General features: G+C 40.2%; 2 protein-coding genes across 2 annotated transcripts in view; one reads left to right on the top strand and one right to left on the bottom strand.

Moving 5' to 3' along the window:
* Positions 1-9,007: 9,007 nt before the first annotated feature.
* Positions 9,008-82,070, top strand: MAOB (monoamine oxidase B). Its single transcript, XM_080652096.1, has 15 exons — positions 9,008-9,270; positions 38,572-38,666; positions 39,978-40,115; positions 56,114-56,218; positions 56,938-57,029; positions 64,501-64,642; positions 67,004-67,153; positions 68,337-68,496; positions 70,794-70,890; positions 71,851-71,904; positions 73,128-73,185; positions 75,858-75,955; positions 79,119-79,230; positions 79,678-79,740; positions 81,194-82,070. Exons 1-15 carry the CDS (start codon positions 9,225-9,227, stop codon positions 81,344-81,346), a joined length of 1,563 nt encoding a protein of 520 aa, XP_080508222.1. The 5' UTR covers positions 9,008-9,224; the 3' UTR covers positions 81,347-82,070.
* A 17,181-nt stretch (positions 82,071-99,251) lies between these two features.
* Positions 99,252-144,179, bottom strand: part of LOC308240583 (amine oxidase [flavin-containing] A-like) — a 57,457-nt gene continuing 12,529 nt past the window's right edge. The window contains exons 2-15 of the mRNA XM_080653861.1: positions 142,488-142,582; positions 135,327-135,464; positions 119,122-119,226; positions 118,309-118,400; positions 116,466-116,607; positions 113,341-113,490; positions 112,891-113,050; positions 111,722-111,818; positions 108,619-108,672; positions 105,808-105,865; positions 104,269-104,366; positions 102,285-102,396; positions 102,022-102,078; positions 99,252-101,830 (exon numbers count right to left, since the gene is read on the bottom strand). Of these exons, the coding sequence (XP_080509987.1) occupies positions 101,684-101,830; positions 102,022-102,078; positions 102,285-102,396; positions 104,269-104,366; positions 105,808-105,865; positions 108,619-108,672; positions 111,722-111,818; positions 112,891-113,050; positions 113,341-113,490; positions 116,466-116,607; positions 118,309-118,400; positions 119,122-119,226; positions 135,327-135,464; positions 142,488-142,582 (1,505 nt within the window). The 3' untranslated portion in view covers positions 99,252-101,683. The remainder of the gene's footprint in view (positions 101,831-102,021; positions 102,079-102,284; positions 102,397-104,268; positions 104,367-105,807; positions 105,866-108,618; positions 108,673-111,721; positions 111,819-112,890; positions 113,051-113,340; positions 113,491-116,465; positions 116,608-118,308; positions 118,401-119,121; positions 119,227-135,326; positions 135,465-142,487; positions 142,583-144,179) is intronic.

A 144,179-nucleotide genomic window follows, 5' to 3' on the forward strand; every position in this document is an offset into this window, starting at 1 on the left:
AAGGGCAGTTGGGGGGGACCCAGGCCTGCAGGGGAGAGCAGCTGGGGGGGACCAGGCCTGCAGGGGAGGGCAGTTAGGGGCAATCAGGCTGGCAGGGGAGCAGTTAGGCATCAATCAGGCTGGCAGGGGAGTGGTTAGAGGGTGATCAGGCTGGCAGGCAGAAGCGGTTAGGGGCAATCAGGAAGGAAGGCAGGCGAGCAGTTGGGAGCCAGTGGTCCTGGATTGTGAGAGGGATGCCAATCCTACCGGAATCAGGCCTAAACGGGCAGTTCGACATCCCTCGAGGGGTCCCAGATTGGAAAGAGTGCAGGCTGGGCTGAGAGACACACATCCCCCGTGCACGAATTTCGTGCACCGGGCCTCTAGTGTTTGTATATTTCCAGAAAACTCCTCCAAGCTCCGTGGATTCCTGCAACAACAGATTCCAGAGAAGAACTGACTGGACTGCTCCAGCCACAAATAAGCAGTGGCCCTCAAGACAAGAAGAGAAATAGTCCAGAAATAACGATGGTGAACACACCTTGCCATACTAGCAGTCAGCAGCTGTGCATTGCTGCAGGTTGCCCAGGACCAAACCAAGTAGGTCGGACCTGCATTGCCACCATTTGGCCACCATCCAGAACTAGCATATCATTGCTGGCATGTATACATAAGAAACTGTTGGACATTGAAATTGGGACTCAAAGAACTGTTGGCCCAAAAAGAAACTGACTGAAGGCTGATTCCTTTAATGCCTGACAACAATTTAAAGGTACTTGATAGAACTCTATCCTTTCCATTGAATTTAAAAATCTTAAAACATACATTCTTGTTAAATTTAAAAAATCAAAAAGGGTGAGATTCTGGGAGCTAATTCCAGCATGTCAGCAAGGGCTGAATCATCTGGGATGGCTAAAGGCATTTCCCCGAACCTGAAAAGGATGATTGCTTGCTGCCAGACAGCTCAGGGCATCTTAATCTACATGTTATTGCCTCCTGTTGGCCAAACACCTGAACAGCCAAAGGCAATTCCCCAATCTGACAATGCTTCTCTATGAAACCCTACCCTTTGATGTGTATATCTCCACCTTGCCTTAGGACAATTTGTGTTAATAAAAAGCAAGGGGTCCTGAGACAAGGAGAACTTGGTTTCTTCAGCCAAGCTCCTCTCCCCCCCCCCCCCCATATGCCTTTCAAAATTATTTTTTGTCTCTGGACTCTATTAATTTATGCACAGCCTCTTCTCCAGATTTCTGAACCCTTCTAGATGCTGGATCAAGACCACTGGCATTAAATGGCACCCAACGTCTGGCATTATGAAACTTTCACTCAATGTTTTCCTTTTTTTAAAGCAAGGATAAGAGAGTTTCCTCTAATATTTGGTTAATAATTACTTAAAATGGTGGGCATTCAAAACATAAATTCATTTTATCCATATTTTGAACCCAGTCTAAATTTTACTTAATAAATTATCAGAAAAAGTATTTTTTCTAGCTGCACCAATTTCTTAAAACAATTTAATAAAACAGAAAAAAAATACATTGTGAATATATATCCTTACTTGTCTCTCCCATAGGGATCAAACCTTAATCAGCTTTCAAATAGTAGCTGGAAGCAGCATTTGTTTCTCAAAGTGATGAAATAATGTCTCTAGAAAAGAATAGCCAGAGGTAAATAATATGGGATCTACCTATTTTGGTAGAATGATTTTGAATGTGCAAATTTCCTGATGGTGTTTGGACAGAGAAAACACTATTTATTAATTGAGGAGAAATGCTTCTCAGGAGAGACTACAGATTTTCAAGGGTCTGACTTCTTTTCTTTTACCATGGGAAAATTTTCTTCTGCTCCAATTGTAGGTGCAGAAGCATTTATTAAAACTAATCATCCTTGCAATTATCTAGTAAAGATTTGCCTTTGTCATGTGCACTTATTTCAATGAGTGACCTAGCTGAGGTTGACCTAGGACCACTGAAATCAGGAGCTTTGAAGTGAATATGTGTGATCTTAATGGATAAAATTCATCATCTGCCTTTTCATTATCCAGTATTAATGTCTGGTAGCACTTTTATTCAACTTAGACACAAGCTTCTCAAATGCATAGGCTTTATTTGCTCAAATTGTCCCTTATTTGTCTCAGTTAAGTAGGAAAAGAATTATATTAGAGACTTCTGAAACATCTAATTCAACTGGTACAGGATACTTTCATCTAGACCACTGGTTCTCAACAGAAGGTGATTTCTCCCCTAGAGAGCATTTAGCAATGTCTGCAGATATTTTTGTTTTGTTTGTCACAAAAAATGGCGGGGGGTGGGGGGGGGGGAGACAGGTGTATTGCTGGTATCCATTGGTAGAAGTCTGGTGTATTAGTGTTCTCCAGAGAAACAGTAGGATGGATTTACACTGAGTGGCCAGATTATTATGATCTCTGAACGCATAATAATCTGGCCACTCAGTGTGTGTGTGTGTGTGTGTGTGTGTGTGTGTGTGTGTGTGTGTGTGTATATATATATATATATATATATATATATATATATATATATATATATATATATTAGAGGCCCAGTGCATGAATTTGTGCATGGGTGGGACCCAGCCAGCCTGGCCAGAGGGAGGGGGACATGGGCAGTTGGCCGGCCTGCCTGCTGGTCGAACTCCTGGTCGAGGGGACAATTTACATATTAGCCTTTTATTCTATAGGATATACACTGAGTGGCCAGATTATTATGCGTTCAGAGATCATAATCATCTGGCCACTCAGTGTATAGTAATTGGCTCACTATGGAAGCTGAGATATTCAATAATCTGCCATCTACAAGATGGAGACCCAGAAAAGCCAGTGGTATAATCCAGTCCAAATCAGAAAATCTGAGAAGCAGGGGAGCCAATAGCTTAAATTTGAGTCTGAGGGCTGGAGAAGATGAGATGTGCCAAGTCAAACAAGCAGGCAAGAAGTAAAAGGGGCAAATTCCTCCTTCCTCCACCTTTTGCTCTATCAGGCCCTCAACAAGTTGGCTGATGTCCACCTACATTGGGGAGGGCAATCTGCTTTAGTAAGCGCACTAATTCAAATGCTAATCTCACAGACACATATATCCAGAAATTATGGGCAGTCATGTTCACACATAAAATTGACCATCATACCGGCAGTGCTGCTAAACATCCTTCAATGCATAAAGCAGCCCCCGTAACAAAGATGTTTCCTGTCCAAAATGTCAATTGTGCAGAAGTTGAGAAACCCTGACCCAGCCCCAAGCAATTCTAAAATTCAATCTTATTTCTTCTTGGTGTCAGATGATTTTGACTTTTTAAAAAAGTATTTAAGCCCTAGCTGGTTTGGCTCAGTAGATAGAGCATCAGCCTGTGGACTGAAGAGTCCCGGGTTTGATTCCTGTCAAAGGCATATACCTCGGTTGCAGGATCCTCCCCGGCCCGGACCCTGGTCAGGGCTCATGCACTGATTGATGTATTCATTTCTTTGTTCATTCATTACACATGAGACTTTACTGAACATCATTACTACTATGCTAAGAGCTGGGGACATAGGAGAAACCTGCAAAGATAGAGTTCTTTGAATAGCTCATTGTTGGAGGAATTTTGACATTTGTTAACACTTCCCTTTACCTGAGCCTCACAATTTAGTATTTGATCATACCCTGCTACTTATTATTCTCAAACTGACTTCTTTGTGTTTATTTCTCCACCTGAACCAGAACAAAATATCTTTGGACTAAGATTGCCAGATAAAGTATAGAACATTTGGTTAAATTTAAATTTAAGATAAACAATGAATAGTTTTTAGTATGAATATATTGAAAATGTTGCATGAAACACATTGATATTACAAAATACCATTCATTGAAATTCAAATGTAACTGAGCATCCTGTATTTTTATTAGCTAAATCTTGAAATATTGTTTAGGGCAAGGATTTTCTAATATTTTCCCTTCATTTCCACAGACATATGAGAAAGGCCTGGCTGTGAAGTGAGTACTCAAGCACTCAAAAAAGCAGTTGTCTTACTCCTTTGAGGTAGACAGAAAGTTAAAATAGTCTTCCTCCAAAGTTAGGGAAAGTGAACTACTTGTTCTAGTTCATAGTCACTTCATTAGTTAAATCAGTTGTGATCTAAAGAAATGATGGAGCTTAAGATGTAACTCCTGAAATGTTAAAATGAAGAGGAGATAATTTAAGCCCTAGGAATTTTTTTTCCAGCAGGATACAGTGGGCGAGAGTCTGTCTTTTAGTCCTGTACAATCCAAACTTGAGTTACACAGAGGGGCTTTGTATACAGATAATGTAGGGAAACAACTTGTTTCAGCCTCAATTATTTGAATAATTAATTATGGAAATTTAACACCAAAAGTATTTGTTCCACCTACCACTTTGCTATCAATGAACATAATGCCACTTCTACAATGAACATTGCGACTGAAAATACCCAAAGCTGCTCCTGAAATCTCAGCATTGATTGAATGACTTGACTTCAATGCCAGAAAGCATAAACAACCATTGCCAAATAAATCCTTTCTCAGCCCAGCAGGTCAGAGTTTCCATTTACAACACCAGCTACAAGTATTGCTTTTGAGAGGCTGAGCATACCTTGATATCTGGAATTTGTTGGTAAATGTCATACATAAAGCAGAGTATTATACAAATAGGCACTACAATTATACAAAATGTCATGACAACTTCACAACACTTAAGCTTTATTATACTTGTATTTCATAGCCAGGAGTCCTGTGTTCTAATCTTGACTGTAGAAACGGATGCTGTTGTTTTCAGCAGTTAGGGGTATCAGAGATAAGATTACTCCCTGTTCCTATTTAGAAACATCTGGCTGTTCCATGTCTCATTATTAGGGCCTGCCTGATGCTGACCTTTCTCCTTGTTCCCAGAGCTTTAGGTGGGTTTATAGGGAGGTGACAGCAGAGATACAGACCAAACAACTCCAAAGGTCTATTCCAGCTCTATAGTTCACATTATCTGTCATCTTAAGGTTTAAGGTATTAACTTTTCACCTGCCTTTAGAAAACAGAAAGGTGTTTTGTTTTTTTGTTTTTTTGTATTGTTCTTGGTAATTCCAGGTGGAGAACGAAGAAACGGCATGATTTACTAAAATAGGAAATAAGAAAGCTGGAAGAACTTTATTTCTTTAGAATACAGAAAATTCTTTATCACCCAATATAGTTGTATAATATTTTTCAAATTAAAACAAATTTATGAACCAATTATTAATTGTCAAACCATTTGAACATAAAGTATGCTTAATAAAATGATAGTCAACAGATTTAAAAATCTGTAATTCTGAAAATTTTTATAAATGCACACAGGTAGTCAGCATAGTATAATATATTCCTCACGCACCTATTCCCCAGCTTTAATATCTATCATCTATTTTGCCAGTCTTGTTATGACTTGTGGAAATAGTCTTAGTCTTGACATCAGTCATTGTAATAAAAATCGGCTTGGACAGTTTGTTTAGCACTTACGTTTCAAATGCAGTTTGTTTTTCTTCAGCATGCTCTATAACATATCTAGGTTTGACCTCTACCTTTCTGAGGCTTTATAGCTTAGTGTCTTTGCCTGACTCATATGTTGTGGGGCCCACGCCTCTGTGTTGTACCCCTTTGTCCCTGTCCTGCTCATGCTATGGCAATTAGGTCATAGAAGAAAAAGCTATGCTCTGGTTCTTTGGCCAGGAAGAGTCATTTCTTTTCCATCTCAACTTTGTGTTTGTCAGTCAGCTCAGTGCATTCGCATAGCTGTCAGCCTGTTAAGCTTGTTTCCTGACAACTCAACTTTCATCCCGTTTCTGGCCCTGGGGCAGGTCTTGCATTTGGCATCTTAAACCAGCTTAGAAACTTTTGAGTTGGATGTCCAGTCTTTAGTCTAATGTCCCATGACGGGCTTTAACTCTGATTGAAGTTGGGTCCGCCCAACTCTTGGGCTGTTTGAGGATGTGATTCCCTTCAAGCAAGTCCTTGAGGCAAAAGCAAGTCAATGGCCACTGAAAGTTCCCCAACTGACTTCCTGGGGATTTGGACACTCTCATATTAGGATCCAGCTGAGGATGGATACTTCACTGGGCAGAATCAAAAACCCTACAATTTACAATTTACAATTGTTAAATGGTTAAAATTCTGATTCAACGTTGTTAAAGAGCTGTCCTGGCTGCAATGGCTGACCCTTTCATCATTTGATCCCCCAGTGTATGTTTAAAAAAAGAAAAAATTAGCAGAGAAGTTGGGAAAAATAAACTGGTAAGCTCTAAAGAATATATTATATTTTTTCAAAATTCCATTCCCTGTCAAGTTTCCAGTACTAAAACGAAAAGAAAAAAATAAAATGTGCAACTTAGATAATATCAGGTGAACTCTGTTCTACACAGCTTGCCTCTTTATTGAAACCTCCTGTGGTTTCATAAGAAACTCACTGAAATATCTGTTAATGAAAAGCTGGATAGCAAGAAAGAAATAATAACAAGATTTTTATCTCTTTGGCAGTCTTTTAATAAAATAAAATGAAAGGAAAGTGAGTTCATTTTAATTGATGAAAGAAACATGGATTTCATCAAGTTGGAAAAGCAAATAAACACTGTTTGGGGCAAAGAGCATTCCTCTGTGCTTCTTGGTAAGAGTTGTTGAGCATTGCTCCATTGGAGCATGAATTAGGTTTATTGTAATTGTCTTTTCATATTTTGTTTTCCTAGGATTACCGAAATTTCTTATTTATAAGAGCTTATTTCCAATAATAACCACAGTGCTTGACACAGTATTGGTGCTCAATAAAATGTTCTTGAGTGGACGAATAAGAGATAATACATGATCTCTTCCTGAAGGATTTTATTATCTACTTGGGAAGAAAAGACACAAACACGCACAAAAATAAATTATGCTTCTTATTATTTTATGCATTGTTAAGTTTTCACTATTATTATTCTTTTATCACTATTAGTTTTGTGGTGTCTGTACTAAGTCTTAAAGGTGGGCAGCCTCCATCTTGTTCACCTCTTCCACAGGGAACACCCAGCATAGCAGGTGTTCCACAAATGCTTGCATAATGAACACATACCTTGCCATTAGGATCATCTTGAGATAGGTAAGAGGTTCTGGAGAATGGAGCTAGCTCTGGAACTGATGGGGAGCAGAGGACTGCAACAGAAGAGAATGTGCTCAAGGTGTGTGGTCCATGGATCAGCAGCACTAGCATGACCTGGGGCTTGTTAGAAATGCAGCTTCAGCCCAGCCAGCGTGGCTCAGTGATTGAACTTCAACCTATGAACCAGGAGGTCACAGTTCGATTCCAGGTCAGGGCACATGCCTGAGTTGCAGGCTGGAAACCCAGTGTGGGGCATGCAGGAGGCAGCCGATCCATGATTCTCTTTCATCATTGATGTTTCTATCTCTCTCTCCCTCTCCCGTCCTCTCTGAAATCACTAAGAAGAAGAAGAAAAAAAAGAAATGCAGATGAGTGGATTAAAAAACTGTGGTACATCTACACAATGGAATACTACGCTGCGGTAAAAAAGAAGGAATTCTTACCATTTGCAACAGCATGGATGGACCTGGAGAGCATTATGCTAAGTGAAATAAGCCAGGCAGAGAAAGATAAATATCACATGATCTCACTCATTTGTGGAATATAATGAACAACATAAACTGATGAACAAAAACAGATCCAGAGACAGAGAAGCATCCATCAGACCGTCAAAACTCAGAGGGAAGGTAGGGAGGTTGGGGGTAAGGGGGAGAGATCAACCAAAGGATTTGTATGCATGCATATAAGCCTAACCAATGGACACAGACAACAGGGGGGTGAGGGCGTGAGTGGGGGTTGGGGGGCAATGTGGGATAAGGACACATATGTAATACCTTAATCAATAAAGAAAAAAATTATAAAAAAAAAGAAATGCAGCTTAACAGACCCCCAGACCTGGGTGACGCACATTCAAGTTTGAGAAGCACTGCTTTTAGAGGCCTCATCTGACCACATGGTGCCAAGGGAGAAGATGAATCTTGGGAGCTACTCCATGTAGGAAACGTAGAATACTGAACAGGCCTGGACAACTGCCTAGATGTAGATGTACCACCACTTCCTTATCCACTCACCTATTGGTGTGCACTGGGGTTGTTTCCATCGCTTGGCTATTGTAAATAATGCTACAATGAACATAGGGGTGCACATATTCTTTCGAATTAGTAAACACCTGTCATCTTGTTGAATCACCCCTATGTTTGGCAATGCCAAGGTCCCCAGCCCCTTATTCCAGGGCCATAAATAGCTCCCCTTGCTGTCTAAGGGTGGGGCTCTAAGTTCCACCCTGGCCATCCAAGTCCTTGCTCCTACCACCACCACCAGTTTATCTGGGTTCCTGGCACAACAGTTACCAGAACTAACATATTGATTTGCTCAAGGAACAGTTTGCTATTAGATCATTGTAAAAGTGAGGCAATTTAAGATTGTCTGTAAGTTCTGCGTTTGCAATACTAGCGAGGAGCCTTCCTGAGTTATTTGTGGGCATAAGGGCGGGGGCGCGGGGAGAGAGAGAAGTGTCTATTTGATAGGAAGATGGGATGTCTGAGAATCCCACTCAAGTACATGCCAAAATAATGACAATACTGTGTGGTGGGTCAAAGTGGGTTTCATAATCTTGTTGGCTTTTTTTTTTTCTTTCTAGCTTTTTATCTAGCCTTCACCCCTCACTACTTTATTTCACTTTCCTCATCTGTAAAATGGGTTGTAAGGTTTAACTGGAATCCTGCAATGTAAAGCGCTTAGTAAGGTGCCTGGCGCCTGGAAAGAGCTGGATTAGTATTTGCTATTACCTCTGCTGCTCCATTCAGAAAGTAACTGGGGTGCTGGAGGAAGACACCTCAATCCCCCATCCTCCTAACCCCCAAGCTCTATTGTGCACTAGGGAAGCTGATGGGAAAACGCTGTGCAGAAGGCAAAGGGGTGGTAGCTGCAGGGAAGGACTTTTGTAGGCCCCAGGCAACCTCTTCGCCCAGGAGCACCCCCCCCCCCCAGGTTTCAGCAGCAGAGCGGCGGGCGGTGTCAGTGGCCCGCTGGCTCCACCCGGCCAGCACCAGCGCGTGGACCGCGGGCGGGGCTCCGCTCCGGGGTGTCCTGGGCAGGCAATATAAAGGCTCGGCAGAGGCTGTAGCGCGCGGGGGCAGCGGCAGCACAGCGGGCGGGGACCAAGACCCACAGACCAGAGCAGCGGGCACCGAGGGGCCAGCACCATGAGCAGCAAATGCGACGTGGTCGTGGTAGGGGGCGGCATTTCAGGTCAGTTGCGACTGAGCGCCTTTCCAATCCTCGTCCAGTGCGGGGCGGCCGTGGGCGGGGGCTGTGCCCAGGAGCCCCCTAGATCCTCTGAGAGCGGCGTATGGAACCTTCCCTCAGGCATAAGGTTTGGTGAGCCCCTGAATTGAAGCCTGGGACTGGAAGTCTGTTGAAGGTCTGGGGCGAGGCTTTGAATTTCTCCCTTGGAAGGCTGCCAAGCCTGTGCATGCTGTAATTTTTGAAGCAAGGGGAAAGGGGGAGGGCAGGGAAGAGAGTCCTACTTCGGGTTAGCACAAAGGTCTGTCACTTGCCCCAAGCGAAGATAAGTCATTTGCTCCAACCTGACCTGGACACTCCACACCCACATTTGGAGCAGGCATGCACCACAACGTATTGCTATCTTGACCCCCAGGAAAACGACCTTGAGCAGCGCCCATTCAGAAAAAAAACGGGGTTGGACTCTGGGGCAATCTATTGCCAAAGACCTTCCTGACCCCGATTCCCTGTGGCTCCGTGATTGTCACAGGTCTGCTGTGGGCTGCAGGGGTGTCTTGGCAAATGTCTCTTCTCCCCTCATTTTGAACTCCATCCCCTCTTGCCCTGCCCTCCTCCCCCAGGAGCTCAGGCTGCTGGTGTGGAAAAACTTGGCTCTCTGGCCCAGCCCATATTTGGCAGGGATGGGGACAGAGGCGACCTTCTTAGAAACAGGGGGTGGGGTGGGGGGTGCCGTTCTCACAGAAGGAAAGATGGAGTCAGTGGGAGAGCGTCCCCCTGAGGAGGGTCAGTGGGGTTATATGGGGTGGGGTCAGTGGGAATAAGCAATGCTTCCAGAACAGCCTGCTTAACAGGGCCTCCCGGTGCTTGAGGAATAATTAGGCCACCCAGGGATGTATTGGTTAAGACTCTGACAAGATCTCAGGAGCAGGGATTGGCCTGCTCCCTGTGAGGCTGGCAGGGCAAAGGTGCTCTGACTCTGCTGTGCCTGGTGAGGAAATCAAGGCATTGGATGTTGGGTGCTGCTCCTGATACTGGGTAGTTTCCTCCATTTCAGCCTTACCCGGCTTCAAGTCAGACCTCAGGCTAACTGCTGTTTGCCGGGCCCTCCTGAGCTTACCCATGCCAGACTTTGTGCCCAGTGCTGCAAGTGCATAGATGCATAAACACAACAGCATGCTGAGGTGAGCCAAGGCTATAGAGATTTCTTTTTCTTTCGGCAGTTTTGATATCTTCTCTCCTGGAAGAACTTGGACTTAAAAGTACATCTATCTAGGTGTTTTAGAAGTATTACTAAGTGCTTCTTGATGCTGCCTTATAAAGCACCCCATCTTATGGAAGCTGAAGGGTCTCTTTCCAGGTCCCCAAAGTCTTTTTCTTGCCCAAAGTATGTGTAAAGGGTTCAGATTCTTCTACCCCCTTATTTGTCCCTTTCTGATTTGTATTCCAAACCTTCAAGCTCACAGAAGTTAGGCTAAACTCATATGGGAAGGATAGATAAGGGTTTCGCTATTTTTTCAAGCAGTGGTGAATCTTGACACTCACCCCCAAACTCTCAAAACAAGGACCTTCTGAGCAGATCTTCCTTTTCTCAAGAACATTACATGGAATAAACATTGTTCTAAAAACCAAGAAAGCAGGGTTCCAAGGCTTTACTCAATTGCTCTATCTGCTACATGAGGATTACACCTATTTCTCATGGCTAGATCAATTTGTCATGGCTAAGGTCATTGTGAAGATCAAGTGAAGCAATGAGCGTGAAGATAGCTTTGCAATTTTGACATATGACACAATGTCCTACAAGAGTTTTGCTCATTTATTTAAATAGACCTTAGGGTAGGCTGTGGTAAGGGATGCAAAAATGAATTACATTGTTATTGCCATGGAGATTTGTCAATCCAGGAAGGGACTTGAGATACCCAAACAAGGCAATATAAAGTAGAAAGCAGTATGTGCCACAGGAAGAGTCCATTCATTGATTCATTCATTATTAATTCATTCAATGAACATTTACTTCCTGTCCCACATCTTATCCCCAAGAGAATGAAAGGTGAATTACACAGGACTGTTGCTCCTGGGGTGCTCACAAGGTGATGTGGCAGGCAGAGTCATGAAAAATTAATACTAATGACCTATGATGATAGATGCTTTAGTAGCACATGCAAAAGTCCTAGAGAAGGTGATTAGAGAGAATGTCAAACTCTATCTGAGAAAATCTGGGCAGACTTCACAGAGGAGGTGACAGTTGAAATAGGTCTTAAAGAATGAATATGAATTTACCAGAGGACTAGATGAAAAAAGCATTGTAAGCTAAGGAACAGCTTCAAAGGGGAGGGGGAGTGGAGAGATATGCAAAAAAGGTGAATGGGCCATGGCTGGTTAGAGCCTCATCCTGATGATATGCCAAGGTTGCTGGTTTGATCTCGTCAGGGCTCATACAAGAATCAGCCAATGAATGCATAGATAAGTGAAACAACAAATCGATCTCTCTCTCTCTCTCTCTCTCTCTCTCTTATCAATAAATAAAAATTTTAAAAGGTGAATGAGATTAGGAGGACACATTTCCAGTTATAAAATAAACAAGTCATGGGGATGTAATGTGTAGCATAAGGAATATAATCAATAATGCCATAATAACTTTGTACAGTACCAGATGGTTATTAGACTTAGCATGGTGATCACTTTGGAAGGTATATAAATGTCAATCCCTATGTTATATACCTGAAACTAAGATAATATTGTATGTCAGCTATGACTTTTAAAAAATTAATTAATTTACAAAATCACAAATATGTGAAAGAACATGGTAGCATGCTTAGGAAACCTTGAGAACTTCAGTGTGGAAAGTTGGAGTGTCTGGTAGGGGTCCGAACTACAAAGGTCAGTTGGCATGAATTGTGGGGAGTCTTGTATGTCATCCTCAAAAGGGTTAGCACTTCCTGTGGTCATTGAATGGACACTGAGGATTTTTCATTCACAAAGTGGCATTTGTCAATTGACAGAATTAGCAAAAAGAGGGACATGAGGAAGAGGAGAACAGGTTTTGGGGAAAGATGAGACGTCTGGAGTTGGAGGTGCTGGAAGGACACTCAGGGAGAGATGTCTAGCAGGTAAAAATGCAGGGAAGAAGTTGGATTTGCAGAAAAGTTTTAGTTGAAGCCACTGAAGTAAGTGAAATGATCCAAACCGAGAGTGTAGAGAGAAGAGAGAAGGACCAGGACAGAACCGAAAGAGAGGGTGCTTATCTTCACCACCTGAAGGAAGATATTTCAGTCATTCTCCATAGTTTGATGAGAGAGACGAGGAAACTGAGAAACTGGAAAACACTTTGTTAATCTTAGCTGAAATGTCATTTCCCAGGGTGGCCTTCTTAAATCCCTCCAGATGGAATTAGATGCCTCTGTTTAACTCTCCACTTCCACATTGTTTTTTTCCATGAGTTTTTAATTGTTCATGTATTAGTGTAATTACAGGCACACTTTGTTTTATTGCATTTGGCTTTATTGTGCTTTGCAGATAATGTGTTTTTTACAAATTGAAGGTTTATAGCAAGCCTATGTTAAGCAAGTCTATTGGCGACATATTTACCAACAGGTTCAGATGAAGGTTAACATTTTTTAGCAATAAAGTATTTTTAATTAAGGTATGATTGTTTTTAAAAGATATAAAGCTATTGCACACTTAATAGACTACTGTATAGCGCAAACAGAAATTTTATATGTACTGGGAAACCAAAAAATTCATTTGATTTGCTTTCTTGTTATATTCACTTTATTGTGGTAGTCTGGAACTGAACCCACAATATATCTGAGATTGTCTTTATATTCAATATCTTTATTTTCCACTGGACTATAAGCCTCTGGATGCTGGAAAAGTATCTTTTTTCCTTCCCAGAGTTCCCCCCAACCCTCATCCCCAGAGCTCTGCCTGGTCCAGTTAGCACTAAATGAATATGTTGAATTAAAGAACTTTACACCATACAAAGTAGCAATTGATTTGATCTGAAATTCACATCCATTTACTACCAACCCTTTTGCATTTCCTGCCAAATCATGTTAAGAACAGGAAACATGGTAAAATCAGAATTTTAGAATTAGTTAGGTGACTGACTCAATGATTTACATTTAAAAGTGTCTGAATTTGGTTCTGATTTTTAAACTTTGTTAATTATTAAACTTGGTACATTCTGATAATTCTCTGATAGTTTTTTTAAGCTGTCAGCAAATTTTAGTCACTCCCATTGAGATAAATGGAAGAGCACTAGGGGTATCGCTGGTTAATATATAACTTCTTTTTTTCCTGTTTGAAAAACTCCAAGGCAATTGTGAAACAGCTTTTTAGAAATCTATGTGGTATCTAGATACATACCTACTGATATGTCTTTCCTCTAAGAAGCAAGTCATCTCTGAGTCTTGGCAAAGTAGCAGCATTTTCCAGGAACTGGACCATAGCAGATTGTTTCTGTCTCAAGGCTCAGTTTTAGTGTTTGGGCTGGTGGAACCATGGAAACTATCTTTGGCAATTCTGGACTGGCTCTTGCTTAGTCCTCAAAATAAAAGCTGCTCAAAAAAGGAAAGTTGAAATAGAAAAAAGAAAGTGTCTGCCAGGCTTGAGAGAAGAGATTCAACCATCTGAGGGTGGCAGGCACTTGGCTAAGATCCTCAAAGAGGTGGAGCCAGCCTTCAAAATTGTAAGCAACACCTGGCAGGTGATCTGTGCACCCAGGAGAACAAGGCTGCTGCAGGCTTCCAGGACTGGTCTGGGCAGGGAGTGTCAGAGATGGATCATGAGCTGAGTGAGGGACATGGTAGACAGATATGACCTGTGTGTTAATTGCAAAACCACCTCCTCATCTTGGATGAAGAAAGATGAAGAACATCCCTGGGCTTCTATAACCTATGCGAATGTTTTAAAAAACAATAATTGTGTAGAAGGGCTTGGTAATTTGGATGTCCCATTCAAGGAGACGGTATAGAGAGGCCATATGGCAAAGTTAAAAGAGCATATACTTTGGTGTCAAACAGATGCGTTGTCAATTCCATTTCCTGTACTTACCTACTATATCGCCTTGAAAATTCCATAACCTTCTTGTTCTTCAGCTGCCTCACCTTTAAGATGAGATTTCGAATGCTTTTATGGCAGAGGATTAGAAAGGATGCACGTGACGGACTGTCCACTGTGCTAGCATTAGATGAAATGTACATGAAGGATTTTTTTGGAGAGGTGGGAATATTCTTTTAATAACGTGAATTACAGAAACAGTACTTATTTTGAAAATTTGTAAATTAAAGAAAAGCACAAAAAGAAAATGAAAATTAACCATAATTGATCTTACAAAAAACTAACTACTGTTATTATTGCCACGTATATTTTCTTTTTGCAAACCATCTATCATATTTGCCACATCATTGGTAGCCCTTTTAAAATAAGTAATAACATTGTGAATGTTTAGTTATATCTTAAATGCTTTTCTTTTATAAGATCTTAATAACTTTATCTTACTTCATATGATTATATTTAATTTATTTAACCAATCTCCTCTGGCTGAACATCTGTATTTTTAAATTTCTGCTATTTTAAAACTATTAGGAATATCCTTATACCTAAACCATTGTGCATAACTCTGATTATTTCTTTAGGAAATTCCTAGAAATAAATATTGGTAATCCTTTGAAGGCATTTAATAATTGTTGCAAAATTGTCATCCCAGGAAAGTTTTACTAATTTACTTTATGGTGGAGTTTTAATAACGGGCTTCTTAATTACTTCCATAGAAAACCAACATTCCCCCTCCACAACAATATAGAGAAAAGCATGGTTCTCCACCAGTTTGCAGTTGTAATGTAATGAAGTTATAGGTCTAAAATTATAAATGTCTTTAGTTTTATAAAATTTCACTGGTGACAAGTAAATTTTGCTTTCTACAATATGTTGGCAAACTGATTTTTACAAGTACTATTTTATCCCTACCATTATTTACTGGAAACATCTTTTTTCATACTATTTTAAACGTTTTTGGATGCCATTCATCCTGTGCTTCTAGAGATGTAACATCACTAATTAGACAATTCTGTTGTCTTTCAGCATAGAAAAGAAAATAGCCCTGTAAAAAATAATGATCTATGATTAATTATTTTTACCCATCTAGATAAGACATGAATATAGTCTTTGTTCAAAGTCTATTGTAACAGCTGATCAAACAGCTGTTTCCTGTTTAAATTTCAATTTCCTCTCTAGTTTGCATTCAATTACTATGTTAGATTTTATTTTATTTAGGAGTCCTGTAAGATACAGTTGACTTTCAGAATAGCCCTTTTATGCTCTGCCAGTTAGTCAAAATCAAACAGTCCTTGTTCAGCACTGATGATAAGCACACACAAAGGCATATGCTCAAATGAGTTATACTAGTTCATCAAATGTGTTTTCCTATCTTTTTTCTTCAGGGGAGAAAAAGAAATCATGTTTGCTGATTTGTTGATTGATTGCTTCATTCATTCAATATACCCTTATCAAGTGCCATATTTACCACATCAAGCAGAGGGAGACACATACAGCTACATACAAGCAGATGCTGAGGGGTGGTGGGAAAGAATCCCAATAAAGTTCATTTGGTTCAGATGACACGAGGAGAGGAGGATGGTAGCTTTATCAAAGGACCTGAAGGAAGATTTGATGATAGAAATTATTGGAAAGATAATCAGCCAATTTAAATATTCCTCCTTAAAATATAGCTTAAGTGGTTGAGATTCAAATATGTGCTCTAATATACACAGGGCGTTGAAATTTCAGTTTCACTCTTTTTAATGTTGGCCCTAAAATGGCAGTGTAGTGGATGCTGTAGTGAGCTACCCAGCCCTCTTCAGGATAGTTAGTCCCCCAACTCCACCAGTAGATGCTACTGGTTCACAGGTGAGTCCCTCTCTGGAAATTGCCCTTCACTGAGAGGAGTTGATTCACCCAAGGGCATTCCTTTACCCTGGGGGTACTCTGCAACAGATATGTAGGTATAGAGGCCTGGCACTCTTGCCTGAAGCTCCTTGAAGGATTGACCGAGGCCTCCATTGTGACTGCATTCAGTTCAACTCCTCCCTCTGCACAATCCTGTTTTCCTTACTGCTTTACACGTGTTTATCCCTGATAAAGCTTCAACACACAAATTTCTCTCAGAGGCTTCTTACCCGGGACCCTAATATAGACAGACAATAATTGAACAGCATTTTTGTTATGCATGTCAAAAGGTGTTCTAACCATGAAGCTTCAGTCAGTTGGAGGTGGAGGCCATTCAAATACTTGTGTGTTGGTTTTTGTTTTGTTTTTAGGATACAAAAAAAGCCAGAAGGGCCTGGCAATGTGCCGAGTCAGAACATTTTGAATTGGCATGTGGAGAGAGATGATCCTCTGTGTAATTCAACAAACGATTTAAGGGCCAGAAAATCTATTTTTTCCTTTTTTTCAGTAATCTGCTACTGGTTTTACAGTTGGGAAGAGGAGACAATTGTCCATTTAATACAAGTTTAGGATTGCTGAGAAAGGCAGGAATCCTGTGCTCTGGGTCCTGAAGGTTCTAAGCAGCCATTTCTGTTCAAATTGTAAGCACATCCGTGGGAGGGATAACCAGCCCCTCAACTGCTGACTTGTGTGATTTATGTACATCGGAATGGGGAGGGTACTCAAAGCAAGGTGCTTAGGATCCAGCAGTGCAGAGCAACTGGGAGACAAAGACAGACTTTCCCTACCGGCTCATTTTCTTGAAGATGATTACAAAGCATAGAAAAAGACTATATATAATTCAGAATTATATAAAGTCCAGTGGTGACAACACTTTGTTTCATTCCAGAAAGAGAGAGAGAAACCCTGGCCTTCTCAGGCCTGTCAAACCAAACCTGGTAGAGCTAGAATTACTAGCATTGTGATGACATGAACACCTGAGGATTCTGTTCTCTAACTGTAAAAGACAAAGCACAAATTATAAAAATGCTTGTAAAAGAAAATTGGGGGCTAGTTTTTAATCCTGTGATTCAGCCTCTTACATTTACTGTCTACCCAAAATCTTTGCTGGCAGCATACCAATCTATCTGTGTGTCTCCTGCTAGGCTTTTATTTAGAAAACATGATGTGAGGGCCTCCTATGTGCTGGGGTGTTAGGAATAAGAAATCAGTTCCAGCTTAACACATGCACACACACACAAATAATGATGTTAAATTACACTTCTTGTTCCTATTAATTGTTGGCTCATTTACAAAAAAAAAATGTACTTTTTGAATGGAAGAAACCTTTGTGTTTCTTCACCTTTGGAGTAAGAATGGATGCTAAAATAATTTTGGTTTTGGTTTCCAAGTGTGTCCTCTGCTAGCTGTTTTAGTCTCACTCATAAATGGTGTGATATTCGTGGCTTTCTGAGGGGTAAGTAGAATTTCATACATGCATTTTATGTTATCAGAAATCAGGCTGCATGCAGGAATGGTTAGACTCTGAAAGGAAATCACCTGGTCCTAATTGATAAAAGGCAGAACATCCAAAATACACTGCCTGTGATCTTTTCTCCCTTTATTCCTTTCCCTCTGACTTCAAGGGGAACATGTCCAAAGGGAAATTGAGTTTTCTGGAAATAAATCAGTCTGCCGGTCCACAATATTGAACTTCCAGTGGACAGGTCTGAGAAATGGGGAAAAGTACAAAGAGGTTGAGATGACTGTTAAGTTAAGGGAAGCAAAAAACATTTTGTGTGCGGAAGAAAAAATGATTTGGGGTTTACGCTTGTTTTATTTCTGGGTTTTAGTTTGTGAACAGAAAACTATGAGAACCTGATGAAAATGAGAAAGCATTTTTCTCCTATTGTGTTCTTTTAAAGGTATATTTCAGTAAACCAATGTCTTTTAAATCTGGCTTCCTTTCCTGTGGGAACCCCTTTCACGTCCCGTGTGGTTCAGGGTTCGGTTCAGGGTTCCAGTTCTGGAGAAGGCTGCACACAAATGAAAAGAGACTTGGAAAAGTATTAATTTGGGAATATTGGGGGCCAGGCAGGAGCCCACCTCTAGTGGGAGGACTACCCCCTGCTCTGGCCTTGCTATCCCTTTTATTGAGACTATGGCATACGCCCATAACCTTTAGGCAGGAAATTCCAATAACAGAAATTTACATAGGAGAAACAGAGGTGGAGGTTGTTTCAGCTAACAATGTTTTTACTAAACAGTGAGTGATTAAAACAATTAAGGTTGTTGACCAGCCTTCCCGGTTTCCTGTCCACATCTTTCTATTAGTGGGACAGTGATTGGTTTCCGGCATCTCCCCCGTTTCTTTCCTTAAAAAAAAAATCTTGCATCTGCAGACCAGAAATAAACACATAAGAACAAAAATGTTTGAGTCCCAATTTCAATGTCCAACAGTTCTGAGTCCCAGTTTCAATGTCAAACAATTGTGAGTCCCAGTTTCAGTGTCAAACAGTTCCTTATGTGTATACGTCAGCAATGATATGGATGGTGGCAATGCAGGTCCGACCCTCTCTGGTTTGGTCCTAGGCAACCTGCTGCATCGCACAGCTGCTGACTGCTAGCGTGGCAAGGTGTCGTCAGCGTCTTCCATCTCTGGACTGTTTCTCCTCTTGTCTTCGTGGTTGGAGCAGACCTGTCAATTCCTCTCTGTTGCAGGAATCCACATGGTCTTGGAATTGTTTTCTGAAAATAGACAAACATATTCTCGACCAAAAGTTAATAAAGGAATCTTTTCTATAAATTTTACTTGGGATCCTTTTTATTTTTTGCCCAAATGATTTTCCTTTGGCTTATTTTGATACCATGTATGTTTTTCATTGGTGTCTTGCTGTTAGCATTACAAATGAAAATTAAAAATTTTTTAAAGTAAAAATTTTCTAGATGTAATTTACTTACAGAATATTTTTTCTTACATTCTATTTTTCCACTATCCCCCCTTGTTTTGATTAATGGAGGCTTTTGGAAATTTTATAATGCAGTCTTGATAACTTTAAATTTTAATTTTTTGCACAAAAATATGACTGCTTTAGGTTCTTTGCATGTTAAACAAATTTACCATGAGAGAAACTACCAATATAAATTTTAGTTAATAGTTTAGGAACAGCTTTTTGTCCAGTACAATTAAATTTTCTTGAATATTCACTTAATTCAATTAGCCTATTTAAATTAATCTGAAAACTTGATTATTATTTTACTGTCAAATTTAATACTCTAACAATCTTCGTTTACCCTGTAAATATTAGTGGAAAGGATTATTTGCATCCTTGAGTAGGCCCTGAGCATTCCTGGTGCTAGGCTGGATTTAGATATAGGGCAGCTGCTGTTTGCCAAGTCTCTGTCTGGGTCCCGATCTGAGCTGGGCTCTGTTACCTGGGTCCCGATCTGAGTTGGACGTGGGAAGCGAAGCGGCCATGGGGGCAGGAGACCTCCCTCAGAAGGGGCGAGGGTTCAAGCCCCTGCAAGGCTTGGGGGGGGGGGTGAGGGGCTGTGCCCCACCTCTGTTGATTCCCAAGTTCTCTCCTGATGGCCCCTCTGCGACTGTGCCTGTCGTAAGTTGTTCCTTCCCTGAGGAATCTTACCCGTCTCTGGCTAACCAGTCATCCTCCGGGGCCAAGCAGGGTGATGTGAGGTTCAGTTCTGTCTCCTTGGTAGCCTATGCCCCTGTGGCCTCCACGCCCAGCACCTGCCTTGGGATCCCCTCACCTGCTGGAGGGGCCCTGGCACTGATAACACATCTTGGGGAACCCAGGTTTCTTCTCCAGGGAGGGCCCAGCTCACGCCATTGGGCCTGAGACAGATCCATGGTACCAGCCATCACGAGGTTTCAACCTCAGCATAAACAGAAAGCTCAGGCAACAAACAGCTGTGGGAGGGTCCCTCTTGGCAAAAAGGGCAAGAGAGGCCAATATAGAATGCTCAAGTGCCTTCCCAGTGCCTTAATTCCTTTCTGGGAGGGATTAAATCCTTTCATGTCCTTTTTTAAATTGCTGCCAAATATGCAAAGAATTAGTTTGTAAGTTTGTTTGGGATAATTGTACAATATGCTGTTGTAAAATATTAAAAATTATAATGACCTTGTAGAATAATATTATGTAAGGATATTCTTTGCTCTAGGCCATGGCAATTCAATTTCAATCTGGCTGGCAATTTCTTTTTGTATAGACAAGGTCTTAGTTACATTTTTTTGCACCTCTCCCAGGAGCAAGTAGTGATAGTCCCCTACTTTAAAGGCCAAAACCTTTATAACATCTAAAAGTAAAATATAGTTATTAATTTTTATTTGATAAAGCTTTCCATGCGATTTCAAGTACCAATCGGTTAAATTTCAAAAATACTTCCTTTAAGAAGAGAGAACAAATTTCCTGTATTACTCCGGGCCCTTGGAGCTTTCCAAGAATCATCTCTGTTAAAGCCTTGAAATTTTAACATGGAAAAAAACCATATATGATTTAATTACCACAACTATATAATTTCTCCCAATTTAATTTGCACTTTGTACTTGTAAAGCTGGCAAGTCAAACATTCAGCGTTCCTAGATTAATAACAACATCCTGCTTACTTCGGGGAAACTTTCAGCAACAGATCTGTCCAAATTTCTTTTCATGCTTAAAAGATAGACAGATCTTAAATTTTTTCTTTCTTTTTCGCTTTCCGAAGTAATAACTAGCACCCAATTTGGCCAAGATTTGCAATTCCCTGCGAATTCTTTTATAATTTTTAAATGAAACCTTAAGTAATCTCATTGCGGGAGAGCGGATAGCCCTGCCCTCTCCTGCCACCTTTGAATTTCTCCACACCAGAGGCAGTTTCAGCAGTGGAGTTTCATTTCTTATTACAGATTTTAAATTCTAAATACCAATTAAGATTTTAATTTGAATAAGAAACCACATTATTTTATAACCTAATTCTTCCCCATTAGCCTGGCTGAAAAAGACATTCCCACCCTACTTACAGATCTCGACCCTGCAGTTAGTCCGTGGGCTTTGCGTGCGGTGAAACTCCCTCACCTTTTTCTCGGTGAACTTTTTTCTTTCCTTCGCTCTTAGGCGAAAAATATCATCTCCTCCAGAAGTCCCGGGTTCAGGCTCCAGATATGGGAACCCCTTTCACGTCCCGCGTGGTTCAGGGTTCAGGTTCAGGGTCCGGGTTCTGGAGAAGGCCGCACACAAATGAAAAGAGACTCGGAAAAGTATTAATTTGGGAATATTGGGGGCCAGGCGGGAGCCCACCTCTAGTGGGAGGACTACCACCTGCTCTGGCCTTGCTATCCCTTTTATTGAGACTATGGGATAGGCCCATAACCTTTAGGCAGGAAATTCCAATAACATAAATTTACATGAAACAAACAGAGGTGGAGGCTGCTTCAGCTAACAATGTTTTTACTAAACAGTGAGTGATTAAAACAATTAAGGTTGTTGACCAGCCTTCCCAGTTTCCTGTCCACATCTTTCTTTTTTTTTTTTAAAAAAAATATATTTTATTGATTTTTTACAGAGAGGAAGGAAGAAGGATAGATAGAAACATCGATGAGAGAGGAACATCGATCAGCTGCCTCTTGCACACCTCCTACTGGGGATGAGCCTGCAACCAAGTTACATGCCCTTAACCGGAATCGAACCCGGGACCTTTCAGTCCGCAGGCCGACGCTCTATCCACTGAGCCAAACCGGTTTTGGCCACATCTTTCTATTAGTGGGACAATGATTGGTTTCCGGCACTTTCTTATACAGGAATTCCTTTGAAAGGAGTTTGTAGGTTTAAAGATTGAGAGGGTTGGGGTCTGATAAGGCTGAAGGGATTAAGCAAAGGAAGACTCATGGGCACAGACAACAGTATGGTGATTGTTGGAGGGAAGGGGTGTGGGGGAGGTAGTAGAGGGTAAAGGGGGGATAAATGGTGATGGAAGGAGACTTGACTTGGGGTGGTGAACACAATACAGTATACAGATGATGTATTGTAGAATTGTACACCTGAAAGTCATATAATTTTATTACCCACTGGTCACCCCAATAAATAAAATACATTTTTTAAAAGATTGCTTGAGAATAAGTTTTAAAACCATCTTTAAAATTAAAAGCATTAGTGAATTTTAAATTTCCAATTAATATACAGTATGTGTGTGTGTGTGTGTGCGTGTGGGTGTGTGCATGTGTGTGTTAAGATGTTTTAATACCTTTTCTTAGAAAATAGGGATTAAAAAATAGTAGCATTTAGAATTTAAACCAGTCTTCAAATCATGAATTCTATATATAAATTCTTGGCATCGTTTCTCAATATTTTCCAAATACAGTGGATGAAGACTTCAATAACAATGAAAAATGATGTTTGCGAGTAATTTGTAAACTGAGAGTTTATTCAGTCTTGCTTCTAAAATAATTGTAGCTCTGTGTGACGAACAAACAAAATTTTTATGCAAAATAGAGTAACAATCATATCTGCCTCATATTTCTGAAAGACCTTGGTTGCATATAATTCTTGTACACATAAAAAAGGCAATATTAGGTTTTTATTTCTCAACAAATACATCCTATAAGGTGGTATGTGCAGTGCCTTTATTTGTATAATTTTACATTAAGTGAAAAGTCAGAAAAAGATTAAGAATGGGAACACAGGTTGAGGGCTTATATCACTCTCACACTATTATTTGTCTAGTTAAATATTGTTTCCTACATGTTTGGCCTCTGAGCCTTATGATATAGAAAGTTTGGACCCTATAGACAGTTATTTAACTAATATTATTTTCCAAAATAGTTTCCATGACCTAAGAAAAGATTTTCCAGCTTTTCATGCCATGTGTTAACCAGGCACTTTGAAACATCCCAGGATCCCACAGTTTCCTGCTTCCCTTCTACATCTTTGGCTGCTCCTCCAGTCTTCTTTGCCTACTAGCTGCGCCTCCACTGTCACCTTTTTTGGGAAACAAAACTGTCTTTAGACCAGTTTTCAAGATGAGATTCTTGACATTTGTAGTAGATACTGAAGGAGTCCTACCATCTGCCCTTGGCACTCATTCTCATACACTGGGACTTATGGCTTCTGATTTCTGCAAGTATTTGCCTGAGGGCCTTCTCTGGTCAATGGAGCCTTTCTTGCTTCCCATCCAGGACAGACAAGCAGTGTGGTGTGGTTAATGCCAGGAATAGCAATTACTTAGGACTGACAGGATAAATAACCCAGCTTCCTCACCTCTTTGTTGGAATCATTGAGGCATGTTCCACACCGTTTCAGAGTCTACTTTTAAATATTAGATAAGAAATGCTTTCCAATTTTTTGAGGAACCTCCATATTGTTTTCCATAGTGGCTGCACTAATTACAATGCCACCAGCGGTGTACAAGGGTCCTCTTTTCTCCACATTCTCCAGGTTCAAAATATAGTTCTGACCTGTCCACCTCACTGTCTCCTTGATCTGGGGGTCCTCATGTGGTCCACTGTAGTTCTCAGAGCCTGCTCATTTACATTCCATCATTCAGTCCAGCCCTTCTCCAGTCCACTCTTCTTTTACTGTGATAAAATAGATAATAAAAATGTACCATTTGAATAATTTAAAGTGCATTATTCAGCAGCATTAACTACATTCACATTGTTGTGCAACCACTACCACCATCCATCTCCAGAATTTTGTCATCATCCTAAAGTAAAACTATGTGCCCATTAAACACTAACTCCTCATTTTTTGCATTCCTCAGCCCCTGGCAACCCCCATTCTATTTTCTGCCTCTATGAATTTGAGTACTTTCAGAACTTCATATAGGTGGAATCATACAGGATTTGTCCTCTTATGTCTGGCTTATTTCATTTAGCACAATATCTTCAGGATTCATCCACCCAATCTACTCTTACAATGAAGGAAAAATAATTTGTTTTCAATGGCAAAAATTCACCTTTGATATTTTTAAGCTATACAAAAGTATTTATTGCTGACATGAAGCCAATGAAGTTGTTCAAAGATAAAGTTGATTATCCATTGGCCTCATCCCATCCTAACCCTCCTGGGGTGACCAGTGTTAACAGCCTGAGATGTATCATTCTACACTTTTTTCCTGGTAGGGCAATCTTTCAAAAATATAAATCTCACAAGGTCACTCCTTCGCTTTAATCCCTTCAGTGGTCTTCCTTAAACCCCAGGATAAAGTCCGAAGTGATGTCTGTGGCCCTGACACACTGCAGACTGAGCCCTGCCTACCTCAGAAGCTTCATCCCCCATCATTTTCTTCCACTCATTGTAGCTACAAGCGCCATTTTAATGTCATTGAATAATCTACCACAATCTCTGGCCTTTGCACTTGCCCTTCTCCATGTGGAATCTCTTCCTAGCTCTTTTTCCTCCCATTTATCACTTTGGTAACTCTTGATCATCTTCCAGAATTTATTTTAAAACTCACTTTTTTTCGGCGGGGTCTCCTTCTCTGATAGCCTTCTGCAAACTATACTTCTCCTAGTTATACCTTTCTGGCACCTGTTTTTATACCTTGTCTGCCTTCTCTAATATAAGTTCCTGGTTCAGTGCCTGCACCTAGTAGGTTCACAGTAAATATTGTTTGGTTCATTAAATCTTTCTTTGATAACTAAATTTAGAACTTTAGGTTCAAAATTGCATTTGGGCCCTTCTGTGTTGTCCCTGTTTTCTAGATGACTTTAATGTAGTTGCTATGATGCATTAATAATTATTATAGTACCTTGTTGGCTAGGAAAATTACATTTTTAATGAACAAATGTCTTCATTTTCGCTGAGTTTTCTCATCCCATTTTTGACATCCATATCCTCAGCACTTACTTGATTGCGGCTATGGCTCTAATCTACCATAATATAGTATTTAAGTTTGTTTCTGAACTGATAGGTACCTAATATTAGAAACATTTTAGCCAAGATGTTTAAATGCTCTCTCTTGGAGAATGATTATGCATTTGCTATGCATGTAGTTTTTTGTGAGCCTTTAAACCATTTTCAGTGTGCAGATTTCACACTCAGATGTATGGCCAGTAGCCATAGGATGATTGTGATACTGCAATTAAAATGGCCTAATCCAAACACTGATTTCCTGGAACATGTTTTCCTTGTGGTATTAGTCTATGTAAAATCTTCCCTAGCTGGTTTGGCTCAGTGGATAGACCGTTGGCCTGCAGACTGAAGAGTCCTGGGTTCAATTAAGGGCACATGCCTGGGTTGTGGGCTCGATCCCCAGTAGGGGGCATGCAGGAGGCAGCCGATCCATGATTCTCTCTCATCATGGGTGTTTCTATCTCTATCTCCCTTGCCCTTCCTCTCTGAAACCAATAAAAATATATTTAAAAATTTGTATTGTGATTCTATTACTTTTGCAAACCACCAGGAGAACTCAGTGGTTTCAAAATTCACCTGCACTAAGATGACTGACAAATCTCTGTATATTTTCAACCAGGTTAGCAAGTGGGAAAATAAATAAATAAATATGGGCTTTATATTTGGATCAGTTAAGAGAGACCAAAGGAATTAGGGGACTCTGGGATACAAATAGACATAGTAAGACACAGAGCTAAGAATGTACATGACACCCCATTCCCACAAAGGCACAGAATAGAGAAACCCCAGAAATAAAAACTCATGGAATCAAACAGAGATTCAGAGAGACAAAGGGGAACAGGAGAACATAACATCACAACATAATTTTCCAGATTTATAATTTGCTATTAAAGGATTTTAAATGTATTTTTATAACAATGCGGGTAAGTGGTGACATTGACATTTTCAGTTTCATTTGTTCCTCCATCTAGGAAGTATTTGCGAAGGGTCACAGGATCCCCAGGTCTGAATTACACCTCCTTTCAACAATGTGGAATTGACCTCCGCCATTATAGGTGGCTTCATCTTTCAATTTGGAATTCTGATTGATATTACAGTTTGGGGCTATGCCCAAAGCTTGGGGGTACAGAGAGCTTGTTTAAGGTACTTAAAAATAAACAAACACACACAAAGACATAATATTTCAGTTAGAGCATAATGTTAAAACACATTAAAAATATAAGAAATTTCTGTAAGTAACTAACACAACATAGACCAGGTATCTTTTTCTTCTGTAATCCAATGCTTCAAGCACAGAATTAAAATGCCCTATAGGAATTAAAAATTAACTAAGCCCTTATAATATCTCTAAAATATCAGGTGCTGAAATGACTTTCATCAGAGGAAGCTATTAATTAAAAGGAAGTCTATAAACATTAGATGTGAGGCAGGCAGGTTGTGGAGCTGACATTATACTGTCAATATTTGGAGATCTCTTTGAATCCTTGCTCAGGTGGAAGACTCCATTTGTATATTAAAACATTTTTCCCTTGCAAAATATTTGTATTAAACTTATAAATGAGACAATATTTAGAGTAGAAAATTTGTGGTTGAAAATTTAATAGGCATTTGTGATCAAATGGCCACATTGACGTTAAAATGAGTTTTGAGATACATCAGATTTTGAGAACTGCATTCTGATAAACCCATCAGAGTAAGCTGTTTTGCAAACCAAACCCCTCTTCATCTTCCACAGCTAAATTAATTGACTTGCCTGATTTCTTTCATGCCAGCAACAAATATTTTATTGAAGATGTTTACATGCCAGATAGTCTCCCAAGTGTTGTATATAAAGTAGGAAACAAAACAAGTAGGATCTCTTCTCTCACAGAGTCTATAATCTAGTGAAGAGGGACACACAATAAATAACCAATGAGTTAACCAAATAAATACCAACCTACACACATACATACATACAAAGTATTGCCAATGGTAAGTAATCCATAAAAGATGGGGAGATGGAGCAGTCAGGAAATGCCTCTTCCTTAGAGATTAGGTATAAGCTGAGATCTGAGATGTTGGACATGTAGATACCAGGAGAAAGAGTATTACAAGAGATGGGAACACAGTGCAAAGCTGTTGTGGTGGGAACAACTTTGATATGTTCAAGAAACAGAAAGAAAATCAATATGGCTAGAGCAGACTGAACAAAGGATAGTAAGGCAAGATATGTAGGCAAGAGTGTTTTTTTAATATATTTTATTGATTTTTTACAGAGAGGAAGGGAGAGGGATAGAGGGTTAGAAACATCGATGAGAGAGAAACATCGATCAGCTGCCTCCTGCACACTCCCTACTGGGGATGTGCCCACAACCAAGGTACATGCCCTTGACCAGAATTGAACCTGGGGCCCTTGAGTCTGCAGGCTGACGCTCCATCCACTGAGCCAAACCGGTTAGGGCTGTAGGCAAGAGTTTTGCAACAAACTCAGTCTACTTTGATGCATGTATACTTTTGAAAAATAATAAAAAATAGCAGATATAACACCAAAGGAAGTAAGGGATGGGAAAAGGAAAGGAGAGAAGAGGGGTAGGGGAAGGGGAAGGAAGGAATCAAACTTGCCCAAACTGTGGAAATCCCTCTTTAATTATTCCTAAAAATATTTCTAAGAATGGGTACCAGTTTGTTTACTTATAATATCAAGTCATTAAAATAATTGTCTCCTAAAAAAGATAGCCACAAAATCTGCTTTTACTTTCTATTTGGTATGAACTAATAAAGTATGTCAGCCAATAAGTCCAATATAAAATTTAAAATAAACCTTGCATTTAATAAAAATAATTTGATGTACATTGTAAGCACAATAAAATTAATTTTTAATAATAAAATATTTTAAAAGAATTAAGTCATATAGGGCCCTGTAATTTAAGTAAAGGGGTGGGATCACTTATTTTCAATGTAATTCATTGGAGGATTTGAAACAGGGAAGTGTCAAGATTTTAATTTTATTTGAAAAGATATTCTGGGCAGTGTAAATTGAAAATTTAGAAAAGCAAGAGTGGAAGTAGTTGCAAGGTTATTGCAAAAGTCCAAAGGAGAAATATCATCTTAGGCCATGGTGGTAGTAGTAAGGGTGTTGAAAAATGGTTGTATGCAGCCCAGGCTGGTGTGGCTCAGTTGGTTGAGCATTGGCCCATGCACCAGGAGGTCGCCAGTTTGATTCCCAGTCAGGGCACATGTCTGAGTTGCGTGCTTGATCCCAAGCAGGGGGTGTGCAGTGCAGGAGGCAGCCGATGGATGTTTCTATCTCTCTCTCCCTCTCCCTCTTCTCTCTCAAATCAATAAAAACATATGTTTTTTAAAAGTTGGGGGAAAAAAAGCTTGTATGCAGATAGAGTTGACTTACTGATGTATTGATTGGAGGACAGAGTAATCAAGGAAAAAAGGATAGTTCCTGGATTTTGCCTGTAAAACTGGGCAAATTGTAGCACCCTTACTGAGATTAAAAAAAAAACTGGAGAAGAATTGGCTTAAGGGAGGGTCTCAAGAGCTCTGTTTGGCATATGTTAAGTTTGAGGTAATTATTAAATAGCGGAAGGCACAATTAATAGGTAGGCAATTTCTATATCAAGCTTGAAGATTCATGGCTATGGGATTGGGTGAGATAACCTCAGAATGATTTTAAAAAGAGGTGCAAGAACTGAGTTCTGGAGATCTTCAATATGTAGAGGTTGAGAAAAGAAGTATCCAGCAAAGGAATCTGAGGAGCATAAGAGAAGAAGAACCCCATGAAAGTGTGTGACCCAGAAGTAAAGTGAAAACAGTGGGTCAAGGAGAAGGACAAGACCGAAAACTGCAAAGAGAACAAGCAATTTTAGGACAAAGAGTTGAACCTTGCATTTGGCAATATAAAAATCACTGGTGTCCTCAGCAAGAGCAGTTTAGGTGGAATGGTAGGGATGAAAACCTGACAGGAGTGAAGTACAGAAATAGAGGCAATATGTGTAGATAACTTCTTTAAAAAAACATTTTTATTGATTTCAGACAGGAAGGGGGAGAGAGGGAGTTGGAAACGTCTTGATGAGAGAGAATCATTGATCGGCTGCCTCCTGCACGCCAAAACCCAGGCATGTCCCTGACCCAGAATGGAACCGTGACTTCCCTGGTTTATAGATCGACGCTCAACCACTAAGCCATGCCCGCCAGGCTAGACAACTTTGTAAAAGTACCATGAAGGGAACAGAAGGAAGGCGCTGTATCTAAAAGGAGATGTTGGGCCACAGTTAAATGTTGTTGGGTTTTTTTTTGAAGCTTGGTGATAGTAGAGGTTTGTGTGCTGATGAAGTAATCCAGGAGAGAAGGAGAAATTGATGATGCAGGAGAGAAAGTATATGATTAGAGGATCCAAGCTCTTGGGGGAATAGGATCCAAAGAGAGTTGGAGAAGTTTGGCTTTGTTCAAAAAGTCACTTTGTGTAAAATCATAGGAGATACAGGTATAGGTGAGAGTATATAGGTGGATTTATTTTGGAAAGTCAAATGAATTCTTTCATTTCTCAAAAAAATGAAAGGGAGCCCTGGCTGGTTTGGCTCAGTAGAGCATCAGCCTGCAGACTGAAGGGTCCCAGGTTCGATTCTGGTCAGGGGCACATGCCTGGGTTGCAGGCTCGATCCCCATTTGGGGGGGGGGGGTGTGCAGGAGGCAGCCAATCAATGATTTCTCTCATCATTGATCTTTCTATCTCTCTCTCTCTCTCCCTCTTTCTTCCTCTCTGAAATCAATAAAAATATAAAAACAATGAAAGGGAGTCATCAGCTCAAGAAGGCTGGGGGGTTTTCATGTAGGATGTTTTGGAAGAAAAGGTATGAAATAGCCATTTGAACAATGGGAAATTACACACTAAGGTTCCAAAGAGTTATTCATTTAATTTCATGAAGGTATCTGTCAAATACAATGGTCTTCATTGTAGAAAAGAGATGTTAAAGTATTCTTTCTGATGATGATTAATCAAAAGATACTGCTTTGATTGCTCCAAGTCCATAAAAATTATCGACAGAGAAAACATTGCTTTACCCTTCTCTGATATGGTTGGTGGGCATTTGTGCAGTCCATGATACAGTTTATCCAATTATTTTGTTACAGATTAAAAAGAAGGTACTTTAAGACCCAGTCATTTTTCTGATGCATAGCTTGAAGAAATATTAAAGCCCAGGAAATTATGCCGCTAGAACAAGACATGATCTGTAGGTAAATCACCTACGCTGAATCAAAGGATGATGAGAGATCCTGTAAAAATCCTTACGTTGTTAATAAGTATTTGTAGGGAGATGGAAGTGAAGGAGAAGCAAAGGCCTGATTAACTTCCAAGTCCAGCCTGCCTATCACCAGATAGCAACAGTGGGCCCAATATATGCAAATAATTTTGCGCACATAATCTTTGCATCAACTCTGCCTGCAAGGTATCCTGTTTTACAAACTGAAATCAGAAGGAGTTCAGAAGTTACTTGCCCAGGATCCCAAAGTGCCTAAGAGACAAAATGGGGTTGGAACCTAATTCTTCCAATTTCAAAGCCAAATACTTCGTAAGGTATTGGACTCATTCATGAGACAGATATTTGTGGGGTATTTACCTTATAATGGGCAATATGCTCAGTAGCTTATATTTTGCCTCAGTTCTTTCACAACTATTTGATGACAACTGAATCTAGAGCCTCTCACTAAGATTTAAAATGATCCTTTTTAGAAAGTATAATTTTCCCTAAAAAGAATTGAACTTAATAAATATATAAGTAATTTCATCTGAATTCCATTTGAGACCTTGTCTTCACAAACATTGCCAGCTTGTTTTGGCTTTCTGTTAAATATTTTATCAAACTACAAGCAGGATTTGGGCCAGACATGGTGAATTTTCAACCTATCTCCAATTTGTTGATATGAAATAACAGGAAAAACTTCTTTCCAAAAATAATTTTAGCTAAAAGCTTAAAATTATGGATCTCCCAAAGGATTCTTGTGGATTTAAATACAAACTCTACCTTGGTAAAGTCCACATTTTATCCTCTCCTTCTTGAATCTCTAATTTATCATTTCATTTTTGGTAAAAGAAGATGTTTAAACAGAGAAGTATTCAAAGTGTTCTCCAGCCAGCCTCTGACCCTCTTCAGGCCATTTGTAACATCTGGCTCTTTCAGAAACTAGGATCTAGGAATTGGGTGAGCCAAAGAGAGTGTGGTATCTCTCTGATTTTATATTCTACTTAAAAGGTGTTTGTGAGTCTGAAAAATCACGTTGATAATCCATAGGAAGGCTACTATCATGACAATGAGATATTTCATCCTCAGATCATAGTCACGGAAATTACCATGGCATCATATGGTTATCTTCTATGCTTAAACAACAGTATTCTTAGAAGAGTGTGTTTTTATTTATTTACATATATTCCATCAAATTCCCCAAAGAATTTGGAGCAGGTGAATTAAAAGTTTAGTGTAACAGTTTTTATTATTTTTTAATATATTTTATTGATTTTTTTACAGAGAGGAAGGGAGAGGGATAGTTAGAAACATCACTGAGAGAGAAACATCCATCAGCTGCCTCCTGCACACCCGGCAACCAAGGTACATGCCCTTGGCTGGAATCGAACCTGGGACCCTTCAGTCTGCAGGCCGACACTCTATCCACCGAGCCAAAACTTGTGTAACAGTTTTTAAAATGAAGAATATAACACACAAACATGAAAAAGACAAACTGTAATTGCTGGGTTTGCATCCTGTTTTTATGGGAGACCATATTGAGGTAAAGCAAAATAAATTTTGTCTACCACAATTACAATACACAGAAAATATCCCACTCTTTTCAAACAACAAAGGGTAAAGACAAAAAGCTTGGATACGGAACAAGACTCATTATGATTGCTGACATTTTTGGAAAATGCAGTGGTTTGCATATAAAGCATGATGAAGAAACATTTGGGGGGAGCTTTAGATATGTTCTGAAAGGTGTTAGAAGGCAATCTCATTCTCCTATCTCAAAGTGGCAGCATCTGGAGAAAGGTTTCTATGGCAACTCATGAAAGCTTGATGTTTTTTATCCTTTTTAAGATCATAAATCATCCCACGGCCTGAGGCTTTGTTCAGTAAAGGTCTTTATTTTAGAAGCTATTGCCATTTAGTTTTGTGTTACATATTTTGACCGTCTTAGGGAAAACAGAGCAAAGGGCTTCCAAGAAAATGTGGCATCTTTTTCATATTTGGGGGCAAGATACGAATAACATGATTCTTGCCTTTGCTTCTCAAGAATAAAAATGATGGTACACATTGGTATGTTTGATTTATGCTATGTGTTGTTTTTATTTTCCAAAAAGTTATGATTGGTATGTTCTCAGGAAAGAGGAGTCAGTCTGTACTAAAGGAGGAAGAAACTGTTCAGCCAAAGCACCTCATAATGAGTAGTTCCAAATGATTGAAGATCTTCCTGCAGTGATATGGTCTCAGGGCTTTGAGAGCTGACAGGCTCCAGGCGGTTTTTATAGATATATTTGGTCAAGAATGTTAATAAAGAAACATTCTAATTTTAAAACTTGGCACGCTTTGAGACTTTTTTTTTAAACAACGTACATCTTTGTATGTTATAGAAAATAATGTGAGTCATGAAAAACACATAGGACACAGAAACAAAACTGGGTTTTAGCACTAATGGTGCCATCGCTAGCTGTATAATGCTCAGCAAGCCCTTGAATCTCTCTGAGTTTCCATTTCCTAATATGAAAAATAGGAGTAGCAATGCCAGCCACACAGAATTTTTGTTAAGGACTGAATGTGTGTAGGAATATTGGAAACTGCAGGGTTGTACATGTGTAAGGTGATTATTGGTTGGCTGTCTCTCATCCCATCTCTTTCCCCTGGAAAAAGTCAGGAGTATCCTTTATCATTTCTGGTGTGATTGGAGAAAATCAATTTCAGTGTATATAAATATTTTCATTTCTTATACTATAGTAGAGGCTCAGTGCACGGATTTGTGCGCCGGTGGGGTCCCTTGGCCTGGCCTGTGGGGATCGGGCTGAAACCGGCTATCTGACATCCTCTGAGGAGGCCTGGATTGCGAGAGGGTGCAGGCCAGGCTGAGGGACCCCACCGGTGCACAATCAGGCCAGGGAGGGACTGCAGGAGGGCTCCAAGGTGTGTCCGGCCCATCTAGCCCAGTCCCCATCAGCCGGACCCCAGCAACAAGCTAACCTACCCATCGGAGCATCTGCCCCCTGGTGGTCAGCACACATTATAGTGACTGGTCGAATAGTTGAATAGTGGGACACTTAGCATATTAGGCTTTTATATATATAGATTAAATATAATATGTTTATATAGACACCATTGCAGCCATTTATTGATTGATTGATTAAGTAATTAAATGTCACCTTTGTTGTTAAATGAATCCATTTAATAAAAATGTAAGCATTGAGGAGACACATAAATAGATGATTAAACTCTCATCATTCAGGAAATAAGTTTCTGAGTTTCAAGGCCACAACATAAGCTGTTTAGGCAGTATCCTGCACAAGGATGCCCAGCTGATGCAGTGAAAGAGGGCATGCAACCCAGCCCACATTTTGCCAGCTAAGCCATTTGAACCAAGGTGAGTTGCATTTGTCTGAAAGAAGGAGAGGTTTTTTTGAAATGTACCTGCCAGGAGCATGCACCTTCTTATAATTTACACAAAGGTATGGAATGTTCTAGTTATGGTCCTGCTGCTTGTGTGGTCTGTGATATTCTATGGAAGGCATTCAGTGTTTCAATGTTTAGTATGAGCAAGTCTGCTGGACATGCTTATTATCTGGAGTCAGACTGCCTGGATTCGAATACTGGCTCTGCCACTTGTTAGCTATGTGACCTTGGGCACATGACTTGCCTCTCTGTGCCTCACATTCTAAATCTGACCACTTCCTAGAGTTGTTGGGAGAAGAAATAAATTCTTATATGAAAAACACTTAGAATAGAAGCTGGCACACAGTCAGTGCTCAACATGTTAGCTGTTTTCAGTGACATCTTCACCTGCCTCTCTATTCTGTGTTGAAAGTTCAACAATTACTAACTGAATTCCACCTACAAATACCACTTTCCTTTAATGAATCACACTTAATTTGAAAATAGTTTTCTTTTTACCCCAGGCTTCTTTTGCATGTATTTGTGTTAAATAACTAAAAAGCATTTTCTTTAGAGACATCTGAGAATCCCAGCTCTTTGATCAGAAGGTCACTTGGATGTTTTTAGAGTTACCTCATGAAACCATTGCTTTATCAGAAGTGACCAGAAGGTGATGAGGGCTGTTTATATATTTTGGCTCTTTTCTTTCTTGGGGGAATGCCTATATTGTTTACCAAGATTATAAGTTAGAGATGCTTTGAGGTACAGTGAATTCCATTGTCAATGTTAACATGATTTATTTTATAATTGGGACGAAATCGTTTATATAGCAGCAAAGTACAGATGTTTCATAATGTTTTCAAGACAATTAATTTTGCATTTTAAAACACTTTGTTAAATGTCAGATTTTGATATGAAGGACATTCCACAGATTAACAAAGCAAAGAATGAGGCAGATGGTAATTTTGATTTTTTTCACTTCCCTCTAAATCTTAACTTCTCCACTGCTCTAAAGACACCTTGAAGAGGCACCTTTGTTACCTGCACTGTGTACTTTTCAGTCTCTTATGGCATCTAATGCTTGGGCTGTTTTCCATGGCATAAAACTGGAAGCATAGAAGGCTAAGAATGCTGCACACCACTGATTTCCAATCTTTAAAATAATTTGCGTGTTTAACCCAAATTTAGGTCTCCAAATAATTGAGATAGTTATTACTTTGATAAATTTTTCCCAAGTAAACTACTCAGGAAGAGGTAGGCATTAGTCTACCACTATTCCTGTGTGCCACGCTATGATTATTCACCCAAAGAAGACTCCTTGAGTTGAAATCCTATGGACCTTGCACCGTTTGGAAGCAACAAATGAGATAGATAATCTTATCAGAAGCCTGTCATGGGCACATAGGGGCTGCTTCTGAAAGTGGCAAATGTTAATTTGTTTGTGAAATATTAATTGATCCTGCCTGTTAAACTGAAGTTTAACTAGCTTTTTAAAAGTACAAAGTCATTAAAAGCTTGATCCTACATTGGTTGCAAAAGTTAAATATCCATTAAAGAGAAAATTCTTATATTTAGTTGGAGAGCAGAATGTTTAAGGCACTTTACATCAATCAGTGTATTGAGTTACTGTATTTTTTAAATGTGGCTCTTTTCATTCAAGACCATATTGTGCTTCTCCTTTATTATTATTACCTCTCACAGAAATGGCCACATAAATAGATGCTTGTCTGAGACTGTCCTGTCCCTGATGCTGCCTCTCCCGATTAACAGCTGCCTCTCTCGGTACTGGCTGCCTCTGCACTGTATTTTTTTTTTCTTTTTGGTACCAGGTGGTGACTAAGAGATCAGCTTTGGGGCTGAACTCTGACCTTGCCATTTACTAATTGTATACTCTATTTCGGATCAATGAATGCCTCTAATCCTCCATTTTTCTTCTTAAAACAAGGCTAATGATACCTCTCAGCATTGTGGTGAACACAAAAGCACTTTGAGTGTAAAACACATCACACAGAGTAAAGCAAGTACTCAATGCTTTCTGACAATGGCTGTTATTATTGTAGATATTTTCTTTAAAAAACTGTTATTGCATTGAATCAGGAAATGATTGCTTAAGTGTTTAAACGGTGGCAATTACATTGTTTAGTGTTTTAGGGTAAATATACTTCTGCTGCTTTATGATTTTTTCTCAATAATATTGCGTTTAACTGGGTCAAATGGGAGTCCCATTTTTAACCAACCATTTGCAACAGGATGGAACTGGAGAGCATTATGCTAAGCGAAATAAGCCAGTCGGAGAAAGATAAATATCACATGATCTCACTCATAGGTGGGATATAATGATCAACATAATTTGATGAACAAGAACAGATCCAGAGACCAATGGAAGCGGCGGGGGGTCGCGGTTAGAGAGCAAGCAAAGGATGCATGCATATTAGCATACCCAAGGGACACAGACACTGGGGCAGTGGGGGCTTGCCGGGGTGGGAATGGCTGCTGGGTGGAGGGGAGTCAATTGGGGAAAAAGGAGACATATGTAAAACTTTAGACAATAAGAAAATAAAAATTAAAAAATAAAAAATACCTTCACAGAGAAAAAATAATAATATTGCATTTTAAAATTCCCAGACTTCGCAGAGAATGCACCATCTCTCATATTTTTGTTCTACGGCACAGTGTGTTAAAAGGTCCAAACAACCAACATAGAAATGAACTCGGAAACAACCTTGCTGTAAATCAGGGCGGCTTTGTCTAGTTTATGTTTGCTTCTTCTTCCGCCAGTCAAACCATTAGCCCTTTCACCAGTCATTACCAAGGAATCCCTTGAGAGCTACTTCTTAATGTTAATCATTTCCTGAGCAATGATTAGAGCACCTGAGAACCTGAGAGCACTCCTCGGGTTCTCAGGTGCTCTAAAATCCCCTCTTCCTAAACTGCGGTGACTTAAGCCACTGATACTTGGGCCAATTATTTTTTCAATCAGCTTTTGACTATTGAAATCAAACAAGAATTTTGAATAGGCCCCTATGGACATTAGTGTGACAAAATTGTGAGATATTTACAACTTATTCTCAAATTGCTGTATTTAAAGATATTTTTGTCATTTTCTATGTATGACTTTTTAAGGCACATGAGCATATAGAACTCTATTCAACTCTTTGGTAAGACCCCAGCCTGTTCTAATAACGGTTTATGTTTACTATCAGATACTATTGGGTAACTGCATTTACTAAAAGACAGCACCTTTTGTGGAATATACAATGGTTGTGTATATGAGTGATGTATTTCATTCTGAACCCTTTTGTTTAAGCTGCAGCATGCGCAGCAAATCCCTCTGAATTCCCTGATAACAGTTGTTACCATGGTTGCATCTTATTTCATATTTTATTTGTTGAACTGATGCTTGATAAGAGGAATGGCACTGAATTATCTGCAATGTTGAATCTAAATAGAAATGTTTTCTCTTGTTTCCCCCTTATGGAGGTGAAATTAGGAAACTGGAGTTAGAAATCCAAACCCTGTATTCCTAAATAAGGGTTGTGCAATGCTCGTGCACACTGTATGGGGCCTGTGGACTTTGTAACCCTTACCCACCAGCAACTGAAAAGCTCTGGGCCTGCCCCTAAGGAGGGAGAGAGAGAGAAAAAAAAGATGGATTAACTCAAATAATGAAGTGTCAAATCTGCCTCTTTAAAAAATAGGTTTCTTTTTTTTTTAGGTTAACCAATAGACGATGAATGAAACCTTGGTTTTTCATTATGGCTTTTACGGTGGGCTCATATCTTATGTTTCACAGATTTTTACCAAACAAGATACAAGTGTTTTAAAAGCACGTTGACCCAAATAAAGTGAAAAGTATCTTTGAAATGTAATTTCTCCCTGAAGCAAAAATAGAGAAATGCAATCTACAGAGAAGATGGCCTGACTTCGCCTGCTGGCTCCTTATGTGACGTTGGACACCTCTTTGTCCTTCAATTTCTTCAGCAATAAGATGAGAATATAAATAGTACCTTTAACTATTGGGTTTCTGCGAGAATCCATTGAGTCAATATATTAAACACTTTAGAACAGCTTTTCACATGCGATGAGCACTACATGGCTATTTCCATAGGAAGCTTTCTTTCCTTTAGCATTAGCGGGGTATAAAAGTCCCAGAACTATTATTTCTGAAAGAAAAGATTGAAACTATTTCATTTATTGGTAAGGCACAGTGTCTTAATCTTTCCTTGATTTTATTTGGTCTCATAGCAGCAAGTGAGTAAGGTAATTGGAACTGAGCAAATTCAGTTCATTATTCTGAGCATCACAGTGCTGTTGTCTGAGATTAAAAAAAAAATACTACATACTGGATGGACTTGTACATTGTCAAAACGTATTTGGTATACATGCACCACATCTTCTTAATCCACTTGTCTATTGATGGGAACTTAGGTTGCTTCCATATTTGGTCCTGAGTCTGCTAGGGTGTATATATGTCTCTTAAGTGAGGTGTTGTGTTTTTTGTTGTTTTGTTTTTTAATCCTCACCTGAGGATATGTTTTTCATTGATTTGAGAGAAAAAAAGAAGTGATAGGGAGAGAGAGAAAAACATTGATGTGTGAGAGAACCATCGATTGGTTGCATCCCCATCTGGGCCCCGACCTGTGATTGAACCTGCAATCTGGGTATGTGCCCTGACTAGGAATCAAACCCAAGACATTTACCAAAAATAAAATCCCTTTTGTTTTTTCTACAAATAACAATTGGTTTTCTGACTTGGAATTTGGGTCTCTATTGAGAAACCTTAGCCACCTGTAAGTTAAATATAACATTAGGCTGTGTGTGAGCCACATGGACTTTTCTTGTTGGTTGTTAGCATGAAGAGCTTATCTGGAATCCTTATAAGGTGTTTGATTCTGATTTCTTATTGTATTTTCCCTCAGGTATGGCAGCAGCCAAACTTTTGCATGATTCTGGCCTGAATGTAGTTGTTCTGGAAGCCCGGGACCGTGTGGGAGGCAGGACTTACACCATTCAAGTAAGACATTAAGGATGGAATGGAAAAATATGGTATCAAAACTGATTTTTTTTCATTTTACACTCTCTAAGAGAGTGAAAAGTACTTTAAACATTTCCCACAGCCTCACTCCCAATTTTTTTTTCTTTTTCAACTCTTCCATACCTTTTCTCTTCTTGCCTCATGACACTTGGCACTTGCCCAGTAAAGTATTGCCCCAATAAGTAGGTCTTTGGAATAATACATCAGTGATTAAAACAAAGAATCCTGCCCTTAAGAAATATACTAGAGGCCCAGTGCACAGATTCATGCATCGGTGGGGTCCCTCGGCCTGGTCTGTGGGGATTGGGCCAAAACTGGCTTTCTGACATCCCCTGAGGGGTCCCGGATTGCAAGAGGGTGCAGGCCAGGCTGAGGGACCCCACTGGAGCATGAATCCATGCACCAGGCCTCTAGTATACATATAAGATCTTTGTTTAATATCTTCCCACCCTCCTCCTCCCCCTTACCTCTGAGATTCATCAGTCTATTCCATGTTTCCATACCTGTGTTTCTGCTCCTGCGTTGAGCATCTGCTCCCTGGTGGTCATTGCGTGTCATAGATACTGGTCAGCCGGTTAGTCGGTCAGCTAGTCCACCGGTCGCTTAGGCTTTTATATATACAGATATTCTTTTTGGGGGGAGGAGGGAGCCAAATAATAGAAAACAAACAAAAACAGAATAAAGGGCCTTCTCTGGTGTCACTGACTAGGAGGTATCCAGTTATGATTGGACACGTTCAAACACAGGGAATTTTTCTATTCACTTCTTGTTCAGAGTTTGATCCTTAGTCATTGGATGTGAAGCTAATTCAAAATGATATAGAAAACTTGCTATTGAACATAAGAGCAATTTCAAAGATTCAAATTATGACCAAACATTCCCTGATGCTATCTTTCAAACCACATAAGAAGTGATTATTTTCTTTCTTGTTTTTCCTCTAGCATTAGCTGCCTCAAAATTAGCTTCAAGTACTAAGTATTAAGAATTCACCAACAATTCAGAGATTATAAACTCAAGGCACTGAAAACCAAACCATGTTGTGGAACATTGTGAATGATGGGATTCAGCAATTTGTTGCCTATACAAAGTTCAATCAATTTTGCTTAAATTAAAAAAATGATTTAATAACTGTTAAATTACATGAATGGAGTTGAGAACAGAACCCAATTTTTCATGGATATACAAGATATGTCTATAACCTATGAAATGCTAATTTGCTTAATTCAGTGCTCTCTTTTTCGTCTTAGTAATAACATTTTCACAACTATTTTTTTTTTCATGGGAAAACAGAACCAAATGATTAAATATGTGGACCTTGGAGGATCCTATGTTGGGCCAACCCAGAATCGTATCTTAAGATTAGCCAAGGAGCTAGGATTAGAGACCTACAAAGTGAATGAAGTGGAGTGTCTGATCCACCACACAAAGGTAAGCCTGGGCCAGCCTTTGAAGGATTTGAAAGCTACTCTATGGTTATTTCTTGATACAATTTTAAGATCATTCTTTCAGAGAGACTTCTGCAATCCTGAATGTATGCAAAGGTATGTAATTTATGAGTGTATTTCAAACTCTCTGAGAATTTTTCACTGTTACCAAAGTGGGAGTAAGTGAGAATTCTCAGCCTATTCAGTAAGGTAATTGACCAAGTAGTATTGCCCATTTGGTAAAAATTTTAACAAAACTAATAGAGAAAAAGCACTTGTGGTTAATCTATTAAATACCTTTGGGGGGTTTAATTGCAGAAACACAAATAGCTTAGAATTGAATATTAGACACTCTAATTAGCTCTTGGACTTATGCCCACCTTTCTCTGTAGATGCTAGTCACCCACTATGTTTCTGGTCTTCTCACATCTCCCTGATCCTTGTTTTCTAGCATCATTGCTTTGCTCCAAAAAGTCACTGATGTTCTCTGACAAGCTGAGATTCACTTACTCTGGCACCGTCCCTGGTATCCCACTGAAAGACTGGCAGAGGTTTTGAATTTCAGTCTTTCCTCTCTTCCTCACTTGCCTCCACAGATGGAAGTAAACAGTATAGGCATATTCCTCACTGGTAAAGTCATCCCCTTAGGAGATAGAAGAAACTAGCAAGTCAGTTTGATTCATATAACAATGTTGATACATTGACACACATATTATTTGTGAGTGCTAATATCAAGAAGGACAGATAACAAACTGTACACTATGAATCATTTAATAAAACTGGAAAGAAAAGTCTATCTATTTTGGTGTAATGTTGGTAAAATATTTCCTTAATTCATACATAAATGTTTTGGTCGAACTCAGATTTTGTTTTATAAGCCTTTTCACTTTGTTTCTACTAGTATATGTGTCTAGCAGAAAAAGAGACACATCATTTAAAAATGAAAATGTAGCATGGTGACAGTGCAATTTGTTGAACATCAATCAGCAGCACTTAGTAAACACCCTTCACTGGGTTCCTTGCTTTTCAATATAGATCACATTGACTGATTTCTTCTGTCTTCCTTGTCCTAACATGGAAGACTTACAGAGATTTACTTCTCAGAACACTGGGATCTCTTTTCGTTTTCTCCAGACAACGTAGATGACTAGAGAGTATATTCACTCTTCTCTCTTTGTGCAGGGTTTCTTGGCAATCAGGAGCTATGCTCAGGATGTTTGTTTTTTGGGTAATCTTATGGCTGATATTACTACCTTCCTTGTTTGAAAGAGATCACTTACAGTCATTAATTGTGGAAATGTTCTTACACAATACTTTTACAGAGTGATGGCCAAATGGGCTGCTTTCTTAGACTATATCAAATAATGTAGGTGCAGCTATGAAAACACAAGCGAGCAGTATCTGTGACTTGAAGCAGGGTAAATATATATGCTAACAGTGCTCTTTATAAAGTTTAAAATAAATGTTATTTCTTTTTAATTATAACAAAAGTAAAGCATATTTATTGTAAAAATGTAATTAGAAAATGTGGGTAAAGAAAAACTAAAATAAAACCCTCTATAATCCTATCTAGGGAAAATCACTCTAAAATATTCTCATGGTTCAGAGATGTTTCATATTCCTGTATTGCTATTTTCTGACCTCTGCTGGAGGAAAGAAGGAATATCAATGCACTTTAAAAATGTCCATAACCCATAGACACAGACAATAATGTGGTGATGACCAGAGGGAAGGGGGGACAGGAGTTTGGTGGAGGTGGACAAAGGGGGAGAATGGGAACATATGCAATAGTATTAACAATAAAAATAAAGTTAAAATATTGTATACAGCCCTAGCCGGTTTGGCTCAGTGGATAGAGCATGGGCCTGTGGACTGAAGGGTCCCGGGTTTGATTCCGGTCAAGGGCACATGCCCGGGTTGTGGGCTCCATCCCCAGTGCGGAGTGTGCAGGAGGCAACCGATCAATGATTCTCTCTCATCATTGATGTTTCTATCTCTCTCTCCTTTCCCTTCAATAAAATATTTAAAAATATTGTATAAATTTGCATATGTGTACATGTTTGATATAGTAACTTATTGTAATGAATTCTTACTAATGAGATCATTGAAACATTAATGAGGATATGAAACAAAGATTTTTTTTCAATCTTGATAGAGGTGCTAATTTGATCTCCTTATGGTCATATCCAGTGAAGAGATACATGATAATAAGTATTGATAAAGTCCTTATAGCTAAGAAGTCCTCCTCAGACTAAATACTTGTTCTCCACTATCACCGCCTCCATGTCTTTCTTTGCTCACTTATCATTGTTCTCTTTTTTCAGAAAACATATTTTTTAATGATTTCAGAGAGGAATGGAGAGGGAGATAGAAACATCAATGATGAGAGAATCATGGATCGGCTGCCTCCTGCCCGCCCCACATGGGGATGGAGCCCACAACCCAGGCATGTGCCCTGACCTGGGATAGAATCATGACCTCCTGGTTCATAGGTCAACACTCAACCACTGAGCCACACCAGCTGGGCTCATTGTTCTCATTTTTAGCCTGTAAAAAGCATCTCAGATGGCCACATCCATTTATGGAATTATTGACCAGAACTATGACATTCTATCTCCTACTACCTGGCAAAGAATGTAGTTCAGAAATTTGTCTCCTCTGTCATGTAGGCAGTGCTTTTGACATTTTGACATTGCTATAACAAGTTTTAATAACTACTGTGGTGTATGCAAATATGTATTATATTTGCACCTTATTTTTTCAACAGACCTGCATGTATTTCTTAACCCAGAGCCTGGGAATATTTTAGATTTTTAAATGGAAGACAGAGTTTTATGTGCAGCCTTAATAAAATTAGGATAAGGAACTTGGGTGTGCTGGTCAGAATTGAAAGTAATGAAATGAAGTTACCCATAAAATGGAGAGGGTACAGCAGGCAGCTCACAGTATAGCTACACAAAGAAAGGGTGTCTATCTCAAGAAATGATGACTCTGGTATCTCCGGTTCCCTGGTATTTGTGTGCATGCCAGCGCCATAACAGGAACCTCCTGGTGCGCTGTTATATGCATTTTACTGTCTGACTCTTATTTGTTAAAAATGTTTATATCTACTGAGTGGCATTCATTTTTAGTGCTACTGTAGCTCTATCTTACGTTCCTAAAATGTGGTTTTCCAAAGCCTTGTTGGTGAATAAAAGATGTGATACCAAGCTATATTGGGATTTAATTATCAGTGGGAAAAATTATCACTTCAACTCAAATCTGCATAATTTAGAAGGTGTTTTTTTTTTCACTTCTAAAATAGTGGTGCAGCCATTTGTGCTTAATCGTTATTGTTAAGCATCTACTGAAGTTTTAAATCTGTTTTACAAATAGTCATGATAATTTCTGCTAGTATAGTTTAGAAGGCAGCTGTTTAAATGCCTTGGAAGTGACTTGTAAAACATTGTTGCTGTTTAGACACGCTATCATAATTAAAAGAAAAAGACCAAAACTAAAAAATTCTTATGAAACATTGTTATATGTGGACTTACACCTCTTGCATCTACTGTGTGTGTGTGTGTGTGTGTGTGTGTGTGTGTATGTACATATATGTGGTTGTTTTGTTGTTTGTTTTTTGCACTTTTGGGTTTTTACTTTAAAGAAGTTGGAGAAAATTCTGAAGTTTGGTGCAGTTTGGACTATCGGCAAATTAAGTTTCTGTGTCTCAGAAGCTTTTATCAGTCTGAAATTTGGAACCTAAGTCTAATCAAAGTACGCACAAAACTGCTTTAGGCATGAAGGCTAAACTATTAAGAGTTTGGTAATGTAAAGATCTATCATGACTTAATATTAAGAGTTCAACCTCATACTGATAATAATTTCTAAACTTCTGCTATCTGGAGAAACTGAGAAAAAGATGCTCCGGTTTTAGTGTGCTTCCCAGTGGACAGAAGTCAAGCTTATTGTCAAAGACCTTTCTGTGTTGTATGCAGTCAGTCTCAATGAATGAAGGAGGAGACATCTCTCAAATATATTGCCCACTTGTTGCTTCTATGACTGCTATTGCTCAAATAATCTGCGGGAGGAGGCAGCATTTGACATATCTCCTCAGTTTTTTGAGAACTCTGAAATCCCATTGAAAACGCAAGTACACAAAAAGCACATAAATTTAAAGAAGAATGGTGGGAACTAGCTCTCTGTTGACAAGACTAGTTTAGTGAATTTCCTGAAACTGTTTCTTGGTACTGGGGAACAGCAACAAAATTGGAGCCAAATATTGAGAAATAAAATATTCAGATTAGTATTGCATTTGGCAAATGAAAACTGTCTTGTCATGCACGACCTTAATATGTCTCAGAAATCAGGAGACCAGAACATCCAGTATTTTTCAGGCTCTTAATATCTCCTTCTCCAATCCCATTAATCCAGCGAAGCCTGGATCAAAAAGTACAGGGTGCACTTGCTTCTCCCATGATGACAGAGTCTCCAGGAACAGGTCAAATGCTTGTATTTCACCCAGGAACAGCTGCCCATTTTACATGAATTTCCCACATGCCACGCAGACCTAACTGGCTCCAAGAGTCTGCCCTAGCTGAGATGAACTTCATGAACCTTCTCTTGCACTCCCACCCATTTCATTGCTTATTTGTTGGGAAAAAATATGTCTTATTATCATGGGGGATTTCCCCCCCAAAAAATGTGGAGAACAATAATTTCCTCTTTAGCAAGTGAAATCCCCTTGTCTAGTGAATATTCTGAAGCTTATGTCAAGTTATTCTGGAAACCAAAGTGCTCATTGCATTCTTTAGAAAATACAGGCAGATTTTTGGCATGTGATAAGTTGCTGAAAATTATGCCTTCAATGGCTGGATTTGGAGAAATATTTTGGGATACAAGATGAATTTATTCTAGGCCTCCAGAGTTTCCATTTGGAACTTAAAATATGATAAAATCAGTAAACATATTTTCTATATACAAACACACATCTGGATAAACTTAAAAGTGAATAAATTGGGTAACAGACATAATTTTAAATTATGCTGGAGGTGGAAGGTAAAGAATGTATAGAATTCAGTTACAAGAGTGAAATTCAGTAAAGGAACAGGCCTGTAGCTTAAATCTTGTGCAACTATTACAGTGTCTACAGTCCAGGGGTCCTCAAACTTTTTAAACAGGGGGCCAGTTCACTGTCCCTCAGACCGTTGGAGGGCCGGACTATAGTTTAAAAAAAAAAACTATGAACAAATTCCTACGCGCACTGCGGGCCCGGGACGAGTCGGCTGCTAAGCAGGACAGGCAGCGGCACCCGGCGGGCTGGATAAATGTCCTCGGCGGGCCGCATGTGGCCCGTGGGCCATAGTTTGAGGACCCCTGGTGGGGTATGGCCAGGTAGTCCAAAGGAGATATGATGACAGGGGCCCAGGTCACCAAATAAGAGTGACTAATAAGGGAAAGAGCTTCAGCAGCTTGGAGTAGCAAGGGATTGGAAGGAAGTGCAAAGAGGCCTAAAGTGTATGAGCCTATCTTGCCACTCCCTAAGCAGCAGGAGCCGTGGAAAGGCTTAGACATGATTCTGTGTCTGTTGATCACAGAGCCACAGGCCTTTCTCTTGACTTCTGCTGCCAACAGAAAGTAATAACAATGGTAACAATATTTTGGTATAGACATCTAGAACCTTCCAAGTGCTTTCACACACGTGGGGTAAGAGCATGAACTGAGGTCTTTGGGTGCCTAGAATATAACAGAAAGAGCTCACTGTCCCTGGATGGGAGGCTTTCTGTGATTTCCTTCTGAGGACCAGCCTTCCTTCCTCCCTGCCAAATGTACACTCTTACAGCTTGGAAAAGCCCAGTTCAAGATGCTCCTATCCTTAAAATGTTCTGCAATTGACTAGTATACCACTAGCCCATGTGTCCACATCACTTTCCTGATTACATTTTGTAAAAACCTGCTTAGAAGTAGGATGAATAATTTTCTGTTATTTGTACTTCAAGATTATACACATAGAAACACACACACATATATGGCTTATTTTCTTTATATTTAAAATTCTTGGATTCCTATTTTTATACTTTTGCATAAAGAAAGTTATTATGTCTGCTTTTCACTTATGCAAAATATTTTCCAGTGTCATTAAAATTCTTTATTGATACCATTTTTAAATAGATACATAACATTATAAGAAAACTGTAATATAGTGGATATTTTGCCAATCAGTTACTATTAGTTAAACACCTACACCCTATTTAAATCACTCAACATTTATTGAGCATCTAATATAAGTTACTACTATGCAAAGCACTGGGCTATATCATTGAATTTGAGACAATTTGGGGTACATTTGGTGTTGGACTGTAGGATCAAAGATTCTCTTCTCAATATAAAAGAAAATGAACAAAAATAGGGAAAATTATTGAATAAAATTAAATTTAAATAGTAAAGATTCCCATGCCACAGTTAAACCAGAAAAAGACAGCAGCCTTAGATAATAAAACTTAAAAATTGATGGAAAAGAAAACTTAATGTTTCTAATCCTGGCTGCTCAATCCCAGAGCTATACTATTGCTGAAAGCAAACATAGTAAAGTAAAAGCCAAAAGTCACTAACATTCCAACAATTTCTCTTAGAGCTTCAAGGTTGGTAAGTACTTGGTCTGCCAGGCAACAGTTTGGCCAGTGCTTTACCAATTTCTCTACCTTTTAACCATGTGACATCTCTTTTCTGGCCACCTGCACACTGTCCACTAAGCCAATGGCACACAATTTAAAATGTTGTCATAGCAGCACTCCGCATCAAGGCATTATCAAATGATGAGTCAAAATAACTAAAAAATAGAAAAGCTGTGGTGAAATTGATGTTAAACATTAAATGCATTTAAATAAAGATTTAAACATAAAGAACTCAAAGAATTATGATACATAATGTACTGCAGAATGTATTTTTAAAAAACTTTATATGTTGAAAAATTATATAATCTATAAAATCAGAATGCATGGAAGGTGAGAAGGGAAGAAGTATAAGAAAGGTAAGTGCTACTGAAATATTCCATTATGGCATGGAGTCAGTCCATGCCAGAGTTAAACTTGTAGCTAATTAAAAAACAAAGACTCAAATATATTGGTGTTTTTTATGATCTTTTAACTTTATGCTACAGGGCTTTTACAGGAACAAATATTTCTCTTTTTTATTTTAAGTTTAGCACGTCTTCACTTCAGCTTGTCTCTTCCATTAAATTAAGACATTCATGGGTCATTGAAAAGAGCAAATATAATATGATTTGATTCTCAGATATTTGTTTCTCCTTCCTTCCTTCCTTCTTTCCTTCCTTCTTTCCTTCCTTCCTTCCTTCCTTCCTTCCTTCCTTCCTTCCTTCTTTCCTTCCTTTCTTCCTTCCTTCCTTCCTTCCCTCCCTCCCTCCTTCCTTCCCTCCTTCCTTCTTTCCTTCCTTCCTCCCTCCCTCCCTCCCTCCCTTCTTTTGTTCCTTCCTTCCTTTTTTGTTCCTGTTTTCTTTTTCTCTCTTTTAATCATCCATTTGTTCAGTTGTTCATCCATATCAACCATCCACCCATCCATCTTTCTATCTTGTAGATGCTTATAAAGAGGTCTGGAATGCCTGGCCGGTGTGGCTCAGGAGGTCATGGTTTGATTCCCAGTAAGGGCACATGCCCAGGTTGCGGGCTTGATCTGCAGTGTGGGGCGTGTAGGAGGCAGCTGATCCATGATTCTCTCTTATGATTGATGTTTCTATCTCTCTCTCCCTCTCTCTTCCTCTCAGAAATAAATAAAAATCTATTTTTTAAAAAAGAAGTCTGGAATGTTATGCACTAAATGTTATAGCATTTTTTTTTTAACTTGGATGGTGAAATAGGAGACAATTTGTTGCCTTCTTTGTAGTTTTCAGTACTGCTCCAATTTTTTATAGAAAGCTTCTCTCATTTTTATTTCAAAAAAGATAATTAGATACAGACTTTACTTTTGAGACCTTATAACCTATGAAAAGAAATTAGGCCCAGTGTTTCCAGCAGATCTGTGTGATTCTCACCTGTCTGAGCAGCAGGCTCCTGATTACAGATCTATTAACAATAACCAAACTGCTTCCAGCCAGGCTTCGTGACTGAACTTCGACCCTTTGAGCTTAGACAGCCTAGATCCCAAAGCAGCTGTTCAAATGCAGAACCTCAAAGGCTCTTATCCTGGTATTACTGAGCTTCATCCTTGACTTTTTGTATGACCTTGACCATGTCATTTATGCTTTTGTGCCTTGATTTCTTGCAAAAGAAGGATATTTGTACCTCTCCTGCTTAGTGCTTTGTATTTTTAAAGAGAAAAATGATAATGGAAGACACTGATTAACATTATTCTTACCAACAAGGCTGCTATGATACATTGAAGATACTAAGAATTTTTTTCATAGGAAGGTTAGTCTGTTTTCTTTGGGAAAAAACTATTTTAATAGGCTCTGGGGATTCTTATTATCAAGTAAGAATTTAAATTGCAGAACATCAGATAAGATAAAGCTTTACAAATTCTTATCAAAGAGAACCAGGTCGATAAACTCACCCTAAAAATATTTCCATAGGCTTCTTTTTTTTTTTTAAATATATTTTATTGATTTTTTACAGAGAGAAAGGAAGAGGGATAGAGAGTTAGAAACATCGATGAGAGAGAAACATCGATCAGCTGCCTCTTGCACGCCCCCTACTGGGGATGTGCCCGCAACCAAGGTACATGCCCTTGACCGGAATCGAACCTGGGACCCTTGAGTCCGCAGGCCGACGCTCAATCCACTGAGCCACACTGGTTTTGGCTCCATAGGCTTCTTATACACTGAACTGTAACTCCTCCTGGTTCACAGGTGGATACTCAACCCATCCAGTCTTTTCTTTTATTTTTTTTCTTATATTATTAGTAGGTTAAGATATCAGGTTTTGGCTACAACTAAACTCACATGTCCAGACAAACAGGGTAAACAGATAATAGAAAAAAAAAAAAAAAAGAAAAATATCCTTTCTGGTTGTGTTACCTTCTAAGTTTCCTTCAGCTCTACTCTGATGTCTTTAGCTCCTACATATGGGACAGTGGTTATTATTTAGCTTTGTTGAGACCATTTCTTCCCGGTTACTAAGTAGCAGTGGTGGCTCTCTAGTAGAGTTGTCAGGAGATAGTGGGTGTGTCAGAGTTTACTAATCGAAAAATGACCTAAGTTCAGAGAATCAAAATGCATTCATTTCCCCCTTTTGGCATATACATGAAATCTGGGAATACCCATTAAAATTTAAAACAGCACTGTCCAACAGAAATATAACATGTGCCACATTTGTAATTTAATTTTTCTACTAACCATATTGAAAAATAAAAAAGAAACAGGTGATTAATTTTAATAATAGATTTTATTTAATCGAGAATATCTAAAATGTTATCATCTGAACATGTGGTCAATATAAAACATTATTAATAAGACTAGAGGCCCGTTGCATGAAGATTTGTGCAATAGGCCTTCCTTCCCCTGGCTGCTGGCACCAGTTTTCCTCTGGCACCTGGGACCTGCAGCAGAGCCAAGCCTTCAGCCTTCAGGCTTGGCTCTGGCCATGGGCGGAGCCTTCAGTCTTCAGTCTTCAGTCTTTGCTCAGGCGGAGCCTTCAGTCTTCACTCAGTGCCTGTGTATGCAAATTAACCCTCCATCTTTGTTGATTTGATTTGCATACTCACTCCTGATTGGCTGGTGGGCATTGCAGAGGTACGGTCAATTTGCATCTTTCTCTTTATTAGTGTAGATATTTATATACCTAAGATAGAATTGGAATTGACTGTATTTGATTTTATATTGCTTTCCACTTGTAGTAACAGACACAATCAAGAAATATGGTAAAATGCAAAATAAAAAATGGTATAAAATATGGACTTTCTTAAAATGAAGTTAATTCAGATGTAGCAAGCATTCATATACTACTTTGCCTGAAATTTTAAAATGTTAATTTTTAATTTACACTCTCAATTCTAATGGATATATGAGTTGATTTTCAAATATATTTTGGAATTATTATTCCATTAACTACCACATTACTGAATTATACAAAAAGCTTCCCATGTCTACAAAGGGTTTGAACCAGATCTATTTAATCTCCCATTTACATGAAAGCAATGTGTAATAAAACATCTTTTCAGCCATATTTGAAAAAATAAACAATTACCAGAAGGTCCTGACTGCTATAGAAAATTGGGTGGGGGGGAGGGTGGAGGTATGAGAGAGTGGGATCCAAATTCAAATTGAGTAGTCAGATAGGGCCTCACTAAAGAGGTGTCATTTCACAAAAAAAACTAACTCTCATCTGCAAGATTTGCATGGTATAAATACTTCACCATGGCTCAAGTCAACCTATCAACTTATCATTACTGAATGCAGAGTTGAGAAGACAGTTAATTGGTCTTGTGAGCCAGTATGTGCAAGTCCCAACACAACAATGGAAGGTCAGAGAGGGAACATCCAGTACTGGATGGCAGAGGGTCCTATAGGCTTTTGCTCTGGGTGTTATGGGAACCCACTGGAAGGTTTTAATAGAGAAGTAACATGATCTGACTTTTGTTTTAAAAGTAATATTCTACAGAAGTTTGCTCACGAGTAAATAAATACTTGTGTACATGTGCACACATGAATGCATGAGTATGTATATATTTCTTCTTTTTCATAGATGTTGATTCTCCCTAGACACCACTCTGCTCTTTCTTTTGGGCAGATACAGAAGAAGAATACACATCTTTTTGTATTAAGGGCCAATCATCTTTCTTCATTCCTGCATTTAACCAAGAACCTGCTGAAATAAAAATGCCATATGTTATTATTATTTTTAGGAATATATAGTTCATTGAACCCTAGAACTTCTCAGAAAAGTGAAATGTAGCACATGTTGTGAAACCTTGTCATCACAATTAGTTATATAACTTCATTTTATTAATTGTTGATAACAGTATTCTTGGTATCCTGCTCTGTTCTCCAGCTCTGAAGCTCATAGCATTCTATGTACACTGATATATGTACATTTGGGAATTTAAAGCAATCATATGAAATAATATCATTGAATGGAATTTTAAAATTGAAGCTATGCATAAGAATGGTGTTGGAGGTATCTTAGGAAGCTTCTAAGTTAATAGATTAATTTTAAATGAGTCTAAATGAAACAGAATGAAGAAAAAGAAAATACTTGTATAGTAACAGACTTCCTGGACACAAAATATAGACTCGAAGATGGCAAAAGTGAGACAGTTGAATATAATGTCAAGAAGGAAAAAGAGGTAAATGCTTATAAATTGAAGAGAAGCCATAAATTATTATACAATACATCTTAAAGACTGTCTCTCCTCACTATGAAAGAAATAGCCTTTGTCCCAATGGTATTTTGGTAATATCTTCCAGCAGCTGGAAAACTTGTTGCTATTATCATATTAAAGCTCCTCATACTCTTGAAAAATATGTTATCAAGTGTATGTACAGGGGAAAGTCAAAAGATAAAACAACCAGTCCATCTTTAATAATATAGAGATTGGGATCATAGACTGAGAACCCAGAGGGCCTAGATTTGAATTTCCAACAACTTACGACTTACAAGCTGTGTGATTCAAAGCACAATTCTTAACCAAGGAGTGCCTTTATTTCTTAATATTAAAAATGAACATAATAGTAAAGCTTTCTCATACAGTTGTTGAGGAGGATGAATGAATTAAATCTGTAAAATTTTTTAAAAAGTCCCTGGTACAGAGCAAATGTTCAGAAAGTGTTAGCTATGATGAAGATGATGATATTGATGGTGATGGGGAAGGTGGTAGTGGTAAAGTTGATGATGGTTAAATATGATGCTTGCCTATCACAATCTTTATTTCTCCTTTGAAATGGTGTCCTTAAAAATGTTAAGCATAAGGGTGTCAATCCAAAGTACCCCTTAAGTGAATTTTTTGGGAAAACTCTTTCTTTCTAAAAATAATTGTTTCAAGTAAGCAGATGCCTCTGGGGTATCCCTTTCATCTTAGTCCAGTTGGTAAAATTTGAATTCTCTTAAAGTGTCTCCAGGATATCTTACATGTAAAATTCACAAGTTGCCTCTTTGCCAGATTTGCCTTCTCCTTTATCTGGATCTCAATTCTGCTATGTCATTTATCTACTAGACCACAAAATGTTCTTCTAAATGGGATAGGCCCAGCACCTTTCTCACCACCTCAACAAGTTACTTTTCTTTAAATCAACACAATTTTACCACAAGGGATCAATGTTCATAATAGCAAAGCTTCCTTTGGGGCCAAGGAAACCTTTCTATTTATGCCCAAAGTCTCCTTTGATTTCTTTCAAAGTGAAGTTTTTATTTCAAAGCATTGAATTTCTTTGGGAGGAATTATCCAGCTCATCTAAGTGAATCATCATTTTTGTACCATTAGAGAAAGTAAACATTTTCTCCAAACAATTTTTGCAGTGAAAAGTTAGTATCTGTACCAGTATTAATCAGAGGCCAACTATGGAACTGGTTGAGTTATTTAATGAAGAGTAGAATTCATGTTGTGTTGGATAAATTCAAGGATATAAATTGCCATTTCATGAGAATCTCTCTGTAGAGAATGGCAGACTAACTCTGGAGTCACAGGCCTCTGTTAACACTTTGGGCATTCAGTAAATTCACTATGGATCCTGGGCATGTCATTTGCTACTTTGTAGAAGCTTATGAACCCAGAGAGGATAGAGTTGGGCTAGAAAAATGGTGCAGTTGTTTGGGATTAGCTGAGCTGCTCTCTGAGGCTGGAGTTCAGGGTGCAGCTCTGCAGGCTCAGAGAAGGCTTGGTAGAGAAGGTGACTGGATGAGCACCTTCCCTGACAAGGAGATGCTGGGGTGAACAGTTGGAGAATACTTTTTCTGTTGGTAAATCCCAGCATGCTGAGTGATGTTGTAAGGGCAGAAAGCTTGCACCTTCTGCTTCCTTCAGAGGGCCCAGAGAGCCTCTTTTCATGGGAGGCTCAAGATGTGTTTGTAAAGGGGCATTGTGGTATTTATTAAAATAATAATAACATTCTTATAAGCATTCTCTTTATATATCTCATTTAATCTTCATCTCAGCCTTGTGCCTTTCCCCACATTTAACATGATGAAAGTGCCAGGGATGTAAAGTAATTTACCTAAGATCAAACATTAGTCTGTGTCTTGAGCCAATGCTCTCAACCTTTAAATTATGGTTGGCAATGCCTTTTGTGAAAAGAACAGTATATGTACAGTAATGATAATATTAGTGAGTATTTATATATTTACTGTGTATACCACACTTCAGGCACATTGGTTCTTGTTCACCAACCTGGAAACTCTCTGAACTCCCTTGTTTAGGGGTTTTTATGAAGGTTTCATTATGTAGGCATAATTGATGAAAATCATTCTCCATTTGGTGATTAAATGAATCTCCAGCCCTCTCACCATTCCCTGTAGGTCCAGGGATGGATTAGAAGTGCCAACCTTCTAATCACATAATTGGTTCCTCTGGCAATCCTGAAGCTATTTGGGGGTCCACAAAAAGTTGCCTCATTAGCATAAACTCAGGAAGGGTTGAAAGAGGTTTGTTATAAAAAATAAAAGACACTCCTCTCAACCCTATCACTCAGGAATTCCAAATGTTTTGAAATTCTTGTGCCAGGAACTGGGACAAAAACCAGTTATATATTGTGCTTCTGTAGTAAATTTTTTTAAACCATAACATATCTATACAAGCATGCAATTTTGCATCCCTTTAATGATGGGTATTTTCATAAGCATTTTATACTTGTGTCTATTTAAAACCACACTAGATATATTAATTAAACTGAATATTAGAGCTGGAAAAACTGCCTTTTGTGTAAGTTATTTATGAAGAATTTTAACCTCTTTTAGTGAGATAAAGTGTTCTTTTCTCTAATTTAAGATTATATGTAAGCTAATTCAGCTGACAGAGCATGTTAAAATGCATGGACGAGAAGACTTCAATATTTAGACATATACAATTCATTGGAATTTGGAGAACATGTGGATTCTAACTCCAATGTCCTTTCCTAAATAACTAAAAGACATATAATAAGAGATGTTTTGTTATTGTTTTTTAGGTCCTTGGAGACATTTTTAAGATGGCAAATGCAGTCTTGCTCTTGGCACAAACTTTCATATGAACATTAATGGGATTTTAAAATTAACATCTATAATGTAAAAATGAGCTTTGCCTTGTGTGCTTTGCATTTGATGACAAAGTTTCTTCTCTTAATTTTCTCTTTTCAGTCTGAGTATGTTTGTAGCAATACAGCTATTGCTGTATTTTTCATTTTCACTAACAAGTCATTGATGAGGATCATGGAGAAAAAGAAGATTGGGGATTCCTCACTAATCCTCCCAAAAGAAAACATTCCTATTCTCATATGAGGTCCCACCCCCATCTTCCCCATCTCTCCCTACATGGACAATTCCAGGCCTTTCATGCTTGCAGGTTCCAAAAACATTGCCATGTTGTCTGCTCCTCCCTCCAGCTTCACCCATGTGATGGTACAATCAGAAGACAGTGTCAGTGTCAGTTCCAGGTGCTTAGAAATGTGAACACATGAACAGAAGAAAGCCATTGGCCTAAGTAGAGCTTTCAGCACTCCCCATCCACCTCCTTCATGGGGAAGATTAATTTTCTTTTCTCCTAAACTAGAAAATAGATAAAAAGTAAAGCTTCGTGGCCCAAAAGTAGTCTTTGCCAATAGTTGTAAAAATCACTGAGTTCTGGAGGGCTGCACAGCCTACTCCAGCTTCCCACAGCGAGAAAGGCAAGATTCCTAGGAACAGCAGAGGAAAAACTCCTTGGTAGGGAAAGGTTACTTACTACCAAGAAGCCAGATCTAAGAAGGGCCAGGCCATCTCTTTCTACTGGCAGAGACAGGGTCAGCTTCAAGAATAAGATGGCGAAGGGACTACCCATAAGGGACAGAAATCGGGTGTAGGTTCTTTGCCTCCAGGGGACAAGGGTCAAGAGAAAAGCAGGACATCTGGAGCTTTGAAGTTGATATTAGTGAGGTGCATGTCACCAAGCCAGGTTGTTTCTTGAGAGCTGCTCCCCCACTTGTGAGGGTGGGGAATGCAGAAGGCAGATTTCAGATGTTTTTACTGAGCCCACTGAAGCTCACAGGCTACAAAATAAGACCAGGTGATGATCAAGTTGGTTGCTGTTTTCAGCAAGTCTGCTTTAAAAAGTCAAACATAAACCTTCATGGTAGGAATTCTGATTCTAGGAATGTATCCAAATGAAATTAATAAAAAATGTGGACATGGATTTATGCGTAAGTCGTGGCTCTGTAAATGACAGGACATTCATCATGATCACAGAACCGTCAGCAACATTCATTTAGTTAGTGCATCCTGTTTGCCCTGTATAATCTCAGTTAATTTCTACAATATCCCTGTGAGGTGGGTATCATTATTCAAAATCTAAAGATAAGAGACCAACAGGTGTTGAGCAACTTGCCTATAGTCACACAACTATCAAGTTTCAGAGCCCATTTGAATCAGTTCTGTTGGCCTCTTGAAAGTCATCCTGCACTTCTGCAGTTCTATTCCAGCACTTCTCAAACTTTTACATCCTTGAAAATTATTGAAAACCTCAAGTAGCTTTTCTTCATGTGACTCTATTTAATTTCCCGCATTAGGAATTGAAACAGAATTTTTAACAGTATCTATTAATTCTACTAAAATAATAATAACTCTATTACACGTTTAAATATTTTTATGAAAAAAAGTTTCTAAAACAAAAAATCAAGTGAGTGGCATTGATTTGCATTTTTACATATCTCTTTCACATCTGGCTCGAATTTATTTAGTTAACAGAATTTTGTTTGAAATCTCTTTGATAAAATGTTAAGTAGAGTTCCAAGACCACAAGGAGTGTGTATCATATATTGATAACATGATTTTGCTTGCAGACATTCTACTTGGAAGATTTAACTACTTTTATATTGTAGTAAATGTTTCCTTTAAAATATTTTATATCTCACAGGGCAAATCATACAAATTCAGGGGCCCATTCCCACCTGTGTGGAATCCAATTACCTACCTAGATCATAACAACCTTTGGCGGACAATTGATGACATGGGACAAGAGGTAAAGCTTTTCAAAGCTTCTGTGATTACATTTGTATTTTTCATAAGTTCAGTCCTTAAAAGAAAGGAGATGCAACATATCATCAATGCCTAGCACATTGTGTAGCACATAGTAACTCTCTAAAGATTTGTGAAATGAATAACATGAACTTGTTTCTAACCTCTAAAAGAATGAGATACCCAACACATAGCTATTTGTATATTACTTGTGAAAGGGGAGAAGATTATATATTACTCTCCCTTCCTGGGATGATGTTTCTAATCTAGAAAATCCTCAGGACATAACAAAACAAGACTTCCAGGTATTTGAGTCACTACCCTGTTCAAACCAGTAACTCATAAGAAAATACACACAGAGCTTGACCTGCAACTCCAGGTTAGATGTGATTTGGTATGGCTGTCTAATCCTTACTAAGGAGATGAACTTATAAATGTTCTCCCTAAATAAGTAACTTACTAATTGCTATTTGGAAACAAACCGATTACAATATAGCCTTCATTTACTGTGCAGAAAGTATTATCATCAGTTAAATATGGATCATGTGGCATAGATCAATAACAGAAAAGCTACACAGACATCATTGGATTTGTAGCAAAAGTCACGATTGGGGGATTTGAAAAACTTACATTTTCCTTCTTTAAGTTAGAGTTTTTAATACTATTGAAATAGTTATTTAAAGTATAAAATTAAATCCCCTCCGAATCCTCATCTGAATGTAGATTCCCAGTGATGCCCCATGGAAGGCACCCCTTGCAGAAGAGTGGGACCACATGACAATGAAGGAGCTGCTAGACAAGATCTGCTGGACTGAGTAAGACTTTTCATTAGACACAGGAATTTATTGTGACCGTCATTCAGGTTAATTTAGAATACTATAGAACAGGAACGGGACAAGTAGCCACTTTGTGTCTAAAACCATGCCATTGGGCCAGGTGGAATGCTAAAAAATATTGAAAATGAGTTCTGCCCTAAAGGTGTCAGAGTTTTGTACCACCAACCTGATATTATCCTATAAAATACCCAGAACAGACCAGAATGTGCCACCTCCTTTGCTTAGAACAGCTTAAAGACCATTAGCTTAAAGATTTATCAAGTTGTTGATGTAGGAATACTTTTGTGCTTCTCACTTGTGGTCAAGTGTAGAGATGGTCATTAGCATGTGTTTGAAACACCTTATGGGTGCAATTCTTCAAGGATTTGAAAAGAACTTCTAGAGAATGTCTGTATAGTTTACAACTGTAGAGGAAACATGTATTACTGGATCAATTGCTTTTATGAAATGAAAAGCATGTAGTATTGAAAGCAACTATTCATGAGCCAAGCATTAAATTCTGGTTGGCAGTGCTGGGGACTCTGTATAAACTATGGAGTCTATCAATATGGACATCTGAAGGCACTCACTGCTCTTGAACATCAAGGAAAATGGAAAGGGTTGTAAGTTCCTGGGCCTGGTGAATTTGTGGTAAATTAAGTAAGAAAAATGGAAGCTAAGTTCAAGAAGACTGTCCTCCCATGCTTCTTGGAATTTAGCTTCAAGAAAGAGAGAAAAAAGAAGACAGAGAGAAAGGCATACAGGGAGGGAGAAACGGAGAGAAAAAGGGATTCAAAACATTATTTTTAAAAGATAAAATGTAAATGTCTAATAAAAGAAGATTGCTTAAATTAATTATGGACATCTAAAAATGTAATACTCTACATTTTTTAAATTACGTTGTAAAATAATATTTAATGGCTTGAAAAATATAATATTAAACATAGAAAATCAGGCTGTCATCGAGTATGTACAATCCTAATATATAAAAACCCAGAGTCCATAACATCCAAAACGACCAAAGGCTGGACCAACCAGAAGTCAGTGCTGGGTTGCAGTGGCGACCCAGCACTGACTGCCTCTGCTGCGGGCACTGCGACCTAGCACTAACTGCTAAGGGGGCTGTGGATCAAGCCCGAAGAGAGGCCTGGAGAGAGAAGCAGTGTCTGATCTGTAGCTTCCGTGGCAGCTGTTGATGAGCCCTTGCCTCTCTCTTTCTCTCAGGGCCTGGCCAGCAGCCGTGCCTCTCTTTCTCTCGGGCATTTGATGGGGCTGCTGATCAGCCCCACCTCTCTGATCAGGCCCATTGATAGGCCTGGAGATGCTGACTAGCATAGAAACTGACCAACAAAACAGGGGTGGGCAAACTTTTTGACTTGAGGGCCACAATGGGTTCTTAAACTGGACCGGAGGGCCGGAACAAAAGCATGAATGGAGTGTTTGTGTGAACTAATATAAATTCAAAGTAAAGGAGCGGAGGGGAGAGCAAGAGAACCCTCCGCTCTTTCAGCTCCGCGGGCTGGATAGAACAGCCAAATGGGCCGGATCCGGCCCACGGGCCGTAGTTTGCCCAAGGCTGAACAAGAACCAAATCTGGTTGAAGTGTGAGGAGCCAATGGCTGCCTAGGAGGCAGAGCTTTTGACGCTGACTGGAATAGAAACCGACCAATCAGAACCTAATCTGGGTGAACTGCAAAGGCAGAACCTAAGGTGTGGGCAGAGGAGGGATTTTAAGGGCAACAGCTGTTTGGTGTAAGGTGTAAGAAAGTGGTTCAATTTTTTAATGACCAGTTTGGCAGTATAGTGCATATGGCTGGCTATCAGTCCAGATATAGGGATTATGTATTTTTGTCTGCCAAGAGCATCTCCTTCTGATGAAAAAGGCTACCCCCACCAATTTAAGCAATCCTATCCTATCCCATATAATCTATCTATACTACTAAAAGGGTAATATGCTAATTAGATCGGGTCAACCGGCCATCTTCCGGATGTCCAACTTCCTTCTGGACAAAACCATGGTGGTGGGGGCTGAGGCAGAGGCCATTAGGGGCGATCAGGCCAGCAGGGAAGGGCAGTTGGGGTCAACCAGGCCGGCAGGGGAGGGCAATTAGGGGTGATCAGGCAGGCAGAGGCAGTTGGGGGCAAGATCAGGCAGCCAGGCAGGTGAGCGGTTAGGAGCCAGCAGTCCCAGGATGCAAAAGGGATGTGGTCCCCTATTGGAGAGGGTGCAGGCTGGGCTGAGGGACCCCCCTCCTCCCCGTGCATGAATTTCATCTACCAGGCCTCTAGTATAATATACTAGAGGCCTGGTGCAGGAAATTCATGCACTCAGAGCTAGCCAGCCATGAGCCTGGCTTCTGGCACTGACCACCAGGAGGCAGCTCCTGCATTGAGTGTCTGCCCCCTGGTGGTCAGTGCGCATCAAAGCAACCGGTCATTCTGCCATTTGGTCAATTTGCATATTAGTCTTTTATTATATAGCATGTTCTTGTTTGTAAAAAATTGTATGTGAACTGAAAAGCAATAGGCATTCATCAAAATGTTTTAACACAGTCTTATATAATAAAACCCTAATATGCAAATTGACCGAATGGTGGAATGACTGTTCGCTGTGAACTGACCACCAGGCGGCAGATGCTCAACGTAGGAACTGCCCCCTGGTGGTCAGTGCGCTCCCACAGAAGGAAACACAGCTCAGCCAGAAGCCAGGCTCATGGTTGGTGAGTGCAGCAGAGGTGGCAGGAACCTCCGCAGCAGCACTAAGGAGCAGCGAGCCAAGTGGTAGGGAGCAGCAAGCAGTCAGGCGGTAAGGAGTGAGGGGTCCCGGAATGTGAGAGGGCACAGGCCGGGCTGAGGGACCCCCCACCTCCACACCCAGTGCATGAATTTCAGGCACCGGGCCTCTAGTATTACAATAAAAACTTTTATCCACATTTAAAAATGCTTCATCAAACATCATATTTCATGGTTGCATAATATTCCATGGAAAGAGAATACCATAATGTAGTGTATTTATCTGTTATCACCCTGCTGGGCATTTTGGTTACTTCTAGTTTTTAGTTATTATTATTATTATATCTGTGCTTTTCCTATGTCTTTAACCTTTGAAAGCAACCAATTCTGGAATAGTAAAAGCCTTTTATTGTCATGAAGTCAATGCCTATTATTAATTATAATCTTTGAAACACTTATCTAATGCTATTTACCACTTTTTTGAGATTTTAATTTGTAATATAATTTATTTCTATTGTAATGAAATTGCAGAATTTATTTTAAATTATATACACGAGATTTTCAAAATATTAATATTAAACATAGAAAATCAGGTATCTAATTACCTGCATTCATTTTATAACTTAGGTTATGAAAACTTTTAATAAATTCATTTAAGTCTTTTCTCCCCAGAGAGCTTCAAAACTCTTTGAAGATCAGATTAATTATGTATCTTTGGGATCATAGAGATCTGACTTTTTCTATCATAGTCCTTGGCCTACTCCTTCCCTTAGTGAAATTCTAGGTTGTTGGCTGGCATAAGATAAAGGGAATAATAAATTGCTATGATTGCAGTTGTTATTGCTGACAATTTGGTAAGAAAAAATAATCCTGGTTTGAAATGGAGATCTAGTAATTTTCTAACTTTTCCTAATCAAGATATAAAAGATAAATATTTTCTAGTTTTAAAAGCACAATCATATATTCAAAGATTAATGTTGTTCATTCTTAGAGTTATTATTTGTAAAATGCTTTTTGGAAACACATATTAAATTTGCAATATGGTCAGCTATGAAAATATCCTTTTCAAAACCTATAACTAGAAAAAAAATGCATCAGACTTAGACTAGTGATTGTCTTTACGAAAGCAGAAATGTGGTAGATACTCATTCTCTTATTTTTTATTTTGTGAATTTTCCAAATTTTATATGTGCATACATTTTTCATGCAGAAAATATAATAACATTTATCTTTTAAAAAGTCAACAGGGCAAAGAATCAAAAATTATTGCACTGGCTTCCTTGACCTTCTATCCCTCAAATATTGTTCTTGTCATTTCTTTTCTCACTAAAGCTTCCAGAGTAAATCAAATAAAGGATTAGAAATGGCCTGGCCCTCCAGAAAGAATTGCTTTTAGATCTCTCTCCATTTCAAACCAGGATTGTTTTTTCTTACCAAATTGTCAGCAATAACAACTATAATCATAGCAATGTTTTTATGTTTAATATTGACTGTATAGCTAGGCCAATATTGTTTTAGTTATTATTCCCTTTATCTTATGCCACCTCAATTCACCTTTAAAACAAGGAATACAAGAAACATGACATCAGGAAACAGCAAAGGATGTTTTCACTTTAAAATTTTTAAACCAATATTTGGATATTTGCCACAAATTGCCTCTGCAAAGAAACCACAAGTCAGCAATTTCCATCCCTCCAGTTATCATGGGGAATCTTAAAAAACTAACTCTAAGTTACTTCAACATGTGTATTATACTATTTGCTGACTAAATGATGGGGAACTTCACAAAAGTTCTGTCAGATTATTATGGCTGCAAACATTGTCAGTAACTAGTATATGTTCCAGGTGTGATTCTACAAACCTCCAAAGTAAAGGTACACTAGAATAGAGAGGTGCCTCTTGGTGAGTCAACTTGACAGTTGACTAATAATAAAGCATTCTGAGGTATTAAAATAATGAGGTTTGAATCAGATATGATGTGGTTTGATGTTGTACCATTTTGTGAGTTGTGTACTACATATTACTAACCTCTCTGAGACTGTTTTGAACTTATGAACTGAGGAAAAATAGTAAAAATTATTTAAAAATAACTATTTTATAGTATTACTAGAGGCCCAGTGCATAAAAATTCATGCACTGGAGCGGTGGTCCCTCAGCCCGGCCTGCCCCCTCTCACAGTCCAGGAGCCCTCAGGGGCGGGAGGTGACCCAACAATCAGGGGAAGGCGACACCCCCATCACACCTTGTCTGCTGGCAGTGCAAGCCTCAGCTGGCCCTGGTTACCTGAGTCTCCGGCAGCCCTGGGCGGCTGGGCAGCTGCCATCCAAGGCTTGCCTGTGCCTTGGGCTGGCCCTGGGCGGCTTGGGGGCTGAGGGGACTGGGGGACTCTAGAGGCAGGCGCGCAGTGCAGCTGGACCTGCCTAGGGGTGGGCCTGGCTGTGCTGTGCACCCACTGCCCCGGCAGGGATGAGGGGACTGGGTGCCGCCATCTTGTGGCTGTGGGCACCACCATCTTTGTGAGGGTGTGATGGTCAGTTAGCATATTCCCTCTTTATTAGATAGGATGACAATATAATAAGACAATGAGTTTAAAAACCAAAGAGTGTGAAAGAGTTCAATAAATGGAACACAGTATTATTTATTCCACCCATAGTCAGCAGCACTATCAGGTGGCAAATTCTGAGTCAGACATAACCAGATTAGCAATACACAAAATTTATGTAAAAGTCAAAAGGAGGATTGGTCCTTATTAAAGATCTCAAAGTGCACATTACTGGTGAATTTTCACATGTGTTAGATATAACTGAGTCATTAGAATCATATGAAACCATTCACTTTCTGGTATGCCTTCAGATAGGATATAACCTCTTGCCATTTACCTGACAATTACAAGCAAAAGTTCACATATCTACATGCTATTCATTGATTTTCCCCTCATTAATTCTTTGAGCTTGTCTTTCATTAGGCAGTATAATGAATGAATGGATAACTATGACTAATTCTGTGTTTGGTACATCACCCAGTATATTCTTTGTGCATTATAGATAATTTAAAAATAAAGTTTAGTTGATATTTCTCATCAACCATTCATTCAGCCACCCAACAAGTAATTATTGAGAAGTTACTATGTTCCAGGTACTTTTATTAAAGGGGATACTATGGTGAGCAAGAAAGTTCAGATCTATATTATCATTGATAATATTCTAGAGGGGGAGACAGCAATAAAAATAATAAAATAACAATTAAGATAATTTAAGACAATGAAAAGAGTTCTAAAGATAACTAACTATACTATAGTAAAATGATAGAGGATGCCAGGGTGCTGGGAATACGGAAGTTAATGCTCATTTTCATAGACACATAAGAGTTCTTCTTTCTGAGGAGACATTAGAATAAGTAGAGAGGGCACAGTAAAAGATAGAGAAGATAGGCATGGGCTACATCACTTAGGACTTTGGAAGTCATGGTAAAAGATCTGAATCTTATTCTGGTTTTGATCAGATGCCACTAGAGAGTTATAAGCAAGGTAATGTCATGACTTGACTTACACTTTAGAAAGAGCACTATGGATGGTAGGGAGGCATAAAGTCTCTGGCTTCAAGTATAATGAGTAGTTTGGGTGTAGATAATTGCAATTCTCCTGGCAAGAAATTATGCTAAATTGATTGTGAGGAAGGTAGAGTAATGTGGCAAAAGACAATAAGAATTTCAGATGGATTAGATGAGAGGAGAGTGATGGAAAGAGAGAAATTAAGGTTGATTTCTAGAGTGTTGGCTTTAGCAATTGGGTGAAAGGTGATGCCTTTTACTGAGATCGGGATCACTGGAAGCATAGCAACTGTGTGGGGAGAAATCATGACAGCACAGAATATGGAATACAAGCTGATTCTATATAAGGTATTTTGGTTAAGGGGAAAATAAATCTCATATTTTCCAAATGTCTAATGTCATCTATATATATAAAAGCTTAATATGCAAATCGACCTGATGGCAGAACAACCAGTCGCTATGATGTGCACTGACCACCAGGGGGCAGATACTCAATGCAGGAGCTGCCCCCAGCCCTCAGGCTCCGATCACCTGATTGAGGCCTGCTGGCCAACCTCTTGGTCCCTCCCCGCCACCAGCAGGCTCCAATCACCTGATGGGGAATGGGGAACCGGGGGTGGGTGGCAGCAGATGTGGGCAGTGCTAGGCCAAGGTGGGTGCAAGCAAGCAAAGCCCTGATAGCCCCACCAGTCACCCAACACACAGATGGCGACCAACAGTGGGGGGCAGGGCTGGCAAGTGGGCGGGAACAGCCAACCTCTCCATCCCTCACCCCGGCTGGCAGGCTCCAATTGCCCAATGGGGACTAGGGAACCAGGGGTGGGTGGTGGCGGACACGGGCGGCACCAGGCCAAAGCGGGTGCGAGTGAGCAGGGCCCCGATCACCCAGCTGGTCACCCCACACACAGAGGGCGACCAGTGGCGTTGATGGCAGGGAGTGGGGCCAGCTACCGAGAGCTGGAGAAGATTGTCTCTGATTTCAGGCCAGGCCTAGAGACCCTACTCATGTGTGAATTCCATGCACTGGGCCTCTAGTATTTAACAATACAGGGTTCTAGTAACAATTTTCTGTGACTTGCTAAGTTTTGCCAAACTTACCTAAATAAATTTATTGCTTGAATAATTTCTGGAGAATTAAGTTGATGCTCTTTTGCATTTGCTAATTTTTCTCTTGTTTCTTCCTGAGTAGATCTGCAAAGAAGCTTGCTACTCTCTTTGTGAACCTGTGTGTCACTGCGGAGACTCATGAGGTCTCTGCTCTGTGGTTCCTATGGTATGTGAAGCAGTGTGGAGGCACAACCAGGATCATCTCAACAACCAATGGAGGGCAGGTACCTATCCATACCTCCACCATTCCAACAGAAAATCACCACCGCCTAAAATGAAAGATTGACATCATCCTTCAGTCATGAATGGATGGGATGAATCAAGAGGCAGTCTTGTGGCTTTCAGAACTATATCATAGCAGCTCAAGGTGACTTTTGTGAGGGACAGTCTGTTTGTTAGGTACCCAATGTAAGAACCCAGCAGCCAATGTAATTTTAAGATTAGGCTTCTTAGCCTGGCTAACATGGCTTGGTGGTTGAGCATCACTTATGAGCCAGGAGGTCACAGTTCAATTCCGGATCAGGGCACATGCCCAGGTTGCAGGCTCCATCTCCCATGTGGGGCATGCAGAAGGCAGCTGATTAATGATTCTCTCTCATCATTGATATTCCTATCTCTCTCTATTCCTCTCCCTTCTTCTCTGAAATCAATAAAATACATTTTTAAAGGATTAAGCTTCTCTCTTTTATATACTTACTAGAGGCCCAGTGCATGAAAATTCATGCACTGGAGGCGGGGGGTCCCTCAGCCCGGCCTATCCCCTCTCATAATCCAGGAGCCCTCAGGGGTGGGAGGCTACCCAGGCAATCAGGGGAATGCAATGCCCTCATCACACCTCTGCTGCTGCCACTGCCGGCAGCACAAGTCTCGGCCAGCCCTGGTTACCCGAGCCTCAGGTGGCCCTGGGTGGCTGGATAGCTGCCATACAATGCTTGCCTGTGCCTCGGACATCCCTGGGTGGCTGGGGGGCTGAGGGGACTGGGAGACTCTGGAGGCAGGTGCGTGGAGCCGCCAGACCCACCTGGGGGCGAGCCTGGCCATGCCGCATGCCTGCCGCCCCAGTGGGGCTGAGGGGACTCAGCACCGCCATCTTGTGGCTGTAGGCACTGCCATATTTGAGGGTGTGGCAGTCAATTAGCATATTCCCTCCTTATTGGCTGTGGGCGCCACCATCTTTGTGAGGGTGTGATGGTCAATTAGCATATTCCCTCTTTATTAGATAGGACAGGACAGTGGTAGGCAAACTCATTAGTCAACAGAGCCAAATATCAACAGTACAAGAATTGAAATTTCTTTTGAGAGCCAAATTTTTTAAACTTAAACTTCTTCTAACGCCACTTCTTCAAAATAGACTCACCCAGGCTGTGGTATTTTGTGGAAGAGCCACACTCAAGGGCCAAAGAGCTGCATGTGGCTTGCGAGCTGCAGTTTGCCAACCACAGAGATAGGAGAACATCTGATGAACATGATGAGCACTTCTTGATAAATTCAACAAGGAAAGTCAGAAATGCATTTAAACTTAAAACACACACATGTGGAATTCATTAATTCATTCATTGCCTATTTCCTGAGCCCCAGCATTGTATAAGGCACTGTGTTAGGTATAGTAAGAAGTGGTTTAGAGTTTTTATATAATCTGCTTGGTAGTCATTTTTCTTTTCTCTCCTTCTTTGTCCTCACCCTCTTCCTCTTCATTCCCCACTTCTTTCTCCTTTCCTCATTCTTTTCTTCCTAAGCTTATTTGAAACAGTCTTTTTAAAAAATTAACTGAGTCCAGCTGGTGTGGCTCAGTGGTTGAGCATCAACCCATGAACCAGGAGGTCATGGTTCAATTCCCAGTCAGATCACATGTCTGGATTGTGGGCTTGATCCCCAGTAGGGGGTGTGCATGAGGCACCTGGTCAGTGAGTCTCTCTCATTGATGTTTCTATCTATCTCTCCCTCTCCCTTCCTCTATATGAAGTCAATAAAAACAAATTAAAAATTAATTGAACTGAAAATTTGGGAGGAGGCAGTCAGTTCAACTCTGTAGAACATTTGGGAGCTTTAGCAGGACTCAGAAAAGATGGTGCAGTGGCCACAGAAGCAGCAGGCACCTGACCCAGAATGAGATGGGCAGCTTGCAACAGGGAGTAGGCTGGTCTGGGGAGAGTGGGCCAGGGAGGTTCTGAGCCCAAGTAATAAGAATGGGAAAAAACAGGCTCCTGTAAGTCATGGCCTAGCTGTAGGTATAGCTTCACCAGACACATCAACTCAATAAAAGGATGCAGATGATACATATAGTAGGGATAGTGACCAGGCATATAGGGCATGGGGTCAGGGTGAGATTGTCCAGCTGAGGTTGGAGCCTGGAAATCTGCAAAAGCATAGCCTGGAAGTTGACTGTTAGAAAACCTGTAATTTTGTCAAAATCCAGCTATAACTAGTTAGACAGCAATGGTGAAAGACACTTCACAACAGCAAAATTAAAATTTATATATATATAATCTCACAAAAAGATATGTGAGAAAAAAACTACCAATTTAATAATTTATACCCATTATTATATTTCCTGCCTATCTTTTTAATCTTTGTTTTCTTTCCAGGAGAGGAAATTTGTGGGTGGATCTGGTCAAGTGTGTGATCGGATAATGAATCTCCTTGGGGATCAAGTGAAGCTGAAGAGGGCTGTGACTCACATTGACCAGACAGGAGAAAATATCCTTGTGGAGACCCTAAATCATGAGGTGTATGAGGTAACCAAGAGCCTTAAACTAAGGGAAAGAGGCCAGAGTCCCATACATAACCAAAGCTTAAATAAAATCAAGAATGTTCCAGACTTTATAGACCATCTCTTTGCCAAAAGTGGAAAAACTAACTCTATATGAAAGAAAGGAAAAAAAGAACCAGAGTATTTGGGGGAGGGTAATAAAAACATACTGGTATATTATCAACCCTCTGTATTGGGCTCCTACATAATTATAAAAACAAATAAAATATTTATTTGATAAATATCAAGTGCCTTCTATGTGCCTGGCCATATTCTAGGAGTTGGGAGCAGAATATTGAACAAAACAGATAAAATTATTTGCCTTCATGTGGCTTACATTCTCATGAAAGAGAAAGTCCTTAGTTAAAATATACAAGCGCTGTAGAAAAATCAAGCAGGGAAGGGGGAGAGAGTCTGCCATAAGGTGGGGGTGGGACAACTGGTCATGCAATTTTAAATAAGTCATCAAGGAAGACTCATTCAGAGGTGATATTTGAGCAGAGAACCAAAAAAGATGATGGATTAAGTCATATAACTTTCTGCGGGAAGAACATTCCAGGTAGACCGTACAGCCAGAGCAAAAGTCCTGAGGTAGAAACAAGCCTGGCATGATGAAGGAACTGCAAGGTGGTCAAAATGGCAGAATTGAGAATTGAGGGGAAGAATAACAGGAGGTGAGATCAGAGATGACTTATATGGTCTTGGAAGTCTTGGAAGTGACTGTGAGGAACTTGGTTTTGACTGTAAGTGTGATGGGAAGTCATTGGAGGTTTTGAACTAGGAAACAATAAAGGCTCATTTTGGTTTTAACAAGATCCTTTTAGTTCTTCTGTTAAGAAGAGAAAGAAGCCCTAGCCGGTATGGCTCGGTGGATAGAGCGTCGGCCTGCAGACTGAAGGGTTCCAGGTTCAATTCCGGTCAAGGTCATGTACCTTGGTTGCGAGCACATCCCCAGTGAGGGGTGTGCAGGAGGCAGCTGATCGATGTTTCTCTCTCATCAATGTTTCTAACTCTCTATCTCTCTCCCTTCCTCTCTGTAAAAAATCAATAAAATATATTTTAAAAAAGAGAGAGAATGAAGTGGAGAAAAGAGTTAATTAAGGGAGAAACACTGGGAAAAAAGCACAACGCACCAACAATGTTTAACCACTCCCCTCTCCCTCTCCCAGGCTAAGTATGTGATTAGTGCTATTCCTCCTATTCTGGGCATGAAGATTCATTTCAATCCTCCTCTGCCAATGACGAGAAACCAGCTAATCACGCGTGTGCCTTTGGGTTCAGTCATCAAGTGTATCGTTTATTATAAAGAGCCCTTTTGGAGAAAAAAGAGTAAGTACTTTCCTTAAATAAAGACCTTGGGGAGAAGGTCAAAGAAACTTGGTACAAAGACACACATTTGCATGCAACTTTTTATTAGAAAGCTGGGCATAAAACGTTAGTCCAGTTTCTAAGTACAATGCTATCAGATAAAGCATATTGGCACAAACTCAAAATTATCTTCCCTTAGAATATGACCAACTCTTTTTCTAATTCTATATAAAATGTATTTAATCCTCCCACAAAATCTTGTGGAAATAGGTTATTAATATTTTCTAATACAGATATTTAAAGTATGAGTTTCATGTACGGTGCCAGATTGGTACTTGAGTAGATAGAGCCAAAGGACAATAGGGTGGATGAAATTGGGAAGGCTTAGAGATGACTTAGTTGGACATTCCTGTTAGCCACCAGCTATGTAGAGAGAAGTAGGTCAGTCATAGTATTACCCTAGGCAGAAATTATAGCTAATCATCTATCTTTAGCGTCTTGAATCCCTAATAAAATTTGCTATATTAGTGAAATATTGGGAAGACCACTTTATAAAGTCTAACCACTATGCTGTATGCCTGAAATTAATACAAAATAATATTGAATGTAAACTGTGATTGAAATTTTAAAAAAGAATGAGTTTATAGAGGTATTCACAAAAGTGGGGATTCTGAAAATTTCCAGGCAAGTTCTCATTTGTGTCAAGATTCTACTATATTAAATTAAATCAATTTATTCATTCAGATACAGTCAGCAAGTGCGCTATGATACTGGGAAAAAATATTACAGGGATGCTCACTAAAAGTGCTAGATTCTGGAATGATGGAAATGATGCTAGAGATGCTCTGTTCAATATGACAGCCACTAGCCATATGTAGGTGTTGAACACTTGAAAAGTAACTAATGAGACTAAGGAACCACATTTTTCTTTTTTTTAATATATTTTTATTGATTTCAGAGAGGAAGGGAGAGTGAGTGAGAGAGATAGAAACATCAATGATGAGAGAGAATCATTGATTGGCTGCCTCTTGCACACCCTGCACGGAATGGAGCCCACAACTCGGGCATGTGCTCTGACCAGGAATAAAACCATAACCTCCTGGCTCATGGGTCAACGCTCAACCACTAAGCCACGCTGGTTGGGCACATTTTTCTATTTTATTTTATTTTAATTGCTTTAAATTAAAATGTAACATGCCACATGCAGTTAGTAGCTACTGTATTGGATAATACAATGCTAGAGTCTTATCACATTTACTCTTATTACATCTATTTTTCTTCTGAGAGAAGGCTATGTATGAACAGTCAGTACCTGGGACTGAGGGCAAAGAGAAGGATGAACTGAAATGAGGAACTAAACTGCAGAAAAGGTAGAAATTATGCTGGAGGCAAAGGAGAAATTTTCACAGTTGTACCTTGGGGTGGTTCTTCCTGTATATATCCTTTTCTAGCCACATTATAGCCTCCTAATTCCCCACCTTTGCAGGAGATCCTATTGAGGGCTACTATTAAATTAGTGCACTAGTTGAGCAAATAATCTACCCTTTGCAAAGGACAGTGTGTAGTGACCCACCGTGAAGAACATGCTGCTAAACTGCTTCCTCTTGTGATTCAGGTCACCTATTTTTTCCCTAAGAGTTCATTCCTGTTTGTTTGATTGTAGCTTGTTACTGCTTTTGTCATTGTTACTCTTGATAAAGAACTTCATTAAACTTTTCAGTTTTTCTCAGTGTTTTTCCTGCCTCAGCACACCTGAGTGGAATACAAACACCCTTCATCCCAGTGGCTGACTAGGACATTGATTCTCAGGAATGCACCATGGGAAGGGATGTGGGAGGAGAGAGAGAGAAAGAGAAGCAAGTGCAGGCTAAAAGGCCTTACAGGTGTGTCTGCTCTTGTGCAGGTAAAGGCGGTACACACCCTCAAAGTTCTTTCTCTGTTCGTTCTTTCTCATTTTGAAACCCTCTTATTGGATTTTCTATACATTTGTTCCAGAGTCTTCCACTATAATTTTGTTCAAAGAAACTCAGTTTGCAAATAAATGATAGACCAGGAGGTAGGGTGCACTGTAGTAGGATATTGTTATAACATTTTAGATTCTGCTTTGACATTTTCACCATTTCACAGTCTTTTATTGAAATTTCATATACTAGTATTTTGCTCAGGAGGAGAATGAGACAAGCCCTTTGTGCAGAATGAGCCGAAATTGTTTCTCAAGTTGTTCTGGAGATCATGTTTGAAATGAAGGTTTGGAGCTCTGTGTATGGGTATCTTGATAGAGTAACGAATGTCTTCTTCCATTTTGCTGTCCTTCCAAGATTATTGTGGAACCATGATTATTGAAGGAGAGGAAGCTCCAGTTGCCTACACGTTGGATGATACCAAACCTGATGGCAACTATGCTGCCATAATGGGGTAAGGCACAGTTATGGTGGTATGAATGCTATTTGATGTTGACAATGTATTCCCATACTATTGATAATATGTCCCAAACTTTTACAAATAAATTTTTACCCAATAGCACTATTCTCCCAATCCAGCAGCAGAAAAATTCTTTTATAAATAATGTTTGCCAATGAATATTTAGAAAGAAATGATAACACCAGTAACATTTTAAAATTTGCTATATTCGTTTTCTGCTTCATATTTAATGCTGTGACTTGATATATTTCCATAAGCTATCTTTTGTGAAAGCATGATATTAAGACCTGATTTAGGGTTTTTATCAAGAGGGCTTCTTATGGAGACTTACATGAACATCAGTGTTATTTATGTGGAACAATGAGGTTTTCCAAGTCCCACTAGAGAAGACCCAAGACCAGCCCAGTCCTCATCTTGGCAGGGAACAGTCAAAATTAATATGAGCCCTAGAATACGTAGGAGTTTATTTCAGAGAGAGTGTAGGGTCAGAGGAGGGAGATCAAAGACAGTTGCGAGGTGGAAAGTGATCATACAGCTACAAATGGAGGCAGATTCTACTAGTAGAAGGGTGGCCACTAGAGAGACACCATTGTGTAGCTAGAGCCAAAGGACAATAGGGTGGATGAAATTGGAAAGGCTTAGAGATGACTTAGTTGGACATTCCTGTTAGCCACCAGCTATGTAGAGAGAAGTAGGTCAGTCATAGTATTACCCTAGGCAGAAATTATAGCTAATCATCTATCTTTAGCATCTTGAATCCCTAAAACTGGAAGGTGCATTTCAGTGTCTGGAATGTAACATGTAAATAGTAAAACACTAAGTAACTACTGTATAATTTGTTTCTTTGGCTTTACTTTTAACCTGTGCACTAGGCACATGTGTAGCTATAGAAATGAGGCCAAGATGAAAGCAGCAAATAATTTTCCCCTTTTTTTGCTTGTTTGTATGTTTCAGATTTATCCTTTCCCATAAAACCCTAAAACTGGCACGTCTTACCAAAGAAGAAAGGTAAGAAAAAAAAAGTGCTTCTTTTTTCCCCTCTTCCTTCCTTTCTTCCTTCCTTCCTTCCTTCCTTCCTTCCTTCCTTCCTTCCTTCCTTCCTTCCTTTCTTCTTTCCTCTGCCTCTCTCTTCCTTCACCCCCTTCCCTCCCTTTCACCTCCCTCCCTTCTTTTCTGTCTACTTGACTGCCTTTCAATTTTACTTAAATTTTTAACTTAAATACCGCCTAAAAATATGTGTTTCCAATGTTACATGTCTGTTGTGTTAATTACAAGGGTCTTGTATAAGGGCACAGTACTTATAACTTAAGAATCAAGTATTCAAATTAATATTTATTGAGTTTATTGTACATAAGGAACCAAGAAAGAAGTTACAGAGAATACATAATACACATATCACCTGAGAATACAAAAATGAATATAGCCCAGGAGCTAAAAATTTACTTGGGGAGAATGCATTTCTAACAAGTTCCTGGGTGATGCTGCTGATGGGATCACATTGTTTTACATTATTAATGAAAAGATCATGTGAGTTTGTTGATAAAACTTAAATTCTGCGACCTTAAGTAACCTGCTCAAGACCTTACAGTTCATAAGAGACAGAAGCAGAATTTAAAGCTTTTCTTGCTCCCTTCTCTCTCTGCTATGCCTATTGCTTTGCAGTGGAGTAGGAAAGGGGTGAGTAAGGATCATGTCTGCATCCTCCCAGAATCTCCAGGGCTTAGCAGATTGACACTTGCAGGGGTCCTCAAACTTTTTAAACAGGGGGCCAGTTCACTGTCCCTCAGACCGTTGGAGGGCCAGACTATAGTTTAAAAAAACTGTGTACAAATTCCTATGCACACTGCAGGCCTGGGACGAGTCAGCTGCTAAGCAGGACAGGCAGCTGCACCCGGCGGGCCGGATAAATGTCCTCGGCGGGCCGCATGTGGCCCTCGGGCCGTAGTTTGAGGACCCCTGCTTAAGAGGAACACAACATTTTTTTAAATGAATGAACAAATTACTGTATGCCCCAGTGATTCAGGCAATGCCTCACTTTATTTTCTGTTTGTGACCTCATTGATTTAAAACATTTGAAATAGAACAAAGTGCCTTGTTTTGAAAAATTGAAATGAAATGTCAAGTGGAAGCAATGGCTCACAGTGTCTTTTTGAATGAGGGGATAGGTGCCTCTTTCATATTTTGTTTCACTTCCTTCATTTTCACTTTTGTCCCCACTCCTCCTCTCATAGGTTGAACAAACTTTGTGAGCTCTATGCAAAAGTTCTGGGATCCCAAGAAGCTTTGCAGGTAAGGCTGCTTCTCAACCCTTTCCGTAAGAGAGAGAGAGAGAGATCTTGCTTTGTCCTCAAGGGACTAGCAGGGATAGGCTCATCAGTAGGGCCCTAGAACTCATGTTTTCCTTAATGCATTCTCAAAGGGGTCTACACAGGGCTGATCAACCCATAAGTTGTCCCAAAGAATATGGGCCCTGGCTGTGTTGGCAGCTCAGGAAGCTTGCAACACTACTGGAACATGTGGGGTGCAGGGAAAGAGACAAGCCCATTCAGCTGGGTTTCCTAGATATCTTTGGAAGTTGCCTGAGAAAACTGATCTTCAAGTTAAACTAGTAGTACTCTGCAGGTGGTCAAAGGAGGAATACTGTGGGGTAGGGAGGCATTGTGGAAGGGTGTTTGTTGATAGTCAGAAGGTCCCATGTACTCATAACCAGTAGCCATAACCGCCTCCCACATCACTATTTAAAGAATGGGTCGGTGTTCTCATTACATTTACCAGACTGCTGGCTTCTTTATGTTTTGACATGGAATAAATAATTTTTTGAAAGTGATTATTAAATCCAGTTATCCATGAAGCATTTGAAGGCAATGGAAACCAATGTACAAATGAGCAGTTAAAGTGTGAGGAGTATCTAATGAAGGGGCTAAGAATGTTTAACTTGTTAAGCCTCTCAAGTACAAATTTCTTCAATGCACACCATGACCTAGTTGAGCAGCTCCATGGCTTGTTCTTATTATTCTTATTTTATTCAACTTTGTAGTGACTTAATTTCTCCTAATCCAGTTGTTGTAGCTTTTGAGTTTGTCATTTTTGTTCATTCTTGTAAAGCAAGTATTTTTTCCTGTACTTCATGTAGGTAAAACGTGTACTCTCAAGGATTTTTGGAGTTCTTTCTCAGCAGATGAACAAGAATAATTAATTGATGGTTTTAGATAGAAACATAATAATGGTGAATGTGTTTTGTTTCATTTTCTGCTTTCATATACAATTTGGCAAGTTTAAATATAAGCATCAACTCTAGGCACAAAGGTAGTATGAGTGAAGTAGCAAAATCAAATATATATACATATATTTGCATCTGTTAAAATTACTGTGTTTTTTTTCTATTTAAAAATACTGTTCAAGAGATTTTACCCTGGTAGATATCCCAACTTTTTTGAAATTACATTCTGAGATGCTCTTAGGCTGACACAATTTTAAATGAAATTATTCCACCAACCTGTGAGGTAATTGTTTGTTGAATCTCAGTTGGAGAGGAAAGCAATTATTCTCAAATTCCCCAAAAAGTTGATCATTTTTAATCTGGAAAAGTCTTTTTTTTCCTATTAAGAATGTGAATGATTAGTTGCTGCTGATAAAAATGGGGTGGTCCTGTCCTTGTTTGCTCTTGGCATAGAGCGGGGCACTTGCTTTATGCTTGCTTTGTTGTCTATTGTGCAGAAGGAAGCAAGTCCTGGGAGCAAGGAAAGGTGAAAGATGAAGTCCACCCTTCCTTCTGATTGGCAGGAAACAGTCAGAGAAGGGTGGTGATGTGGTGCTTGTCACCCTCAGATGCAGAGAGGGCAGAGGGCTGGCCATCAGACATTTTTTAGACCAATAGTTGTTTACAAGTACCACCAACAGAATTGCCTATATCCCATGAAAACATTAATTTGTCTATCTAGCTTCCTTCAACAAAGCTCAATAACACTACAGGTCTGGAGCAACTTATACCCCTCAGTCAGGTCCTAGTGCTTTGTAAATAGGATGCATTACAAATGACTACCCAAAGTTTTCTAAGTGACTGCAATTTATTTTTATTTCTGGAATTTTCCATTTTACCTTTTTTAATTTTTTTCTATTATAGCTTACATTCAATATTAGTTTGTATTTGGTTCAGATGCATAGCACAGTGGCCAGACAACCATATACTTCACAAAGTACTCAACTTGACACCCAACTGGCACCATGCATAGTTATTACAACATTGTTGACCAGACTGCAATTTTTTAAATAAAACATTTTACCAAAATTTATTTTAAAGGAACATTTTTCCTCTTAAAACTTGTCATGTTGATTTTATCTTTTCAAAATCATGCTTAATAATAATGTGAATGTTTAGTTATTTTAATAAAGAGCTTGAGCTTTGCAAAATGTCATCTAATGTTTTGCCTGTTCGTGGCAAAAACATATTTTTAGACCAATAGTTGTTTACAAGTATCATCAACAGAATTGCCTATATCCCATGAAAACATTAATTTGTCTGTCTAGTTTCCTTCGACAAAGCTCAAAACATGAATCCAATCATCTTTTTTCCTTGACAGACATGTTTTTCTGTTTTATTTCTATTCTAACCACTCCAGAAGCAAAAATCCTTTTTAAAACTTGTCTTGAAACCATTAGGCACTAAAACTTATTAATAGTCAAGACTGATTTTTAAATGGAACTAAACAGGTGCAGCTTGTGACCAGTACCTGAGACATGAATGAACCAACTGAGAAAACTTTCTGAAGTCAAAATTTCTTATTTTATTACCAAGGATATTTACCTGCCCAAAGACATACCTTTAAAAAACATCAGGATAATAAGGCTCTACTTCAGACATATGATGGATCTTCAACATGAAGCTTATTAGAATGTGTTTGGTTTATTCTGGAGTGGATTCCCTTGAGTTTTATTTGAGCTTTTGTCACTCTGCCATGCAGCCGGTGCACTATGAAGAGAAGAACTGGTGTGAGGATCAGTACTCAGGAGGCTGCTACACAACCTACTTCCCCCCGGGGATCATGACTCAATATGGAAGGTAGAGTAAAAGCATGCTAATTTTAATGCAAATTCTAAACAGGTTCATGCAGCTCTTCTGTTTCTTCGGAATGTTAAAAATCCATAATCTTGTTTGTATATTGTGAATCTCATGAAAGAAGTCATAATTCTGCATCATGGGGGAGCCTTTCACTCTAAGTCCTTTGAAGAAACAATCCCAATCAGTATAACCAAAGAAGTTTGCAGCATCATAATAGGAACTTAGATAATCAGAAGGTTCACTTATATTGTAAGAAGAAGTACCTTTATACTGAGTTTACAGCTCAGTAAAATTTCCTCAAATGGAACTGTATAAGTGCCAACATGAGTACATTATAAAAGCAAAATGAGTTCAAGACTGAAAGTGAAGGGACTTGGGCTCCAACTCCTAATTCTACCAATAACTGACTTTTTCATCCTGGATAGGTCACCTCACCTCTTTGAACCTCACTTTTCTTATTGGGTGTATGAGAAAATACAAATAGCGTATAATATACAATAATCAGTATATTGATATTCAGTTTTATTTTTCAGCATCTTTATTGTGATATAATTCATATACCACACAATTTACCCAAACAAAATGCATAATTCAATGATTTTTAGCATTCATAGTGGTTTGTATCCAAGTATGACTCATTGGTGTTCAGTTAATTGTATTTGATAACAACAAGGTGTGAATTAATGATATAGCAGTAATATTTATGAATATGAGAGTAATATTAAACCAAGCAGTAATTTAATGCTGAGCTCAAGCTAAACAAAATAGGAAATGTAGAGTAGTGAGTAAAAGGGTGTTGAAAGTGTATAATTAAAAAAGGGTGTGAATAACTGTAAATGACTAATGGATCTGTTCATGAAAACCAGTCAAAGAAATATTAAAATCTATACCTGTGAGAAGGTATATAATGATTTTGGTTAGCACTTTCATCATCTTTCTGAAGATAACTAATATCATCTATGAGAACACCTGATTAGTTACTGGGTTAACAAGTTAATTTTTTTGATATGGTGAATGTAGAATATGTCAATAGCAATAGCTCAATTCAGCACTTAGTGGCTAAGTGCCAACCACTTTCCAAGCCTTGTGCTAAAAACTTTGATACCAAGAAAAGCCCTCTCCGCTGTGAAGGAGCTGATGGTGTTGGGGGCTGGGGTGGGGATGGGGATCTAAGAGAACATCAAACATTGCTCTAATGCTATGGTAATGACACTAATTACTATGGTAAGTACTCTAGTAGAGGGGTATACAAAAACCATGGATGCCTAGGGAGTGATAGTCTAGCCTTACCTAGAGAAATAAAAAAAGGCTTCATAATACCCATCTCATTTGAGGATTGTAGAAGGCAGAGAAAGGCTTTTGGGAAATGTACTCTAGGCAGAAGGAACTGTATGAGCAAATGCTTGAAATCCTACAAGTTCATGGAATGTCTGGAGAGGGGGTTTCTGCATGGCTGGGCTCTGGGTGATATTGCATTCCTGAATGTATTATATGAAGCCAGACTGTTTAGTTTTCTGATAAAAGGCTTGGTAGTATACAGTGTGTTATAATATGCACAATATATGAGTATATGTGTGTTAGCTTTGGACATACTAAGCAAAACATAGGGGATAAAAACAGAGACCTTGTCCAGCTGGGATGGCTCAGTGGTTGAGCGTTGACCTATGAACCAAGAGGTCACAGTTCAATTCCCGGTCAGGGCACATGCCTGTGTTGTGGGCTTGATCCCCCCAGTGTGGGGTGTGCAGGAGGCAGCCAATCAATGATTCTCTCTCATCATTGATGTTTCTATATCTCTCTCCCTCTCCCTTCCTCTCTGAAATCAATAAAAATATACTTTTTAAAAAACAACAGAGACAGACCTTGATATCTGGCAGGCTTAGTTAAAATTGTAGCTCTGCTATTTGCTAACAGTGTGGCTCTTGACAAGTCACTACACATTTCTCCAATATTCAGTTTATTCATGTGTAAATAGGATAATGATAATAGTCACTATGTCATAGAGTTGATTGAAATGATTAAAGAAATAATTCAGTAAGGGAGGGAATATAAACAAGTGGTTAAGATTGTGTGCTCTAGAGTCAGATACCACCTCTCCCACTTACTAGCTGTGACCTAGAAAAAATTACTTTGTCTTTGTTGCTGGTTAGGAAGCAGACTCTGAAACAAAGAGCATACAAGATATGTGCTAGGGACAGCATTTGGTATCAACACCTGTGAGAGAGGAAGGAAACAGGAGTGGGCAGAGGAAGACGTTGGGCTGTGATACAGTTCCAATGAAGGCCTCAGCTGTTCCCACAGGGAGCTCTGGAGCTAGGGATGGCCCTTAAGAGTTGTTCCAAGAATCTTTATAGCCCCATGATGATCAGTCATTGGATGCAACTGCTGCTGGAAGGAGGCATGACCTTGAGCAAGACATTTTTCTTCAGCTGAGACAGTCTCCAAAGAGGACTGCTATCAAAAGGTCATCTTCTGGCAATACTTCCAGCAGCTAAAAATAAGCCTTTCATTCTTGATAGGGGTTCTGGGCAGTGCATCACAATGTCCACCACAGTCTCTGTACCTCTACATTCTCATCTGCAAAATGGGGATAAAAATAGGACCAACCTCATAGGGTTGTGATAAAAACTAATGCACTTAGAAGAGTATTCAAATTTGTTAACCTTTGTAATGTAAAGCGATAAAACTCAATACTGGTAGAGGTAAGTGCTCATGAATGGTAGTTTTGGACTCACAGATTTGTTACATGTTACTGATGGAAAAGGTCTTAGAAATCATCATAGTGTGTCCTTGAAGAGATGGGGAAGCCAGAGTGATGATTTCCCAAGTTCATTCGTGAAATAGCCAGGTAAGGAACTGGGGCATGTGTCAGCTTATAAAGAGTTAGTGAGCCATAGAAGGAGCTACTCATGACTTCATGTAGGTGAAGCAAAGGCATGCTCCATTGATGTTAGTCCCTTTACTTGTAAGCTCTTGGTACAGGAGTGGATTTTGTCTGTGACAAGAATCATGCAAGAGTTGGAGGAACCTGTGAGCATTTTGCCAACATTCACAATGTAATACTTACTGATGTTTAGAATCTGAGGATACCAACTAGCCTTGGTCATTGTGTTCTTTGGTTCTCTGATACTGACCACTTTTACCTCTTTGCTTTTGTTTCCAGGGTACTCCGCCAGCCAGTGGGCAGAATTTATTTTGCAGGCACAGAGACTGCTACACACTGGAGTGGTTACATGGAAGGGGCTGTGGAGGCTGGAGAGAGAGCAGCCCGAGAGGTAGGGCTCAGTAGTCTCAGTTGAAGTGAACACTTTAACCCAAAAGTAAGAATGGAAATCTCTATCATGTCAGCCAAGATAAAAGGAATCCATTGGACAAAAGATCACTATGGCTCTCTTTGAGAAATAACCTAGGACTAATATTATAGCACCAAACGTGTTTCTATTAGGACTCAGAATTCATTTTTATATTTCCTAACAATTCCTGTGATCTCATGCCTATTAAGTCATGTTCACAAATACAATTTATGATGAGCCTATTGATTGGAGCCTCTTATGCCATCAATGAAAGACTTTTTGGGAACTTTTAAAGGTTCAGTGGACTATGTTAGCTGTTACTCTGGTATTATTTATAGATATCTCGAGACTCAGTCCTTTATTTAAAGAGCAGATTTGGAGAAAGATGGTGTTACTTTTGTTATTCACCAGGATATTCTTTCTTTTCAGATCCTGCATGCCATGAGGAAGATTCCAGAGGATGAAATCTGGCAGTCTGAACCAGAGTCTATGGTAGGTTATATTTTATTTCATGAATTCAAATCTTTGTCCTTTAAAACAATTATTTTAGCCCTAGCCTGTTTTGCTCAGTGGATAGAGCGTCAGCCTGTGGACTGAAGGGTCCCAGGTTTGATTCCGGTCAAGAGCACATGCCAGGGTGGTGGGCTCGGTCCCCAGTAGGGGGCATGCAGGAGGTAGCTGATCAATGATTCTCATCATTGATGTTTCTATCTCTCTCTCCCTCTTCCTTCCTCTCTGAAATCAATAAAAATAAATATTAAAAAAATAATAAAAAATAAAAACAATTATTTTCAAAAAGAATACACTTGTACATATTCACATACCTTTCCCTAAGTGTTTCAACACATGAATGTTTAATGGCATGGGCTAGGTCAAAGGTGAGAGATTTAGAACTTTTAAAATTTGTAGCTGTCACATTCATTACAGATTATTAGGAAAAATATTTTTTTTGGTCTGAGAGTTCTAGACATTAAGAACTGAACATATGCCTGTTGAATAAATCTCTAATCTGGTGATTCTCAACAGGAGGTAGAAAATGAAAGGAAGATATAGGAGCATCCCTTGTCCAGGGGCAAAGGGATGAATAAAATGGAGATTTAGATTTAAAAATGGTGTTTTCTTATATACATTATTATTTTCATAATAAAACCCCAGGAAGTCTTCCTGTTTGGAAAGAAGGACACATACAAGATAGAATGAAATGCATTGCAGAGGACAAGGGTCAGAAAGGTCAATCAGGGGTAGGCAAACTTTTTGACTCGAGGGCCACAATGGGTTCTTAAACTGGACCAGAGGGCCGGAACAAAAGCATGGATGGAGTGTTTGTGTGAACTAATATAAATTCAAAGTAAAGGAGCGGAGGGGAGAGCAAGAGAACCGGATAGAACAGCCGGATCCGGCCCGCGGGCCGTAGTTTGCCCACGGCTGCTATTCCTCTATTAAGTATGAAGTAAAAAAGAATAGCCCTACCAGTCCGAGTTATTCTCTTAGTGCCTGTCACATATGGGATTGAGGGCTGAGTGGACCATAGATTTATTCAATTCAACAAATACTTATTGTGCACCAACTCTGCACCAGCTGTTGTGAAAAGGATCAGCAGTGTTTTCATGAGCTCAACATGTGGTTGAGAGAACAGATGATAACCAGAAAGCACAATTGTGATGAAGATGACATGCTGAGAATGTTAAAAGAGGGACCATCTTAGCCTGGGGGCACAGGAAGGGCTCCTTGAGGTATAAACTGAGACTTGAAGGATAAGTCAGAATTAGTTAAGGAAAGGGCCAGGTGGGGGATGGAGATGAGCGTTATGACCAGAGGGAGTGTTATGCTTAACAGTCTAGAGGTTGGTAAGAGTGAAGTTATGTTCAGAGAACTGGAGGAAATGCAGACTTTCTGGAGTGAAGTGCACAAGCCCGGTGCTGACACCAAATGTTCTCCGAACCAGGATGTTCCTGTGCAGCCCATTAACACGACCTTCTTGGAGAGACATTTGCCCTCCGTGCCAGGCCTGCTGAGGCTGATTGGATTGACTACCATCTTTTCAGCAACTGCTGTTGGCTTCCTGGCCCACAAAAGGGGGCTACTTGTGCGGCTCTAAAGAGAAGGCATCTGTAACCATACCTTCTTCTTACTTTATTTGGTGTGTGTGTTTGGGGATGGGGTTGCAATAAATTTTCATGAAGACATACAAACTCTAGTGTGAGACGGGGAGCAAGAGAAGTCAGACTTCTGACCATAGGAAAGTCTCTCTTTCTCTATTTGGTCCCTGCTTATTGTCCCCTGCTAGGCTGAGCACTCTGTCTTGCCCTTTTACAAATTTATTGCCCCCAGAAACGTCACAGTAGTTAACCAGTCTTGTTTAAGGTCCTTGCTGTCCCACAACACACCTTGCCCATGCACAAAAAAAAAAAATATATTAGCTTTTCCCTACCTCTATGGCTTTGTGCTTCTCCTTCCTAAACTGTAACATTCCTGTCTTTCAAGTTCTCTGCATTTGTCCTTAGAATCCTGTGTTGTTATAGGTGATAGACCTAAGAGAACATCTATCCTCACTTTCTATTTTAGAGTTGAGCCAACTAAAGCTGGGGGAGGAATATAATTATACAAGGTCTGAAATAAGACCCTGATGTTTTTGGAGACTAGAACACAGGTCCATTGTTTTTCCCACCTCCTTGGATGTATGCCCCAACAACCTTCCTCTACTCCCTGCCATGGTTGCTGATGACACCTTCTTGAATGGGTTTACTTTGTACTAACTTGTTATGTACCACCACTACTATACTACTCCTACTATTGTTATGCAATAAAGTTGATTCACCAGATGTCTGTTGTTTTTTCTTGAGTAATGACTTTTTTGAGGTTTTGACAGATTAAATCATAATATTCATTATATAATTGTGGCTTTAATGTATTTAGCCAAAAATTTCTTGAAGCCCAAATGATGAGATGCATTTTGATTGTGTGATCCATCATGGGTGGTATGTGTGTGGGCACTTGGTTAATGATTTATAATGATATGACATGGATGCTAAACAACAGAGTTCCTTGCTTTCACCCCTGAAAAAAATAACTGTCAAAATAAATGACATATTAATAAGCAAGATGATTTAACTATTAAGGTAATTAGAATATTTCATTTGACCTTTCATATTACTTACCAGTGCAAAGCTTTTTACCAGGTACACTCATTAATTTAAAACTATAGTTTCACAGTCCATTAGACTCTATTTGAACTACTCTTCAAATGATATTATTTCAAAGGACTCATATCTCTTGATTCCCAAAGTCAGCTTTTATCAGGATGTATTTTAAACCCATAAGTGACCATTCTTTCACTATCCCTTAGAAAATGAAGCTTAGCAATCTTAGCATAAATGGAATTTAAGAAATGTCCTAGAATTAATCAATCATAGTATAGAGTTTCTGATTTTACAGTGACATTTACATTCATGAATTTATAGGAACTTTAGAGACAAAAATGAGGAAATTAAAGAACCCACTAAGACTTTCTTTGTAAACTTTGTTTTGAATCTGTCTAAAAATATAATTAACATGCCCTGACTTAGTGGTTGAGTGTTGCCCTATGAATCAAGCAGTCATGGTTCCATTCCCATCAGAGCACATGCCCAGGTTGTGGGCTCAATCCCCAATAAGGGGCATTTAGGAGGCAGTCAATCAAACTCTCTCCTCTCTCTCTTCATTCCTCTCTGAAATCAATAAAAATATTTTTAAATGTAATGAACTTGACATAAGGATGTCTTTTTGAGCATGCTACCTTCCAAAATAATTTCCTAAAGTAGTCACATTACTAACTCTAACACATTCATTAAATCAAAACCACAATGAGGTATCAAACCTTCAAGGTTAGGCAAGAAGGCCCCCCACACAAGGAGCAGAGACTGGGCCTCTTCTGGAATTCCCAGGAGGATGCTGATGGCTACAGGGCACTGAGCCTTAGTCCTATCCCCCTCAAGCAGACCCATCTTTGTGAGAGGATGAGGTCTGAGATGCAGTCCATGGCTATTAGTCTACATTGGGCCCCTTAACTAACCTGTTCTCACTACAACTCCCTATGTGGTAGGGATATAGTTGGAACCCAGGTGCTGTCAATCTCTTACCCTTTGCTCCCACAGCAACTAAATATGACTTTTCATACACCTGCCAAGGTCTAGACCCCTGAATCCACTGGACTAGTCTCCATAGAACCTTAACTGAATCACCTGCCAACCTAACCTGGGATACTGATGGTTTGGTTCACTCACCTATCTGGGTTACCCTACCAAGCCATGTATACTGTATGATTGGCACTGTGAGAATGGGTAGTATCCAAAAGATAGGAGGAAACAAATGCTGAAGAGGATATGGAGAAAAGGGAACCTTTGTGCACTGTTGGCGGGGGGGATGTAATTGGTGCAACCACTATGAAAAATAGTATGGAAGTTCCTCAAAAAATTAAAAATAGAACCACCATATCATTAAGCAACTCTACTCCTGAAAATATATCCAAAAGAAACAAAAGCACCATGTTGAAGGGATATCTGCACCCTCATGTTCAAGGCAGCAACTATAATATTAAAAGCATAATATGCTAATTAGAACAGAAAGCCGAATGACCTTCCGGATGTCATTCTGGATGTCCTTCTGGATGAAGCCGCGGCAGTGGGGGCTGAGGCAGAAGTGGTTAGGGGCAATAACACAGGCAGGCAAGTGGTTAGGGGTGACCAGGCAGGCAGGCGAGCAGTTAGGGGTGATCAGGCAGGCAGGCGAGCAGTAAGGGGTGATCAGGCAGGCAGGAGAGCAGTAAGGGGTGATCAGGCAGGCAGGCAAAGTGGTTAGAGGCGATCAGGCAGGCAGGCGAGTGGTTAGAGGCAACCAGGCAGGCAGGCGAGCAGTTAGGGTGATCAGACAGGCAGGAGAGCAGTAAGAGGTGATAAGGCAGGCAGGTGAGTGGTTAGGGGAGATGAGGCAGTCAGGCAGGCAAGTGGTTAGGAAACAGCAGTCCTGGATTGCAAGAGGGGTGTCTGACTGCCAGTTTAGGCAGGGATTAGGCCTAAACCGGTAGTCAGACATCCCCCGAGGGGTCCCGGATTGCAAGAGGGTGCAGGCTGGGCTGAGGGACCACCCCCCCCCCCGTGCACAAATTTTGTGCACCAGGCCTTTAGTCTATATATAAAAGGCTAATATGCGAAGTGTCCCCTCGGGAGTTTGACTGGGAGAGTGGGAGTTTGATTGCTCAGTATGACGTGCACTGTCCACCAGGAAGCTGCGTGGAACAAAGGAAGGCCCAGCTGGCAGCAGTCAGAAGGCCACGATCAGCCCTGATCGCTGACCAGGCCTAGGGACACTACCCGTGCATGAATTTCGTGCACCAGGCCTCTAGTTATTTATAATAGCCAAGACCTGGGAACAATGTAAGTTTTCATCAAGGGATTAATGGATAAAAGTTGTGGTACACACACACATACACACACAGTAGAATATTCTAGAATGCTCTGAAGTCTAGGGGACTGTGTAGACAACTTTGTGTAATGTGGTCGTGGATTTATTGTTGTGGTTTATTTCCTGTAAGTTTGATTTTTAGGTACTGAAGAAGACTCATCCGAGTTGAAAATTCTCCTGGAGAGTGATCTTACTGACATTTTATTCTGTGGATGCTAGAAGCTAATCTCCTGTATTAGAAATGATTGATCTAATTAGACCCTGAACTTACCCTTGGCTGCTACTTTCTTATGTAATTGTTCTTGTCATTTCTGCTGATACTACACAATGAGCCACTGACAAGTCATATACTATGACATTTTAGACTCTGGCCTCTACTTATGATCTCTTTGACTTCTTTCAGCTTTCTTTACATATCAAGCATGAATCATTTCTTCCATAAGCATTCTGATTCAGTTTATTCTCCTTGAAAATCCATTTCCCTGGAAGGCAAAATGCTGAGTGGTACTGAACTTTTGCTCTTTAGTTTGCCATATCTGTCTTACCTCTAGGCCATTTTATTGTAATATAATTTCTTTTTCCTAACCTGCTGTCAAAAGCTTTTCAATACAAGAATCTTACCTAGGTTATAGAAAACCAAGGAGGAAATTCTGCAGTTTTGTGAGAGCAGTGGGAAGAAGACCACCAGCTGTTTCAGGAGAGTTAGTACTGGCATGAGCCATAAACCCCTCATCCCCACGACCCATACCTCTTCTCTGGTCCTTTGTTGTTCTCTACCTGCTCTTCTCTTCTCCTGCTCTACCTCCATTGTTACCAAATTCTCAGGCCCCCAGTCTACAGGTCAAGGATAGATATTGGCTAAATATAGCTCATTTTTAAGCTCAAGGTGGACTGTGGCCTGCTAACCTTCCTTTGGGATTTGTACCTGCAGGCAGTACTATTTCCTTGGCCTTGGGCAGTGGTCGGCAAACTGTGGCTCACGAGCCACATGCAGCTCTTTGGCCCCTTGAGTGTGGCTGTTCCACAAAAGACCACAGCCTGGGCGAGTCTATTTTGAAGAAGTGGCGTTAGAAAAAGTTTTAAAAAGTTGGCTCTCAAAAGAAATTTCGATCATTGTACTGTTGATATTTGGCTCAGGTGACTTATGAGTTTGCCGACCACTGGCCTTGGGCATACTCTCCTGTTGCCAGCCTAGAGACTTTGTACATTTTGTCATTAGCCACTCAGCCACAGAATTTCCTTCTTCAGGAAGCCAAGGAATGGAGAGTCAGCTGGGTCCAGTGAGGCTGTTCCCCACAATCCACCTAGGCTCACAGTGCCAATCATACAGTGGCTTGGTAGGGTAACCCAGATAGGTGAGTGAACCAACCCATCAGTATCCCGGGTTAGCTTGGCAGGTGATTCAGTCCAGGTTCTGTAGAGACTAGTCCAGTGGATTCAGGGGTCTAGACCTTTGCAGGTGTATGAAAAGTCATATTTAGTTGCTGTGGGGGCAAAGGGTAAGAGATTGACAGCACCTGGGTTCCAACTATATCCCTACCACATAGGGAGATGTAGTGAGAACAGGTTAGTTAAGGGGCCCAATGCAGACTAATAGCCATGAACTGCATCTCAGACCTCATCCTCTCACAAAGATGGGTATGCTTGAGGGGGATAGGACTAAGGCTCAGTGCCCTGTAGCCATCAGCATCCTCCTGGGAATTCCAGAAGAGGCCCAGTCTCTGCTCCTTGTCTGGGGGGCCTTCTTGCCTAAGCTTGAAAGTGCCCTGGATCCAGATGACCTGCTGTCACTCTTTGCCATACTCTGAAACCCCCTGAAAACCCAGAATGAGGATGGCTGGACTCTTGCATGGCTAACCCAACTTTCCCCCTGAACATTCCCTGACCACCCAGGGGTCCTCAAACTTTTTAAACAGGGGGCCAGTTCACTGTCCCTCAGACCGTTGGAGGGCCGGACTATAGTTTAAAAAAAAAACTATGAACAAATTCCTATGCGCACTGCGGGCCCGGGATGTGTCGGCTGCTAAGCAGGACAGGCAGCGGCACCCGGCGGGCCGGATAAATGTCCTCGGCGGGCTGCATGTGGCCCACGGTCCGTAGTTTTAGGACCCCTGATAGTTACCCTTTGCTCACCCTGGCTACCCCACTACATTGTGTTGCCTATGCCTTAGGAGACAGAATTGGGCCAAGCATAGGCTCCTTTCTTCTGTCTCAGAGGGACTGACTCCACAGATCCAGTTTTCCTAGACATTGATTCATGAAGGATGTTATCTGCCAAGTGCTTGAAATCACCCATCTAATGCTAAACAACCTTCCTATTTTCCCAATACTGTCTTCTCATTACCTAACCTGAAATTTCTACTGTGGACAGATTTATATGTGTGGCTGAGTGGGAGGGGTACAGGGGATGGAGGAGAAAGTTGGCCCAACTTTGAGAAGCCAGGGGTGTCCTTCCTGGGTGTGCCCAGTGTCAGTCCTAGCCCTTCAAGTGAGCCAGAGTGAGACTGGATTTATTCCTTTCTGTGCTTGTTAATATTAATTTGTTAATTTTGTATTTCACCCTGATCTCCAGCTTCCCCTTGAGACTGGGCATGTCATAAATGATCGAGTGAAATAAATAATGAATAAATGCTTCTCTCTTGCATTCCAATTTAAATCCAAGGAGCCCTGGTGAGATCTAAGGACTGGTCCTATCAATTACTTCTTCCAGACTGACCTCTGGTTACTAATTGGCTCATTTAAATTCCTTCTTTTGAGGACATGTTACAATGGAAATAAAATAATTAAAGAGTAGCAAACCGGAATTTGTGGTTGGATACCTTTGAAGCTATGTCATTACCATTACTGGGCACTGTATGAAATTGTTGTTCAGGGAAATGACAGTGGATTTTAATTTGTCTCCTACAAGGGATGTTTTATAGTTAGATCGGAATATTAATAATGACCCTTGATCCTTGTTTGCTAATATTTCCATGTGCACTAAAAATACTGGCTTAAGGCAGTGATTCCCAAAAATTTTCACATCATATCATACAGAAAAAAACACATGATTTCATTTGTATGGCATAAAGGGTAAATGGATAGGGTTACTCCATGCCTGGAAGTGAGTAGCTTGGGGGATCCAGCCACCAAAGACCCTGTATCTTTATCCAGAGAGCTGATGGCCTCCAAATTTCCACACACATATAACCCATTTGTGGGGGGGGGGCCTATCATTTAGGGAGACATGAAATATTATTTAAACAAATATATATGGATTAGTAGAGGAGAGAAGAAATCCAAGGTGTATTTTAGAAGTAGGAGTCATAGTAGACCATAAACTGATCTTGAATCATTTTTAAGGCCAACATTTATTGTTACTAACAGCTTTGCCTGCATTATCCTACTGAGTACTGAGAACAACTGCAAAGCTCCACTTAACAGTTGAGAAATCTTATGTTTAATACCAAGATTCAAACCCAGGTCTAACTGACTTCAGAAACCCGAGCTCTTAACATGTATGCTCTTTTAGAAAGGGAGTATGACAACAAAGAATCATCTGTTTCCAAAGAAAATTCTTAGGACTAATGTGTAAATGTGGATGTAGCAATAACAAGTATTTTTAGTTCTGTGTTAAGCCTAAGAACTTAAACCATCATACTTTCCTATCCCTGAGCTGAACAATATGGGAACCAGTCAAAATAACTTGGCTACATGGTACCAGGAAATACTTGCTCCTGGAATATAAAATTTTGAACTGACAAAAAACTTCATTATTTATCAAGACTAACTGCTTGCTCAATATTCACTTCAAGATCCCGAGCTATTTATTATGTAATAGATTTTGCCAATCTCAACCAGTTTTCTGCCTTGCAAAACTGACCTTCAAAACCACCCATCCCAGTTTCATCCATGCTGTTGCAAATGGTGGGTCCTCAAACTTTTTAAACAGGGGGCCAGTTCACTGTCCCTCAGACCGTTGGAGGGCCGGACTATAGTTTAAAAAAAAACTATGAACAAATTCCTATGCGCACTGCGGGCCCGGGACGAGTCGGCTGCTAAGCAGGACAGGCAGTGGCACCCGGCGGGCCGGATAAATGTCCTCGGTGGGCCGCATGTGGCCCACGGGCCATAGTTTGAGGACGCCTGGAAGACCTCCTTTTTTACCGCAGCGTAGTATTGGAGAGCATTACGCTAAGTGAAATAAGCCAGTCAGAGAAAGATAAATATCACATGATCTCACTCATGTATGGAATATAATGAGCAATATAAACTGATGAACAAAAACAGATCCAGGGACAGAGAAGCATCGATCAAACCGTCAAACCTCAGAGGGAAGGTAGGGGAAGGTGGGGGTAAGGGAGAGAGCAACCAAAGGACTTGTATGCATGCATATAAGCCTAACCGGTGGACACAGACAACAGGGGGGTGAGGGCATGAGTGGGGGGGATGGGAGGGCAATGTGGGGATAAGGACACATATGTAATACCTTCATCAATAAATAAATTAAAAAAAAACACCTAGCCCAAGTTGAAACCTCATAAACCTATCAATCCTGTGCTAATTTCTCCTAATGTTTGAGACACTATTAAGACTTTGTCAATGTGATGTTCCCTTTATTGCAGCAAGTCTATCAAATTTAGCTTTTCTGGATCATGTTTCCTGGTAGTCTTTTGGGAGGTCAATGATTAAGCAGTGTCTGATAGAATACTTTACTTTGAGGCTCCGACTCCTAAAGGGGGGGGGGGGGCTAAGAAGGTTCATATAAGAGCACAACAGTCATGTACAGAGTGTTGAGGAATATGGATTAGAGAATAGAAATTTCTGTTCTCTAGATGCAAATTTAGAGTCTCCTTTTTTGCTTATGCAAGACAAATACATTTGCTTCTGAGGATCAGATTTCAGTATTTTTGTATCTAGAAGACAAAACTTAAAAAGGCTCTATTAAGGTGTGTGGTGGTAGAGGACATGGGATTCATTGGCGGGAGCAGGGGAGAGCCCATAAGGTTTTAAATAATTAAACATTATACTTACTGCTCCAAATTTAGGTGCTTGGAATCACAGGAATTTGACGACAGGCCGATACTGGCATTTAATTCTTGGTTTTCAAGAACATCAAGGCCTGTGTGATAAGCTGAATAATGGTCCTGAAAAAGGCGTTCATGCCCTAACCCCTGAACCTATGAACATATTACTTTACATGACAAACAAGACTTTGCAGGATGATTAAGGAATATAAAATAGGGAGATTATCCTGGATTATCCAAATGGTCCAACATAATCACAAGTGTCATCATAAGACTGAGGCAGAAGGGTCAAAGTGGTAGCAAGAGATTGGAATGATGTAGCTACAAGCCAACGAATACCAGAACTTCTAGAAGCTGGAAGAGGCAAGAAATGGATTCTCCCCTGGAGCCTCCAGAAGGAACTGGCTTTGTTGCCACCTTGATTTTTAGCGCTGTAAGACTCATTTCAGACCTCCAGAAATAAGATATCAACGTTTGTGTTGTTTTAAGCCCCTACTTTTGTGATAATTTGTTACAAGAAGCAATAGGAAACGAATGGTGCCCATACATTAAAATGGCTTACATAGCAAAAGTGGGTGGGCTGCTTGTGAAAGAAGCTGATCTGCCCTCACTCCCTTTGGCCTGTCTGAATGGTTTCCACCTGCCAGGAAACTTGCCCATCTTAAGGGCCCCGCATTTGCATCTCCCATGTTTACTGGCTGGTGCTGATAAAATGCTAGCTGGCTGAAGACACATACTGGACAAGCAGACTTCCTTTGCTCATTTTCTGAAAATGAATCAAATTCACTACCAGACCTATTTAGTGCCTATCCAGTTTGGGGAGCATGGTTTACCAGATTAGATGCTGGTCTTTTCAGGGCAGAGGTCTTTTCTGCTTCGTTCCACTGAGATCCCTCAACTAATCTTACAGGACTCTTAGGCAGCATTGAAGATGCCAGGAACTATTAGCTATATATTTTTGGAATTTATATAGCCCAGGATAACATAAGCTGTTTGGGGAACATCTAGCGTGGTCCCAGTACAATATAGTGTCTAAAAGAAATACAATGTTGATACCCAAAGCCTAGAGAATAGTGTAGACCAGTGGTCGGCAAACTGCGGCTCGCGAGCCGCGGTTTGCCGCTCTGTTGACTAATGAGTTCGCCGACCACTGGTTAGACCTTTATTGCACCACATGCTTCCTAGCCAAACTTCCCTAAAATCCTCCTAACTTTCTGTCTCCCTAGCAGGGGTGGGCAAACTTTTTGACTCGTGGGCCACAATGGGTTCTTAAACTGGACCGGAGGGCCGGAACAAAAGCATGGATGGAGTGTTTGTGTGAACTAATATAAATTCAAAGTAAAGGAGCGGAGGGGAGAGCAAGAGAACCCTCCACTCTTTCGGCTCCGCGGGCCGGATAGAACAGCTGAATGGGCCGGATCCGGCCCGCGGGCCGTAGTTTGCCCATGGCTGCTAGGGCCTAGGGCTATCAAGGCAGCTTTTGAAAAACCCCCTTCTTCCCTCCAGCTGCACTCCATAACTCCAAGTTGATTTTCTGAAAAATTCTCTTCTCCCCACCCCCCCTTTTTTTTGCTTTTCTCTCCCCCACTTCTCTTTGTCCTTTACTGTGGTGAGCTGGCACAGCCATGGCATACTCAGCCCCAGGGCGCCTTATGTGCCACGCCAGCTCAGCCAGGTTCAGTGACCCTGAGAGGGGGCAGTGAAAGGCTTAGAAAAGACAGACAAGAGAATGATTAGTTCCATGCCTTAAAAAGCAATTCCACCTCTCTCAGTTCCCACAAATTCCCACCCCCCTCACCCATTACCCAGCTGAATGTAACAGAAGCTGAGGAACCAAGCAGTTCTAAGAACAACAAAAATCTTCCTGGGAGATTAGGGCAGAGGAAAAGCTGTGGATATGAGATATTAATGTTTTTATTTATCTTGCAACTGGAAAGTAAGGACAGGCAAATGTGTTTGGAGGAAATTCTGGGTGGAGGTGATACCTCTTAGTTTCCTTCCCTCAAAAGGGACTTGAAAGCTTTAGGATTTCCGTCAATGAGGAAACAACAGTGTTTGACCAGAAGATGGCACTCTTATACAACAAATTTAGGCGGCTCCTTGGCACAAGAGGCTGGGGGATGATGGTGAGTCTCAGTTGAGAAATCTCAGATTGCAGAGAAGGGCTAAATAGACAGGAACAATAGAAGACTAAAGGGGTGAACAAAGGTCAATGGAGCAAATGGCATTTAACATTCAGAACTTACTGATGATGCTTGTGATTTTCTTTATCATTTAGCCATGCCATCTGATATGATCTGAATGTTTGTGTCCCCCGCCACAAATTTGTATGTTGAAATTCTCACCCCAAAGTTGATGGTATTAAGAGATGGGGCTTTTGGGGGGTGATTAGGGGATGAGGGTGGAGCCTTTGTGAATGGGATCAGTGCCCTTATAAAACAGACCTCACAGAGATCCCCTGCCCCTTTCATCCTGTGAGGTTCAGCTAGAAGTCTATGAACCAGAAAGTGGGCCCTTACTAGACACCAAATCTGCTGGAGTTTATGGCGTTTTGTTAATAGCAGCCTGAATGGACCAAGACACCATCTCACTCTATTTCCTACCTCTCCCCTATGCAGTGTCCTTACCAACTTGCTACACAGTGGCTTACAGAGGTCTGAGGACAGATCCTAGAAACCGCCTCTTAAATCTCATGTCCTTCTAGAAACTTCCCCTGCATTCATAGTATTTTATATTTATGATAGCACTGGCCAGAGCCTAAACAAATTTCTTGCTTAGTATCTACAGTAGATTATGTGCTCCATGAGGTAAATTCGGTCTTTTCACTGCTGAAGCTCAGTGGTACCTGCCAGTACATAGTAGGTGCTTAGTATTTGTTGAATGATTGTAAAAATACAGGGCAATAACTGCTCACAAAAAATTTAAAAGTAGCTTCTTTCTGCTTCTCTTCTAAAAGGTCAATGAATAACAGCTAATGCTTGTTGTTTGTTACAAGCCAAATTACTTAATTTTCCCATCAACTATATAAGGGCAAATTCAGGTGTGTCCTATTTATTTTGGTGATAGCAACCCATCAAATGTCTCGTCATGTTGCTCTGTGGACATTTAAGCAACACCCCTCCCCAGCCATTTCTCTTCTCTTTTTTTCGCTCCCACCTCACCACCCAAGCATACACCCACACCACTACACTGTGCCCGTTTCCCCTATGGATCTTGGTGGTTCTTACAAAATATCTGAGGCCCATTGAATAGGCAAACATGGTCCCCACTGAGGTGTGGCTATGAAGGAGTATAAATAAATGTCTTGTATGAGTCACGCATACATGGAGTGGAGTCTTGCTTGAGTGACCTGCTATACACCTTGAAGGAATTCCAAGTTCCCTCAAGCCAATTTTTTCACACGAGGCCCTTAAACTGCCTTTCCAAACCTGGATCCAGGCAAAGACAACTAGTTTACACCAGCTGTTATTCTGAGACCTGAATTGTAATTCTGAAGAGCATGGCCTTGGTCAAGGAAGGAAACCAAGCCCTGGGCTCTGATAAAGGAAAGGGGGATTGTTACTATTACCCAGTGCCTTCATCTGTTTCCTTCCGGTTCCTCCAATGACTCTATGCCAGCCGTGGGCAAACTACGGCCCACGGGCCGGATCCGGCTGTTCTATCCGGTTCTCTTGCTCTCCCCTCCGCTCCTTTACTTTGAATTTATATTAGTTCACACAAACACTCCATCCATGCTTTTGTTCCGGCCCTCCAGTCCAGTTTAAGAACCCATTGTGGCCCTCGAGTCAAAAAGTTTGCCCACCCATGCACTATGCTAAGGCACATGCTTTGCATTTTATCACCACCTCAGAGTAGTGGTCAGTATAGTTTTAAAAAATGTATTCATTCCATGTTGATGTCCTGGTTATTGGAATTATACTATAGGCAACAGAGATTAAACACTGACAAAAGAATTGTGATTTCTACCTCATCGTGAGGGTGCAGTTTTTCCAACAAATTTTGGCACTGCTCATCAATTCTGACATTGACATAGTAGGAGATAAGCATTGCCTTGGGATGGACTGGGCAACAGGTTATTTCTTGTGGGAGATTTCTGATCTAAGAGGGCTTTTTTTCCTGTCTCTCCCCCACTTCTCTTTGTCCTTTACTGTGGTGAGCTGGCACAGCCATGGCATACTCAGCCCCAGGGCGCCTTATGTGCCACGCCAGCTCAGCCAGGTTCAGTAACCCTGGGAGGGGGTGGTGAAAGGCTTAGAAAAGACAGACAAGAGAATGAAAGCTGGGTCCCGGTGGGACGCTGCTTCTGTGATGGAGAGACAGCGCCACGGACCACAAGCCGTGTCTTTATTTTATAGCAGATGCCACGAGGCAAAGTAAGGGCGTGGTCAAGATGTTTACAACATTCTCGTGGGTTTCGATCCTACAATTACATGCACCTGATCAAGCTTTGTTTCCCTGCAGCCTATATCACTCAGGCACATGGGGCCACATGCTTGGACCATAGGTTCAAGCTTACAACTCTAGCTGTTGGCTATAATTGTGCCGGGAGGGCTCTGCCCTCCAAGCTGGGACTTGCACGTGGCCACAAGAGGACTGTGCCCTCTCGTCAGTCCAAGGCTTGAACCTGTCCAAACACTGTAGCCGCGCCCCACACTTTACCAGGCCTTTCTTACCTGCTCCAGGAAGTTTTACAAAATGATTGCTGGTCTTACTGCTTGTTTCTCAGGAAATTGAAGACATCCGAAAAGACTTTAACATTCACGTGATGTAAAAACAAGCCTTGCATTTATTTATGAGACTTGAGAACAATTTGGACATGTGAGTAAAATCTTCAAATATATCTTGATTGGTTAGCAATCTTTTAAAGGAATTTGAATATAAATGATTTTCTGAGGGACAGATACTCTCCAGGTCAACCACAGTGACCACTAATGCATCATGCCTGCTGCTCATTTTTGGCTGCCTCACTCCTGAAGACGTTAGATGTTGGACTCCTGCTTATAAATGCATATTCTCCCCCACTTTGATCTTTCTACTGATATATTGTAGAAGAGGGCTCCTTTATTGAGACAGAGTTTGAAACATTTCCAGAGTTCCTTCCAATTCGGATATTTTTTTTTTTCTTTCACAGAAAGAATAGTGCAGAGCCGAAACCGGTTTGGCTCAGTGGTAGAGCGTCGGCCTGCGGACTCAAGGGTCCCAGGTTCGATTCCGGTCAAGGGCATGTACCTTGGTTGCGGGCACATCCCCAGTGGGGGGTGTGCAGGAGGCAGCTGATCGATGTTCCTCTCTCATCGATGTTTCTAGCTCTCTATCCCTTTCCCTTCCTCTCTGTAAAATATCAATAAAATATATTTTAAAAAAAAAAGAAAGAATAGTGCAGAAATACAACCTTTTATATTTTTTTGCCATCCATTTATTTATTTATATATTTGTCCACACTCATTGAAGCCTCACACTGAGGCAGAGGCCATGCTTTGCACATAGTACATGCTAAATACATATCGGTGGCATGAACAGCTGAAGCTACGGATTTCTCTATGGAGCAAATTGCTTGTTCCCCTACTAGTCCTCTGTCTCTCCAAACCTTTATCATCACTGGTTTGAGGGCCAGAGAAGAGGTGCAGGTTGAGGTGAAGACCACCTATTCCTTGATGTGAGAAATCTGGGTTTTCGGTGTGATAAAGAATGCTAATTATACACCAATTGAAGCAATCTAGTCTGTTTTGACCTCCAAATGCCCTCAAAATGGGTCAGTGAGCAAGGGAGGCCTGAGGAAGAAGCATCTGCCCTTCCTCCTTGCCCAGAAGAGAATTTGAATTTGCTTCTGAGCAGGGCTGGAAGCTGCAGGCCCTTGCCATCAGCAGCTTGAAGGTTTGTGGGGCAATGGGGAAGGGTTAGGAGGTGAGGGACGGGTGACCAAACGACTGAACAAGCAGGCTGTGTGGGGCGACCAGGCTGGCGGTGGGGGGCATGAGAGGTGACCAGGCTGGTAGAGGGGGGCAGTTGGGGGCGACCAGGCCGGCAGGGGGAGCAGTAAGGGGTGACCAGGTCGGCGGGGGGGGGCAGTTAGGAGCGACCAGGCTGGCAGGGAGGGGGCAGTTAGGGGTGACCTAGTCAGCAGCAGGGGGCAGTTAGGGGTGACCAGGCAGGCAGGCGGGTGAGCGATTAGGAGCCAGTGGTCCAGGATTGTGAGAGGGATGTCCGACTGCCGGTTTAGGCCCAATCCCAGGGCTCCCCCAAGTGAGGGAGAAACCACAACAGCAAACTGAATAAAGAGGCCAAGGCATCAAGGAGAACCCGAAGGCAGAAGCTGCTTTCAGCGTCAGGCTCCAGGAGGCAGCTGCAGCTGTGGGCTCTGCTGACATTCCACGTCCTGAGAAGTGAACTGGGTTCTTCTTTCCCAGCCAGGCCAGGTGGGAGCAAGGGAAGGGAGCAGCTCTGGGCAGCCGTCTGCATCTGCTCCACCAAGGCCTGGAGTGAGCCACTTCCCTAATTTGCTGAGCAGATGTGGATGGCGGTGGGTCCGGCTAGTCAGGGCTGTTCCTGGCATCACTGACTTCACCTCCCTGCACCAAGCTGAGTTCCTGCAGACCCTCAACCTGTGAGAGCAATGACCTTGGGGCCACAGCAACTCCACCCCCATGGGCTAGGGCAGGCCTGGAGATGAGGAAAGATTTTCTGCTCTGGACCGGCTCCTCTTGGTTTTTATCCACTCAAAAGTTTGTTGTCTCAATAGGTCCCAGGAGGGGCACGAACTCGGCCATAGAGCTGAGGAGGGCGCCCCAGGGAAGTAGGAGTCAGGTGCAACCTTCCCCAAAGTGGAGGCTGAAGCAGCCATCTGGAGAGGGAACATGCAAGCGTCCAGGGAAAGGGATCAGGCTGTCAGCCCTGGGACTGCCAGGGGACTGAGTGGGCGCTAAGGAGGGAGTGTCCAGCGGGGCCTGCCCTGCTGGGGAACTGGAAGAAAAGGGCCCTGGGTCCTTGGTGACATTTCTCGCTTCCTCCAGTTTGTGTCGTCCGGGGTGTGTCCCAGCCCGCAACATTCCCTCCCCTTTCTGGTGTGCACTCAGGGCTGGGATAAGGCAAGAGAGGGGAGGGGTGTCTGGTGAAGAGACCCCAGTAGCCCCGTGCCACCACTCCCTCCTTTCTCTGCCCAGAGCCCCAGAAATACAACCTTTTAAAAACAATTAACTTACTGTAAAAAAGAAAGAACTCTTACTATTTGCAACAGCATGGATGGACCTGGAGAGCATTATGCTAAGCGAAATAAGCCAGTCAGGGAAAGATAAATATCACATGATCTCACTCATTTGCGGAATATAATGAACAACATAAAATGATGAACAAAAACAGATCCAGAGACAGGGAAGCATCAAACAGTCAAACTTCTGAGGGAAGGCAGGGGATTGTGTGTGTGTGTGGGGGGGGGGGGCGGAGAAGAGATCAACCAAAGGACTTGTATGCTTGCATATAAGCATAACCAATGGACACAGACATTAGGGGTGTGAGGGCCTGTGCTGGGGGGTGGGAACAGCAGGGGAGTAGTCAGTGGGGGGAAAAAGGAGACATATGTAATACTTTCAACAATAGAGAATTTAAATTAAAAAAAAAAAATAAAAGCAATCACCTTATTCAACAGGGGCAGTTTCACAGTGATAGCTCCATCCTATCTAATAAAGAGAGAATATGCTAATTGACCATCACTCCATCACAAAGATGGCTGCACCCACAGCTGAGGCCAAGTTCCCATAAGGAGCCTTAACAAGCAATCAGCAGGGACCTGAGGCTACACCCTCCCCCATGTGCAGGGCTTGACAGGGGACCTCAAGGTGCACTTCCCGTCCTGGTGCTGGGCTAGGGGACCTCAGGCTGCTCCCCCCACCCCAGCGCCAGGCCAGGGGACCTCAAGCCACGCCCCCCAGCAGGTGGGGCTTGACAGGGGACTTCAGGCCACACCCCCGACCCTGGCTCCAGGCCCGGGGGACCTCAGACTGCACCCCCCGCCCGGTGGGGCTTGATGGGGGACTTCAGGCTGCGCCCTCCACCCCAGCACCAGGCCAGGGGACTTCAGGTTGCACCCCCCTGCCTGGCTGGGCTTGTCAGAGGACCTAAAGGCATGCCCCCAACCCGTCTGGGCTGGGGGACCTCAGGCCACACCCCCCATCCTGGCACCAGGCCAGGGGACCTGAGGCTATGCCCCCTGCCTGGCAGGGCTTGACAAGGGTGGGACTGGCCAGGTCTGGATCTAGCCCGGCCATGGGCAAACCACGGCCCGAGGGCCAGATCCGGCTATTCTATCCGGTTCTCTTGCTCTCCCCTCCGCTCCTTTACTTTGAATTTATATTAGTTCACACAAACACTCCATCCATGCTTTTGTTCCGGCCCTCCAGTCCAGTTTAAGAACCCATTGTGGCCCTCGAGTCAAAAAGTTTGCCCACCCCTGACCTAGCCCAGTGGGGGTCTGGCCGGGTCTGGGTCTCACGTGATTTTGAGGTGCATGAGGATGGGCGGGGACTTCACTCTGGGTCCTGTGGTGAGCCCCAGACTCTGACAGGAGGAAGGTTTTCATATACATTTCACTAATTTTTTTCATCTCTGACACTTCTATTATAGAGAAAGGGCAAATAGCAATATTAAATTATTTCCTCTAATTAATCCCCTTTTAATGTGCACAAATTTCATGCACTGGGTCACTAGTTCTATCTATAAAACCCAAAGTTCAAGTCCACAACATCTTTTACATTAGAAAGGGCAACATGCATTTTCGCAACAAGTGAAGTGGATGCTGTGGGTGCCTCTCCCTGGATCCCCCAGCTGCTGGGAATACAAGCTGATGTCAGCTCACAGCTGCAGTTCCTCACCCAAAGTAGCACTTCCTCCCAGAGGATGGCTGATGAAGGGATGCAGAGGCCAGACCCCCTTGCCTCAGTGGGGGATAATTCTGAAGAGCCTTCCCAGCTCCTCCTCAGGATCTGCTGAGGCCTCAGTTGCAACTGTTTTGAAGGTCAACTCCTGTCGAACTCCGCCTTCCTCATCCCTGTACTTGGGAGTTGCCCTCAATAAACTTTCTGCCCTGACTGCATCTCAGAGTCTATTTCCAGGAAATGTAACCTAAGGCAAAGGAGTGAACCAAGATACAGAAAGGCAGAGTGACTTGCACATAGTCTACTGTAGCTACTGATAAGCAACAAATACATAAATCCCATAATGCTGCCATTAAAAGAACCCTTAGAAGCCATCAAGTACAACTCACCGTTTCCCAGATGGGGAAAGTTAGCGAACTAAAGTGAATTGTTATAAGTTAATTAGGTGAGAAAGCTTCTACCAGACTCTACACTGACTGAGTATAGCCCAGGCAGACAATATTCTAAAATTTAATCAGCCCCCAGGAAACCTTGATAAAACATGAGAGAAAACCAAACTATGAGAAGTTGGAATCAATACAAAGTGGCTTGTTAAACTCATCATCCACGGACAATGCCTCATTGAAACCTCCTGCCATAAGAAGCCATTTAATCTTGGGACTATCCACTAAATAGGGAAGCCAGGTCTGAGTCAGGTGGCAGTGCACTTTATTAAGAAATGAAACAGTACCATACAGGCAAAAGCATATTTCAATTGCGAACAAAAACAAAACCACACATATGCGTAGTCCCACAGGTAGCAATGGGGCACATTTCAGACAGAACATTAGGCATCAAGTTCACAAACAAAATGTAGTTCATGACCTTACAATATTTTTCTTCAGTGTAGTATAAATACTTAACGGTTATGACAAAAAAAAAGGATAACTTTTAAAATGGAATTCTTGATCTTACAATGGAGTAAGGCCAACTCAGTCTTCAGAACTGTGAAACAAGACGCCTTAACAGGGCCACCCACTATCAGCTGCTTGAACTAACTAGTTTCTCTGGATTGAAGAAAAGACCTATGGTATCTTGGTGTTGAACAATCTCTTATAAGGTGGGAGCTCTCAGCTCTGATTTCATGTTGATGCACATTTGGACTGACATCCATTTTGATACTTTAGCTTAACAGGACTTTTCTAAAAAGCTTGAGAAGAGGGTAATTGCATACTCAGGAGTTTTTTTTAACATTCAAGACTTGCATATCCTATCAACCTAATTACTGTTAAAGTTGCCAGTTAATTTTCCTCCATAAGGTGTGTCCCGACTGAGTTAACCATTAACTGAACAAACAACTGAAATAGGTCAGGGATGTGACCTCTCTAAGCGGTTTGGTATATGTGGCACCTCCTTATGTAATAGAACATATGCAAGACATTGCCAAAACTCCTAAATTAGCTCAAACACTTTTCAAATGAAAGGCAAAGAGCAGCATAAAAACCCTGCTCTTTGCTCTTAGGATAGGCAAAACAAATACCTTAAATCCTCACACCAGGGCCATTACTTAATTTTGGACTTATGATAAGGTTAATTATGTAATAAACTTGGGTTGGTTTCCTATGGCAGTCTTTAATTCCCATTCAATAAAAAATAGATTAGGTTAAGGAGTGTTAGGAGATAACGAAGATATGGGAAAAAATGCTGAATATGGGAGAAGACAGAAGAAGCAGTCGACTCAACAGCTATAAAACAAATGTGATACTTTGTGGAGGGGCAAACACAATGGTATCACTCTATGATAACAGCATAAAACAACTGAGGCATATAACTGACGTGAGAAAAAAATATTTTGACTCTAGCTTGTTTAATAATGTGTGGAAGTATGTTCTTCGATATTTGTATCTAAATTTTTTGGCACGTAGAAGAGTAAGTTTCAGCTATCATTCATTGATGATGCAGGATAGGGTGTTACTGTATACCCACCACTTGTGTACCTGAGTCCCCTGAATCTTCTCAACTTATTTGATCACATGTGTGTTGATATTTCCCCCAGATATTTATACTAAGAAAAGATGTGTTTTGTGGCTGAAACCTTTGGAAGAAGCTTTCAAATTCTGACAGTTTTTAAAATGGCAAAGACAAGAGGTAGGCACTGTTCTTGGCCCACATTACTCCTTAGAGAACTTAGTGTTCCTATGTGAATCACTCAATTTCATGTCTTCTATAAAATTTAATAACTAAGGCAAGTGAATTTATAATACAGAGCCCTAATTTCCTTTCTGTATCTGATAGTCTCAACAAATAACAATAAGAAATTTTAATGTCTATTTCTGTTATTTGAGAAAAATTATCATGCTAACATCTACTCTAAGCTAACTATGTTAAAGACATATTTAAGCTAACAGATCTGTAATCATATTATGGTCATAGGAAAAAAAGAAAAAATATATGCCACTAGGGGCTTTCAGACAGCCAGGGTCTACCTGAAATTAAAAAAAAAAAAAAAGGAAAATACTGCTTTCTTGAAATTGGCAGAGAATGTTATCATCAATGATGAGTGAAGTGATGTCTAGCCATCTTCCAGGAAGAAAAGATGCTTCATGGAGAGCTAGTCAGGAATGCCTCATGGGGACAACCCTGTCACTAGTTCACTCTGCTCACCTGGGAGCTGCACAAAAGTCACAGAAAGTCAATTTAATCATTATGCCTTGGTAAACACTCTCCTCTTTAAGAAGAACAACGGGAAAATATACAGGCAAGCTAACCCTGGGCATTCACCTATTCAACCTCCACAGAAAGTTAAATGTTCCATTTCTGCAATCACCAGGCATTTTATGTTAAAGGGGAGAAAAACAGGTCACAGAAATTGTTTCTGATGAGCACTTGAACTTGAAATTAAGAAACTGATCACAAGATTTTACTCTACCAAACAACATGAATTAGTCTACACAGACAAATAAGATGGAGCATGCTCTTTACCGGTTATTATTAGGTGGGATTCTGTAAGTTGTTTTTACCTTAACACAGACTAAACTAAGGTGTTACATCCAGTGCACTTAACAATAGTCTAATGAGACACGGCCATTAATGTCAACATTTCCCTTCTGATGGTACTGGCAAAGAGTAAGCACAGCGTGTACTTCAGGATCGTTCTAGCAGCCTGCACTTGCACACCAGAAAACACAGGGCAGACACTGATGTGGAAAATCCAATGATCTTGAGCAGGCCTGGCACAGAGGGGAGGTTTCTTTCCCAGAAGGTGTGTGTGATTTCAATAGCTGGGACATCCTAGATGAAAACACATAGATCATTAGCAGAAGACTTCTGCACTAACGAAGAGGGGCAAAACGTATCTGTAAAATTAGTGCACGAGTACGCTTTGGTGAGTGGCACCTACAATTACACCAGAGGCTAGAAGATGAAAGATAGGCGTTTTTCATGTAGTTACTAGTCTATGGTGACGAAGCTGACAAACTTACCTCTGACTCAGGCTCTTCGACGTCTTGCTTTGTCTCTTTCCCCAGAGCACTCAAGATCTGAAAGAAAGTGGCAATGGTATTGTGAAATGAGGTTTTGTAATTTTGACAGATTCAAGGCCCTGCTGGCCACCAATGAGCCCCCTGAGTGGAGTAAGGGGCAGAGAAGTAGACATACAGATTTATCAATGTCAAGATCTAGAAAGGCCAGATACCAAAAATACTGCTAGACTCAGGAGGGAGGTTGACTTGGCTTCCTCCCTTACCGATCTAGCTGCTCGCTCTCCAGCTTCAACAGCTCCTTCCATGTACCCGCTCCAATGTGTGGCTGTCTCCGTTCCAGCAAAATGAATCCTGTCTACTGGTTCTCGAATTATCCTTCAAGGGAACAGAGAGGTCACATAGTTACCTGAGAAGGCACTGAGGATTAATGAGTCAATTGCTGCCCTCATTTATCCCAGAGAAGACAGGGTAACTCAAATTGTTTCAAAAAGTCCCATGTGATTCAGCCAAAGGTGAAAGGCTCTTCCTTATTTCCTGGGCCTGCACCCAAGGATCTAAACTTTCAAGCCAGAGAGAATCAGGCTGTCAGATCATCAATCACTACAGGTGATGTTGACCTTTTCCTAGCCATCCAGAATTGGAATATAAGAACATCCATTAAATCCAGTCAGATTTATTTGCTGTATGTTTTATGTCTGTAGTCCATTCTGTTCTCTACACTGTCTTTCCAAAGGGGTGGATTCTGCAAGGGATCACATCTGATGGCACACCCCAGCCATGCAGGCACTCCCAGGTTGTCAGGAATAACTATACTGGCAAGTAGGAAGACAGGAAGATTAAATGATTTCTGGCAAAGAAAAGACCTGAGGGGAGCCCGGCCAGTGTGGCTCAGTGGATGAGCATCGACCTATTAACCAGGAGGTCATGGTTCAATTCCTGGTCAGGGCACAGGCCCGGGTTGCAGGCTCGATCCCCAGTGTGGGGTGTGCAGGAGGCAGCTGATCCATGATTCTCTCTCTCTCTCCCTCTCCCTTCCTCTCTGAAATCAATAAAAACACATTTTTTTTAAAAAAAAAAAAAAGGACCTGAGGGATCATATGTATGTCCCTTAAAAAATACTCTGTACAGTTAGTGTCTATGAATTTATCTGCAGACTGGCTGAGGGCAGGGTAATGGACCTTCTCTTACAAAGAGTTCTTGCCAAAGAGAACCACGGAAGGGCTGAGTTGAATGGGCAACTGTCCTCTCTGACATTGTTGGCTTTGACTGCAGCCACTTTCATAAAATTTCCCAAGCTGCACATTTCTATCCCAAAGGCCTTCACCTCAACCTACTGCCATACCTTTTTCCAACTTAGGAATCTTTTTGCTTCATCTATTGCTTATCCTAGTCCCATCTTATAGACTTCAGAACTACTCCAGTTACTCAATCCTGCTATCACTAACAACGAGTATTTGATTCAATTAATAAAAAAAAATCTCATGTAAGGAAAGGGTTAATAAATTCTTCTTCCTCATGACAAATGTGACCTTCAGTTAACTTTCTAGCTCTGTTCCTTTAAAAACCTGATGAAGGTATAATACCATCTATGTTATCAGGCAATACTGCCCCACAATGATAAATTGCATCTGGGCTGGGAAGACTGGCATGAATTGTAAATACCTAGCAGAAGGCTATCATTTTGAGCTTCACTGAGTGTGGTGCCCCTTGCAGGGACCCTGAACACCATGCCTATGAGGTTGTTATAAGAGACAATGGCTCCTATGGGGCTTCTAAGCCAAAATGGAATCCTCCACCTTGGGTGGCTATCACCTCCTCACACCTTAGCTGTATACAATGGGGATGCCTCCCCCTGAAGATGAATATGTCTGCTGGCAAGACATGTTTAGCCCATGTCCTTCTATGCAGACTGGTGCCCAGGAGCCTAGAGTGGTCGTGTGCGACTAAATGTCTAATTGAGCTCAAGAAGGCCTCTTGGAAGACACTGCAACTTGCAGAATTCTCACATGTACTGCTGACATCTGAAATCCTCACCAGTACTCTGCTATTGATCTCTGTGCTGACAGCTATTGTTCTATGTACCAATATACTTGTTTTTCTATGGACATCTAGAGATATACAAACTGACTATTTATGACATTAGAAATAGGAATGCTGACTACTGTTTCTGAAATTCCTGTTGAACTTTGCTTATATTGTAAGTTTAGCATATGTCTTGTATTAATCGATATAGTGTCTGGGTAGTACCTTCCGTATTGAGTCATAATGCCAGGAGGAAAGTAGGCGGTGTAGCAGCCTCCAGAATACTGCTCTTCGCACCAGTTCTTTTCTTCATAATGCACTGGCTGAAGTTCAATGGGAAGAAAATTCCAAAGGAAAGAGAAAGCTGAAATTCTATCAGTCAACAATGAAGGCTCTTGTGTATTTTACTTTAACAAAAAGTTTACATTTTTTTAAAAGGTGGACCTGTTTTTCTAGCACAATAAGGGAAACGTAACAGAACCAAGTAATGGTCTTTTGTGAGGTACCATGTATACTTTGACTTTCTCAACCTCTTGACTAGGGGAGACGTGAAGCATTCAAATATCTGGGCACAGAACATCTCCAGGCAGATTCTGAAGTCTACTAGTAGACCTAAGTCTACAGGAAATCCCATCAATAATCAGGCCCTGGAAAAGTCTGCTTAAATCTTTGGATTCTCTAAATAGAATAGATGGATGCTTCCCCAACCACCAGCGCATTACTGCTGAAAAAAAAAAAAAAAAGGTGGATGGAGGAGGTAGAAGATAAGCAGTGTCTAAGAATTACTTTTTCAGAACCACTTCTCTAAGCTAGAAAAGTGAATGATAGAAATTCTGATAAAAAGGGGAGAATTAAAGATGAAGGTGTTTCTCAAGGGACATAAGCGGACCTCCTATGATTTTCCTAACACATTCTGCAACTTTATTATTTGAACAGTTCAGAGATAATCTCCTAAAAGAGCCCTAAGCTACCTGGTAGGATCTTCAGAAAGAATTTCATGCTCATGATTGCTTTCAGTGGTGGATTGAAAGCACTGAAATTCCTAAATGAGCTGTGAATTGAGTCTACAAATGGGAAAACAAATTAGCATGACTTTGACCTGGGCAGAGAGTCTACATTCAGTTACATTGTCAAGCATATACTGCAGTGCCTTCACCACCAAATAATAAAGTATCTGGGATTTTATTTCACAGCAGTCAGTTGACATTGACAGGAGAGGACAGGCCCTCAGTTCTGGGAACTGATCTTATCTACCCTGGAGATAATACCTGCTGCTCCAGGCTCTGACTACAATTGGTTGCCAATTATTCAGTGAACATTTAAATAGTCCAAGGCAGGGGTCCTCAAACTTTTTAAACAGGGGGCCAGTTCACTGTCCCTCAGACCGTTGGAGGGCCGGACTATAGTTTGAAAAAAAAAAACTATTAACAAATTCCTATGCGCACTGCAGGCCCGAGACGAGTTGGCTGCTAAGCAGGACAGGCAGCAGCACCCAGTGGGCCGGATAAATGTCCTCGGCGGGCCGCATGTGGCCCGCGGGCCGTAGTTTGAGGACGCCTGGTCCAAGGAATGACTACATCAGAAACTGCTTGCACCTGACAGCAGCTTTTAATGACCTTCGGTAATTGCTGAAGTTACTCCTCCAGTAAGCATATCCCTTTATACTCTCTTCATAAGACCGTCAGAAAACATGAATCTGCTTTGTTTATTCATTTGGAGCAAATCAAGAACAACCTGCTAGGTATTAAAGCTGGGTGTTCTTACTTGTAAAGCTTCCTCGCTTCCCAGCACTTTGGAGTACAACTCACAGATTATTTTCTTTCTATAAAAAATGAACCAAAATGTTAAGGAAGTAATAGCTTATGAGTATAGAATAAACACTGTTAGTTCCAGGGCTCTTGCCAACATTTTACCATGGAAGGTTTTAAGGGAGAGATAAATGCTAGTCCTGGGGTGATGTCACACAACATTAGGTGGCTATTTAAGTTCCAGTACAGACAGGAAAAGTTTGTTTTCCCTTCAAGGAGCTGTTTGTACTAATCATAAAGGAAAGGCAGAACTGGAAGTACTCTCAAAACTACTATCATCTTTGGAAGTACTCTCAAAACTACTATCATCTTGCCTGGTGTGGTTCAGTGGTTGAGCTTCCACCCATGAATCAAGAGATCACAATCAGGGCATATGCCCGAGTTGTAGGCTTGATCCCCAGTAGGGGGTGTGCAGGAGGCAGCCGATCAGTGATTCTCTCTCATCATTGATGTTTCTATCTCTCTCTCCTTCTCCCGTCCTCTCTGAAATCAATAAAAATATATTTTTAAAAAACCTACTATGCTCTGTCTCTCTCTGTCTAATCCAAGCCCCTCATTTTAGAGATGAGAAGGTTGGGCCTCAGTGCACTGAAGAGAGTTGTTCCACATCACTCAGCTAATTAATGACAGGGCTGGGGTTCAACTCTCCTGAGTATCCCACCTGTAGTAAGTGCTCAATAAAAATTTATTGAAACAAAATCCATCCTCAGCCTAGAATGGTACCCTCTATGATGTAGATATAGATGACTGATACTTACGTACTTCACATGAGGTTACAAGGAATAATGCCAACATTCTGAGTCGATTAGAAAGCAAAAGTATTGATCATCATTCTGAAAAACTTAATGAGGTTTAACTTATTTTGGGGACATACAATAAAATCTTTATTAAAACAGCCCTAGCTGGTTTGGCTCAGTGGGTAGAGCATCAGCCTGCAGACAGAAGGGTCCCGGGTTTGATTCTGGTCAAGGGAAACATGCTCGGATTGTGGGCTCGATCCTCAGTGGGGAGGCGTGCAGGAGGCAGCCGATCAATGATTCTCTCTCATCATTGATCTCTCTCTCTCTCTCTCTCTCTCCCTCCCTTCCTCCCTCTTCCTTCCTCTCTGAAATCAATAAAAATATTTTAAAAATATTTATTAAAACAGAGTGAAACCTAAAATCTAATCAACCTACATTGCAGCTAATTTTTCATTCATGAGTGATAAATAGAAATAGTTATAATAGAAATATGTCATTATTTACTGTATTTCATATTATTAGCTGAGTCAAGTTCATACAAATGTATCAGGAAATTATCTTCCCCATTCCTTGCTCCCATTAAAATTAAATATTTTGGAAAAGTATGTAATACAAGGATGTTGGAGCAATACTCTGACTGTTTATTGGGCTCTAAAAATGAGAGAACATATTTTAATGATGGCCAAAAGAGGTCACTATGTAAATCACTTTGTAGTTGAATTTACCCACTGGTTTCTAAATCTGGCTGCTCATCACAATCACTTGAAAAGCTTGTTAAAAAATACTCAGGCCCCACCTCTAACCTACCGAATCATAATCTACCATCCTCAGAAAAATATATTTTCCAAACATTTTTAAAAATTTAAGTATAGTTGTTATACAATCTTATATTGGTTCTATTAGTTTCAGGTATACAATGTAGTGATTTGACATTTTTTATACCTTACAATGTGATCACCCCACTAATTCTAGTAATTATCTGTCATGTAAACTTATCACAATATTAGTGACTATATTCCCCTTCCCCTTTTTACCCATCCCACTGCGACCCTTCCCTCTGGCAACCATCCCTTTGGCCTCTGTTCCTATGAGTTTGTTTGGTTTTGTTTGTTTCAGATTTCACATGTAAGTGAAACCACACGGAATTTGTCTTTCTCTGTGTGACTTATTCCACTTAGCATAATAGCCTTTAGGTCCATCCATGTTGTCACAAATGACAAGATTTCATTCTTTTTTATTGCTGTGTAATATTCATGTGTGTGAGTGTGTGTGTGCGGGCATACACACAACATCAAACATTCTATGGAAGATTTTGATACAGTGGGTTCCTGAACTGTTACTCTAGTCAATGACATATTCAGACTTCTAAAGGTTTTGTCGTATAAAAACTTTTGAGAAGTTCAGGTACCATTTGGAATCATAACCAATGTCTACACTCAGGCTGATATTTATTTTACTATTAATAAAGAGGGAAAGCAGGAAATCCAAAAGAAAATGTCATGCTTAGTATGGCATAATGAAAGAAAGTATGCATTAGATGCCATTCCTGGCTTTGTGATAAGCTAGATGTGCCTTCACCAAATCATTCCCGATCACTGGACCCACAATTCTTTCTCTATTGAGTGAGTTGAAACAGGTTGAAACACATATGTGTGTATTTTGCTTTTCAGAAAAAGTGCATGTCAGAGAACCTTCGTAAAGGGATAATGGTCTTGCAAGGTGTTTGGGACTGAGCCTCTAAAACTTTCTTCACAGCTAACGTCTTTATGATTTTTCTCCATCCATCTTAAAGGAAAACCCTGACTTCTCAACCACTATAAAAGTCAAGACAAATATGCAAACTAAATTAATATATGCTTATGGGTAAGGACTGTGTCGAGGGGCTGTAGCAAAATACAAAAGGTTGATTTATTAGGATTTTGAGAATATTAGTGAATTACTGTTTTTCATAATGCTACTATATTGTTAGCACAAAAAGCACAATATAAAGCTAACCTGCTGCATGTATTTGAGAAGTAAAATGTTACCTTTGGTCTTTCTGAAGTTTAGCGAGGTGGATAGCTTTTCGAGCAAGAATGAAGCTGGAAAGAGAGGTTACATTTGAACGATTAGGTGACAATGGTTTATCTTAAGAGATGTCTCTTGTTTTTGAAGTGTTCTTGCCTCCATATACTCAGAATTAACGAACCTGCCCACGTCCTCCTAATATTTATCTCTACTAGAACAAATGCCATGCTGTCTTCAGTCTGCTTCTGTATCCAAAACCCCTGCTAAGCTGTGGGCTTCTAAATGACAGGTGGTGTCCTATTCAATATTTACCCTGAAAGTTTTGCAGTTTTTGGCATACAGTAGGAAATCAAATGACAGAAAAATTAAGATTGCATTAAATTATTATCCTGGTAATGACTACTGCCTTCTGTTAAATACTTTATAAAAGCTGGAAAAAAATAAATATAAATAAGTTTTTGTACTGGATGCCAGGGTGGGTTACCCAGATTCCTCTTCATGACCAAGCACCCATTGCCTGCAGCTCACAGCTGATTCCACTCTTCAGCAGAAAACTACCTGCCTCAAGATTCCCTGCCTCTCCCCAGAATGACTAGCTTGGGAGTGCAGTGGGTACCAAGGTCATCCAGCTCCAGAGCTCACTGTGGGATGGCTTAGCCCTCCACCAGATCAACATTGGAAACCGATCTCTCCCTCTGCCTGATCCAGATTCCTTCCCTTCCCCACAGATACAAAGCCCCAGAGCACTTCCCAACAAGCCTCCTGCACCCAAATCTCCTTCTCTGAGCTGGCTTCCTGGGAAACTCACCTAGCACATTCTCCAAATTTAGTAACTTAGTAAAATTCAGTTATAATCTATTTGTTTCCCTTTAATCAAACAGATTCTATTTATTATACTGATATTACTAATAGCATGTATATTTTAAAGAATTGAATTGTGACAAGAAATCCTTAGTTATACTCTTATTAGAAAATATTTTTTTAAAAAATCCAAATGAGTTAAGGGGCAATGATATTATATCCCCATTTTAAAAGGTTTAAAAATTGTATTTTGTTCTAGCCAAAAAGACAAATAGGACTGAAAATGCAAGGGCTAAAAACCAGTATTTCGTCCTCTCCCTCACCTCCTAATTAAATTGTTTCTCAATTTGATTGGCAAATCATTTAGAGCTATTATTTGAGATCATTCTGGGAAGCAAAGATACAAAACATATTTGTGTTAATCCAGAAAACAGTATTTTAGATGAAGTTGTAGACTGTTTAAGAAATTTGAACTATTGTACTTTATGGGATATAATCATAATTTTGCTTGACTTTACACTTTATGTTCTGTCTTGCTAGTAATGATTTTGCATTTTAAGCCTATGCAAGAATCTATAATTTTAGACTTATGTAATTATTTCAGTGAGATCACCTCTGATGAAAGATTAAATCATTTAGCTGAAAAAAAAAAACCTGTTTAGATCTTGGGTGCTTTATACAGTTTCTTTTTTAAAGAGCAGTTGGTATTGGTTATTTCTGTTGAATCTCAGATTGAGAATGAAATAACCTCTTTGATTTACTTCTATATGGACAACTATCCTTTACATTTCTTTGGTGCTTTATTGAGGAAATCAAACACATTGGCTTTGGGTTGGGACCATTACACAGTTCAAAAGTACAAGTTCCTTTCTAGTTTCCAAAAGGCGCTAATAATCACAAACACAATACTGGGCAATGAATACTCCTTCTTCAAGGCTTTCCTTGCCCGGAGCAAAGAGCAGGGTTGAGGCAATATAGTTTCAAGGCAAGAACAGGGTGGAGGCAGTAGTCCAGATAAAACGTTTTAGAAACAGCCTACATAACCCCATTACCATCTGGGAACTGTCAGCTTCTGCTATACATGTCCTTGTTAATAAAGCTGAAGAAAGCGCAGCAGGGCAGATGCTACAATGTCTAACTCCCAGGGCAAGAAGAAGACCACTGTTCTTCCATCCCCAAGTGGACTTATCTTGATTGAGTCTCCCAAAAGCTCTACGTCTGCCTCCTGCTTTCCTTTGGCATCGAGAAGGTGATGCCAAACTGCACAAACCATCTGAAGATGTATTGTTACTGTGGTTATTACGTTGTGAGCACCTGCCGTTCCGAGAGGCTGATGCTGTTTCTTCTGTTTGACAGCCAGAGAACTACAAAATGTTTTGTCGGCAGCCTGGTAGTCCAGCCTGTTCTCTAAGTTCCTTGGATCATGGGTCTGGCTCCTTTTGTTTTTGTAATTTCCCTTCAAAGGTGCCATATGCATGAGCTCAACTCTCCCAGTGGTAAAGGGGAAATCACTGGTCCCTAAAAGTCACTTGACTGCTAGATGAGCCGTTTTCTTTTGTTGTCAGGTGGTAGAATAAATAGCCTTCTTCTTTGTATAGCTTTGAAGAGCGCTAAAAGACATGACAACTGGGAGACTGGCACTCCTTAGCAGTCTGTGGCAATCCCCTTCCCTCTCTGGACCCCTAGTCCTCAAAGGGCAGAGCAGTTGTGAATGGGATTGGGAGGAGAGGAGGAGAGCTCTCCTCTTCCAGACACAGAACTTCTCGCTGCACCATCCTTGGTGAAGGACAGCCATGGAGTGACCTACTAGGAAAATTGCCATCTACCTGAGGTCTGGCTCTGCTTCAAACTGCACTTCCTAATTAGACACCCATTTTATATCCCAGGGAAACAATGAACATATTAATAGTTTCTATGTAGCAATGCTTGCAATGGAGAAATCCCAGAAACCCTAACTTCAGAAGATTTTACAGGATAAAACAGTTCTCATTCCAGAATGGTTGTGGACATTCAATCTCTAGGCAGGGCTGTTTACCATACCACCTATTTTGTTGTGTCTTTCACTGCCACCAATATATAAGTTTTATGGAGGAAAATATATGGGCACAAATTCAAATGGTGTCAATTTGGGTAAAGCTTCCCAGTGTTCTTGTGCTAAGTACAAAATATTACTCGAACATTTTAATACATGGAAACATGATATATTTCTGTAGGGTTATTTATCATTGCTTGAGCTCAATTCAAAAACAATATGCTCTGCTAATGTCCACAACAATACACCAACACCATTTGGAAAATGCAGAACACCCAGCTCTAACTTACCCCATGATAGCAGGCAGTGATCCATCTGGCTTGGTGTCATCCAGGGTTATTGAAATTGGAGCCTCCTCATCTTCAATGATCATACAACCACAGTAGTCTTAACCAGAAGAAAATCAATAGGCTATTGAGACTCACCTCATCAGAGATTCAAGGGGAAATGTATACATATAAACTATTTTGCTAAGGGAAAGGCAAAGCTTAAACTATTGGTCTTTGCCCTAACCCCGTGGTCAGCAAACTGCGGCTCGCAAGCCACATGCGCTCTTTGGCCCCTTGAGTGTGGCTCTTCCACAAAATACCACGGCCTGGGCGAGTCTATTTTGAAGAAGTGGCGTCAGAAGAAGTTTAAGTTTAAAATATTTGGCTCTCAAAAGAAATTTCATTCGTTGTACTGTTGATATTTGGCTCTGTTGATTAATGAGTTTGCCGACCACTGCCCTAACCCTATAATCTATTTCCTGTCAAATACACACACTTGATTATACAAGATGTCTGATCACCAGACACATAGAAAATGATGTATATTGATGGCCTTTACATAAATGCATGACTAAAATTGTAAGATGATTTTGCAACCCTTGAATACATAGGGAAAGACAGGGGTGTGTTAGAGTGAATCACCCCAATGTACTCATGAAAGAAGTGGCAGGAAGGAATCCTCTGAGTATGAGCAGAAGGCTTATCAACAATAGCCACCATATCTGCCCAGAACCTGCCTCATTTAATCTTCACAATAATCTTACAGTAGGTCTCACTGTTACCATTTTACACAAAGAGACTGATGCTAAGAGAGGTGAAGTGTCACACCACAGGCCACACAGCTAGTAAGCAAGGGAAACCCAGGAAAGTGAGATTTCAAAGCAGTGCTTTTCCAAGATGGCCCTTTGTCTTACTCTGCTCATGAAGAATAAGTGGGAGGACATATGCCAGGAGCCAGGGTAATGGTGGCCATGCAACTAGAGGGATCTCTTCCTTCTCTTTCACTGCCAGCAAGTGTTCTTGGGGTCATTTTGTATTATGAGGAAATGAACAAACTGGGATTTCTGCTCCTTTCTCTATCAGTTTGAAACCACTTAGCTTTTTTTCTATTCAGTGTTTAGTATAATGCTCCTTAAAAAAATACAGTTTCTTCACTTAGTACAATTTAAACATGAATAAATGCATCCTACCCTTCTTCTTCCAAAAGGCTTCCTTGTAATACATCATACACTTAATAATAGCTCCCATTGGAAGACGTTGCACTAACTGGTTTCTCTCAGATGGCAGCTCTGGAATAAAGTGAATCTTGGTCGTCAGAGTGGGCGGGATGGCACTAATTACATATTTGCACTAAAAGACACAAACACAAAATACCACCTCAAATGTAAGTCAGAATATTTGCAGAGAGCGTGAAACATATTTATTATTTTGAATGATATTGAGCAGTAACAGCATACAAAATGAGGTCACTATAAGAGAAAAAATAACAAGACAGGTCAATCAAGCCTGGTCATTTGAAAGAGACTGAGTAGGAAACATGCCAGCTTTAATTATGCCACTGCTGGGATTATATTTGGTTAGAAGTTATGGAAGACATAAGGCCTATTTAATATATGCTCCTTTTGACTAGACTGCATTACCTGATAAACTTCACGATTCAACGTCTGTATGATGATGTTGTCACCTGACTGGTCAACACAGGTGACAGGATGACTTAGCTTCACTCTGTCCCCAAGACGCTCCATTATCAGTTCGCTCACTTGACCGGAGCCACCTACAAACTTCCGTTCCTATAGGAGCAAGCAGGCAGGAAACGTTATAATAGCCCAAGGAAGGAATATCCTGTTTGCCACTGATTAGAAAACTTCCAGTAAGCCAGAAGCCATACCTTCACCCTCTGTACACTTAAATGTTGAAAGAATTCATTAGGTCAGAAGCAAAGTCTAGCAAGAGACCTCTATTATCATGCTCTGCAGTTTCTGGCAATGAAAAGCAGATCCTAGTTTATAAAGTCACAGAATCAAAAGAAATGTCCCCTTATACCAGTGGTCCCATGACTGAATGCAAATATCAGCAAGTCTATGGGCTTCCAATGCCCAGGAGTGCAGTGCATGGAGGGAACCTTGGGAGGTGCTGTGCTTCTCCCAAGGGATATGGTTTCTTTTATTTAAAAAATTAGTATTTTTTTCTAGGTTTATTGAAATGGGGATACAGTTTCTAACTCCCTTTGGTTTCTCAAAGCTCTAGCCAAGGGTTGTCTGGAAGATTAAAGTGTTCTCCAAGAGAACAGGCTCAGAGTGCCCTTGTAAATCATCTGGTCATCACCCAATGACGTTCTAAGCATCTAAATCTCAGATATTGAGTAACTTTTTGTAAAAATGTCTGGAAGTTTCAATGCAGGGCCAGCAAGGTGAAAGCTAAGCACCTGTCTGTTCCTCCAGACATTGTTAAGAAATTCCCTTGAGCAGCCCTCTAAGTGCTCTGCCTCACTGCGATCTGCTATACTCACCATGGAAATGGTGCTTGCTTAATCTAAGAAGGTAGGTCCTTAATACAATGCATTTTGTAAGAAGCAGGGGACTTTACTTAGAAGATTCTCTAAGTGTACATGTTGGTAGAAATACATGTAGGTAGACCGAGGCTCGGCCCAACATTTGACAATTAGATACCTCAATCATGCTCCTCTACAAAACTTTGTATGAGCAGCCATACAGTGTTTTTTATGTTTTTATAACTAGCTATTGTTTTAATTACACCACCAAAGTTCTTTATAAAAATATGCTCATAGTAGTTCAGACCTAAATTCATGATCTGTCTTTCCTCAAGAAACTGGGACCATTTCATTTATAATTTGACCTCTGTTTTCCAAGACTTACTTTGAATTTTAGTATTGTGAAAATGAAAAGACCATAGACTATTTTCAGCTTGTTCATTGCCTACCTCTCCATGTGGTGGAATTAAATTATTAAATAATATAAGTTCTTTATACCGTAAACATTTATGATAATTGTTTGAGAATCTTAATATGAACTGTGCTTTCCAAAAGGTTGTATAGCATTTGGCTAGAAGTTTCTTGGCTCCTCTGAATGAATTAAGATATCCCAGAAAGTAAAATATAGGTTTATAGGAGTAATGTGTTATTTCTGCCCATAAGTAAAGACACACAAAAAAATGCAACTGTCTTGCATTTGCTAAAGCTAAGGGTCAAATGGACAATAACTCTTGGGGCTACAAGAACAACTGGGGGCTTCTGGATATTTCCTAAGGAGAAGAATAATGCGCTTAGCAGAGACTCTAAACCTTGCACTATAGAACAGAGCAAAGTTAGAAGTAAACTGTTCTTAATTTAAACTTATCCCATTGAGGCATAACATTCCTAGGAAGGAGAGACCCATTTTCTTTGGATAAGGGAGAACCTTGAAACAATCTCAGAGGCTGAAAAATTGGGGAATTAGGATTCTGGCCTCACTACTAGTTTGCTGTGAGTCCAGCCAATCAGCTAGAGGAGTCCATAATGGAAATGGTATGGAGCCAGGCAAATTCTAGTTGGCAGTAAAATTTTAGAATCTAAAATGTAGAATTTACTATTGAAAGAATGGCCATAAATCCGTATGAAAACTAGAAGAAAGAACAATCACTTCCATTCTATAACAGTTAACATAAAAGAATAAGATACAGAATGGGACAAAAAAAAAAGCTTTATGTCTGGAGCAGAGATGACTTTAAGTACAATAATTTTACAAGTACAGTAATCCCCTCCTTGTCTGTGTGGGGTATGTTTTAAGACCCACAGATGCCTGAAACCTTAGATAGAACCAAACCATATATATACTATGTTTTTCATATATATATATATATATATATATATATATATATATATGCACACACACACACCCTTTGTGACTTCTCTTTGGCATATATGAATTGCCAGCATCAGTACTCTTGCATTCTGGAGCCATTACTAAGTAAAATAAGGTTATTTGAACAAAAACATTGTGATACCACAGCAATTGAGGTGGCTACTAAGTGATCAACAGGTAGGAGCATCTATAGTGTGGAGACCCTAGACAAAGGGACAGTTCAAGTCCCAGGCGGGATACAGTAGGAGGATGTGAAATTGCACCTTGCTTCTTAAAACACTGCACAATTTACATTTATTAGTTGGTTATTTCTGGAATTTTCCATATAATATTTTCAGACTGCAATTAACTGCAGCTTACTGAAATCTCTAAGAGAAAAACCGTGGATTGGGGAAGGGGAGAACAGCTGTACTATAATTTTTTTGGAAATTAGTTATTACAGTAATTTAGCTCCCCCTTACATGAATAGCGTAATATTACCTACCTCCAAAAGGAAAGAAGTTAATTCCCAAGACCTAATTAATTCAAAATGAAAATTCTTAAGCTGTAAATTTATTTTCAGGAATAAGAAAAAGAAGTGAGAAATTTTGTTTTCAGAAAATATTTTTGGGATAATTTCAAGCTGCTAATTATTTGTATTCAAAATGTAGAAGCAATTTTTAAGACACTAGAGGCCCAATGCACGAAATTCGTGCAAGAGTAGGCCTTCCTTGCTCTGGCTGCCGGCACTGGCTTCCCTCCAGCAACTAGGACCTGAGCTTCCCTTGCAGCCCCAGCTTCGTCTGGAAGGTCATCTGGAAGGACATCCAGTCTAATTAGCATATTATGCTTTTATTATTATAGATTGATCTGGGTGAGGGCAAAACTCTCAAATTAAGTTATATTTGCAAAAGGACACTCCATACCTGGCCCCCATTGGTAACCGAGAATATCCGAGTAGTGCCACCACACTGCTTCACATACCACAGGAACCACAAGGCAGACACCTCGTGAGGCTCAGATGTCACATTGATGTTCACAAAGAGAGATGCAAACCGCCTAGCTGTCCTGGTCACAGAATAAGAGCAGATATTAGAGGTTAATACAGATATACTTCACAGGATATCATGGTTTTAAAACACAATTTAGTATGGTTACAAAACATTTCTATGGCTTTAAAAAAAACACTCATGAATTCAATATATGAAGGAATGCATATTTTAACTCTTCGGAAAAATAAACTTTCCCCTTGTTTTTAGGAATTATGGGTTAACTCTAAATATGCTAATCCCAGTGGAGTCTGAAGGATCAATATGCTTCTCAAGGATGATTAAGGATATCTGTTCTCACATATTTGAATAACCATCCTCTACTCTCCACCTCCATAGCCCCCACCTTGGTCCAGGCTACCAATGACTATCACCTGGGTTACAATGGTGGCTGCTCATGGTTATCCCTAAATGGTCCTCTTATATTCCCTCTTTATGCCTCTCTAAATTACAGCCAATGAATTTTTTTTAGAGAGAGAGGGGATGGGAGAGGGAGGGAGAAAGGAACTTTGATGTGAGAGTGGACCATCAATCAGCTGTTTCCCGAAACCCAGGCATGTGCCCTGGTCAGTGTGGCTCAGTTGGTTGGGCATTGTCCTATGCACCAAAGGGTTGCACAGTCTTTATAAAAGCTGTTTGCTATTCTCTTCACCTGGAAAATAACTTCTCCAAACCATCTACCCTTCATAACTCCCACCATTCACTGTGGCTCATTCCTGGAATATACCATGCATCCTTTCAGGTCTGTACCCATACACAGCATATAATTCTTGGAGGATACCATCCCCTTACACCATCCATGTTTCCCCCACCATACCCCAACTACTGTGGTTCATTCCTGGAAGATACCATCAACAAGCACCATCCATCTTTTATGTCTCCCCTTAGTCCACTGACTCATTCTTGGAAGATATCACCCCTCTACACCACCCTTTCGTGCCTCCCTCATGCACTGTAGCTCATTCCTGGAAGATACCATCCCCCACAGAATCTCACCTTCTTGTATACCCCCATAAAATGTGGTTTATAGCTGGAAGGTACCATCCTTCTACATCATATATCCTTCCTGTCTCCCTGCACAGTCACTGCAATCTTTAAACAGAATACCACCTTTATTCTCTGACATTTCAAGTTCACTGTTACACTCTCCTAGCACTATGTAACTTGTTCCTTACTGCCAGTCTCCTGCTAAAAGAGGGTAGGGGCCTTGTTTGACAAATTCACCACCCTTCCTCAATGCTTGGTACAGTGCCATCACATAGCAGCCCCACATGGTGACTGAATAATCTGTAACTCGGGTAATAACACAGATTTTCATTGAAAAAATTATATAGTTTATATTTTTGTTAAATATACTGGTGTCCCTCTAGTTTTACATTTTTATATCTACATGGAATTACTTTAATATCTTTCCAAATTGCTTCTGTAGCTGACTGCTATATAATCTGAAAACATTAGTACTTGTTTTATTGCAAATCAAAGAACCTTTTTATTTAAAAAAGTTCTACTTCATTCACCTACTTTCTACTTACGTTTTAGGTTCATTTTATGTTCAAACCTGCTCTGAAATCTCTAAGTGCCCTTAATGTTGCTACTGACTGGAGAATCATTAGGTTTCCTCTTAACTCTTTCCCAGTAACTTTTAAAGAAAAATGCTGCAGTTCAAGATAGAAAGAATCAGAATGGAATATAAAAGTAAATTTTAAATAATCAAGATTACTGTGTCCAGCAGATTTTATCAATGAGTTCTTTCATGGTAATTCTGTCCCATTCTTCGGCATGTGGGGCATTCCATGGTGCATCAGCTGGAATCTACAGAGAAAGAAGGGCTCATATGCAGGTGTGATGGTTACTGCCCACTGCTCTGCCAAGATGTCCTAAGAAAAAACCTCTGAAAACTGGTAAGTTTGGGATGGATACCCCTTTGGACTCTATGCCCTAATGCTGTTGCAATAATAATAATAACAACAAGAACAATAGCAGCATATACATGCATGTATAAATATGTAATAAGTTAATATGTAATACATATATAAAATTAATAAATTTTTATGATAATTATTATTTAAAGTTAATACCCATTTTTAAGTCCCCGATTTAAGTTTGACACAGTGATATTACAAAGCCTGAGACTAAGACAAAAAACTTTAGGGAAACAAATATTTCTCTCCTTTACTACTGAAGTGGCATCACATACGGGTAAGACAACTATAATTAGGATACCTGGTGAACATAAATCACTAGGTTCTCAGTGACATAGAGCGGAAAGCACACAGGCATTAGTATTAGATGGATGTGGGTTTGAATACTGGTTCCCTTGCTGTGTGGTCTTGGGGAAATTACATAACCCCTTGGAACTAATTTCCCTCGTTTATAAAGTGGAAATACTACCAACTTTGCAAAGCTGTTGGGTGTATTGGAAATGATATGTATCATTATCCAGAGCAATGTTCCCTGTGCTGTGGAAGGATATTAAAGAGCTGCTATTGTTATTTTAGAAACAGGTCATTTGCTAGCTGAACACACAGTTTACCTCCTTTCCCATGTTATCCATTGTCCGCCACAGATTGTTGTAATCCAGATATGCAATGGGGTTCCAGACTGGAGGGAAGGCACCGCGAAATGGGTAAGTTTTCCCCTGTAACATAAAAGTAAAAGGATAATGCGTTAAGTGAGGTCAGCATTTTAAAAACTCAAAACCAACCAACCTAAGAGCCATTTTCAAAGTAACAGGATCCTCAAAAATAACAGGTCTAGGTAGTTTTTAAGGCCTTATTAATTCAATTCTTTTTTTCTTTAAAAATAAACATCTTGTAAATCTTCATAAGGTCGCAATATCTACTAATAAAATTTTGCATGAGATATTGATTTTTTTATCAAATAAAAACACTAGATATTTGTAGAAGGCCTACAACATTAATAGCTGTGTTGGATTTTTTAGAAAGGGCTAAAGCAAAACTCTTGACCATCAAGGCAGGGACATAAAACATAACAGCATTTGCATTCATGTGTGCACACTTCCAAGTGTATGCACACACACTCCAACTGAGTAAAAATATGTGCAGCCAGTAAGCGACAAAGAAATAATTTTCTCCTCCACAGTAACAAATTCAAATAACCTTGGTAGATTATATGATCTGATTTCTTATCTGAAAATACTATGTTGTTCTGCTGTAATACTTTTCAAGCCTCCAAATTCTTTATCATCATTACTAACATTTATTAAGATCTTTCTCCATGCCTGGCACTGGCCTAAGCTCTTCATATGCATTATCTTATGTAATGCTTACCCCAACCCTGAAGAGGTAAGCACTATTAATATTCCAGTTTTATAAATGAGGAAATTAAATCCTGGGGATATTAGCTAGAAACTAGTAAAAAGGAAATTCTCTGTTCCCAAAGCATTTGCTCATAAACATTGTTTTCCAGCTTCCTATATGATTGATGAAATGTTGAGATAGGCTTGTTCTAGAGACATCTTAAACTTCCCAAGAGAGAACTTTGAAATGTGAAACTTATAAACCTTCCCCTCATATTTTTTATAATTCTAAAGAGTAAAAATGGAGACTAAAATGCTCTGGGGTATAAGACGGTGTTGAGGAAACAAGGTCATCTTTGGAAAATGCCGTACTATATTCTGAGAGAAATGGGCAAAGACATTTTACCCAGAACACAGAAATAGCTACGGAAAGGGGAGAAAATGAGATTAGGTAAGTTCACCGGCAGTCTTCACAACACTGGTTCTTGTTATAATTCTCCCCTTAGTTAAAATTGGGAAAATTTACATTTTCCTCTATAAGATGAATTTATATTCAAGTTAATAGCCTCACAAAAACTTATCTTTGCTTTGTAACATTATTTTAAAAAAATTAAATACGTTCAATCGTCTGAGGACATTAAGAAAAGTATTATAGCCCTAACCGGTTTGGCTCAGTGGATAGAGCATTGGCCTGCGGACTGAAGGGTGCCAGGTTCGATTCCGGTCAAGGGCATGTACCTTGGTTGCGGGCACATTCCCAGTAAGGGTGTGCAGGAGGCAGCTAATCAATGTTTCTCTCTCATCAATGTTTCTAACTCTCTATCCCTTTCCCTTCCTCTCTGTAAAAAATCAATATATTAAAAAAAAGAAAAGTATTATAAATATAATTCAACAAAACATGCCCCACATTCCTAATGAAGTTCTTCTCAGGGCAATGCCAAACACAGTATGATTTCATGCAAGGTCCTACAGACCCCATGAGCTTAGCCTTGTTGAACAGAAGTGGCAGAAATGAAGAGTTCAGTGAGAGAGAAGAGCCTAGCCTGGCAATCTGTTTTAGGAATGGGTGCCATGGAATATTCTAAGAAGATCATAAAGACCCACCATTACATTAATTTTTATCCTGCTGACAGAGGCACCAAGTTGATAACGGGATTTTATTAACTTCATTCAGCATTTTCTAGCTTCTCTGCTCTTATTCCACAGAAAACCAAAATCTACTAAAGAAATGCATATATGTAGAAACAGTCACCTACATGTCACCTCTGACCTTCTCACAAGCCCCTGGAAGACTTATTTCCTCTATGGCCTGCTTCTACGCTAGATAACTCTTGAGCTACTTTTTGCATGTTTGAATCTCCAAAGTAGTGCAGTGGGAGGGCCCAGAGATGTCTATTAGCTGAGAACTGCCTGCTAATCAGATTTTCTCAGCCTCTTAAATGTAATGCATAGTTTTCTCACAAAGGTATCAGTAGTTTCTCAATCCTAAATCACAAAATCTTAAATCCTAAATCTTATCAGCAGAAATGCCTTTACAACCTAAAAGAGTGAGGCAGGAACTTCAGGAATACTTCCATATGTCTACTGCTCTTTAAAAATAAAAGGAAAAAGTCTTGAACAAAGGTCAAGTTCATTTTGTGCCTGTACTGAACTCCGAAACGTTCAGACCCTTCCAAAGTGGCCTTTAATCTTTAAAGGATAATATCTTTGATACGGCAGAAATTGTTGATGTCTAGTAGAACACAATGTCCTGGAAATTTGGCCCAAAATACTTAAGTCCCTTTGAGAAACCACAACCTCAACCTACCAATGTTCATAATAACAGGAGACTGTTGCCAGATGACGGCAGTTTATGGCTCCCACGTTATTTTTTATTGTTGTTCATATAAGATAAGCCAAGTTTATAGTAAGTAAGTAACATTTACTGATTGGCATGTTAGAGTTTCTTCTCTCTTTATTTTTATATTTTAGTTAAACAAAAGGAAGTGAGTGTTATTAAAGAGTATCATAGGCTACTGAGGAAAGCTGCCAACTATTTTTCTTTAATCATTTTGAAAATAAACAGATATATTCTGGATTGGTTTAGGAACATGTGTGTCCAACCCACTTGAATTACTTGGCTCCCTTCTAGTCCCATTGTTTTGTGACAACACTGTAAGGGAAATCTTTTAGTGGTTTCTTTTCTGTAGTTCACAATCATGCTTTAAATAAAGAAATAATCTAAAAAGAGATGCATTAAATAGGATGACAGTACTGTGTTGTATTAATAATTAATGCAGGTAGCCAAGCTCTCTTCAAACATACATAGTTCTACTCTACCTTGAAAAAGCCATCGTAGTAGATAAGGAAGAAATCTATCCCATTGGAATGTGCTGGTTCTCCCAAGTCTTCACTTAGTTCCCATTCTTTGCAATACCCTGACTGACTCGCATCTACTGACTCCCCCAGGGCCCAATCCCCAGCCTTTTCCTTTTCCTCGGCCCAGCTGTTTCCCCAGGAACTCACCCACCATCTGGGTTTGTTATTATTATATTTGCACAACTGTTATGGTTTGCATTTTTCATGTCTCTGCTCCCTCTATGTTTATGAGTGCTACCAAACTGTTATCTACAGCCTTATACATACTTCAAGGGCTGGGAGCATGTTCCTGGATGTTTGTTCAAGCCCTGGTATTTCATCTTATTCTCAGCCCCTCTTCTCAAGGCTTGCACAGCTAGCAGCTAACACAGTGGGCACTTGAGCTGTGCAGTCCCATCTTTTGGAAAAGATAACCATTAAGCTCAGGTATAAATGATGATACATCATCCAGAATGAAAGGTTTCAAGTAAATAGTTATGCCATCTTTCCCAAAACCCTTTCTCTAGTTTTATAGAGAAATTACAAACAAAGCAATTACAATGTAAATGATATGAGTTCTTCTGGAGGCTGTTAGGTAGGTAAAAATAATTGACAGAGCATTTTAACAGCTTTAAGATATCATTCACATGCTCTATAGATCATCCATTTAAACTGCACAATGCAATGGTTTGGGGTATATTCAGAATTGTGTAACCATCACATTTAATTTTACAACATTTTGTCACAGGAAGAAATCCTTACTCATTAATAGTCACTCTCCATTCTCCCCCACATTTGAAGAACTGCCAAACTATTTTCCAAAGCAGCTGCACCATTTTACATTACCACCAGCAGTGTGTGAGGGTTCTAATTTCTCCTAATCCTTACAACACTAGTCATGGTCTATCTTTTTTATTATAGTCATCCTGGTGGGTGCAAAGCAGTATCTTATAGTTTTGACTTGCTTTTCCCTAATGACTAATGATGGCCAAAGTTAAATCCGGCTTGATGAGTGGAACGTCAGGTTGTTGAGCCCATCCTTGTTGCCATGACACTTTGTGTGTGGGCCCACTGAGAAAGTGAGAGTGGAAAGCAATGGTGTGATGGCTTTATACTGTGTCAACTTGTTCAGGCTGAACTGGATTTCCCAGAATTTTATTTCCTATATATTTATGGTTAGGGTAGGTCACAAGATAGATTCTTATCGGAGATTTAGAGAGCAAAAGTGAAGCAGCATTCATTTTGTAGTTCACACCCATTATTGCTTAACTCATCTCATCGCACAAGGTGCCTATGGCACCTCGCCATTTTATACACTGTATTAAACTGATTTATGTACATGTCTTACTTTCCTGACTAGTCTCAATGTACCCGAGAAGGACTATGCCTCACACATGTTTATCTCCTACAGTGTCTTGTAAATAGCAAGGTTCCAATAAATGCACCTTAAATGAAGAAATAAAATGGAGTATGGAATTCTTGCCTTCACAGCCCATCTCATATCACATTTAGCTCTCCCATTTATGAGTACTACCAAATTGTTACCTACAACCTTTTACATACTTCAAAGGCTGGGAGCACATTCCTGGCTGTGTGCACGTTCCTGAATGTTATTCTCAGCCCCTCCTCTCAAGACTTGCACAGTTATCAGCTAACAAAGTGGGCACTTGAGTTGTGCAGTCCAATCCTATTTTTTCTACACCAATGACTTTCTCTTTTCCCAACTCACACAAGACCTTCTAATGAATGCCAATTTAACACTAGTTTTTATATCAGTTCCACACACATACCTTTTCTACAACAGCCATAATCAATATTACCTTACAATTTAGTAGAATTCACTATGTGCAAGATGCTGAAGGGAAAAAGAAAAAGATGGAAGACTCAGTTCCCTAGGGAACCTAAACTCTGAAAACATTTCCTATGCTAGCATTTCTGACTCTGATCTTTATGGAGATTATATGAAAACAGGTTCCATGGTCATAAATTTGGAAATCCTGGCTTATAGTTAAATAGCTTAAACAAAATTTTTAACTGCCAATCCTCATAGGACTCCTAATTTGCTAATGAACATCTTGGCCCTCAAAGATACGAATATGGAGCACTTCCAAAATGTATGTGACCAACAAAACCCTTCTTTGGCAAAGAACTTTTGGGATTAATGTTGCTAAGGAAATATTCCCTTAAGCATTCTTTCTTCCTATTCTGGCTGGCACTGGCTGCAGCCTGGGAAAACATGGGCTAGGAAGAGGAGCTGCTTTAACCAGAAGACTTATTTTCCAAATGCTATAAATGGAAATGTATTCTCATGTACATCTCTTCTGGACAAGAGTGTACATCATCCCACAACAAGGAGTTGAATAAGAGGCATGCAATGAAATCACTTGTACATTTGCCTCAAACTGAAAGTGCTCTGTGCTGAGTCTCTGGCTTGGACTTCTGCCCCTTGGAACTAGAACTGGGCAGGACAAAGAGTAAGTGCGTCAGAACAGGTCAAGATGGTCAAGGGGTGTTAACTGAGTGCCTTCGCCTTGTGCATCCTGGTGACTGGGCAGATGCAGCCCTGACCCTCTACTGGATGGAGTTATCTCAGACTTGGCTCCTGTGATCATGATGGTGAAGACAAGATGAGGATTTTCAGTGGGAGGGAGGGTGGACCAGGAGCCATCAGATTCTTAGCACAGTCTTTCCAACATTTATACCATCAGAAAAATATTTATTTTTAAATCTATAGATTGGGAAAAGTCAGATACTCATGACTTGTTTGGTCGGTGCCCAAATAATTATGTAGATTAGCAACTTCACCCACGTCTGTGCTATTTTTATCAACCGCTGATGGTCAGCAAGTGTGAGCCAATAGTGATTTTTTCCCATCGTCTCTGAAGCCTGATGCTTTTTCAGAGACATTTATCAGCTGAATACGGCAGTGGAAACTAGGCCATGGGGTACTTTGGCAAACACACAAAATTAAATCTCAGCCTGACGTTTACTGTGTATAATTTGAGCCTGAAAAATTACATGAGAGCTATGGGAATGAAATGAAATGTACTAGTAGTTCAGTAATTGTTCTGTTTGTTTGAAAAATCTAACATAGGCGGTCTTTTAAATGAAAAGGACTCAGTTCCACAGCTTTCAGGATCAAAGTGTTCATTATATTTAAGTATAATTTACACTAACATTTTCTGTGATCCCATCTAGAATTATTTTCTTCTGGTTGCATTAAACTCAAACACAAAGCAAAAAAACAAAATGACTGCACCAGTCTGCATTCCCACCAGCAGTGCACAAGGGTTCCTTTTTCTCCGCATCCTCGCCAGCACTTGTCGTTTGTTGGTTTGTTGATGGTTGCCATTCTGACAGGTGTGAGATGGTACCACATTGTCATTTTGATTTGCATCTCTTGGATGATTAGTGACTTTGAGTATGTTTTCATATGTCCCTTGGCCTTCCTTATGTCCTCTTTTGAAAAGTGTCTATTAAGGTCCATTGCCCATTTTTTGATTGGGTTGTTTATCTTCCTTTTGCTAAGTTGTATGAGTTCCCTGTAAATGTTAGAGATTAAACCCTTATTGGTGATAACATTAGCAAATACACTGAGTGGCCAGATTATTATGATCTCTGAACGCATAACAATCTGGCCACTCAGTGTATATCCTATATAATAAAAGGCTAATATGCAAATTGTCCCCTCGACCAGGAGTTCGACCAGCAGGCAGGCCGGCCAACTGCCCATGTCCCCTCCCCCCTGGCCAGGCTGGCCGGACCCCACCCATGCACGAATTCATGCACTGGGCCTCTAATATATATATATATATATATATATATATATATATATATATATATATATATATATATATACTGAGTGGCCAGATTATTATACGTTCAGCGATCATAATAATCTGGCCACTCAGTGTATGTTCTCCCATGCAGTGGGCTTTCTTGTTGTTTTGTTGATGGTTTCTTTTGCTATACAGAAGCTTTTTATTTTGATGTAGTCCCATTTATTTATTTTCTCTTTAGTTTCCATTGCCCTAGGAGCTGTATCAGTGAAGATATTGCTTCGGCATATGTCTGAGATTTTGCTGCCTGTGGATTTCTCTAATATTTTTTTGGTTTTCCATCATATATTTAAGTCCTTTATCCATTTTGAGTTTATTTTTGTGTATGGTGTAAGTTGGTGGTCTAGTTTCATTTTTTTGCATGTATCTGTCCAATTTTCCCAACACCATTTATTGAAGAGACTATCTTGACTCCATTGTGCACTGCTGGTGGGAATGCAGACTGGTGCAGCCACTGTGGAGAACAGTATGAAGTTTCCTCAAAAATATAAAAATGGAGCTCCCATTTGACCCAGTGATCCCACTTCTGGGAATATATCCCAAGAAACTAGAAACACCAATCAGAAAGGATATACGCACTCCTATATTCATAGCAGCACAATTTGCCATAGCTAAGATTTGGAAACAGCCTAAGTGCCCATTAACAGATGAGTGAATTAAAAAACTGTGGTACATCTACACAATGGAATACTACGCTGCGGTAAAAAAGAAGGAAATCATACCATTTGTAATAGCATGGATGGAACTGGAGAGCATTATGCTAAGCGAAATAAGCCAGTCAGAGAAAGATATAAATACCACATGATCTCACTCATTTGTGGAATATTAATGAACAACATAAACTGATGAACAAAAACAGATCTAGAGACGGAGAAGCATCGATCAGACTGTCAAACCTCAGAGGGAAGGTAGGGGAGGGTGGGGGTAAGTGGGAGAGATCAACCAAAGGACTTGTATGCATGCATATTAGCATAACCAATGGACACAGACAACAGGGGAGTGAGGGCATGAGTAGGGGTGGGGGGGCAATGGGAGGATAAGGACACATATGTAATACCTTAATCAATAAAGAAAAAACAACCAAAAAAAATGAAATGCTATGAAAAAGTACTGGACTGTTCAAATACAAGGTATCAACATTATTATCATTACTAGAGGCCCGGTGCACAAAATTCGTGCACGGGGGGGGGGGGGGTTATGTCCCTCAGCCCAGCCTGCACTCTCTTCAATTTGGGACCCCTTGAGGGATGTCCGACTGCCCGTTCAGGCCCGATCCCACCGGTGTTTAGGCCTGGTCACCCCTAACTGCCCTCCCCTACAGGCCCAGTTGACCCCAACTTCCCTCCTCTGCTAGCCTGGTCACCCCTAACTGCCCTCCCCTACAGGCTTGATTGCCCCCAACTGCCCTTCCTTGAAGGCCTGGTCCCTCCCAACTGCCCTCCCGTGCTGGCCTGATCGCCCACAACTGCCCTCCCCTGCTGGCCATCTTGTGGTGGCCATCTTGTGTCCACATGGGGGCAGCCATCTTTGACCACATGGGGGCAGCCATCTTGTGTGCTGGAGTGATAGTCAATTTGCATATCACTCTTTTATTAGATAGGATTTGTCTCTTCAGTTTTAAGTTCTGTGTTTGCTAAGGTTAGTTATCAACTAAATTATCTATCTGTCTCTGTCTCTCTCACATATATTTCTGTAGGACCTTAAACCAAATACTTGTACTCTAATAACTTTCTCCCATCTCTAAAGTAAGGATAACTGTCACTTACTGAAACTCTGAGATCCACTAGGTTTTCAAGTTATTTGTTCACTGAGTTTGACATAGTAGTGAAAACCCTTGGAGTCCACACCTGAGAGAGAAGGCTATATAGCAGCATCAATCCTGCTAAGTGGCAGGACAGGACAATGACAAAAAAGATGTTCTGGCTGTATCAGAGTGAGCTCATAGGACAATGAAACTTCCCTTCTTCTGGAAGTGCCCAGCATGGAGCAGGTATGGAATTCATGGGACATGATAAGTTATTTTAAGGTTTCAACAGTTAGAAGGCTATTCTGCAAAAGTTTGAAAATTCTGGACCAATGATTAAGCCTTTTGGTTGAGGTAGTAGGTGCATCCTCTGGTAGGGGTAGTGGCTTCAGAGTAGGGAAGAAGTAGAAAGCAATAAGTGGAGAGGAAGGAGGAGATGTTAACTTCAAACTGGCAACTACATTCCAGCCTGAAAGGTCAAAACCTCCAGAAGTTGGGTTATCATGGAAACTAGAGCAATTTCTCTTAAGGAACCTGCTTATGTAATGTTTCATTCTGTTCATAAGGTTCTTTTTGCCATTAGCCAAAATGTTGAAGCCCCAGTTGAGGAGTTGATTGCAAAGGTCCACAGCCTAGTAAGAGAAATCCTTTGTCTGACTTAAAACAAGGCAGGAGGGGGAATTCTAAACTACTATTCAATTTCTGTAGTAATTAACTCCCTATTAAAAATGAATGGAAGATGAAAAGAGTTCTGTGGATTGATTATGATAGTATAACAGTGTGGATGTACTTAATGTCACTGAAATATACACCTAAACATGGTTCAGATGGTAACTTTTATGTGTATTATGTGCCACAATTGTTTAAACATTAATGAAAGGAAAATATTTAATAATTAAGCTGAGTTTGCTACATATTGGCCTGTCACTTCAACTGAATAGAAACTTTATTCTCTTGGAAACTAAAGCAGAGGCTTATCCCTAAAAGTTTATAGGGGAATAAAAGAAGCCTTTGAGAGAAAATGGCTAATGCTGACCTAGCTTTCTAAACAAGGCTTTAAGAGTAATTTCTGTCACTAAGCTTTCCTGTGACTACAAGAAGTAAATGAAGTCTTTTAAAAATGGATGTGAAAAACAAAGGAAGTTACTAAAAACCATTTTTACCAGCTATATCCATATACCTTTACTAGAGGCCCGGTGCACAAAATTTGTGCACAGGGGGGTTGTCCCTCAGCCCAGCCTGCACCCTCTCCAATCTGAGACCCCTCGAGGGATGTCCGACTGCCTCAAGGCATCCCTCGAGGGGTCCCAGATTGGAGAGGGTGCAGGCTGGGCTGAGGGACAACCCCCCTGTGCACAAATCGGGCCTAAACAGGCAGTCGGACATCCCTCTCACAATCCAGGACTGCTGGCTCCCAACTGCTCGCCTGCCTTCCTTCCTGATTGCCTCTAATCGCTTCTGCCTGCCAGCCTGATCACCCCCTAACCACTCCCCTGCCAGCCTGATTGATGTCTAACTGCTCCCCTGCCAGCCTGTTTGCCCCCAACTTCCCTCCTCTGCCAGCCTGGTCACCCCTAACTGCCCTCCCCTGCAGGCTTGATCACCACCAACTGCCCTCCCTTGCAGGCCTGGTCCCTCCCAACTGCCCTCCCTTGCAGGCCTGGTCCCTCCCAACTGCCCTCCCCTGCTGGCCATCTTGTGGCTGCCATCTTGTGTCCACATGGGGGCAGGATCTTTGACCACATGGGGGCAGCCATCTTGTGTGTTGGAATGATGGTCAATCTGCATATTACTCTTTTATTAGATAGGATAGAGGCCTGGTGCCTGGGTGGGGGCCAGCTGGTTTGCCCTCAAGGGTGTCCCGGATTAGGGTGGGGGTTCCCTTGGGGCGTGGGGCGGCCTGGGCAAGGGGCCTGTGGTGGTTTGCAGGCTGGCCACACCCCCCGGTGACCCAAGCAGAGGCCCTGGAATCTGGGATTTATTTATCTTCTATAATTGAAACTTTGTAGCCTTAAGCGGAGGCCTGGGCCGGCCAGTGTGTGCAGAAAGCTTGGCTTCCTCCATCGCTGGGGAAATCCAAGCCTCCCTCCTGCTCTCTCCGTGGCTGCAGCCATCTTGGTTGGGGTTAATTTGCATACTCACACCTGATTGGCTAGTGGGCGTGGCTTGTGGGTGTAGCGGAATGATGGTTAATTTGCATATTACTCTTTTACTAGATAGGATACTGAATACATGATAGATCAAAATGAAAATATGTAAACATTTTTAGTCTCTCTGCTTTTAAAAACCTACATATAATTGTAATTTAGAGAGAAAACAAATAATCCTTCTGGCATTACCTCATTTCTACAATCAAAACAAAATTTCTTATCATGAGCACAGGCCCATTATTATTTGCCTAGCCTTACCTAATTGTCTTTTTTCCATCTTTAACCCTGATTTATAAAAATTACTTTAAATCCTCTTTTTCTTTCTTTTCTTTTTAAAAACAAGGCAGAATATATTGGCATACAATAAAATACTATTATCTTGAATATAATTTCACTAATAAGTTTACATAAAATCATTTATCCTAAAGTATAACCAATAATTACAAACGAGGCACTAGACCTCTGGACTTAGTATTTTAACACAATAATAAAATCCATCTGTAGTCTTCAGCCTGCTAAGTGTAACTGCTCACTGAAGGCCAGTGGGGCTCCAGATGTGGGACTCAGGAACTTCTCAAGAAAAGAGACGCAGCCTCTCTGGTGAACGGAACCACATAAGGCTCCCAGGCACACATCTCATGCCTCAGGAGCCCCTACTGCCAAAATGGCAGGTCCTTTTTGTCATGTCTTGGAACCGTTTATTAGAGGAGTTCACAAGTTGACTTTCTGCCCATTGAATAAGGGAAAAAGTGGTGTAGCCCACAGAACCCTGAGCTTGAGAGCTGGAAAGCCTCATTTTGGCTCCTAAATTCTCTGAGCCTGTTTTCTCATCTTTAATACGGGGGTGGGGGTGAGGATAATGCTTATTACTTGGGAAGCTCAAATGAGATAACTCAGAAGGGATGGATTTAGGGGATGAATAAAAAGGAGACAAAGACATGATAAGTAGCATCTCTATAAGTACCTAAACACCTTTAAATTCTTGTGTTTACTACTGAGAGGGATTGAAAGTAAAAGTATCACTTTCTTTAAAGACAAAACAAACACCTTCTGTGAACTGGTATGGAAAGGTGTTAAAAGCAGCTTTAATATAAATGTCCTTAGCCCTGGCCATGTGGCTTAGTTGGGTAGAGCATTGTACCATACACCAAAAGGTTGTGGATTTGATTCCTGGTCAGGGCTCATACGTAGGTTGCAGGTTTGATCCTGGTCAGGGTGTGTATGGGAGGCAACCAATGGGTGTTATGGGTGTTCTCTCTCACATTTCTCTCTCTCTCTCTCTCTCTCTCTCTCTCTCTCTCTCTCTCTCTTCTCAGGTGAGGATTAAAAATAATAATAAATAAATAGATAAATAACTAAATGTCCCTAATCCAAAAGAAACACTATTGTAAGCAAGGGGTCCAACACATACGTGGCAGACATTAAAACAAACAACAACAAAAATACATCTTCTGCTTTCAACACAGCCTACTGGCTAAACCAAAGTTCACCTCTTAGCAATAACTACAAGAAATTACTTAGCATTCCACACTCTGAAAAGGCTTTGATTACAGTCGTTGGCATAGAAACCTGGCGTAAATAGCTATGGGAAGAATAGAATAAGAGCAAGGAAAAAATGCTTGCTGAGCTGTTACTATCAGGAAAGCATACGTTGTTTCAAATGAATCTTTATCACACCATTCTCTTAAAAAGACTGTGTGGTATATATTTATAGTCTCTAATTTTACTTTGAGAGGATGTGAAAAGGAGAGGGAAAGTCAGAATGCATGAATATGCCAACTTATCCTTCAAAGCAGCTCCTGAAAAAAAACGTGTTGCTCCTTCTCTGGTAGTGTTCTTGATCTCCACCCCCTGCCTGCATTATAATGATCTGAAGGAACTGATGGGGAAAACATCGAGCAATTCCTCCTTTCTCCCCAAGACCTGGCAGTGCAAAATTTAACAAAAAGGTTCCACAACCCAATGAAACTCACTCGTAAAACAATCACAATAATGTGCATTTTATTTACTAATACAAAAAATGAATGAATCAATCCAAGAGGTATTCAAGTCCATCTGCTTCCCTTACAACATCCAAAGAAAAAGAATCGTTACAGAGGACATTTTAAACCTACCTAGCTGATGCCACTTCAAATCCACATTTTAGATTAAACATACATGATTAATTTATAATAATTTCACAAATCAGAGCTAATCTCCCAAATAAAGCCATATCTAATTCACAATATTCATAAAACCTGTTCACTGTCAATACCAGTCAAGAGCCTTTTATATAATAACTAGAGGCCTGGTGCACAAATTCGTGTACCACTGGGGTCCCTTGGCCTGGCCTGCGGGATCAGGCCGAAACTGGCTCTCTGACATCTCCTGAGGGGTCCTGAATTGCAAGAGGGTGCAGGCCAGGCTGAGGGACCCCACCAGTGCACGATTGGGGCCAGAGAGGAATGCAGGAGGTTGGCCAGCCAGGGAGGGACCGCAGGTGGGCCCCAGAGTGTGTCCGACCCCTCTCGCTCAGTCCTGATCAGTCAGACCCCAGCAGCAAGCTAACATACCAGTCGGAGCATCTGCCCCCTGGTGGTCAGTGCACATCATAGCGAGTGGTTGAGTGGCCTTAGCAGATCATTAACATATTGTTTTGATTGGTTGAACAGCCAACTGGATGACCAGACACTTAGCATATTAGGCTTTTATTATATAGGATAAGGTTCTACTAAACCAAAATTAGAACATGGATTCTCTTCACAAGATCCATGAAGGACAACGGCAGAAATGTTAGATATAATTTTTTAACCCTCACCTGGGGATATGTTTTTATTGACTTTTAGATGGCCAGCTTCATATGAGCAGCAACTTAGATCATGTGCCCACCACGGTGGTTCCAGCCTGGAAAGATATCTGGTCCAGAGTAGACTACTTCAGGAAACTAGATGGTGAGATACCTTCCAATGGACTTGTGTTCAGCCAAAAACTATTGGAGGGCCAGTACACTTCATTAAGGACCCTCAGTGTCATGTCCTAAGCCACATACACTGAGTGGCCAGATTATTATGATCTCTGAATGCATAATAATCTGGCCACTCAGTGTATATCCTATATAATAAAAGGCTAATAGGCAAATTGTCCCCTCGACCAGGAGTTCGACCAGCAGGCAGGCTGGCCAACCGCCCATGTCCCCTCTCCCTGGCCAGGCTGGCCAGACCCCACCCATGCATGAATTCATGCACCGGGCCTCTAAAATATATATACTGAGTGGCCAGATTATTATGCATTCAAAGATCATAATAATCTGGCCACTCAGTGTATTGGAATCACAAAGAGCGCGCAGTCAGGCGATAGGCAGACTGTTACTAGTTATATGGCCTGTCAAGTCACTTTACCTGTTTGAGCCTCTGTTTTCTCCTGTGTAAAAAGGGCATAACCATGCCTGCCCAACAGGGTGGATGCAAGTGTTTAATGAGTTGATGTATAAAAAATACTTAAGTGTTTATTGTGAGGCTCCCGGGGGAAAAAAAAAAATCTCTCAGCACCTGAAAGTTAGGGAGGAAGAGATTATGAGCATGAATCTGCTCAGGTTCTAGGATAACCATTAGCTTCATTTGCTTCCCAATTGGACTGGAGAGTAAATTTACATGACTACTTAACTAGTAGTTAAGTGCAAAGGATTTGGTCTCTCTTCTTATATTAAATGTACTAATACACATAAAAGTACTCAATATGTTAGCTGCTCTTATTCTTACCACTGTTATTACTTACCAGTCCAGAGAAAAGCCAGACCCTGAAGAAAAGAGGAAGTGGGAAAGCAAGAGGGTTTTTTCCTTCTTGACTGTGGCCTATTGAAGCCAGTATTCCGAAACACTTTTTGTACTTATTTTCATTTCTTTGTTGACCTCTGAACCCACAGTTTTCTAAAAGCTACTGGGGTTTTTTTGTCTTGGATCACTGCCAAGACTCTCCCAAGCATCCCAAACCATGTGGCTATCAGTTTCCCAAGATTCCTGACCTACCTGATTGGGCATTGGTGTGCATACATCACAAGCATCCTTAACTCTTAGCTCCAAAAGGCCTGGGAGACACCAGACTCACCTAATTGCCTGGAGTTCAGTGGGGGATAGCTGTGTATATTGAGAAGTGATGCAGATAATGGCATGGGAATCCTGATTTTAGAATGAGTAAGCGATGCTAGTTCCAGGATGTGGGCTGCAATGTCGGATTGGAAACCTGCCTTCTTAAGACACAGTTCCAGACTCCAGCTGCTCTGTTTGGCTTCACTAAGACACCAACACTGGCAACAGCTGCTGCTTCTTGAGTGGATATCAGCATTTAGAGTTTAAACAATCATTTGTTTAAACAGTAAGAGACTGTACAACCAAGCTAGACTTTGCCAGAGTCAAGGCTAGGTACAGAGAAAGTCACCAAGGCGTGTAAAGAAATGCCAGATAAGAAGAAAAATGAAGCCCTAGCCTAGCTGGTTTGGCGCAGTGGACAGAGCGTTGGCCTGCAGACTAAAGGGTCCTAGGTTCAATTCTGGTCAAGGGCACATGTCTGGGTTGCAGCCTAAAAGGCCCCCAGATCGTGCAGGAGGCAGCCAATCAATGATTCTCTCTCATCATTGATGTTTTTCTCTCCCTTTCCCTTCCTCTCTGAAATCAATAAAAAATATGTTTTAAAAAAGAATGAATAACCTAGTCAGAGTCTTAAAAAGTGGCCTCTGCCAGGCCAGTGTGGCTCAGTGTATTGAGCATCATCCCATGCACCAAGAGGTCACTGGTTCAAGTCCCAGTTAGGGCACATGCCAGGGTTGCGAGCTCAAACCCCAATAAGTAGGGACATGCAGGAGGCAGCCGATTGATGTTTCTCTCTCATCAATGTTTCTCTCTCTCCATCTCCCTTCCCCTCTCTCTAAAAAACTATTAAAAACATATTTTTTAAAAAGTGGCCCCCAAACTATTGGGTTCCTTGGGGCCTTAGAATTGCATCATAGATGCCTCAAGGGCTTCCAGGGGCTGTGTGTGTGTGAGTGTGTGAATGTGTGTGTGTGTGTGTGTGTGTGTGTGTGTGTGTGTGTGTCTATCACAGGCACCCCCATACTCCAGAGAGGGGAGGAAAGGAAACTGAGAGCCTCCCACCCTACTCTGGTTGGACTGGGGTGGGGGTGAAGCCTTCAAGGGCACAATGGGTGATGTGGAAGAGAGCCACGCTGAGACAGGACCTCTTATAGTAAGTAACTCCAGGAGTTCACAGACACTTTTTTAAGGTAAAGAAAAAAGAAAAGAAAGGCAGAATATTACTTGAAAGCCAAGAACCTATCTTTATGATTGCTTTGAGGAGAAAAAAGTCAAAAACCAAACCAAACATTTTCCCAAATACAATACTCCCCCATTGGTCCCTTGAGTAAAATATCAGGCTTACCTTGACATATTGAACAACACGTTCGTTTACGTTCACTTTGTAAGTTTTTAAGCCCAGCTCCTTAGATAACCTTAGAATCCTGTTCTGGGTGGGTCCCACATAAGCACCGCCAACATCTACGTAATCAACATGTTTGTTCTGCAAAGAGAAAAAAGTGTTCAGAAGACTTTAGTTAGAACTTGAAAAAAAAAGTTTGTCTTGTAATAATAAAGCATTTGTTTTTTATAACTTAAATGTGCCTTACATCTCTCTAATAAATTGCAACTCAAAAATAACAATCCTTTCTCTTCCACTCATAAATCTTGTATGATATTTATCACCAATCCACCCCATTTGCATAGTTATTGGTGAGGCCAATTCAACAATGACATACATAAAGAACAAAGAACAGTGTAGTACATCCTGCCAATCTAGAACCTTTTTAAAGCGTTCAGGTTATTTTATATGCTTTTCTTTGGGGTATGTAGCTGGAGGAGTCACCCAAGGATTTATTAGGCCTAATTCTACAATTTCCAAAGATAAAATCTTAAATCGGCCTATACCGATGGTTTCTTTAGCTGATTTTAAAACACTTGCAGGGAAGAATGAATCATAAGAAAAAGAGGACAGAAAAGGTATTAAGGAGATTCATATACCTAACAAGTTAGTTTATAAATAGGCAAGCATTCTTTCTTAAACTGAATTTTACTTTACTCCTCTTAAATGCAGTTCTACATTTTCCCAGCTTCTTTTTTTAACACATTCCCCAATGATTTAATCAGTAAATTAAATATTGGCGAGTTATGAGTCCTTCATGTGTTTGTCATAACTCCATATATGTCTTACTACTTTGTTGTTTATACCAGTTCTTATTCATGTTGCCTCTTCTCCTTGTTTGCCTAATTATATTTTATTGCATGCCACTCATTGAATTTGAAAAACATGGAAATAATTTTAATCGTAGGAGGATGATATCTTTCTTAGAAACGATTCATGTCTGCTTCTGCCCAACACCTAGGTTCACTAACAATACCAGATAACTTTTTTGCATTTTCTGTGCATGAATGATTTGAAGCTGGGCTGAAATGCACACATGGACTAATCCTTTTGCAATTTGCCCTTAGTCCTAGGACACAGTCCAGCTCAAAAGCCCAAGGAGTTTACCAACACCTCCCTACACACACACACACACTTTTCTGAACTCTGGACTTGACCTTCAGTTGCCCTAGCTTTGTAAGACTTTTGAAAGTACTACTCAGCCTCTCACTTGCTCAGCAAACTCCTCCCTCCCCACCACACTGGTAGGGGGATAAGTGGGTCAGTCTTTTCCTTCTGGATGTAGAAGGGTTGTGACAATTTATCTAATCTCTTATTTCCATAATATTGTCAAGTATTATCCAACCTTGATTTCCTAGAGTAACCCAATCTCATATTATCTTATTATTGCAGGAAATACTTTGCTACCTTTTTTTCAAGCTTTTTGTTTATGTTCACAAATGAGATTGAGATCATCCCATGATTCTACTTTCTTCTACAGCCATTGTCTATTTTGTAGAGTATAGCTAATCTCATGAATTAATCATACTTTCATAATCATAATTAATATACAAAATTAATTAAATGGTCTCTTTGAACATTAGGTAGGTCACACCTATAGAGCTATCTGGCCTTAGTGTTTTCATTGTGGGAAAATAAATTAAAAATTCAATTTATTTTGAGGCAAAAGCACTACTCATACTTTCTATGTCTTCTTAACTCAGTGTTAATTTTGATAAATTATATTTTTCTTGTGATATATGCATTTTGTGTATGCTTCAAAACTATTGGTTTAAAGTTCATGACATCTTCTTTTCACTTATTTATTATTTTTGGATTTCTCTTTTTTCTTTAAAAATATTATGACAGTTATCTGTTTTCCATAAATCTCTTCAAAGAATCAACCTTTGTTTCACTGATCCTCTTTAATAGGTATTTATTTTCTTATCATTGATTTATGCTATTTTTTCCCTCTTTAGGATTTATTAGACTTAATTTTCTAACTACTTGCATGCTTAGCTTATTCATACTGAGCCTTTTTCCCATTTCTATATAGGCTATAAATTTTCCTCTAAGCATTGTTTTAGTTATATCCACAAGTTCATTCTATTATTTCCCTTATTGTGCAGTTCTAAGTATTTTCAAATTTCCATTACACTTTCTCCCTAAATCCATGTTTCTAAAAGTCTGTATTTTAATTGCCATAGAAGGAGCAGTTTTTAGTTATGTTTCTGTCATAACTGTATTGTGGTCAAAGAATGTGGTTTATATGATAACAATCCTTGAGGCTCACTTTATGACATATCACATGGTCAATTTTCAAAGGTTTCCCACTTGTAAACAACATACAGTCTATAAGCTTTATGCATATTCTACACATATCCATTAGAATAAGATTTAATTGTGCTCAGCCTTTGTTGTTTGCTTACTTTATTATTTAGAAATGTGTGCTTAAAATCTCTTCTATAGGGCATTTATAATTTATTTTATTTTATTTTATTTTGCTTAATCCCTTCACATATTTCACCCAACCCCGCAACCTCCTCCCCCGCCCCGCCCCCCTGACAGCTATAGTCTGTTCTCTATAAGTCTGTATCTCTATTTTGTTTGTTAGTTTATTTTGTTCATTAGCTTCCAAATGTAAGCAAAATCATATGGTATTTGTCTTTTTCTGACTGGCTTATTTCACTTAGCAGGGCATTGTAAGGACACCGGCTTTTACTCTGAGTGAGGGGAGCCATTGAAAGGTTTTCACCAGAAAAGTACCAAGGTCTGATTTAGATTAGGAAGGCTCATTCTAAATGCTGCAATAAGACTTGATTATAAGAGACATTGTGAAAACAGGGAAATCAGTTAGAAGGCTATTGTAGTAATTGGCCCTAGAGATGGATTCTGGATGGATTCTGGATCTATTCTAAAGGCAGAGCTAAAAGAATTTCCTGACAGAATGAATGTTGAGCAGGACTCCACATTTTTTAAAAAGTTGTCATCCTCTGATATGAGGAAGGCTGCTGGAATAGCGATGTTGATGAAGAAGATCAAAAGTTCAATCTAGATATGTTAAATTTGAGATAGCTGTTCAACGTCTAGGAGATCTGTAAATTTCTAACTTCCTTGACAGAGCAGCATGTATATTTTATTCAGCATTTTACTTACTTCAATGGGGAGAGTTAATCGGGGTTTCCATTCTGCCATAATACTAGAAATGAAGTGTTCCTTTGACCTTTTATTCTGTCCCTCATATAACTCTTACGTCCCCTTTACTAACTATTGGTGCTTTCCTCCCAACTCTCTCTAGTCTCCAACATCTTTTTTAAGATATGAAGAAGGAAACTGGCATCAGTGCTCCAATAAATTTCTAGGCTTTAACAAAGACTGCAAGAGAACTTTGAAACATGATGGCTTTAAAACACTGATACTATCCTTAAAGTAAATAACCCTAAATGAAGCAGTAAAAAAAATATGAAACACTAACAGAATGTTTCTTTATAAAGTTGAAACATTCTGAAGGAGTTGTCCCAGATTCAGTCTGAAGATACTAGTATTATAATACCACATTCTGCCATGTTGTACTTCAGTCTTTAGGGTTTTGATTTCAATCTCATTACTCAGTCTTTAGAGAGGACACGAACATGTAACCCTATTAGAAAACAAATGCACCATGCTTGTGGTAGCCCTATAGGTATTTCAACTTCATTAATTTTGTTCTGAAGAATTATACACGTGTCACACCAGAAAAAATTGGGAAGTTCTGAACGAATAGAAAAATCTATCTTAACCCAGCTGCCAAGTGACAATATAAAATTTGACATTTCAGTACTTAAAGATCCAGAGTAATTTTTATGACACCTCCTTGCCAAGTAATCCTCATTGATTATGCTATTAGAAACAATTATAATACTATTCAAATCAGTTTCTTATTAAATGCCATGTCTGTCGTGTTTCCTAAAACCCCTTTTTACTCCTATTCATTTGAAATATTATAAATGTTAAATACTAGTTTCCAAGCATTTCAGAGTTACTTTCCCATATACCTAAAGGGAGGTATAATATCATGATCAATACACAATAGTTCCTGTACAGTATTGACATGTATAAATTATGCAGCATGAAAAAGCAGCCTGGGGCAATAACATGTTAGAATTCTCATTTCCCTTATACAAATAAATTTGTTCTTAACTGAAAATCTCCAGCATGACTGACGCTCCTATTTAATAACCAAAAGGTTTTAGAGATAAGAAAAGTAGGGCTAAGGGACAACTTAATAACTAGCTCCAAAATGAAGGAATTGTTTCCAGAAAATGACACTGGAATCATATCTAATAAGGTCGTACAGGCAGAATATGCAAATCTTCTTTTGAACTACAAACACTTGCCTTCAATTAGAATTTGAGTTGGAAGGGAACTCCATATAAACTATATCTCAGTGCTCAGATGAGAAAACTTAGGTGTAAAGTGCTAATAGGACTTACCCAGGGTAAGACAGTGTATCAAGCCAGTACAGGGGCCAGAATCCCAGGCTCCTAACTCCGAGACCAATAGCCTCCCAGTGGGCTACATCTGAGGAAGTACTCAGAAATTCTCCAGATACAATTAATCTGGATTTATAGTAACTTAAAGCAAGCAAACAGACATGTATCATAGAGCAGCACTTCTGTAGTATTTCCTGGCAAAATGCAGATTCAGCTTCAGCAGGTCTGGGGCAGGGCCTGAGATTCTGCATTTCTATCAAGCTCTCAGGTGCTTCTGAAACTGCTGGTCTATAGGACACTTTGAGCAGCAAGACTAAAGAGCGCTCTTAGAGCTGAGCAAAGTGGAAATGGGCCCATGATACAGCCCTGTACATCTGAAAAGGTAGGAAGTGAATGACTGAGGGGAGCATAGCATGGTGTGACAAACAGCTGGTGTAATATCTTAGTTTAGATGTTCTTGGTTGGCTATTCCATATCCATTCATATTCCCTTTCCCATGCCTGCTTTTAGTATGCATCCTGAAAAAGTTACTTTCCCAGACTCCCTATGTGCCCCAACTCTGGCTGATGGGACTCAGGCAAATGTCTGCTGGGGTATTCTGGTAAAGGAAAAATTTAGTTGCAGGTAAGACTTGGGCCACCTCTTCATGCTCTTTCCTGCCTTAAAAGAGAATTTGATGCTTAGAGAGGCAGCACTCATCTGTTTACCACGAGGCAATAAGCCAACATACAAAGAATGGCTGAGTGGAAAGACTGAAAGAGCATAGTCTTGATGACAAAGCTGAACCCCTGCCCTAGCCTGGACTACCTACCACCAGACTTCTTCTTATGTAAAATAACTGAATGTTTGTATTGCTTAAGCCATTCTTATCGCTGTATAGGTATCCTTTTATAAGTCAGATACATATTCTAATTAGAAGGATGCTTCCTCTCTCCTTCCAGTCACTTCAACAGTTCAGTTCTGTCCTTACAGCCAACCCCCAGCCCTTAACACTCTGTGTGCTCTAACAAAGAGTCTCATAAATGCTCTTCTAACTGACAAACACAAGGGTCTTTTCAGTCTTCACTGTATATCAAATGCTCATGGTATTTGATTCTTTATCATCCCTTCCTCTTTCCTCTTCTGATTTGCATGGCACTGCTCTAGTCTGGTCCTCTTCCTCTGCCACTACTGCTTTCCTCTAACCTCCTCTGCCTCTGCCCCCCCACTTAAATCTGCATGCTCCCCAAACTTCCATGTTTGGCCCTATTTCCTTCCCACCCTATGTCCTCCCACTGTGTACTTTCATCAGCTCCCATAGATTCAACCACCTGCAACCATTTCACTGAATTAGTAGTAAACAACAGTTAGTGTTGATTTTTCCAGAATGGTGCTATAAGCCCGAGTACAGACGTACCTTGGAGAGATTGTGCATTTGGCTCCAGACCACAGAAATAAAGCAAATATCCAATAAAAGGAGTCACACGATTGTTTTGGTATCTCAGTGCATATAAAAGTTATGTTTATACTATACTGCAGTCTATTTAGTGTATAACAGCATTATGTCTAAAAAACAACGTATACACATTAATTTTTTAAAAAATATGTTGCTAAAAAATGCTAACCACCATCTGAGCCTTCAGCAAGTCATAATCCTGTTGCTGGTAGAGAGTTCTACCTGCAATTTGTAAAATATGCAATGTCTGCGAAGGGCCATAAGTCAATGTGCAATAAAACACAGTGTGCCTGTATGAAAAGCAGTGACGTAATGAAAACTGGGTTTCTTCTCAAGTCTAGCTGACCCCACCTGACCAAAAAGTGTCTCTGGCAGCAGCACACCTCTAAGGGAACAAGGACCAAGGAAAAAGTTGTGCAAAAATACGTTGCATTTGTTTCTCCTTACTGTAGCTACACTTCTTTTAAGTTGTGAATCCTTGGATAAATAAATAAGGAACCTATACTAAGTGTGTGTGTGTGTGTGTGTGTGTGTGTGTGCGTGTGTGTGTGCACACGGGCATGTGTGTTGTGCATGTATAGTTACTTTGAGTCCAGTCAAACCATAACCCGCCCCTAAGACACTACAGACTCTATTTAGATCTTTAGTATGGAAATTATGACACTGTACTAAAGTTATTTGTCCTTGTTTGTGTTCTTCATTAGAATGTAAGCTCCTGAAGGTCAGAGGCTGTTACTCTTTTGGTGAGTGCTTTGTTGAAAAGAAGGGACACTTATTTGATGGAGTACTTTAGGGCTATGGAGGACAAATGGCTTCACTGCATGGACTCTTGAGATCTCTTCTAGTTCTGTGTATTCCAATGACCCCACTTCTAGTTTGTGTGAGATATCTACACTAATAAAAGAGAAACATGCTAATTGACCATACCTTCATGACGCCCACCAGCTGATCAGGAGTGAGCATGCAAATTAACCCAACAAAGGTGGCGGGTTAATTTGTACACAGGCGCCTGAGTGGCTGGGGGCAGGACTGGACGCTTGTGTTGTCACCATGGTGACGACGCAGGCATTCCACACCGCCCCAGCTGCTCGGGGGGCCTCTGGGCAGCGTGGGAAGGCGGAAAGGCGGCTCTAGCCTGGAGCAACGGCAATGCTGGCAGCCAGGAGAAGGAAGGCCCATTCTTGCACGAATCTTCGTGCATTGGGCCTCTAGTTATATATAAGTATTTAAATAACTTACTCTTATAGTGTATGTTCTACCTCCAACTCTGTCCCGAGCTTCTAAAACCAAAACATTAACTTCATGTTCAGCTAACAGTTTAGCAGCAGACAATCCTAAAAGGGGGAAAAAAGAAAAACAAAATCAAAGAACATATTAACATATAAACATGAAACATACAAAATTTAACCAGGTCTACACATAAAATCAATGCAGGGCCTAATACATAACCCATTGATTTTACTTTCTAATAAATTCTGACCACAGTGATTAATTGGACCACCAATTTTATAATCTGTCATATATATTATATTATCTATCATACTTTTATTACCTATCATAAGGTTGGTTGAAAAAGTATAATAATTTTTAAAGTATATATTTTTTGGTTTTTGATGATAATCAGATCACATTTAAGAGGATTTTAGTGCAAGGTGGGTACTGGAAATATTGGGATGAGAAGGAATCACTTTGATTTCCTAACCACTATGCTATATACCTGAAACTAATACAAAATAATATTGAATAAAAACTGTAATTGAAAAAGAAAAGAAAAGAAAAGAAGTGGAGAGTTATGTCCTACTTCCTTGAGGGTGAATTATGGACATGAATTATTTAGAATTCTTCTGCTCAAGAGACATTTATTTATTTATTTATTTATTTATTTATTTATATCAGTATGGACTCATAAATGGCTGTTTTATACTTTGGGTTATAATCCAAGTAGAGGCCCGGTGCATGATATTCATGCACTGGGGGGCGGGGTCCCTCAGCCCGGCCTGTGCCCTCTTGCAGGCCTGGCCTGCACCCTCTTGCAGTCTGGGACCCCTCGGGGGATGTCTGCCTGCTGGCTTACATCTGTAATTAAACTTTAAAGGAAAAGGTTCTTTGCTTCCTGTGATATAAATCTCAATTATCTTGTCACTGTGAAACCTAGTTTGAGGCTTACTCCTGCCTTCTTTACTTCACCAAGGTTTTTCCTTTACCTTGCATCTTTAAGCATATTCACAATGCTCTCTTTCAGAAAAAAAAAAGAAATTAGCCCATTTCAGTCATGCCACCCTTTCCAGTTAAATTTCTGGATTTCCTTCCACAACAGATGATCTAGTGCCTCCATCTCCTCACCAGAACAAACCTTGAAAAGTAGCATATTCCTCACACAAAAAATGTCCAGTGACCCTACTATTAATATAGATAAGTGATATAATCATCAGTCATACCATCCCTGTTATCCTGTTTTATTTTTCTTCATAGCATACATTGCCACCTGGCACATTATAAATATTAGAAGTCAGCAGAGTCTAAATGCTACTAGTACATTTTCTGATCTTTGGATCAGTATTGATTTTTTTAGCAAAATACAAGAGAATATCATGTGCACACACATTTATTTGGTACATACAACCTTTCCTATCTATCTATCTATCTATCTATCTATCCTCTATCTATCTATCTATCTATCTATCTATCTATCTATCTATCTATCCACCCATCCATACATTCACCCATCCATTCACACATATACATACATACATACATCTATATCAATCTATATTTTCTACTTCCTTTCAGAAATAATCACTGCTTTTGAAAACACCAAATCTTCTAAACCCTTTGATAAGCTCAAAGACAGTGTTGTCTCAAATGATAAATAGATAAAAACTAACAATTAACTTCAATTTGTACTGAATTGGACAGACTGTCTAGACAGCC

This window comes from Plecotus auritus (genome assembly GCF_963455305.1).
Source record: "Plecotus auritus genome assembly, chromosome: X".
Taxonomy (NCBI): domain Eukaryota; kingdom Metazoa; phylum Chordata; class Mammalia; order Chiroptera; family Vespertilionidae; genus Plecotus; species Plecotus auritus.

What these genes read in the sequence shown, in the direction of transcription:
- MAOB (XM_080652096.1), top strand. Translation starts at nt 9,225, where the DNA reads ATGAGCAGCAAATGCGACGTGGTCGTGGTAGGGGGCGGCATTTCAG. An exon ending in AACTATGCTGCCATAATGGG is followed by an intron (nt 70,891 to 71,850) that starts GTAAGGCACAGT and finishes TGTATGTTTCAG; the next exon opens with ATTTATCCTTTCCCATAAAA. An exon ending in GATCCCAAGAAGCTTTGCAG is followed by an intron (nt 73,186 to 75,857) that starts GTAAGGCTGCTT and finishes TCTGCCATGCAG; the next exon opens with CCGGTGCACTATGAAGAGAA.